Consider the following 144179-nt stretch of genomic DNA (forward strand, 5'->3'; position numbering starts at 1 on the left):
GGCGTTTGGCAAAGTTCACCATGTCTCTGCTGGCTAGATTTATGTCACCTTGACACAAGCTAGAGTCATTCGAGAAGAGGGAACTTCAGTTGAGAAAATGCCTCCACCAGATTGGCCTGTGGTACATTTCTTGATGAACGATTGATGTAGAAAGGGCCTGACTCACTATGGTGTGTGTGTGTGTGTGTGTTTGACACCTTGGGCTGGTGGTCTTGGGAACCATAAGAAAGTAAGCTGCGTAAGTCATAGGGAGCCAGCCAGGGAGCAGCACTCCTCCATAGCTTCTGCATCAGTTCTTAAACCCAGGTTCTTGCCCTGATTTCCCTGGATGATAGACTGCAATTTGTAAATTGAAATAAGCTCTTTACTTCCCAAGTTGATTTTGATCATGGATTTTATCATAGCAATAGAGACCCTAACTAACAAACTCCTTTCATGATAGTAGAGCTGGAAAAATTAGGAATAACTAGACTATACCTCAGAACAATAAAAACTATATACAACAAACTTACTGTTAACATACTAAATGAGGGAAAGTGAGAGTATTTCATTCTAAATCCAGAATGTGACAAGGGTAACCATTCTCTCTACTCATTAAATATAGTACTCAAAGTCTTTACCACAGTAGTAATACAAGAAAAGATTTAAAAATATAAACAAAGGAAATAAGTCCAATTATCTCCACTTATAGATGGCAAGATTTTATATTTAAAAGATTCTACAGACTCTCTACTAGAAAGCTCTTTGATTTAGTAAACATTTTTGGTAAAATTTTAAGATAAAAAATCAACATACAAAAAAAAATCAGTAGTCTCCATATAGACCAATAAGCTTTCTGAGAAAAAAGAGATAGAAAAATACTATTCATAATAACTTGAAGAAGAATAAAGAAGGGAAAACCCTAACCAAGGAAGTTAAACCTCCACAATGTAAACTTTTAACACACCAAACAAAGAGAAGTGTATTGGTTTGGGTTTTACTGCTATGAGCAGACACTATGACTAAGGCAATTTTTATAAAGGACAACATTTAATTGGGGCTGGCTTACAGGTTCAGAATTTCAGCCCATTATCATCATGGCAGGAAGCACAGCAGTGTCCAAGCAGACATGGTGCTAGAGGAGCTGAGAGTTCTACGTCTTCATCCAAAGGAAGGTAGGAGCAGACTTTCCTCAAGCAGCTAGGAGAAGGTTCTTATAGCCCAGCAGGACAATGACACACTTTCTCTAACAAGGCCACACCTCCTCCAACAAGGCTACAACTCCTAATGGTGCCACTCCCTGGGCCAAGCGTGTTCAAACCACCACATTCAACTCCTTGGCCTCCATAGACTTGTTCAAACACATGACTCTATGGGGAATATACCAAGGCATAGCATAATGCAAAAATACATTTAGTTCAACTCAAAAGTTCCATAGTCTATAACAGTCTCAAAATGTTAAAAGTCCAAAGTGAAAAGCCATTCTAAGATTCATGCAATCTCTAAATTGAAGAAATCAAAATAAAAAAGCTGATCACATACCTCCAACATCATATCATGCAGGATATATATTACCATTCCAAAATGTCTTGGTAAGGAAATACTGGGCCAAAGCAAGACCAGAAACCTCCTAATATGTTGTGGATGGCTCTGTGCTGCTTGCATTTTTATGTTAATTCTGCTGTCCCAGGAGAGGTTGTCTGGAATGGCGAATGAGTCACATACTCAGGTGGCTTCTTGTGAACCAATCTCCTAATGAATAAAGGAGCCAATCACTGGGCGAGTAGGCGGGACTTCTGGGTGGGAAGGAGGAAGAGAGGAAGTAGGAGAGAGTTAGGTTCTTTTTGGACTGGGATAGCGTGAGGACAAGATGTAGCGTGAGGACAAGAGTTTCCCAGTATCATGGTGGATCTGGATTAGGATTCGCCACCAGAGGAATCAGATTAAATAGGGCTTACAAGATAAGGTTTTAGCTGTTGGGCCCAGATATTGAGTTACTATTGTTTCTGAACTAAGTTTGTGTGGCATTTTCCTTCATGCAAAAGTTTGACTGGGTTCAAGAGAGATAGGTACGGGGGCAAAGCACGGGTTTGCAAGATGTGCACCACAAATGCTATGGGGGGATTTGAAGCATGGTGCTGGTGTGGTAGCAACCCACCAGTGGGAACTTAGAGACCTGGGTGGAGACAGTTTGGGAGCTCTGAGCTAGAGAGTGTCCATCAAATAAAACAGTTTGGCTAGTATTTAATGGTGAGAATCACAACTGATCAAAATTATAAGTAATTGTGAGTGCTCAGTTGTAGATGAATCTGTAATAGTCTCAACGCAGAAGAGGGACTGGAAAGGATGTAAGAGCTGGCAGACTGGGAGAAGAGCTGTGACATGTTGACTTCCTGATATAACATGGTTGATATAACACACACATCAACTCACAGCAGCTGTGATTACTTGCTGAGTACTTTGCATAAGGTTGAGCCCGTCAAAATCCCAGCATGGGCCCCCCTAAGGCTCCACAAGAATTGATAGCTACAGAAGAAAAAGGCCAAGCGTGGTGGCACATGCCTTTAATTCCAGCACTTGGGAGGCAGAGGCAGGTGGATTTCTGAGTTCAAGGCCAGCCTGGTTTACAGAGTGAGTTCCAGGACAGCCAAGGCTACACAGAGAAACCCTGTCTCGAAGGAAAAAAAAAAAAAGAAGAAAAAGAGAGCTATTACTCTCTTTTGGAAACATGGTTTGTGATAAGTGGGCCATAATCAGTGGATGGTTCCGTGCTGAATTTGGATTATAAACCAAAGGGAAAGACAGACATGAAATTGGTAGTAACATGGTCAGTCAGGGGAACTGGAAGGAGGTAGTGGTAGCTTGGTATGATCTAAATATGTTGTATATGTGACTGGAGAAATGGCTCTGCAGTTAAGAGCACTTGTTCTTACAAAGGACTTTTGTTTAATTGCCAGACCATAGTGGTACACATCTATGTGTAACTCCAGTTCCAGGGGCTCTGACACCCTCTTCTGGCTGCCTCAGAACACCAATCACACATGTGGTGAGCATATATACTTACAGGAAAACACTTACATACATAAAACTAAAACAAACAAAAACCTCACCCAACCAAAACCAACAAAAATATAATCTGGGGAAATCTGAAAAGCAATGTCCATGGCCTGGTAATCTGAAGAGTCAACCACCAGAGAAAGGAACAGAAAGCAACAGAGTGGCAGGGAAGGACCCTGATAAACTCCAGACAAGAACCAACAATTCAGACTTGTTACGTTTCATATCCTTTATCTCCATCTAGCTCACTCCACTATCCCATTTTTAACTTGGGTCTTTTTGGCAGGCTAGCTTGGCCTTGTTCTGTTCTTACCCTACATTGTCTTTTCCTGTCCCTTGCTCCTTATCCTTTCCTTTTTTCTTCCTATTTTTAATTTTTTTTTTATCTTTAAAGATTTATTGGTGTTTCCCCTGCATGTGTGTCTGTATGAGGGTGCCAGATCCTCTGGAACTGGAGTTACACACAGTTGTGAGCAGCCAGTGCTCTTCAATGGCAGGGCCATCTCTCTAGCCCCTGCTTTTTCTTCTTCTAAAAAACATAATCTGGTCTGGATTACAAACAAGGTATAAAAATGCAGTAAGATAAAGACTACCATATTCCCATAACTATAAAAAGGTTTAAAGGAAATATGACATTTAAAATTAATAAAGATATGCAGAAAGATAATGTAAAGGAGGTGGTAGGGGAAGAAGTAGCAAGAGTCCAGAGGTAACAGAAGAAAAAAAAAGTGTGAGCAAGAGGAAAAGAACAAGAGATAAAATCTGATTACAAAACAAAAAAGTACTTGATCAGCAATAAAAATGAATACATTAAGGGGAAAGGGAAAGAAAGGAAAATAATCATGGCTCACAAAATCTCTTCCTGGTTTAATTATCATGCCCCGAGTCTTGGGTTGGTCGTAGTGGTTTGTAAATGAATGTTTGTAGTTCCTCTGTTCCTCCTGTACATGTGGACCAGAGAGCTGGACTGGCCAAAGTATATAGCATCGGATTTCACTTAGTCTTTCAGATGGCCCAAAGTGCTTTGTAGCCTGTAGACTAGGCAGGCTGCCACTCAGGCTAGAGGCCCCACAGGGGTCTGTAGGGAAGAGAACATCCAACCTGAATTCTTTTTTTAAAATTTGTTTGTTTGCTTTTTTGAGACAGGGTTTCTCTGGCTGTCCTGGAACTCACTTTGTAGACCAGGCTGGTCTTGAACTCAGAAATCTGCCTGCCAGAGTACTGGGATTAAAGGCGTGCGCCACCATGCCCGGCTGCAACCTAAAGTCTTTTGAGTGCATTCTAAAGCATGGGAACCCAATGGCAGCAAATTCTAAAGAGGAATAATGGAGGGCACCCAAGCACTCTGTCTGTTGGTCTTGGTGCTTTCACCCACCCTTAACCTCCTTGCAGGAAACCTCACTGGGAAAGGACAGAGCAGAAACGCTCATTCAGATCCAAGGGATCTGGGTGCAGAGGTCTCAGTAGTAAACCAATTACTATGCTATGGACGTAGTTCTGGAAGCTATGTAATTCGAGGCCACAGACTTGTAGCTCCATTTGCTATAATATGCAGATGATGGAGCCACCTAACATGGAACACTCCAAAGGGCAGACTCCCTGCTAACCTAAACTCTGTATTCTGCATGCAGTGATCTGTCTCTTGTGACTGTCTCCCATCCAAGGGAGTACCAGGATCCCAGACTTACATTATTTTTTTCAGGTCCTTACCTCAGCTTAAAACATAGGCTCCTTCCCAAGATAGTGCTGACCTCAAGCACTAAGCCTTTAGACACAAAGCAGTTTCTTCACTAATGTCATCCCGCACTGTTAACACCAAGTCCATGCACTGGATTTAAGACTTGTGAGAATTACAGGTTTCTCCTTTGGCTAAAATTGCCCATAACTAGAAGTGCCAGGCTTGTCTCATAGTGGCTCTGGCTTCACCTGTTTGGAGTAGGGTTAGAGATATGGTCTTTATTTTCTATATTTCTTATTTCTCTATGCTTTTAAGATTTCCTGCCACTTCTCCATCCCCAGGCCCTCCTGACTGTTAAGACTCTAAACTCTGTCTGGGCAGTGGTGGCACTTGCTTTTAATCCTAGCACTTGGGTGGCAGAGGCAGGCAGATTTCTGAGTTCGAGGCCAGCCTGGTCTACAGAGTGAGTTCCAGGACAGCCAGAGCTACACAGAGAAACCCTGTCTGGGGAGGGGCAGGAGGGCCTAGATCTTTTAAAACCTACTTTTAGTAAAGGTTCTCAAATGCTTCAATCCCCTTCCTAGTCCACCATCCAAAGGATGTTTTTAACTGCCAGTGGTGGTGGCACATGCCTGAAATAACAGTACTCCGGAGGCAAAGGTAGGTGGCTCTCTGTGAGATTGAGACCAGCCTGGTTTAGAGTTCAAGAACAGCTAGGGCTGTTGTACAGAGAAAGCACCCAGCACCCTCCCAAAATGCTTTTACCTACAAAATATTGCAAGACACCCTTCTCTATGTGTGGCCTTATTTATGGGAGTATGTCACTGTGTAGGTGGGATTTGAGGGCTCCTAGTGATCAAGCTACAATGTGGAAGAGTCAGTCTTCTGGCTGCTTGCAGATCAAGATGTAGAACTGCCAGCTCCTTCAGCACCATGTCAGCTTGTATGCTGCCATGTCTCCTGCCATGATGGTAATAGACTGAACCTCTGAAACTGTAAGCCAGCCCCAATCACATGTTTTCCTTGATAAGAGTCTCTTCTCAGAAATAAAACTCAAACTAAGACACTATGTTAACACCTTCTGTTCGTATAACTCATAATGTTTCAAGACTCATATTAGTTGGCATCACTCTTAGAAATATTCCCATGTTGACCAGGATGAAGTTTCAGTTCTCCCCATATGGCCTGTAACACCAAGCATTAAGCATCTACACCATACTCTGCCTGCCCCACTTCACAGAGTGCAGGTATATTTAAACTCAGAAGTGTTTTATTGGTTGTGCCAAATGCCCATCGTATTGCTGAGTGGAAAAATAAAGTATTAAATAGACACTTCTTCACAACCTGAAAGCAGATTACATGAAATGTTAGGTTTTATTTTTCAATCAAGCAAATTACTGTTAATCCCCATGTCAGGTCTTTTCTGGAGTGTTTTAAAATTTTACTTTTCTAGTCGGTGTAGGCATGTATGTGTGCCAAGGCATGGGTGTAGGTGTCAGTCAACCTGACAGGGCAACTTGAAGGGTGAGGTTCTCTCTTGTCAAATGTGAACCCCAGGGATCAAACTGTCAGGCTTGGCAATAGATGCCTTTTCCCATGGGACTGTAGGTATGTGTCACCAAATTTGACTTTTTACATGGAAGCAAGGATCTAAACACTGGTCCTCATTCTTCTTGCAGTAAGTACTTTACCACTGAGTCATTTTCCCAGTCCTTACATTCAGTAATTCAGTAAATATAATCAAAATGATCTTAAGCAAAGACTAAATTTCTATGCATGTAGACAACTCTAATTTATGTAGACATGAAGAGATATCAAATCATTGCATTACCTTTTAAAACCTCTTATATACAATTTTATTTTTAACTTTTTCTGTTGGGGACAGAACCCAAGACCTTGAACATACTATGAAAGCATACTACTACTGAAGTGCAGTCCTAAGCTTGAATTTCAAACTTTTTTTTTTTTGACAGTGTTTCTCTGCCCTGGCTGTCCTGGAACTCACTCTGTAGACCAGGCTGGCCTCAAACTCAGAAATCCACCTGCTTCTGCCTCCCGAGTGCTGGGATTAAAGGCGTGCGCCACCACGCCCGGCTGAATTTCAAAGTTTTAAGCATAGGTGTTACATATTCATACACAAAATTATGTATATTCCTTAATAAAAAGAAACATGTCACTGGGAAGGGATTGAAATATGACTGTTGGAGGACAGTGACCTGCTCTGCAGGGAGCGCCATCTTGGCTCCGGGACTCCGCCGAGCTTAGTCTCTACAGGTCAGAGTGGGGACCACGGGGGCAGACGGCTTCTGGGACAGGCAGGAGCCACAGAGCCGCTGAGGCAGCACCCTTTTGGGGCCGCAGACTTCCGGCACCCTCCCAGCCGGAGGACAGAGACCTGCCCTGCAGAGAGCGCCATCTTGGCTCCGGGACTCCGCCGAACTTAGTCTACAGGTTAGAGTGAGGACCACAGAGGCAGACAGCTTCTGGGACAGGCGGGAGCCACAGAGCCGCTGAGGCAGCACCCTTTTGGGGCCACAGACATCCGGCACCCTCCCAGTCGGAGGACAGTGACCTGCCCTGCAGGGAACGCCATCTTGGCTCCGGGACTCCGCCGAGCTTAGTCTCTACAGGTCAGAGTGGGGACCACGGGGGCAGACGGCTTCTGGGACAGGCGGGAGCCACAGAGCTGCTGAGGCAGCACCCTTTAGGGGCCGCAGACATCCGGCACCCTCCCAGTCGGAGGACAGTGACCTGCCCTGCAGGGAGCGCCATCTTGGCTCCGGGACTCCGCCGAACTTAGTCTGTACAGGTCAGAGTGAGGACCACAGAGGCAGACAGCTTCTGGGACAGGCGGGAGCCACAGAACCGCTGAGGCAGCACCCTTTTGGGGCCGCAGACATCCGACACCCTCCCAGCCGGAGAACAGTGACCTGCCCTGCAGGGAGCGCCATCTTGGCTCCGGGACTCCACCGAACTTAGTCTGTACAGGTCTGCTGACAGAGGATACTCAGAATCCCCAGAAGAACAACCTCTGAACAGAGACAACTATAACAACTCCAGAGATTACCAGATGGCGAGAGGTAAAGGTAAGAATCCTACTAACAGAAACCAAGACCACTCACCATCATCAGGACCCAGCACTCCCACTTCGCCCAGTCCAGGGCACCCCAACACACCTGAAAAACTAGACCTGGATTTAAAAGCATATCTCATGATGATGGTAGAGGACATCAAGAAGGACTTTAAAGAACTACAGGAGAACATGGCTAAAGAGTTACAAGTCCTTAAAGAAAAACAGGAAAACACAACCAAACTGGTAGAAGTCCTTAAAGAGAAACAGGAAAACACATCCAATCAGATGATGGAAATGAACAAAACCATACTAGACCTAAAAAGGGAAGTAGACACAATAAAGAAAACCCAAAATGAGGCAACACTGGAGATAGAAACCCTAGGAAAGAAATCTGGAACCATAGATGCAAGCATCAGCAACAGAATACAAGAGATGGAAGAGAGAATCTCAGGTGCAGAAGATTCCATAGAGAACATGGGCACAACAATCAAGGAAAATGGAAAATGCAAAAAGATCCTAACTCAAAACATCCAGGAAATACAGGACACAATGAGAAGACCAAACCTACGGATAATAGGAGTGGATGAGAATGAAGATTTTCAACTCAAAGGACCAGCAAACATCTTCAACAAAATTATAGAAGAAAACTTCCCAAATCTAAAGAAAGAGATGCCCATGAACATACAAGAAGCCTACAGAACTCCAAATAGGCTGGACCAGAAAAGAAATACCTCCCGACACATAATAATCAGAACAACAAATGCACTAAATAAAGATAGAATACTAAAAGCAGTAAGAGAAAAAGGCCAAGTAACATATAAAGGCAAGCCTATCAGAATTACACCAGATTTTTCACCAGAGACTATGAAAGCTAGAAGATCCTGGACAGATGTTATACAGACACTAAAAGAACACAAATTCCAGCCCAAGCTACTATACCCAGCCAAACTCTCAATTAACATAGATGGAGAAACCAAAGTATTCCACGACAAAGCCAAATTCACACATTATCTCTCCACGAATCCAGCCCTTCAAAGGATAATAACAGAAAAAAACCAATACAAGGACAGGAACCACGCCCTAGAAACAACAAGAAGGTAATCCCTCAACAAACCTAAAAGAAGACAGCCACAAGAACAGAATGCCAACTTTAACAACAAAAATAACAGGAAACAACAATTACTTTTCCTTAATATCTCTTAATATCAATGGACTCAACTCCCTGATAAAAAGACATAGACTAACAAACTGGCTACACAAACAAGACCCAACATTTTGCTGCTTACAAGAAACCCATCTCAGAGAAAAAGATAGACACTACCTCAGAATGAAAGGCTGGAAAACAATTTTCCAAGCAAATGGTCTGAAGAAACAAGCTGGAGTAGCCATTCTAATATCTGATAAGATTGACTTCCAACCCAAAGTCATCAAAAAAGACAGGGAGGGGCACTTCATACTCATCAAAGGTAAAATCCTCCAAGAGGAACTATCAATCCTGAATATCTATGCTCCAAATACAAAGGCAGCCTCATTCATTAAAGAAACTTTAGTAAATCTCAAAGCACACATTGCACCTCATACAATAATAGTGGGAGACTTCAACACACCACTTTCACCAATGGACAGATCATGGAAACAGAAACTAAACAGGGACACAGTGAAACTAACAGAAGTTATGGATCAAATGGATCTGGCAGATATCTACAGAACATTTTACCCTAAAACAAAAGGATACACCTTCTTCTCAGCACCTCATGGTACCTTCTCCAAAATTGACCACGTAATTGGGCACAAAACAGGACTCAACAGATACAAAAACATTGAAATTGTCCCATGCATCCTATCAGATCACCATGGACTAAGGCTGATCTTCAATAACAAAATAAATAATAGAAAGCCAACCTTCACGTGGAAACTGAACAACACTCTTCTCAATGATACCTTGGTCAAGGAAGGAATAAAGAAAGAAATTAAGGACTTTTTAGAGTTCAATGAAAATGAAGCCACAACATACCCAAACTTATGGGACGCAATGAAAGCATTTCTAAGAGGAAAACTCATAGCTCTGAGTGCCTCCAAAAGGAAACTAGAAAGAGCACACATTAGCAGCTTGACAACACACCTAAAAGCACTAGAACAAAAGGAAGCAAATTCACCCAAGAGGAGTAGACGGCAGGAAATAATCAAACTCAGGGGTGAAATCAACCAAGTGGAAACAAGAAAAACTATTCAAAGAATCAACCAATCAAGGAGCTGGTTCTTTGAGAAAATCAACAAGATAGATAAACCCTTAGCCAGACTCACTAGAGGGCACAGGGAAAGCATCCTAATTAACAAAATCAGAAATGAAAAAGGAGACATAACAACAGATCCTGAAGACATCCAAAACACCATCAGATCCTTCTACCAAAGGCTATACTCAACAAAACTGGAGAACCTGGATGAAATGGAGAAGTTCCTAGACAGATACCAGGTACCAAAGTTGAATCAAGATCAGGTTAATGATCTAAACAGCCCTATATCCCCCAAAGAAATAGAAGCAGTCATTAATAGTCTCCCAACCAAAAAAAGCCCAGGACCAGATGGGTTTAGTGCAGAGTTCTATCAGACCTTCAAAGAAGATCTAATCCCAGTTCTTCACAAACTATTCCACAAAATAGAAACAGAAGGTACTCTACCCAACTCATTCTATGAAGCCACAATTACTCTGATACCTAAACCACAAAAAGACCCAACAAAGATAGAAAACTTCAGACCAATATCCCTTATGAATATTGATGCAAAAATCCTCAATAAAATTCTTGCTAACCGAATCCAAGAACACATCAAAACAATCATCCATCCTGACCAAGTAGGTTTCATCCCAGGGATGCAGGGATGGTTCAATATACGGAAATCCATCAACGTAATCCAGTATATAAACAAACTCAAAGACAAAAACCACATGGTCATCTCGTTAGATGCGGAAAAAGCATTTGACAAGATCCAACACCCATTCATGATAAAAGTCTTGGAAAGATCAGGAATTCAAGGCCCATACCTAAACATGATAAAAGCAATCTACAGCAAACCAGTAGCCAGCATCAAAGGAAATGGTGAGAAGCTTGAAGCAATCCCTCTAAAATCAGGGACTAGACAAGGCTGTCCACTTTCTCCATACCTATTCAACATTGTACTTGAAGTCCTAGCCAGAGCAATTCGACAACAAAAGGAGATCAAAGGGATACAAATTGGAAAAGATGAAGTCAAAATATCACTTTTTGCAGACGATATGATAGTATATATAAGTGACCCTAAAAATTCCACCAGAGAACTCCTAAGCCTGATAAACAGCTTCGGTGAAGTAGCTGGATATAAAATTAACTCAAACAAATCAATGGCCTTTCTCTACACAAAGAATAAACAGGCTGAGAAAGAAATTAGGGAAACAACACCCTTCTCAATAGTCACAAATAATATAAAATATCTTGGCGTGACTCTAACTAAGGAAGTGAAAGATCTGTATAATAAAAACTTCAAGTCTCTGAAGAAAGAAATTATAGAAGATCTCAGAAGATGGAAAGATCTCCCATGCTCATGGATTGGCAGGATCAACATTGTAAAAGTGGCTATCTTGCCAAAAGCAATCTACAGATTCAATGCAATCCCCATCAAAATTCCAAATGAATTCTTCAACGAATTAGAAAGTGCAATCTGCAAATTCATCTGGAATAACAAAAAACCTAGGATAGCAAAAACTCTTCTCAAGGATAAAAGAACCTCTGGTGGAATCACCATGCCGGACCTAAAGCTCTACTACAGAGCAATTGTGATAAAAACTGCATGGTACTGGTATAGTGACAGACAAATAGACCAATGGAATAGAATTGAAGACCCAGAAATGAACCCACACACCTACGGTCACTTGATCTTCGACAAGGGAGCTAAAAACATCCAGTGGAAGAAAGACAGCATTTTCAACAAATGGTGCTGGCACAACTGGTTGTTAACATGTAGAAGAATGCGAATCGATCCATTCCTATCTCCTTGTACTAAGGTCAAGTCTAAGTGGATCAAGGAACTTCACATAAAACCAGAGACACTGAAACTTATAGAGGAGAAAGTGGGGAAAAGCCTTGAAGATATGGGCACAGGGGAAAAATTCCTGAATAGAACAGTAATGGCTTGTGCTGTAAGATCGAGAATTGACAAGTGGGACCTCATGAAACTACAAAGCTTCTGCAAGGCTAAAGACACCATCAATAAGACAAAAAAACCACCAACAGATTGGGAAAGGATCTTCACCTATCCTAAATCAGATAAGGGACTAATATCCAATATATATAAAGAACTCAAGAAGGTGGACTCCAGAAAGTCAAATAACCCCATTAAAAAATGGGGCTCAGAACTGAACAAAGAATTCTCGCCTGAGGAATACCGAATGGCAGAGAAACACCTGAAAAAATGTTCAACATCCTTAATCATCAGGGAAATGCAAATCAAAACAACCCTGAGATTCCACCTCACACCAGTCAGAATGGCTAAGATCAAAAATTCAGGTGACAGCAGTTGCTGGCGAGGATGTGGAGAAAGAGGAACACTCCTCCATTGTTGGTGGGATTGCAAGCTTGTACAACCACTCTGGAAATCAGTCTGGCGGTTCCTCAGAAAATTGGACATAGTACTACCGGAGGATCCAGCAATACCTCTCCTGGGCATATATCCAGAAGATGTCCCAACCGGTAAAAAGGACACATGCTCCACTATGTTCATAGCAGCCCTATTTATAATAGCCAGAAGCTGGAAAGAACCTAGATGTCCCTCAACAGAGGAATGGATACAGAAATTATGGTACATTTACACAATGGAGTACTACTCAGCTATTAAAAGGAATGAATTTATGAAATTCCTAGCCAAATGGATGGACCTGGAGGGCATCATCTTGAGTGAAATAACACAATCACAAAAGAACTCACACAATATGTATTCACTGATAAGTGGATATTAGCCCAAAACTTAGGATACCCAAGATATAAGATACAATTTGCTAAACGCATGAAACTCAAGAAGAATGAAGACCAAACTGTGGACACTGTGCACCTTCTTAGAATTGGGAACAAAACACCCAGGGAAGGAGTTACAGAGACAAAGTTCGTAGCTGTGATGAAAGGATGGACCATTTAGAGACTGCTGTATCCAGGGATCCGTCCCATAATCAGCTTCTAAACGCTGACACCATTGCATACACTAGCAAGATTTTGCTGAAAGGACACTGATATAGCTGTCTCTTGTGAGACGATGCCGGGGCCTAGCAAACACAGGAGTGGATGTTCACAGTCAGCTATTGGATGTATCACAGGGCTCCCTATGGAGAAGCTAGAGAAAGTACCCAAGGAGCTAAAGGGATCTGCAACCCTATTGTTGGAACAACATGATGTACTAACCAGAACCCGGGAGCTCTTGTCTCTAGCTGCATATGTATCGAAAGATGGTCTAGTCGGCCATCAATGGAAAGAGAGGCCCATTGGACTTGCAAACTTTATATGCCCCAATATAGGGGAATGCCAGGGCCAAAAGAATGGGAATGGGTGGGTAGGGAAGTGGGGGGCGCTATGGGGGACTTTTGGGATAGCATTGGAAATGTAATTGAGGAAAATATGTAATAAAAATATTAAAAATCAAAAAAAAAAAAAAAAAAAAAAGAAAGATGGCCTAGTCAGCCATCACTGGAAAGAGAGGCCCATTGGACATGCAAACTTTATATGCCCCAATATAGGGGAATGCCAGGGCCAAAAAAAAAAAAAAAAAAAAAAAAAAAAAGAAATATGACTGTTATCTTTTCAAAGACAATGATACTCCAAATTTTCTGATATCCAATGATCTGAGGTTCAAGAATACTTTGAGTGAGCTTCTACAATGAAATTATGTAATTGTTTATGGAGTTGATATGAGGAATAGCTGATGTACATACAAACAAAAAAAGAATACTTCTAGGCCAAATAGAGTTTAAAGAATCATGTTCAGTTGACTACTAAAGAGCAAGACAAGTTATTTGTATTTTTTAAAAATGTCAATAAAATTATCCAACAAAGGAATAGACTAAAAAATGAGTTAAAAATCTGAAGGTTAAAGGCAGCATTGAGATGAATGGTTCCACAGGATAGTCCAGGGGAGTCCATAATTTTATAAAGTAACAGATTTTTTGGCTTAAAATAAAATATTAGGATGGTAATACAAGGAAGTCCTTGAAGGCATCATACGGGGAAGCGAACCATGAGAAGAGGAAAGAATGAAAACCTGGAGGGTGGGTGAGGTCTCCTCAGAGAGCAAAAAGGTCTCCAGGTAGTTAACATGTCCCACTCTCAGCTTTCTGGATGGAACACAGATTTATCTTTTCCCCTGAGCAGGCACGCCTGCCTGATTAACATTCCTCTTAGTGCTACGCGGTGAATACAAGGCCGTCTGCCCAAAACATTAATAAAGAACAGAATTTATATACCAAAATTTGAATAGTTATAACGTCAAAAACATTTCATATCTACATGTCAGCAACTGGCAGTTTTTATTAGTAAATAATTATTAACTAGAATTCTCTCTCTGGTCATTGCTCTTAAAATTCTATTAAGAATGTATCTCTAAATGCTGGTCTTACACCACCAGTGGATACATGGTCTCTGTAGTCCAGGTTGGCCTCTACCTTGTGAATCTCCTGCCTTGGCTTCCCCAACTGCTGGTATTAGCAATCATGTTGCATTGCCATTCCCAGTCACATATTCAAAGCCATAACACACCAGAAATTTACATTATTCAACAAATGGTATTATTGTTTGAACTGAAAACTCTTGATTATAAAAATATTTCAAACATCTTATATAGCTGAATTGTGGCCAAATTATCTCACTGGGAAGAATATCAAGTTTTAACTTTTACCATACTAAGTAATGTCATAGAAAAGACATGAGCTTGAAATGATCTCATTTAACAGCATTGGATGTGTACACAAATTTGAAAAAGCATGTTCTAGTAAAACTGAGAAGCAAGGATTACATATAAAATATAAATATGAAGGCTCAAAGGCTCTAATGATCCCAAGACATTGGTATCAAAGACACGGGATAGAACACTAAATATAAGTATTATATTGCATATATATCTGTCAGCTTACCAATACTACTCTAGAGGAGTCTTCTCCTTGGGAAAATGGCTACATTTATAGGTAGTTAATTACTTCCTCAAAGAGGCCTCCCTGAGCATCTCAGCTGATGGATAATCCAGGAATGTTCTATTCCATCACTTGGGTATTGGTTGGTGGTTTTTTTCCAACATATCACTTCTCCCTGATGTGAAAAATTTAAACTGCCTTTCTTGAGTGAAATGTGTGTTGTATGATAGCAGGGTCTTTAACTATGAAACTCCAGGCAATAATGAAGCACTTTTAGGCTGAGTGGTATTGGGAGAAAAGCATGAGTGGGCAGGCACAGGCAGTGAGATTTACTTACCCACAAGTTCCTTTTTGTTGTTTTTCTTCCATGTAGTGAGTTATGTGTAAAGCAGGAGCCATTTGTATTTTTAAAGAAATACTATATCAGAAGAAACCAGTTTATTCGGATAGCTCTTCATGTTCCAAAATGGTATTTATAAACAGGTCATTTTTTATTTTTGTTTATAACTTTTAAGGCAATTTTAGTTTGTTCTAATTTTTACTTTTAGAATAAAAACATCATGTTAATTTAAAAAACAAGGGCTGGAGAGATGGCTCAGCAGTTAAGAGCACTGACTGCTCTTCCTGAGGTCCTGAGTTCAAGTCCCAGCAACCACATGGTGGCTCACAACCATCTGTAATGAGGTCTGATGCCCTCTTCTGGTGTGTCTGAAGACAGCTACAGTGTACTTGCATATAATAAATAAATAAATAAATAAATAAATAAATAAATAAATAAATAAAATCTTTATAAGAGAATACAAAAAACAAAACAACCTCTAGATTTTCAAATGTAACTCCAGTATTCAGGTATTTTTTTCCCTCCCCAGATAGGGTTTTCTTACCTCAGGCTGGCCTCAAATTTGTTATGAAGCCAAGTATGGCCTTAAATGTCCTCCTGGTCCTACCTCCTGAGTGCTGCAGTCACAGTCATGTGTCACCCAGCTTATGTGCTGCTAAGGATCAAACCAAGAGCTCTGTGCATGCTAGAAAACCATGCTACCAATTGAGCTATATCCTCAGACATTTTTTTTTTTAGAAATTAAAACCAACAAAACTTTCACAAAGATAGTATTAATAGAATCTGTAAACTGTTTAAAGGACTATTTAACTGGAATACTTGCTTCTGGCTTATCTCACAAGTCTCTGAGACAGGATTGAATGTACCTTAGGCTTAGCCTTTGCATGTTAGCAGTTATGGATGGTCTGGAACTATGTGATCCAAATGCCTCCAACTCTCAAGGGCTGGGATTAAGTGTCACCACACTCAACTAAAAGGGGCATTTCTAATAATAAATGTCATGATCATTTTTTCAAAGCTAGATACACATGGATTGGGAAAAGTTATTTCTTGATTAACAGCTAATGTATGGCTTTCACATATGGTCATGAGTTCTGGTTCTGATACTGTTTTAAAACAGACCAGCTATGAAGAATTTATTGCAGTTACTGTCACCCTTTCAGATTCCCCACCTCTTGCAGTTATGGTTCTGTCCTGACAGTGTTCTTTGAAGTTTGCATGTTGACACAACTTCCATCCTATTGGCTTAATGCCCCTAGTCTTTGTGAATTGAAACTTGAAGTAGTCTTTATCAAACAAGGCAGACATACATGATCTTTGGAGGCTTGCATAATACAAAGTTTACCCAAAAGTCTGAAAAAACATGAACTGCTACATATATTGGTTTAGCATTTTGTATATAGCAGGGCAAACTACAAGCTGACAAGGGTTTACTCAGTGTTGAGGACTTTTCCTTACTGGGGACAACACAGAGATGGTTGCTGGAGTACAGTAAGGGTCAGTGTACAGACTGCTCCAGACTACTAGGTTCTATATCTTGTTTGGTCATAATGATTACTACTAAGCAAAAGGTCACAATGTGGAAGAGGAAAACACCTTGAACATTAAATTTACTGCAGAATTACTCCAATCACTTTAATATGGGCTAAATTACGAGCAAACAGATGAAGTGTTAAAAAATCAGATCCACTATTCAAATAGTCAAGAAATAATCTTGAGAGGGTGTCTTGTGGAAAATATCTCTGAGTTCTAACTACACTTTAAGGAAACAGTGAAAATATACAAACTATTTTTTTTTGATTATAAACTTTGAGTAAAATGATATACATAAAAGAGCTCGCCATGATGTAGAATGATTACAAACTATATAAATAGAGCATCAAGAATTATCAAATTACTGGTCTAACGATTGACCAAAAAGTTTTTACTCTTTTTAAGCCCAATAAAATGGTAAATCAAAGTGTATTGAAAACAGAAACAAATTCTGCTTTTAAAGATTTCTGTCATTGCTGCTCAATGCTGGTAATATTGAACATTGGAACAAGCCTCTTTATAACTGCATGGAAGTAATTTTGCTTATTTCTGATGTTAAAAATGAATTTTGGGACACTCGCCAGCTACCCACAACACCCGCCACAGGATCTTAAGACTTCTGGTGAGTGGAACACAGCTTCTGCTCCAATCCAATTGTGCGCGGGACCTGAGACTGCATTAGTTAGGGAAGCAGAAACCAGCCTGAGTAGGGCCACAGGCCTCATCCGGCCAGATCAGCGCCGGGGTAGCTAGAGCGCAGGGTTGCCTGACACCCGCCAGCTACCCACGACCCCTGCCACAGGATTTTGGGACTGCTGGTGAGTGGAACACAGCTTCTGCTCCAGTCCAATCACGCGGGACCTGAGACTGCTCTGGTTGGGGAGAGAGAAATCCAGCCTACATAGGGCCACAAGCCTCTTCCGGTCAGAAAAGCACCGGAGCAGCTAGGGCGCAGGGTCGGCTGACACTTGCCAGCTACCCACAACACCCGCCACAGGATCTTAAGAATTCTGGTGAGTGGAGCACAGCATCTGCTCCAATCCAATTGTGTGCGGGACCTGAGACTGCATTAGTTAGGGAAGCAGAAACCAGCCTGAGTAGGGCCACAGGCCTCATCCGGCCGGATCAGCACAGGGGTAGCTTGAGCGCAGGGTCACCTGACACCCACCAGCTACCAACAACCCCTGCCACAGGATTTTGAGACTGCTGGTGAGTGGAACACAGCTTCTGCTCCAGTCCAATCACGCGGTACCTGAGACTGCTTTGGTTGGGGAGGCAGAAATCCGGCCTACGTAGGGCCACAAGCCTCTTCCGGTCAGAAAAGCACCGGGGTAGCTAGGGCGCAGGGTCGGCTGACACTCGCCAGCTACCCACAACACCCGCCACAGGATCTTAAGACTTCTGGTGAGTGGAACACAGCTTCTGCTCCAATCCAATTGCGCACGGGACCAGAGACTGCATTAGTTAGGGAAGCAGAAAACCGGCCTGAGTAGGACCACAGGCCTCTTCCGGCTGGACCAGCACCGGGGTACCGCCAGCTACCCACGACCCCCGCCACAGGATTTTGAGACTGCTGGTGAGTGGAACACAGCTTCTGCTCCAATCTTTAAACAGTGACAACGATAACAACTAACCCCAGAGATTACCAGATGGCGAAAGGTAAACGTAATAATCTTACTAACAGAAACCAAGACCACTCACCATCATCAGAACCCAGCACCCCCACTTCGCCCAGTCCAGGGCACCCCAACACACCGGAAAAGCTAGACACGGATCTAAAAGCATATCTCATGATGATGGTAGAGGACATCAAGAAGGACTTTAATAACTCACTTAAAGAATTACAGGAGAACATGGCTAAAGAGTTACAAGTCCTTAAAGAAAAACAGGATAACACAATCAAACAGGTAGAAGTCCTTAAAGAAAAACAGGATAACAAAATCAAATAGGTAAAAGTCCTTAAAGAAAAACAGGGAAACACATCCAAACAGATGATGGAAATGAACAAAACCATACTAGACCTAAAAAGGGAAGTAGACACAATAAAGAAAACCCAAAATGAGGCAACACTGGAGATAGAAACCCTAGGAAAGAAATCTGGAACCATACATACGAGCATCAGCAACAGAATAGAAGAGATGGAAGAGAGAATCTCAGGTGCAGAAGATTCCATAGAGAACATCGGCACAACAATCAAGGAAAATGTAAAATGCAAAAAGATCCTAACTCAAAACATCCAAGAAATACAGGACACAATGAGAAGACCAAACCTACGGATAATAGGAGTGGATGAGAATGAAGATTTTCAACTCAAAGGACAAGAAAACATCTTCAACAAAATTATAGAAGAAAACTTCCCAAATCTAAAGAAAGAGATGCCCAGGAACATACAAGAAGCCTACAGAACTCCAAATAGACTGGACCAGAAAAGAAATACCTCCCGACACATAATAATCAGAACAACAAATGCTCTAAATAAAGATAGAATACTAAAAGCAGTAAGAGAAAAAGGCCAAGTAACATATAAAGGCAAGCCTATCAGAATTACACCAGATTTCTCACCAGAGACTATGAAAGCCAGAAGATCCTGGACGGATGTTATACAGACACTAAAAGAACACAAACTCCAGCCCAGGCTACTATACCCAGCCAAACTCTCAATTAACATAGATGGAGAAACCAAAGTATTCCACGACAAAACCAAATTCACACATTATCTCTCCACGAATCCAGCCCTTCAAAGGATAATAACAGAAAAAAACCAATACAAGGACAGGAACCACGCCCTAGAAACAACAAGAAAGTAATCCCTCAACAAACCTAAAAGAAGACAGCCACAAGAACAGAATGCCAACTTTAATAACAAAAATAACAGGAAACAACAATTACTTTTCCTTAATATCTCTTAATATCAATGGACTCAACTCCCCGATAAAAAGACATAGACTAACAAACTGGCTACACAAACAAGACCCAACATTTTGCTGCTTACAGGAAACTCATCTCAGAGAAAAAGATAGACACTACCTCAGAATGAAAGACTGGAAAACAATTTTCCAAGCAAATGGTATGAAGAAACAAGCTGGAGTAGCCATTCTAATATCTGATAAGATTGACTTCCAACCCAAAGTCATCAAAAAAGACAGGGAGGGACACTTCATACTCATCAAAGGTAAAATCCTCCAAGAGGAACTATCAATCCTGAATATCTATGCTCCAAATACAAAGGCAGCCACATTCATTAAAGAAACTTTAGTAAATCTCAAAGCACACATTGCACCTCATACAATAATAGTGGGAGACTTCAACACACCACTTTCACCAATGGACAGATCATGGAAACAGAAACTAAACAGGGACACAGAGAAACTAAGAGAAATTATGAATCAAATGGATCTGGCAGATATCTACAGAACATTCTATCCTAAAACAAAAGGATAAACTTTCTTCTCAGCACCTCATGGCACCTTCTCCAAAATTGACCACATAATTGGTCACAAAACAGGCCTCAACAGATACAAAAATATTGAAATTGTCCCATGCATCCTATCAGATCACCATGGACTAAAGCTGATCTTCAATAACAAAATAAATAATAGAAAGCCAACCTTCACGTGGAAACTGAACAACACTCTTCTCAATGATACCTTGGTCAAGGAAGGAATAAAGAAAGAAATTAAGGACTTTTTAGAGTTCAATGAAAACGAAGCCACAACATACCCAAACTTATGGGACGCAATGAAAGCATTTCTAAGAGGAAAACTCATAGCTCTGAGTGCCTCCAAAAGGAAACTAGAGAGAGCACACATTAGCAGCTTGACAACACACCTAAAAGCACTAGAACAAAAGGAAGCAAATTCACCCAAGAGGAGTAGATGGCAGGAAATAATCAAACTCAGGGGTGAAATCAACCAAGTGGAAACAAGAAAAACTATTCAAAGAATCAACCAATCAAGGAGCTGGTTCTTTGAGAAAATCAACAAGATAGATAAACCCTTAGCCAGACTCACTAGAGGGCACAGGGAAAGCATCCTAATTAACAAAATCAGAAATGAAAAAGGAGACATAACAACAGATCCTGAAGACATCCAAAACACCATCAGATCCTTCTACCAAAGGCTATACTCAACCAAACTGGAGAACCTGGATGAAATGGAGAAGTTCCTAGACAGATACCAGGTACCAAAGTTGAATCAAGATCAGGTTAATGATCTAAACAGCCCTATATCCCCCAAAGAAATAGAAGCAGTCATTAATAGTCTCCCAACTAAAAAAAGCCCAGGACCAGATGGGTTTAGTGCAGAGTTCTATCAGACCTTCAAAGAAGATCTAATCCCAGTTCTTCACAAACTATTCCACAAAATAGAAACAGAAGGTACTCTACCCAACTCATTCTAAAAAGCCACAATGACTCTGATACCTAAACCACAAAAAGACCCAACAATGATAGAAAACTTCAGACCAATATCCCTTATGAATATTGATGCAAAAATCCTCAATAAAGTTCTTGCTAACCGAATCCAAGAACACATCAAAACAATCATCCATCCTGACCAAGTAGGTTTCATCCCAGGGCTGCAGGGATGGTTCAATATACGGAAATCCATCAACGTAATCCAGTATATAAACAAACTCAAAGACAAAAACCGCATGGTCATCTCGTTAGATGCGGAAAAAGCATTTGACAAGATCCAACACCCATTCATGATAAAAGTCTTGGAAAGATCAGGAATTCAAGGCCCATACCTAAACATGATAAAAGCAATCTACAGCAAACCAGTAGCCAACATCAAAGTAAATGGTGAGAAGCTTGAAGCAATCCCTCTAAAATCAGGGACTAGACAAGGCTGTCCACTTTCTCCATACCTATTCAACATTGTACTTGAAGTCCTAGCCAGAGCAATTCGACAACAAAAGGAGATCAAAGGGATACAAATTGGAAAAGATGAAGTCAAAATATCACTTTTTGCAGATGATATGATAGTATATATAAGTGACCCTAAAAATTCCACCAGAGAACTCCTAAGCCTGATAAACAGCTTCGGTGAAGTAGCTGGATATAAAATTAACTCAAACAAATCAATGGCCTTTCTCTACACAAAGAATAAACAGGCTGAAAAAGAAATTAGGGAAACAACACCCTTCTCAATAGTCACAAATAATTTAAAATATCTTGGCGTGACTCTAACGAAGGAAGTGAAAGATCTGTATGATAAAAACTTCAAGTCTCTGAAGAAAGAAATTATAGAAGATCTCAGAAGATGGAAAGATCTCCCATGCTCATGGATTGGCAGGATCAACATTGTAAAAGTGGCTATCTTGCCAAAAGCAATCTACAGATTCAATGCAATCCCTATCAAAATTCCAAATCAATTCTTCAACGAATTAGAAAGTGCAATCTGCAAATTCATCTGGAATAACAAAAAACCTAGGATAGCAAAAACTCTTCTCAAGGATAAAAGAACCTCTGGTGGAATCACCATGCCGGACCTAAAGCTCTATTACAGAGCAATTGTGATAAAAACTGCATGGTACTGGTATAGTGACAGACAAATAGACCAATGGAATAGAATTGAAGACCCAGAAATGAACCCACACACCTACGGTCACTTGATCTTCGACAAGGGAGCTAAAAACATCCAGTGGAAGAAAGACAGCATTTTCAACAAATGGTGCTGGCACAACTGGTTGTTAACATGCAGAAGAATGCGAATCGATCCATTCCTATCTCCTTGTACTAAGGTCAAGTCTAAGTGGATCAAGGAACTTCACATAAAACCAGAGACACTGAAACTTATAGAGGAGAAAGTGGGGAAAAGCCTTGAAGATATGGGCACAGGGGAAAAATTCCTGAATAGAACAGTAATGGCTTGTGCTGTAAGATCGAGAATTGACAAGTGGGACCTCATGAAACTACAAAGCTTCTGCAAGGCTAAAGACACCATCATTAAGACAAAAAAACCACCAACAGATTGGGAAAGGATCTTCACCTATCCTAAATCAGATAAGGGACTAATATCCAATATATATAAAGATCTCAAGAAGGTGGACTCCAGAAAGTCAAATAACCCCATTAAAAAATGGGGCTCAGAACTGAACAAAGAATTCTCACCTGAGGAATACCGAATGGCAGAGAAGCACCTGAAAAAATGTTCAACATCCTTAATCATCAGGGAAATGCAAATCAAAACAACCCTGAGATTCCACCTCACACCAGTCAGAATGGCTAAGATCAAAAATTCAGGTGACAGCAGATGCTGGCGAGGATGTGGAGAAAGAGGAACACTCCTCCATTGTTGGTGGGATTGCAAGCTTGTACAACCACTCTGGAAATCAGTCTGGCGGTTCCTCAGAAAATTGGACATAGTACTACCGGAGGATCCAGCAATACCTCTCCTGGGCATATATCCAGAAGATGTCCCAACCGGTAAAAAGGACACATGCTCCACTATGTTCATAGCAGCCCTATTTATAATAGCCAGAAGCTGGAAGGAACCCAGATGTCCCTCAACAGAGGAATGGATACAGAAATTATGGTACATTTACACAATGGAGTACTACTCAGCTATTAAAAAGAATGAATTTATGAAATTCCTAGCCAAATGGATGGACCTGGAGGGCATCATCTTGAGTGAAGTAACACAATCACAAAAGAACTCACACAATATGTATTCACTGATAAGTGGATATTAGCCCAAAACTTAGGATACCCAAGATATAAGATACAATTTGCTAAACGCATGAAACTCAAGAAGAATGAAGACCAAACTGTGGACACTGTGCACCTTCTTAGAATTGGGAACAAAACACCCAGGGAAGGAGTTACAGAGACAAAGTTCGTAGCTGTGATGAAAGGATGGACCATTTAGAAACTGCCGTATCCAGGGATCCATCCCATAATCAGCTTCTAAACGCTGACACCATTGCATACACTAGCAAGATTTTGCTGAAAGGACCCAAATATAGCTGTCTCTTGTGAGACGATGCCGGGGCCTAGCAAACACAGGAGTGGATGTTCACAGTCAGCTATTGGATGTATCACAGGGCTCCCAATGGAGAAGCTAGAGAAAGTACCCAAGTTGCTAAAGGGATCTGCAACCCTATTGTTGGAACAACATGATGTACTAACCAGAACCCCGGAGCTCTTGTCTCTAGCTGCATATGTATCGAAAGATGGCCTAGTCGGCCATCAATGGAAAGAGAGGCCCATTGGACTTGCAAACTTTATATGCCCCAATATAGGGGAATGCCAGGGCCAAAAGAATGGGAATGGGTGGGTAGGGAAGTGGGGGGCGCTATGGGGGACTTTTCGGATAGCATTGGAAATGTAATTGAGGAAAATATGTAATAAAAATATTAAAAATCAAAAAAAATGAATTTTGTAGTGTCTTATGTGATACACTATTATAATTACATTTTATAAGAATTATCTCATATACTACATTTACATACATTTAAAATTATCAAATACTAAAGTAAGAAAATATGCAGGCATAAAAAAACATGTAGGCAAAAAATACTTGAGAAAACTTAAGTTGCATTTATTTCAGTATGAAGAGATTTATTTTTAAGGTCTTCGTAGAAACGGATTCTGTTGCCATGGAGCTGGAAAAAACAAAACAAAGATTTGAGGTTTATTAATACTAAGCAGTAGTATAGTAAGAAGATTCTTAGATCAAGTTAAAGCCAAAGCCCATTCAGGAAAGGATCCCGAGGAGGCTACTTAAGATTCTCTGGGTGGTATTTTCCTCATCTGTATCTTGGTATTCCTGAGAATTAAACATAAGGGACACACTATGTTTGGCACACAAGTTTCAAGTATTTTCCTGTAGTTTTCATTTTTCTTGCTGTAAAACACAAGCATTGTAAGCAATAAAGGTGCTAAGGAGATGTTTGAATCTTTTTAGTATGCACTCACTGTGATAGGTGACTTCTGTGCATTGTTATTCTGAAAACTGTAAGATGAGCTTGTATACTGCAATTGTCTCCTACTTTTTAAGCATGATTTCTGATTACTTTAATATTTAATTCTTTCTTTTCTTTTTCACTGGACCAATAAATGAGATTTCTTATTCACAGCTGGGCTTGATCCTGAAGGTAACCTTTTTTTACTAGCACAAATGGTTTGACATTTATTTAATATTGTGAATCTGCCATATCTACTATGTTTGGTGTTGACCTGAAGAGAAAAGCAGAGCAGCACTTCCAACCCTCTTCTCCCCTCTAGGCTTAGTCTTCTCAGGCAAACTATTGTATCCTGTCCGGGCAGGGAGAGAAGAAAAGGTACCTGGATTACACTACCACCTCATATAGCACTATCTGTTAGAGAAGAATATAAACAGAATCACTGCTGGACCAAGGGCACTGTCCAGCACAACAGCAACTGCCTCACTGAGCAGTGGTGGGAGCTCCAATAGGGAACTGCAATGTTATTCTGGTGTCTGAGGTCGCGAACACCCCCCTGTCCTCATCTTATTCTGCTCAGCCACTTTCCAACTTTCCCTGAAGAATTACATCTGCCTTGGCAACATATTTGGGGCTTTCCAGGACCTGGGCCATGGCCCAGATAAACAACTGATGTGTTTTGCTGAAACAAATGCTAGAAGGTTCTCCTGACCTATACCTGACAATGATGTCACTGTGGTTTTACTGTAGAAATGCTATACTCCTTCCTGAGATCTGGTGCCAAGAGGTCTTTGGTGAAAAGCCTGCTATTGATTGCCAGCTATAAGGATTCCAATATGGCCTTGTATGTGTGTGGTGGTCTGTAACCCACCTGGGTTCTAATATTCCTATAATTTAGAATGAATCAGTCAGAATTAAGTCTAATGTAGCAGTGCTGATTTTTTCTCCCTCACCACCTCTTTCTCAAGAGTTTCTCATGTGGCCAAGGTAGGCTTCAAATTCACTATATAGTCAAGACTGACCCAGAAATTCAGATTCTTCTGCCACCACCTCCCAAGTGCTCAGACTACAGGCCTGAATCATCATCACTCCTGGTTAAGGTTTCTAAATTATAAAGAGAATTAAATTGGGTTGGCACGTAGCTCAGGGAAACAACACTTGTCAAGGATATTAAAGGTGCTGGGTTCCCTACCAGTAAGTGGGGGGAGAATGAATTATTCAACATATTTCCATTCCAACTGAGACAAATAATACCTCATATAAGCTTTTATACTTATTCATTTTTAGAATTAGAAAGGGGTTGAAAACAAATGATTAAAAGAAATTTGCTTGCATTTCTCTAAGATAGGAATGATGACTTTTTAGTTTGGAGGATAGTCTGTCACTGCTAAGAGAATATTTGGGTGTCGTTGTGTAACTAGTTTCAGCAGAGTAATTAACTTTTTGCTGAGGCTCAAGTAACCCACTTGCATTCTGGGGCAGCAGCACCTCTCTTTGCCTCCTGCCTATGGACAGTGAGCAGCCTGCCCTGGCTCCTGCTTTAACATCTCCCTTTCACAGTTAATGGGCTGTGCTCTATAAACTGTGAGCCAAAGGAAACCCTCCTCCCAACTTGTCTTTAATGTGATTTTTGTTTTGTTTTCTTTGGTGACAGGGTTTGTCTGCACAGCTTTGAGTATCCCGGAACTTACTCCTTAGACCAGGCTGGCCTGCCTAGTGCTGGGATTAAAGGCTTGTGCCACCACTGCCTGACTTAATGTGGTATTGTACAACTAGGTGCTTGAAAAAGAATAAACCATTTAAGTTCAAGAGGCAAATTATCAAGTTTTTAATCTACAAACTTTCAGATAATGATATTCACTTATATGAAATATTAGAACTGAGAGAAGGAAAAGGTTGATTTAAATAATTGATGGTTTTCCTTTTCCCATCTTTGCACTTTATTTTTTCTCCATTTATCAAAATGAAGCTTCATAGTAAGAATTCCAGATTACACACAAAAAAAAACTTCTTTCTACATACCCTGCGATTGCTACTAGAAATGTTGGTGTGGTTTAATTTTTTTGCTCTTTTATTTTTTTCACATGTGTGAGGTTAGTTTGAAAAGACTGTCCTGTCATTAAACACTTGTATGAGAAGGTTTTAATGGTTTCATCACTGAATGAACTTCACTGTAATTGATTTCGCTCCTCCGTAAAGATAGCTATGGAAGGATATATTAGCAACATCATCAATTTTCTTTTGTTTTCTGACACTGGATTTACAACTTAAAACAAAATTCCACTTTGCTCAGCATAGGAGCAAATTCTACAAGTCTACAAAGAAAACAGCTCTATGTCTCACTATTTGCAAACCTTTACATAAATATAAAGCCCAAAATAAAAATGAATCAGTCATTGAGACCTGCAACTCACCATAAGTCCAAGGAACTTGAGGAGGCACACCTGGGTTAGGCGGATAAGGATATGTAGCCTGTGGGACTGGTTGATGAGAAGCAAACTGTGAATAAACTGGTTGTTGGTAATTGTAAGAAACAGGCGTGCGAGATGGAAAATACCCATTTCCTGGGTTAAAGGAATTTGCTTGTGGCTGTCCAGCAAAGTAACTAAAATGTTCAGAGTATGAACGATTGAAATGTGTGCTCTGAACAGTACTTGCAACTGTAGTCAACATTGGAGGAGGAGGAGGTTGCTGTATCTCATATGCTGTCATCCCTTGGTATGTGTGAGTAACAGCAGTGCCATTGCTGCTGCTGTACTGATAGAAACACCAAGAGTAGTATGGATATGAAGTTCCAAATGAACGCTCAGAAGAATTATATACTGGAGAACATGCAGACTGTGGAGGTATATTCCTGGATGTGCCAACTTTCTGAGTCAGGACTTTTGAATTCTGTTCAGAGTGAGTGTGCTGTACTGTTCCATTCATATTAAGGGCTGAGTTCCCATATGAGCCAAATGGTGCAGTATTGGGATTTGGTGCATCAGTCATACAGTTTTTTGGTGATTCACTTTTTATAGGCTGTGTTTTATCTACTTGCAGGACAGAAATTTTGTCCTGGATACACACAGGTTCTGGAGAGCTGGTGCCTGTATAATCTTCAGTAGACAAATTTAGTATTTTGTTATTTTCATGGTGAAAGTCTGTGCCACTCAAATAAATGTCCTTCTCAGACTGGGAAGCAGACACTGAGAGCAGAGATGTATCAGGTACAAGAGGGTCATAATTTCCTGCTGTTAGGTTTGAAGGAGACATCTGTGTGTGATCCACAGGGGTTTTATGGGACTCCTGTGCAGGTGTGTGGTCAGGTGAGTAAGAGGCATCTATATCCTTTTGGTCACAAGTTACTAAAGGACAGTCTTTCTTATCATTTGTTTCAGCTGCACTAGAATTCCCATTTCTTTTCTCTATGACATTTGAGTTTTCCTGCTGTTCAGTGAGAGATGCTAAAGCATCAGGTGAGCTGTCTGTTGGCTCTACTTTGCTTTCTGACTTTGGTGTGCAAGTGTCTTGTACACTTTCAGCAGGCGACACTGAACCAAGTATTGAGCTCTGTCTTTTGACCACTTCTGGAGATGTAGAGATGCTTTTCAGACTGTCAGAGGAATTTGATCCTATTTTGTTTTCATCATTGGGAGGAGATCCTGTAGTGCTATGGAGTGTAATGTAAATACAAACAACTTTAAAGATACAGTCACAACATTTTAATGGATAAACATTTGAAATTTTTATTTAGTGTAAGAATTAATAAGACTGACATTTTCTCATTTTACCAGAAGTATACAAGTAAAACATTTTTCAGTTTTACTCCCTTGGTTTGAATGTAGATATGGTTCTTGATGAAGATGATAGATTCCACATTTTTAAACATTTCTGATACTGTTAGAAGGCTGAGTTATTTGAAAAATCTTCTAATAAAAGCCTCTAATTTTAGAGGCTTTTATTCAAAAGTTCAGTATAATCTCTAGTTCATATACTTCGAACCCACTAACAAGCGCATTACTCATGAGTAGTTATCTTTCCCTGTCCCCATCCCTTTTAGTGTAACTATTAGTTATGGGTCCTTAACCACCGAATACATCTCCTTTTCTTTATAAAAGAAATGTTCTTTTGTTTGTACATCTTCTGAGAAAAAAAAAAACAGGCTAAGAAAATTCTTGCAATTTAATATCCATGACATTCTTACTAAGTTTAAAGTCTTAAAACTGGGCAATTATGGCAGTATCAAAACCCAGCATGTGTTGAGAAAGAATAGTACTGGTTCTCCTGAGTTGAGAGGAATTCATCTTTAGCCTAGAGTCTATACCCTTCTAAGAAAAATCAAAAGGCCCATGGTTTTTAATTTTATTTTGTTTTGGTTTTCTAAGGCAGGGTTTCTCTGTGTAAGAACCCTGGATGTCCTGGAACTCTCTTTGCAGACCAGGCTGAAAGAGTTCTGCCTGCCTCTTCCTCCCAAGTGCCAGGATTAAAGGTGCCCACCACCATGCCCAGCTTGAAAGGCCCATGTTTTAACCAATATAACCTAAAAAGGCTTTTTTTTTTCTTCCGAGACAGGGTTTCTCTGTGTAGCCCTGGCTGTCCTGGAACTCACTCTGTAGACTAGGCTGGCCTCGAACTCAGAAATCCACCTGCCTCTGCCTCCCGAGTGCTGGGGTTAAAGGCGTGCCCTACCACGCCCGGCCTAAAAAGGCATTTTAATTACAACCCATGTTGCCATCTAGTGCTATATAAACTGGGTTTCCAGAACAGTTAATTTGTCTTTCTTATTTCCAGTGATAATTTCCTGTGAAGACTCACAGCTGCCTAGATGACCTCTGTACCTTCAGAAGATATTCATTTCTTTCAAGTTAGCCCACTGTATCAATCTTGTAGCAGACAGTTTAATTCTTTAAGCAACAAATACTTAAGTTATCAAACCTAAGATAATTATGCTGGTGTATGTTACCCACAACTAATAGTTACATTAAAAGGGATGGGAACAGGGAAAGATAGCTACTCATGAGTAGCTACTTGTTAGTGGGTTAGTACTTTGTAATTTTATATGCCTCTTTATAATAATTCAGAGTTATATAAGCTATGAAAAGAATTCTAGAAATGTATTATTTTAAAAAAGGAAAATCAAGAAATAAATGCAGCTGTTCCTCCTTTTTATATTTTGTTATTTACTATCCTTCATAAAATGGAAAAAAATTGGATAGTCAGAAATCCAAAATTTTACAGAGGTGAATGATTTAGCACAAAATGATAAAAATGTAAGCAATGGCCGGGTGGTGGTGGTGCACACCTTTAATCCCAGCACTTGGGAGGCAGAGGCAGGTGGATTTCTGAGTTCGAGGCAGGCCTAGTCTACAGAGTGAGTTTCAGGACAGCCAGGGCTACACAGAGAAACCCTGTCTCGAAAAACCAAAAAGGAAGCAATGTAGTGAATTTTCTATAGTTAACTTACTCAGTTAAGTTACTTAACTAACTTTCTTTAAGAGAAACAGTCTTTGAAACCATATTCTTTGAGACCATAGTCTTCTACTTTACACTGTTAAAACATCCTTCTATGAAATAGAACATTAGTATGATGCCTGTGAAATACACACCATTTCTACTAATAATACCCCTTCGATATAAGAATACAATTTCTGGGGCTGGAGAGATGGCTCAGCAGTTAAGAGCACTGACTGCTCTTCTGAAGGTCCTCAGTTCAAATCCCAGCAACCACATGGTGGCTCACAACCATCCATAATGAGCGTGTCTGAAGGCAGCTACAGTGTACTTACATATACATAATAAATAAATCTTAAAAAAAAAGAATACAATTTCTCTTTAGGCAACTTTGAACTTTAGTTGATCTACAACTTAAAAATTAATCATGTGTCCTATTTTATGCATTTCTATGCAAGTTTGTTAAGCAATGTTTATTAATATAAATTTTTCTTTTTTGATTTAGCAATTATCCCTTTGTAAGCTCCAGATAACTTAATAATCTTATAGCATTTTCCCTCAATACTTAAGAGTGAAATTCAAGATCATTAGGCCTTATTTAACAAGCTTCCTCATCTGTTACACCTGTCCTCTAAGCTATGTGTATGATTCAATAGTTGACAAATTCCTTTATTAATTACCCATATTTATTTAGTTTTTATATTAAGAGGATTGGTGGCAACTCCTACCTTGGATGTTTGGATACTGTCTGTCTGTTTCCAACATCTTTCATGGTAACCTAAATAAGAGAAAAATATAATAAATTAAAATATAATAATAGAAAAGTAAAAACTGAAGTTTTCCATTAGTGATGACAAGCTACATTATAACATTCAAAACATTCACCCATTCCAAACACAGTGCTAGACTTACAGTATCTCACAGGTTTACAGCAACCACTTTATAAACATATGTAACATTCTTCTTGCCCATATACTTTAAATTCTCTAAGCATTATCTCCAAGCCCCAAATTCAAAGCCTTCAAATTACAGTGCTCTGAGCTATGACACAGAGCTGTGGAAATGTTTATATCAGGAACCTTTTGCTCCATGTAGAAATTAAAATTACTAGAAAATGACTTTTGGGCATTGTGAATGAAACATAAATGAATTTCATGTCTAGACTTTGGTCCCATTCCCAAAATATCTGAAAAAAAATACACACACACACACACACACACATATATACATACACATATGTGTATATATACTTATATATTTATATACATGTGTATATATATGTATATATATATATTTACTTATATATATATTTACTTATATATATATAACGAAATCTGGAAATTGCCAAAATCTGAAACATTTGTACTCATAAGTATTTTGGATTAGCACTATAAACCAGCCTGCATTTTCTACTCTTCTATGGAAAAACAGCACCATTTTCTAGTCTTGGCTGATTTACTACTTCTAACTATACTAAGAATTCCATTTCCATTTAAATCACCAAAATAAATAAAATCCCTATAACCAACATATTTCACATGACATTATGCTTTAGCATGTAAGGAAAAGATAAAGTTTAGATTCCTTATGTAGGCCTATATTTAAGACCTGAACATCTCCCAACCTCTGGACCTGGTCTGTGTTAAGCTCTCAGGCCTGAAACAACCTCCTTTAAGTTTTGTCTCATTTTCCTTGGCACCAACTAAAATTAGCTGAAGCACAGTTCTAGGGATAGACCACTTGCCTGGCATGCACAATACACACAGTGTGGGTTCAAATCTTAACACTATAAAAATAAATTAGGAGTTTATTTATTTGCCGTATAATTTATAAATCCTATAAAAAGGATTTAGCCAGTTTTTAATGTTCAGTATATTGGCCAAAGAAACCATCTGAGAAATAAAATTGGTCAATCACTGGTATAACTCACATCCACAATAATGAACCTGCCCCTCTTATTAACCATTAAAATTTATTCCTTCATGAAATACTTCCTAAATTAAAAAGCTGAAAATTATGTACTTGTAAGGTACCTTAATCACACAAGTCTATAAATAATGAGTCATTTAATCTAATACTAATAGTTAGCAGGCTGAATTGAAAACATCAACTTTTCTATTCTGTAAACTACTTTTCTGGTTGGAGAAAGCTTGTTTTCATGAATATTTGCAAGACTGATTTAAAAACATTTGTACCTTTTGTTTTTTAGAACTGGGAACAGTGTCTGTATTTCCTTTTCCCTGAGAGACTTCACATGTGTCTGCAGTCACAGGTCGCTTTTTAGAGGAGTCTGAAATGTTTTTTACTGTGCACTCTGCACCTGGAGGTGTCTGCTCAGAAACCCCAGGTTGACTGCTGTCCTCCCCAGGTTCTGTAACGGGTGTCTCCATCTTTTCTTGTCTGTTTTGTTGCAAAGCATTCCTTTTGTTGCGCAGCATTTGGAGAAAGAGAAGATTAGTGGACAATTTAGTATCTTTAGCACTTAGCACCTTCATATGTTCAATTGTCTTCATAACTTTTATAATATGAACCATTTTTCCAAAATCTTTCTGAGGGACAGACATTACATTTTTGAGTAAAAGAAAAAACTGCTTGTAGTTATGTTCTAATTCTGCCACAGTGTTTCCAAAATTTACAGATGCAGTATGTGGTACCAAGTCAATATACGTGGAAACTGAATACTTAGAGTTATTCAGAAGTCTTTTAACTCCTGTAAGTTCCTTAAGTTCTCTGTAGAATAAATGTAGAGCATAGGAACAGTTAGAAGCTTCACCATATTCATAGATAACAGCCAGCTCTTTCTTAAGGACAGAAATTGCAGTCTCTACCAGTTTCCAAAGGCAATGTGTTTGGGTGTCACCAACAGAAAGGGAAACCACTTCTTCTTGGCAGCCAATTAGCTCAGGAAGAAGAGACCAATCGAACCAGAGCATACCTCGAAATCTCTGGTTGTGCAGTTTCTTTGCTATTAAATTTTTAAGGTAGTGAATTGTTTCTGAGATCATGACAATTTCAATATAAATCTCAATAGCTTCAGGCTTTAAAATGACTGCTCCCAGGTTGTGGTTGCTTAGCATATCTAAAACATTTTCTTCCATGATAAAAATATTATCTATGTTATCTTCTTGCAGCATCTGAAAGTATTTTTTTAAAATTTCTAAGTGATCTGTACATCTGAGAGTGAGGCCCTGTAACTCCTCTAGGTCTGCAGATTTAGCTTGATCCAGTATCTCACCAACACAAGAAATATCTGGATATGAAAGCCAAGCTTTGTTCAGCCTACAGTTTAATATGCTACCCAGAGTGGATTGTTTGGAAGCAATAATAGCATCTTCTTGAAGCCCAATACTAGTGGGTTCATTGTTTAAACCTTTGGATAAGACATCATAGATCTTCTTCAACTTAGAAAAAGCACTCTCATTTATTTCCTCCATTTCTCTATTCTTTCCTGAATGTTTTTTGGGTAAAGAGCAGCTTTTTTCTTTCCATACAAGACTTTTTGCAGCATCGAAATATATATGCTCCAGACCATAAAGACAGACCTTGATACTTATTTCTTCATTGCTCTTGATAAAACTAACCTTTGAGGAGACTATTTCTATAATGATCCACAAATGATCTTTCTTTCCTGGATAGGAATGGACTTTAGGAGAGCCCCCAGGTACACTGATCAACTTCAGAGTGCTTTTTCTTAAGGCTTCCAGGTCTCCTAAACTATCTCCAAAGTTAACTCCACAGGCAAATGGAACAGAAAGACAAAAGTCAAAGCAATCAGAATAGTGCTTCATTATGGCTTCACATTCATTAATTTGCCGTTTGTATTTTAATAATGCGTAATATGAATTCTTTTCTTTTTTTGTTTCTGTTAAGAATTCAACTAACTGATTATGATAATTCTGTAACTCACAGAATGCATTGTATTTTAGTCGTCCTTGAAAACCAGGGTAGAAATTGGACTGCAGTTGATATCCACGTGGCCTGCGAAGCAGTTCACTGTACAAGCTCTCATCATACCAAAGCAAGCTTCGGAATGTTGGTTTACCTTCTAAGAATCTTTTTTTGTTTTCAATAAATTGAATAGTTTCCATTGCCATCTGAAGTTCTACCCAAGTATCAACAGCACATGGTTTCAATTTAAGTCTACAATTATTCCACAAGTTTTGTTCTACCAATAGCTTTCTTGAAATCAGGATTTGGTCAATTGAACATTCTTGCTGTCTTTCAAAAGCTTGAACAAATAAAGGGAGAATATTTTGACAAAGTTTAGTCTCCTCTTCTAAAATCTGAAGAGATGCTGCTTCATCTGCTCTCTGTAAAATTTGAGACAGTTCTGTTACATGAGATGTGTAATTAGGTGAGTGATGTTCTTTTAGTTCCTTCTGAAGAGTAGCAACTTTAGGGTTCCCATGTAAAACAGGCCTATGATTAGTTTCTACAATGGCTGGCCTGGAGAGACAGTCAGAGTGAGAGTTGTTATTAACTTTAATTTGCCCTGCTTCCTTTTTTTCTTTAAGCTGATTAGGAATGTCTTTCAAAGCAATTGTGTCTACAGTAGAATTTTTAGTGCTTAGGTGAGAATCAGTTAAGTTGTTTGTAATTATTTTCTTGTTAACATGAAATGATTCTTCTTTTAGGATCTTATTTTGACTTTTGTACTTAAAACTAATAGGTGATCCTTCAGTAATAATTTTTTTATAAACTGCTTGCTCAATTTTCCTAATTTTTTCTTCCTCAATGTATTTTGCCATATATCTTTTTGAAGGACCCGTTACATTCTCCTTTAAAAGCATAGAACTATCATTGCAAGATAGGTTCTTCATATTTTTCTTACAAATTTTACTTTCTTCAGTTACTGATGTTAGATCTAATTTAGAATGCATAGTAATATTCATCTCATTCTCATTTACATCGAAGAGTCCATTTTCCCCTACAGAAGATTCTTCCTCTCCAGCTGTCACTAGAATTGATGAGACTGGAGGAATAGTGTAACTTTTGCTTGCTATATCTTCCGTAGGAATGCTTGATGTGGTCTCCATAGGAACTGTACACTTTTCTATAGGAAAAATTGCTTCTCCATTTTTAACACCATCAGATACACAATTATCTTCTTCATAAATATCAACACTTAAAATGGGCTTATTTTTTGAGCCTAAAACTGAAACATGTATGTCAGTGTTAGCTTTACAAGTTGAATCATAACTTTTATCTGGATTGTGACTTGTATTTTCTTTTATGAAACTTAAATACACTGGATTGCTTTCACAGAGAACTGTTTTATCCTCAGAATTATATTCTTTTGCTATATCCCTAATACTATGTGTTGTATGGTTTTTAAGTTTTGCAGAGTCACTATTACATAACTGTGTATGTGTCTGATATTCTTTTTCAGTTAGTGTTTCTTTTGGGTCAAGCATATTCCCACTTGTTTCAGAAAAATGTTCAAGTTCAGAAGAGCTTTCATTTCCCACAATGCTATTAGTGTATTCTAACTGACTTATACTTTGAGATGTGTAAGCTAGAGGTAACTGTGGTTCTGGAAACTGCTCATCACAAAATTCTCTCACGTGGAAAGTGGTAAGACTACTGGAAACATGCCCAGACATGACTTCACTAGAAAGGCACTCTGCAATCCTCTCTCTGTTTGTTCTATATAATCTGTGCTTTGATACCGGGGTCAATGACTCCTCAATGTCAAATCTTAAAAATCTTTTATCTCCCTGTCTGTCATATTTTCTTTTGGACAAAAAATGCTTAGAATATCTTCTTTCAGACATCAAACTATCACCTTGATGATCACAACTTTCCCAGAAATTATTATGTATTACTGCATATGCTTTTGGTAATGGGCCCTTCCTCTTTTGTCCCACTTTAGATATAAGCTGCAAAGATGTATGAACTCTTCTATGGGCTTTTTTTAAGTGAAGAACAGCTTTGTTCAATTTCCTGGACAGATGTTTGCTTTTACATAAAGATGCTTCATTATTTAGAATATTCAGTACATTCCTAATGTGCTTCTCTGACTGCGAAAATGTTTTAATTCGTCCTTGGGATAAGGAAGAGAAACGGTCAGATGAACCATGGCTTGTTGGCCTTCTCTTCTTCTCGTGAGTTTCATGCTCCCTTAAGTCTTTATCGGCTATGTTCTGACCCCTGGAAGAAGATGCATGCAGGGTTCTTTTGCTACTTCTTGATTGCATGTCCTTTTTATTTCTAGTATCATTAAAGACAGGTTTTGATTTTGTGGGACATTTACTCTTATCATTCATTACTGTGACATTAGATGGTTCAGTAGACAAAGAGTCATTGTTTGGTTTTCCAGATCCTTGATCCACATGTGTATTATGACTTGAGTTGGAAGAATGGGAACTTTCAGACTTGCTCACATCTCCTGATTCTTGCACTGAATTACCAAACTTATTTGCACATGAAAAACTTGAATTTTCTCCAGAAGGTTGGGAGCACATGCCAAATCCAGAAGCATTCCCTTCCTTATTTGTTTCTGGTTCTGTAGATTCAGTTACCTGTTTGTAAAAATTATCTTTCAACTCTAAAGATTCATCAGTGGGACTGATTCGTAGACTAAGTAAGTTTGTAATTGTAACTTGTAGATCTGGAAGAAAAATTGGGTTGTAGAACTCTCTTTTGTCTTGTGAACAGAAAGAAACACAGTTACATTCTGTAGAACTATGCTGATCAGTACCCTCCCTTCTTGCAAAACTTGAGGTTTCTATTTCCTCATAACTGCTTCCAAATAGGCCTTCCCAATCAATCCGAGACTTTAGAGACTCATATAACTCAAATTCTTCACAAAGGTCGTTTCCCTGGCTATGCATATTTTGTTGAAATTCAGAAGCATTATGTTCTTCAAGATCTACCTCAATTTCACTTCCCAATCCAGTTTTAAGAGCTGAATTCTCATTTACCAACTGATGAAAGTCTTGTAATTTATCTTTATCAGTATCAATTTCACATTCAGAAATGCTGTGTTTTATTAAACCCAAATCTGAACTCTCAGAGGAACAAATTTCTTTTAACTCGTCTTTTTGATGATCCCCAAGACTTGTGCTTACTGTAAGGACAGTAGTGCCAACTATTTGTTTTGTAGCATTTGAGGCTACACACACTGAAGAGCCTTCAATTTCTGGAAATGTGGACACCAAGTGCTCTAGGCCTCTTTGATCATTTGGTGCATGCCTTTGTTCTACAGCTTCAGTCTCTGATGATGCTGTTTCTGCTGGTTTACCGTTTTTCCCCCGAAATGAGTTAAATGTGAAACATTCTTCAGAATTCAGAATTTCTACTTCGGTGTTACTCTTAATTTCCCTCATTTCAACTATATTGGTGAAATGGTCATTTGCAAGACAATCTTGTTTCTCACTTCCATTTATGTTATCTGTATTGTGTTCTTTAGCCTCATTTGGATTTTCATCATCTCTTTGTTCTTGCAAATTAATTTTCAAGTTCAGATCACAGCTCAATTCTGCATCATAAGACAGGCTATGATTCTGCACACCATCTTTAACATGAGCAGCTTCTACTTTGTGACAGTTATATGGTGATACTTCCCCATTTTCATTTTCCCTCTGGACACATGTATATTCTCCAATTATGTTGCAAACTGAACTGTCAAGAGAGATGTCAATGGCAGCAGATGAAATAACTCTATCAGTGAGCTTTTCACTGGCCAGGGGAACATCTTTTGCTTCCTGGAAGGCATCAGACAAAATGTTACCAAAGTTCTGATTATTTTGTACTGTTTTTAATTCTATTAGCCCTTGAGTCATGGCAAAATTTGTATTGTCTTCATGCTCCAAAGAGTGTTGAGGGTACTTTTGTGAAAGACACTCTATAGTTGGAGTAAGAGAACACTCTAATTCCAATGCTGCATGATATAGTTCATTTTTATCCCCTGTGGAAGATATGGGAAACTTGGGCATTTGTAACTTATGAGTAACTCCGATTTTTTCACAATTACCACTTAAAGAATTAAGATTTCCTCCTTCTTTGTGTTCCTGGTACAATGTATTGGAATTATCAATTGGGCTTTTAACAGTTTCATTAGTAAGAACAGTTTCTTTGCACCAAGTATGGTTTACTCCATCTTTAGTGCTGTCTTCTGTGCTGATGGAGGTTCTCATCATTCCCGTATCTTGGATGTATTCACATAGATTTCCTTTCTTCTGGGCTGGGAAGATTGTAGACATCTGGTGACCAACCTTATATATACTGTTTATATCAGAAGATGGTGACTCTTGAGAGAAATGACCCTGAGAGTCGTTGCTACAAGTATTTTCTGATTCATTGGAGTTCCGTGGCTCGCTGCTCAGAGCTGTTAAAACTGGGCCATTGCTTCTCATTTGAGCTCTCTGGACCTGTTCTTCACTGAGTTTTTGTTTCCTGACATCTGAAAGTGCATTTGATAAAGAACTGGGGAAGGAAGAACTGTGTTGTTCTTTAAATTGTTCTGTAACAGCAATGCTACTGGATGCTATACAGTCATGGCCCTTTGAGCTGCTATTATGAGCCTGATAGTGTGAACTTTCAGAAGAGAATTTGAAGCAAGAGGCATTCAAACAACTAGTAATGGTATGATCAGCAGGAACTTCCGATGAAGAGATGGAACTAGTTGGCATACATGTCAGCTTTATTTGTGAATCACCACAACTCAAATTCTTATCAAATGGCAAAACATCACTCAAACCTGCAGTGCTACTTTTGTTTCTCATGCTCTGTTCTCTCTTCATCAGTCTTGGGTCCTTAATGAGTTTTGAAGTAATAACTGTACTTGAGCCAGTATTGTTGTGAGAGGGAAAAGCAGCAGAAATACTACTTAAAATACTTCTAAGATATGTCACACTGAACAGGTCACCATTACCACTTGCTGTGTTATCAGTGGGTATGAAAGAAAAACCTGAATTGTGTGTGTATACTTGAGAAGCATCTCTAAGATTTGATGAATTTTCTGTCTGTCTGTTGTATGCTTCAAGCACAGAATTGTTTCCATTTTGCACATTTCCATAAGAACTAGAAGTATCTGAGCTGAAAGGACCCATCTCTGAATTTAGTGCTTTACATGGACAATTTTCCTGAACAAATGGATCGACAGGTTTCCTGAAGTGCTCAAAGATGACTGTAGCATCTTTTCCTTTTCCAATTCTTTTAGCAATTGTACAGTTATTCAGAGAACATGCTCTTTCTGTGGAAACATAAATAAAAAAGTATGTCATGGGTGAGTATAGCTGACAGTTCAGTTAAATAACCCAATGATGACCATCTCTTCTTGCAGAAAAGAAAAGAGATTAAGAGACTAAGTAACAAAATATTGAAATGGAAAATATGAACCTAGTCTAGCAACTTGACTGCATGACAACACATGTACATACATGTAAATAAAATACATTAAAAAAATTAAAGTAGGGAGAAAGAATCCTATAAACCCTTTCTCTATAGCCACAGCATAGTAAGCACCCTTGGAAGTAATAAAGACTGAACATTTTAGCCACACGCTTGGGATAAGTTTTGAAAGTAAAATTGGGTGTGGTGGCACATGTTTGCAATCTCATCACTTTAGAGGCTGAGGAAGTGGAATGGCTAGCCTGGGTTATATATACCAAGCACCAGACCAACTAAGGTTACAAAGCAACATGGTTTATCAAAACAAAATACTTTAGAAAAAGGCCCAAATCAGTTGACTTAGAAATTATTTACTGCTGATCTTACTGAAGTAAAAAAGATTCTATAGAGCTGGGCAATGGTGGTGCACACCTTTAATCCTAGAACTTGGGTGACAGAGGCAGGTGGATTCTGTGAGGTCAATTTGTTTGAGGCCAGCCTGGTCTATAGAGTGAGCTCCAAGACAGCCATGGCTACACAAAAACCAAGACTTGTCTCAAAAAACAAGACTCTAGAGGAATACCATATTAGAAACAACTGTATGTTAATATATTATGTAGGAAAAATGAAACGAACAAGTTCCTATATAAACAAAAAGTACAGAGAAAGCTTTATACATTTGTGATCATTTGTGTTTTTTTCCATTTTTTTTTCATTTGAAAGTTTCATACTTTAAATAATGAAGTTTAATTATTCTCACCCCCACATGTCCCTTCCTCATCCCTCTTCCTATCCAACTGCCAGCCATCCTCATATAGAAGAATGTCAGATAAACTGGTAAGAACAGACTGGCTAGCCAAAAGCTAATAGTGATCTTTTTGCCAGAAAAATTTTTGACTCCAGACAAAATTACTTTTAAACAGTTCTTTGAGCTGGGCGGTGATGGCACACGCCTTTAATCCCAGCACTTGGGAGGCAGAGGCAGGTAGATTTCTGAGTTCGAGGCCAGCCTGGTCTACAGAATGAGTTCCAGGACAGCCAGGGCTATACAGAGAAACCCTGTCTCGAAGAAAAAAACAAAACAAAACAATTCTTTGACAAATATAATTTTACCATATATTAAATTTATATAAAAGGAAATTTATATATAAGTAAGAATATGCTTATTTTTACAAGAAAATTAAATGTTGGCTGAATGTTTGGTACACTAAGAGCACTTTCAATATCTTTAAGAGTTAACTGATACTTTAATTTTCTAATCATCAATCATAAGAAAGTTTTTTCTTTCCTAAATATATAGTATAAAATGGGACAATATTAACAACTATTTCTGAAAATTTTGGAAATTGTCTTAATTAAAAGCTAAATTAAGCTGGGCAGTGGTGGCACACACCTTTAATCCCAGTACTTGGGAGGCAGAGGCAGGCAGATTTCTGAGTTCGAGGCCAGCCTGGTCTACAGAGTGAGTTCCAGGACAGCCAGGGCTACACAGAGAAGAGAAACCCTGTCTCGAAAAACAAAACAAAACAAAAAAGCTAAATTAATGTAAAAGTCATCAGTAACTTTAAAATCACACTTTCTAGCATAACAGAATCCAAAGATACACTAATTTGATACATGCTGAGGATGACAGGAGGAACATTGTAAAACTCTCTTTTTCTGGAATTGAGCTTCTGAATCTCAGGCAAAGGCTCAGGCAGTATGTGTTGGCACTGCACTGTGTGATGGGGTAAATAGTACACAAGGCACATACCATATATTCAAAGTGGCAGGGAAGTTACACCCGACAGAAGTGTGGGTAAGACAAGACACACCTTGGACTCATAACAGGTTTGATTTGGAATGAATTTTTTGGTCATTCATGTTCATACACTTTTTATTGTTGCCAAAATTTTCATAACCCTCACATTTGATTACATGACCCCATATAGGGTCATGACTCATAGTCTAAGAAGCTGTGATACTGACCTACAGGTAAGTGAAAGTATTAAAACACTACTTAAAAACTCAAGACTTGATGACTTCACAAGTGAAGTCAAATATTTGAAAAAATTAATACCAAATCAGCACCAACTTAAAAATATAGAATACTTCTCAACTCAGCCTATGAGATCATACCACCCTTATATTAAGATGACACATAAACATCTCAAGGAAACTACATATTGCTATCTCTTATGAATACAAGGATAGAATTCGTTAATAAAATTGTAGCAAGCAGAGTCAAGACCACCTAAGATATATATCAGGACCAAATGATATTATTCAGATGTCCAATTCAAGAGATAAAAAACATTTGACAAAATGTAACTTTTAACTTATTAAACTAGGAACAAAAGGGAGCTTTTAATATGACAAAAGGTATCTACAAAAAGGTCACAACTGGGCTGGTGAGATGGCTCAGTGGGTAAGAGCACCCGACTGCTGAGTTCAAATCCCAGCAACCACATGGTGGCTCACAACCTTCCGCAACGAGATCTGGCGCCCTCTTCTGGAGTGTCTGAAGACAGCTACAGTGTACTTACATATAATAAATAAATCTTTAAAAAAAAAAAGAAGGTCACAACTGACATCAGACTTATTGATAAAAGACTGGAATTTCTCGCTATTTTTTAAAGATGTATGTAATTTAAATATATGGGTGTTTTGTCTGTATGTGCATTTACACATCAGAAGGTGGCACTGGGTCCCACTGGATTATGGTTATTGATGGCTGTGAGCCACCATCTAGGTGCTGTGAACTGAACTCAGGACTTCTGGAAGAACAGTCACTGACCTTCATCACTGAGCCATCCCTCCAGCTGCAATACCCCCCCCCCCCCCCAAATTTAAGAACAAGATATTTGTTCTCACAACTTCTCAAACATTCAGTTTGAGATACTAGACAAGTAAAAACCAAAATCCAACAGCTAACCAAAAAACCCCAGAACAAACTAAACCCTAAGCCCAACCAACCAACCAAGCAAAAACCAAAAAGATAAACTCTCAAATAACAAAACATATAAGAAAAACTATCCTTATAGGCTGATGGATGACCTTGTATATAGAAAGTCCAAGGAATATACTAAAATGTTAAGTAACAAACTCAGCCAAGCTGCTGAAAATGAGATCATTATGCAAAACTGTCCACAGTTCTATTGTAGTGACCAAAACAGAACGAAAAATAAGAATTGAATTTATGTGGCACATGCCTTTAATCCTCGCACTCGGGAGGCAGAGGCAGGCCGATTTTTGAGTTCGAGGCCAGCCTGGTCTACAAAGTGAGTTCCAGGACATCCGGGGCTACACAGAGAAACCCTGTCTAAAAAAAAAAAAAAAAAAAAAAAAAAAAAAAAACCAAAAGAAAAAAAAAAGAGAGAGAGAGAGAAAAAAAAAGGGCTATTGAGTTTTCCAATCTGTTAACATTTTAATTTTGTAATTTTTCTTTCTTTTTTTTTTTTTTTTTTGGTTTTTTGAGACAGGGTTTTTCTGTGTAGCCCTGGCTGTCCTGGAACTCACTCTGTAGACCAGGCTGGCCTCGAACTCAGAAATCCGCCTGCCTCTGCCTCCCAAGTGCTGGGATTAAAGGCATGTGCCATCACGCCCGGCGGCTTAATTTTTCTATAAACTAAATGTCTTTCAGTAAATACTTCACCTTTTTCTCATTACAAATGAATGTGTAGAATCAATTAGAGACAAGCAAAATTATAAGAGATAGGTATGGTAGTAGACATTGATAGGATGACCTAAAACATGGGTATAAAGCACTAAGCAATTCTTGGAGTACCTGTGACTGACAGACATCTCTTAGGGGGTGTTACTGAAGACCCGTGTGGGCAGGATGGATTCTCTTATAAACCATTCTGTAAGACAACTGGATATGGCATTGGGAAATAGAGTGGGCTAATGCTTCCAGGAAGGTAAGGCCAAAATGGTAAAAGGAACCTGTGAGAGGTTTTGATTTTTCCCTTTCTGTCGAAGCAGGGTCTCACTATTAGTTGTAGCTACCTGGAACTCAAGAGATCTGCATGCCTCTGCTCCTGAATCCAAGTATTAAAATTTACAATGTATTAAAGGCCTAGTCCTATAAACTTTTTAAAAGCTTCATTTATTTAGGAAAGCATTCATAAATAAGACAGATTTAATCTCAATTATCTTAATATAATAATGTATCCCTTTAGAAATGTCATGTCAGGTGTGATGGCTCACACCTCTAATTTCAGCAATCTGGGAGGATAAACTAGAGATCATTGTGTGTTCCAGGCCACCTATATATGACAGAACTCCCGATTAGTCTGGAGTGAAGAGAGACTGTGGCTCAGTGATATACATATCACATATTCCTGTCCATTAAACACCGATAAAAAGTACAAGGCAAAACCCACCAAGTCAGAGACAATAGTTTTAATGCTTACATGGCATATAGTACAGCTCTCACAACTCAGTTAAAAAAAAAACCCAGCTTAATTAAAATATGTGGGTAAAAGATTGGAGCAGAAATGTCAGAGTGGCTATTTGATGCTGGGTCTCTTCAGGCATGTGTACCTGGTTAGTGTGGAGACAGGCAATCCCAAGAGGGATTATCAATCTTGCTGGTAAAATGAACTTTTGGTTCAGTGAGAGATTCTGTGTGGAGGCAATTAGGAAGAAAATGATAAAGGAAGACACTGGACATCCTGCTCTGACCTCCACAGCCATCATGCATGGGCACTGGCACACTCACAAACACACAGAAAAAACACATACAGATAAAACAACAAATTAAAACAAAATAAAACCTCACATACACACAAAACAAGAATTCAAGAGACCCTAATCTTGTTAGTATCTGAAAAGTCAAAATCAGAAGCAATTTACAATAGCAACAAAAAACAGGAAAAAAGTCTGACAGAACTATGTATTTGCAAAGACAGCAAGGTTCTAGTACCATCAAAAATTAGGAAAAAATTAAAAACACAATGAACCAACATATACTAACCACTAGACTCGTAAGAAAGACTTTGATATAACCTAATGCACTTGAGTCAACCACTTTAGAAAAGAATCACAGGACGTCATCTCTACTTAAAGCTATATTTTCTTAGTGTTAATACATATTCCACAGTAAAACTCTGACATATTAGCGCTGAGACCCTTCTATAAATACCAATGTGGAATAATACGTGTTAATGAGACCTGGATGTCACAGTATAATAGCATAGTTACACAATGCAGTACTCGCCATCCATCCATCCATCCATCCATCCATCCATCCATCCATAAAAATGAACACATTATTGTTATAGCTATCAACACAGAAAAAGAACATGTACATATATTAAGCCAAAGTGGAAAGATTATGTGCATATGATCCTAAACATGTAAAACAACTATTTTTGTTAGAGATTTACAATGTATTAAAATACTAGGAATTTAAGACCAGTGCAATTAAATAATTTATATTATATCTTACCAAGCCTCTTAGGAAATCCTGTTGAGGAGAATCTCAGCGATGTTATAAGCTGTCCATTACCTGCCTTTTGACCAATACATTTCACTGTTACTATTGCATATGGAAGACATTGCCTAGGTTTATCTACTGGTCTTGAAAAGTAATCATACTCATAGAAGTACACCTGAAAGACATAAGAAAAAAAAAATCAAACTATTGCAAAACCCTGGCCACTGGTTTCCAGGGGAATATCTTAACCCTTAAGATTAATCATGAACCTTGAGCAGTCTCAAAAAAGGAGTTAGAGAAAAGGTAGCTAAAAAACCCATTACTTGGGCTGGAGAGATGGCTCAGTTGTTAAGAGCACCAACTGCTCTTCCAGAGGTCCTGAGTTCAATTCCCAGCAACCACATGGTGGCTCACAAACATATGTAATGGGATCTGATGCCCTCTTCTGGTGTGTCTGAGGACAGCCACAGTTTACTCACATACATAAAATAAATCTTTAAAAAAAAAACCCATTACTTATATTTTGGTAGCTCTACCTCTTGATAGTTAAGAATGTTGCTTTGTGGTTAAATGTCTTTTTTTTTTTTTTCTGAGACAGGGTTTCTCTGTATAGCCCTGGCTGTCCTGGAACTCACTCTGTAGACCAGGCTGGCCTCAAACTCAAAAATCCACCTGCCTCTGCCTCCCAAGTGCTGGGATTAAAGGCGTGCGCCACCATGCCTGGCTAAATGTCCTTAAGGCTGTATACAGGTTGTTCTATATCAAAACCTAAGGCACCAGGGTATTTTCTCACACATGAGCACTAACAGAGGGTCTACATCTTGAGGACTGTGGTTTCATTACAAACCATTTATGCTGTGATTTTGATGAAGGGTCCCAATATGATTATGAGAAAAAATGCTTTTCCCATGAATATGGTACTTACCTCATAAGTGTTTCAAAACTAATACCTCCCCACTCCCAATGCAGCCCCCCATGTGCTGCTTTGTTACATGGGCTTTTCTTTAACTGACTCTTAATGATAAGACAAGAACTGTAGCACTCCCTCCATCTTCTCCAAGTCTCATCTGGTTAAGGATGTATACAAGTTCTTTTCTTCCTCCCACCACATAGTTTTTCCTTGGAAGCTACTGACACCAGTAGAAGCACAACAATGTTTTAAAGTAAGTACTACTTTCTACAGAGAATGTCCTACACACGTCCTGAAGCCTATTTCAAGTCAGACACAATAAGAAAAACATTAACACTCTTTACATGTGGAAACCTAGCTATGTACTTCCCATTGAAGGCTTAATTTCACTTATAAAATATATAATTGAATATTCTATTAAAATTAATTATCTACAGTGTTAAGCAAAAATATAAAAACTGCTTTTACTCAATTCATAAAGCTTTCCTTTGTTCCTCTTTCAAAGTATAAGAAATCAATATAATTGATCAAAATCATCTTATTATAACGCACTTTGATACATCTCAATTGGATGTATAGAGAGTAGTGTGATGTTGTTGTTGGTGTGTGTGTGTATGAACATGTATGATATCATGTACATGTTGAGGCCAGAGGTCAACCTTGGCTCTCATGCCTCAGTACAGCCATTGTTATTTTTCTATTTTTGGAGACAGGATATCTCAAAGGATTAGTTTATCAAGTCAGCTAGACTGTCGCCAATGTGCCCTAGAAACCCTCCTCCTCTGCTTCTCTAGCTCAAGGGTTACAGGTACATACCACTACATCTGCTTTTCCTTTCTTGGCATGGGTTCTGAGGATGGAACTCAGGTCTTTAATACTTGTATGGCAAGCACTCTATGCACAAAGCTCCTCACCAGCCCTCAATATGATGTTTTGATATATATGATATTTTTGATCATATCAGAACTGAGTTAATCAAGCATCTCACATTACCTTTTTTAATGATGAAACATCTGAAATTTACTTTCATAAGAGACTGGATGTGAAGCCATTGTGAAGCCTTGGTCTAATGAGAGGTTGGCAGCCAACTTAGAGGCTAAGTCTTTGTCATCTAAATAGTTCTGTGCTACACATGTGTCCTTCAAGTCATCAACTGAACCCAGAACTAACATACCATTGAATTGTAGGCTTGTAGCTCAATGGTATCTTTCAGAGAAGGCATATTTCTTGACATATGGCAATCAAAGTTAGGAGAAGGATCCAGAGAAACTTTGTTTTTATCCATAGAAGGTTGAATCTTCTTTATTCTCCCAAAGAGAACCTAAAAAGCAAAAGATAATACCCAAATACTTTAAAGTCTCATGCTTTTTTTTTTTTTTTTTTTTTTAAGATTTATTATTATATATAAGTACACTGTAGCTGTCTTCAGACGCACCAGAAGAGGGCATCAGATCTCATTACAGATGGTTGTGAGCCACCATGTGGTTGCTGGAATTTGAACTCAGGACCTTTGGAAGAGCAGTCAGTGCTCTTACCCGCTGAGCCATCTCGCCAGCGCCCAAGTCTCATGATCTTAATAGTGATGAATTAATAAACTGTTAATCCATTTTGGACGAATGGGATATTTTACCATGGTGATTACACTACTTATTTCCCAATTAAGTTCTAATTAGAATATTTGTAATAAAAGCTTCAGAAAAACTACTTTTAGAAATGAATTTACTGTTTAACTGTATATAAAAGACTATGAATATTTAAGTTAGAAACAGAATGGTGGGAAAAGAAAAAGTGACATAAATCAGACAGTCAAACAGTTTTTGTTTTTGTTTTTTTCTTCCAATTTTTATGATATAAAGCTCAAAACATGCTATGCTTGTGGTAGCTTTCCTATCTACCACACAAGTGCTGGGCTGATAGGTAGTTGTGTGTTATCAGGGCCAATATATGGCATGTAATTAAAAGTGCCACTTGAACAAAGTGAGGGAGATTAGTCAACACGGAGGACAACTGAAAAGTTAAATTCCTATTGAAGTGTATAAACAAAACTAAACACTACAAAGCCAAACATTCAAGTACTGAAAAGCAGTGTGAAAAGATAATGGATAAAATTCAAGAAAACAAGTCGCTAAGATCACAGTGAGAAGTCTTTTTGAAAAACAGTGGCCAGGAACTGATGACTGTAAATCATGCCGATTTCTCTATGTTACAGTTTAAAAGTTTGCCACACTAAAACCCAAATAACAACTCTAAATGGTCTAAATCGAGAATGAGTGAAGAAAGGTGGGTTTTCAATAATAAGTACAAAGAATATCGCAAAAAGATCTGTAATCATATTCTTTTTTTTTTTAAATAAAAGATCATTTTATTTTAAGGAGTATGGTAGCTACTCAAATACACACTAGCCCTGTTGCAAACTCTATGCATCTCAGGGAACTTAGAGCAGACAATCTTAGGGCATGGAATATAGTTCAGGTTTTACCCACCCACCCACAGCCACCAAAAGTCAAACTAACCAGTAACAGAACTGAAACTAGGAGAACAATTAGCTTTGTACTCTCTTTCCTGACTCCCATGTCCTTTCCTGCATCCTGTTCTTCCTCATCACTGAAGGCTACCTTCCTCAGTCTCCTTTCTAAATGTTATTCTATGCTCATATTTACAGCTGTTTACATACATGCGTGCATACATTAAAGGCTAAGACCCATGTATGAAGTAGAATGTTTTTTCCCCCAGTGTTTTCAATTAGCTAATCCATTTATCCAAATTTCAAAATAATACCTCTAAAACCAGTATTCTAGATAGCTCCCTGGAGTGGAAGGAACCTTAAGAAACCTGGCAAAAATGACTAAAATCTATGTTACTCAACAGCACTGTACCACTCTTAGTTCTCATGTCTGACCAAATTGCTATAGTTTTAGAAAATGTTTGATCAGAACAGGCAAGTCAGATAAAATAAAAATTAATAAAAGGGGGTTTGGGGGACTGGAGAGATGGCTCAAGGACCTAGTTCAATTCCCAGCACATGGTAGTTCACAATTGTCTGTAACTCTTGTTCCAGGGGATCTGAAACCATCATACAGACACATGCAGTCAAAACACCAATGTACATAAAATAAAAATAAATAATAGTAAAAAAAGAAGAGGCAAGTCTGGCTGGACTACACATAAAATTTTCTGTGTTTGTAACCCTTCTCTAAATTGAAAATTATTCTTAAATATAGCTCATTAAAAATAAAAACATAAATGTTATATTAGACTAATTTTTTTTTTTTTGATTTTTCGAGACAGGGTTTCTCTGCATAGCCCTGGCTATTCTGGAACTCACTCTGTAGACCAGGCTGGCCTCGAACTCAGAAATCTGCCTGCCTCTGCCTCCCGAGTGCTGGGATTAAAGGCATGTGCCACCACTCATGGCAGATTAGACTAATTCTTAAGCTATGCTTAAGAATTATTCTTAAGTTAGTCAAGATACTGTTCACTGATTAAACAAATACAAAGGAAAATCTTTCAAGGAAGTGGCTAGGGAGGCTAGCAGGTAATTCACTAAGTGTAAATCATCAACATCCGTTATGTAACAAAGTCTGAACTCAGGTCAACCACATGAAGATTATTTATTAGCCTGGAAGGGAACTTTGAGGGGTCTGACAAAGGTTTTCTAAGGATGTGAGAAAAGCAACAGGTACATGTGGAGAGAAATAACTAGTAGTGGTGCCCGTCTCAGGACAACCGGGTACTACACAGCAGAATATGTAACGAGGCACATGTCTCTGACATAAACTTTGAATCTAGGAATAAACCAATTCTTGCCAAACAGGGTTCAAGGTGTGGAACAGCCACTGTTTCAAGGTAAAGGCATTCTGCCTTCTATCTGGGGAGCCATTTTTCTTGTGAGGACCAGTGCCAGTTTTGTATCGGCCCGTAGAGACAGGCAGCTGGCAAGCTGCATCAACACTGGTAGAGCTGACTTGGAGGCCCACAACATCACTTCACAAACTTTCTCACCAACTTAAGAGGGCACATTCTCCAAGTCAGTCCTCAAAGCCTCACCAAAAAGATATGTTGGTGGGGATGTAAAGAACTGGAACCATTAAGGACTGTTGGTAGGAAATTGTGCACAAGGTCTGGGGTCTTAGTGTTTTATCTACCTAGTTTGTTCTATTGTACTATCTTCTCTCTAGTTAGCTCATTTTCAAGTCTTGTATACTTGTTCAGAACTAGTTTGAATTAGAAGTTGTTTATTCTCTCTGTAAGACCGTTCAAATTTTTATGCTTGGATCACTTCTTGGCCTTTTGGCTAAGATCAAGTGCAAATTTTTATGCTTGGTCTTATAATTGCCTGTTAGTTAAATATCATTGCAATGCCGTTAGAAAACATTATGAGGTAATTCATCAAAATTAAATTGGAATTACCATAGACTCCATAAATACTTTTACAGTATTTTCATCCACATGCTAGTTAATGTATGCATGGTGGGAAAATACTCTCATTACTGAATCACACCACCAATACATATTTTATTACTGACAATTGCGTGCATTTCTAAAATTCTCTGTTTTCTTTCTTTTTTCTTTTTTAGGGGACAGGGTTTGTTTGTGTAGCCCGGGCTGTCCTAGAACTCACACTGTAGAAAAGGCTGGCCTCGAACTCAGAGATCTGCCTGCCTCTACCTCCCAAACAGCCCTGGGGTTGGTTACAGGTGTGTATGGCCACATTCAGCTTTATACTTGGCTGCTGGGATTAAAAAACTCAGGTTCCCATGCTTTTCTAGCAAGAGAACTTCCCACTGGGAACTTCCTAATACATGCCTTAACTTGATCTACGTATTTGACAACATGTTGATAATTACCAATGGTGTGTGCCAAGTTTCTAAGATAAGGTTTTGGTATTTCTGAACCCCCTGCGCAGCCCAAGGGGATCTTGAATTCAAAATCCTCTTGTCCCAAACCTTCCATATGCCTGGATTATAGGCATGCTTGGTCCATTTAATATTTTAAGTCAAATGACTACATAAACATTTCCATAAGGCTTTAAAAATGCATTGTAGAAGCTGGAGAAATGGCTTGGTGGTTAAAAGAACACTTGCTGCTCTTAAAGAGAATCCAGGTTCAGTTCCCAGCAGACACATATGGGCTATCAACCAATGGTCACTCTAGTGCAAGAGGATCCAGTGCCCTTTCTTGGCCTCTGTAGGGAGGCACACATTTGGTACTTACATATACACAGGCAAAACAGCCATCCACATAAAAGAAATCTTAAAAAATAAATGTTTGTAGAAAAGATACATGAAAATTCTATCATACACTAAATGGGTACTTAAATGATGACTATTATGGTTTACACACACACACACACACACACACACACACACAAGTTTGTCTTCTGTGGTCTTGTTCTACCCTTTACACAAAATATATCATTTTATATAAGCGTGGCACATTTGTCAAAAACAATCGACATTGGTATAACAGTGTTACACTGAAATAGGTGAATAAACTAAGCTTATGCTACAATTCTATTTTATTTTATTTTGTTTGGAGGACACAAACTGCTATGGTACCATAGCATGACAAAATAAAGAAATAAAAAATAAGAAGAGAGATAATGAATCCAGACTAAATTATGCACTGAGCAGACAACGATGGGTGCTGCCTTTGTGTAGTTTTACTTTGTGCCACGTCCGATGAGAGTAAGGAAACAGGAACAGTTCTACAGGACAACAACAGAATAATTACGGGATATTCTATTCAAGCTAATTTAATCTAAAACCAAACTATGTCCATGTGGACTTAAAGTAAACTGCTCCTGTGTTTAGTACGTTTTATCCGACTACCTACCTTAAAAATCATAATACTTTCTACAGCCACGCTTCTACTGCAAGCATGACGCAGGGCAATGTCAACATGTCTAAACAGATACACTCCAAGAAGAGGATTCCCAAGTATTCTCAGTGGGGATGTTCCGACACTTAGCCCATTCTGGTAAACATCCACCACATCGCTCTGAGGAAGTGCCAGAAAGCAGAAATGTTCTTCCAGTTCTCTGCTGTGTCTTCCACCCTCACGCATCTCTGACCTACGTAAAAACAAATGACATACAGTTAAACTATTTCAGCTTATCAAAGAAATTACACACTACTGACAACAATCAGAGCTACTAGCTTCCACTAGGATGCCGGTGAGTTAGGACTAAAAACCTCCCGAAGACAAAGTTCAAGGTTAAGGTTACATGTCCAAGATTTATGGGTAGGCTGAAGAAGCTTGATGGTGAACAATTAACATTTACTAAGCACTTTTTTTTCTTTTTGGTTTTTCGAGACAGGGTTTCTCTGATAGCCCTGGCTGTCCTGGAACTCACTTTGTAGACCAGGCTGGCCTCGAACTCAGAAATCCACCTGCCTCTGCCTCCCGAGTGCTGGGATCAAAGGCGTGTGCCACCACGCCCGGCTTACTAAGCACTTTTAATGCATCCAGTACACAATCTTAAGAGTTATTACATGAGTTTTGGTCTCAAATATCTAACAATTTTTATTGCTATAAACATTTTTTTTTTAAAAGTTCAAAATACACTGAGTTACCTTATGTTTCACTTTGGCCAGAGTAGCAGTGATAGGGTGGAATCTCATCTTATTAGGCCCCATGGTATATGGAAACCCAGCTCTGTCCATCCAATCAAGCCCTCCAAGAGCACATACTACTCATTTTGTTGTATCTCTTATCATATCTCATTAATTCAGTTAATATTGTAAACTTATTCTTTAATTATATATTCTATGATGAAATGTGTCAAGTGATAGAATAGAAGTATTATTTTTTCAAATTTTGGAGGGAGGATGTCATGTACCATAACTACTATAATATAAAATGGTGTTCTTTATATAAATATACAATAGATACACACACACACACACACACACACACACCCTTCTGAATATTCTGTAGATTGGCCACTTCCCCCCCCCCCCACCTCCCCCCCATCCCCTGCAATGCCTCCTTATTCCTGAGACAAAATACAACTTAAATTAGACCAGCTCAGAATTTTACAAAGGCTGTTAAGTGTGTAAGTGACAAAACAACATAGCTCTTTCTTTAGATGAAAATCCCAGCATGTTAACCTTAGCAAGAAATGCATGCTGAAAGCTAGCACAGACTTGGCTTCTTGTACTAAACAGTTGTGAAACAAAACAACACAAAACAAAAAATTGGTCTCAGCCGGGCGTGGTGGCGCACGCCTTTAATCCCAGCACTCGGGAGGCAGAGGCAGGCGGATTTCTGAGTTCGAGGCCAGCCTGGTCTACAAAGTGAGTTCCAGGACAGCCAGGGCTACACAGAGAAACCCTGTCTCGAAAAAACCAAAAAAAAAAAAAAAAAAAAAAAAAAAAAATGGTCTCAAAGACCATTAAAAGCGATAATCCAGTGAATACACACATATGTAAGTAAAATAGTCATTGTTTATTTAGTCTTACTAGTCTTGACAGAAGATCAACAATTACAACACTCCCTTAGGCCACTGTCCAGCTAAGCACAAGCTGTGACAGACACTACAGTGCTGTGAAACTGAGGGAGCCCTGGGGCCTGGCAGGTGTCAGAGGCTGCATTATGAGGTGTTAAGAGGAAGAAGTCTTCCTAGAATTACATGCAAAGTGACACACCAAGTACTGATGTAGAAGCTGCAGCAAGTTTTCCAGAAGAGCAGCTAAGGTGACCGTTATAGGGAACACAGGCAGATACTCATCAGCTTTGTACTGAATATGTGGTCTGCAGGTCTCAGAACTGGTAGAGATTAACACCTCACTTCAAAGGACAGTCTACCTCATTTTAGTGGCTAATGCAATGAGTGACATTAAGGCTGATTCCCATTAATTGCCTGTCTGAGATCTTAGGGTCCTTAAGAATCTCGGTGAATTTACTCTGCCACTTACATTGACAGCATGGTTTGTAATAGAGAGAATGCAGACTGTACACGCAGGAGGGTTTGTTGATAATGTTACTTCTCATCACCTTGGCCATAGTTTATTTTAATCATTTTGTTTGTAGACATCACAATATTACTGCTGTTATTGTTTAGCTTTACTGAGTCAGGGTCTCTGTGGCTCAGACTGCCCTTGAACTCCTGATTCTCCTGCCTCCACTTTCTGAGTACAGGATTATAGGCATATGTCATCTTACTTGACAAGTTTTTGCAGTATTCTATTGACTGAAAATACATAATAATAAAAATCTCAAGCTTACAACCATAGCTAATCAAAGTCTTGTGTCAGCATTTGTGGTGAAATGGCTATGTTTCAATTTTATCAAATGATTCAGAATTAATTTGAAAACATTTTACAGTTAAATAGAATTTGAGATTGTAAAAATCATTAACAAAAAAAATCAGATTGTCGAACTATTTCTGGCTCTATGAACTATGTAAAAATTTGGCTTTTCTAACATTATTCAAACCTTAGAACAATGCCACACCGTCAAACAGAAGCTCTGAAACTTGTGAAGTGAGGAAAGTTCTGTGCAGACAGGAGAGAGGAGTTGGAGAACGGATTGAAATAAGACATAGGAGGGGCATGTGCCATTTGGTTCATTATTCTGCACAGCACAAAGACCGAGCATGGCATGTGCTGCACATTGACCTAGGTAGGAGAGCCAGAGACTGTACAACTACGCGCTGTGGTACCTGGGGGATACTAGTTGCTCCAGAATCTTTCTTTTTCTAATTTAATTTTTTTCTTGTGTATTTTATTATATTCTTTCTCCTCCCCAAAATTCTTCAAAGGTTTCCCTATCTCCCTGACTTCATCGACTTCATATTCTCTTTCTCTACCGCTTAAAAAAACAAACAAAAACCAAAAAACCAAAACCCCCCAAAAAAACCCGACAAAAAACAAAACCCAAAATAGAAACAAAAAGTCATTAAGACAAAAATTACTAAAACAAAACAAGTCACAAAAGAGTTCATTTTGGGTTTGTCGCCTCCCCAGCACGCATCAGTTCAAATAGCTGCTTTGTTAGGATTAATCTTTGTGTCCACTTCTTCTCTGAGCTGGGGCTGAATCAGTTTTGTCTGGTTTGAACCTGTCTATGTTTTGTGTATGCAGTTAGTCTCTGTGTATCAGTTCTGTTGTGTCTGCATGATTCTTTCCTTGGGGGCACACACCACTTCTGGCCTTTACTCTTAAGGTCAGTGAAGAATGCATCATTTGGTGTTTTAGCTCTCAATATAGCACTTCTGTGGCACGCTGTCCCCATCTGAAGTTCCTAAAACTCTAAAAGGAAGTTGTGCCAAGGGTTCAGCCTGTCTGTAGTTACATCTGTCTCAACACGTCTTCTTCAGCCATGAAAGATATCATGAGCTGGAACAGAGTTTTGTGTCTACAGTAATGTATAATAGTCAGGTAAGCACATGTAGAACTAACATATACCAGGTGATCTATTACTAGATTTTGTGCTAAAGGTTGTATCTATTTTGAGTATTTGACATACACACACACACACACACAGAGTGGAGAAGTTTCAGCAGGTAGAGTGCTTCCTGCGTGAGATCAGATTCTCAGCACCCACATACATGCCAGACATGGTGTCCCAAGCCTGTACATCATACTGGAGGGGTGGGGAAGTACTGCATCTTGTGGACTTTCTGGCCTGTTTTCCTAGCTGCAAGGTTCACTGAGAGACTGCCTCAAAAAATGAGGTGGAGAGAGATAAACTGAGATACATGCAGTATCATGCAGACATACATAACACAGCAGGATGTACAAATAGACACCATACACACACACACACACAAACACTTAAAAATATTTAGTGTTAAGAACTTTCTGAAAAATTTTCTGTTTTTATGCAGCAATCTTGATAAAGTTGTCAGAGCCTGATCCTCATATACTTTAAGCTCTGAGAGTAAAAAGCTTAAAAATCGACCCAGCACTCAAGTACTGACATTTTCAAATACTCTGGTTTGCTTGTCACTGTGGCCCTTTTCACTACTATATTATTAAGTACCAAGTGAAAAACAGTAAAGTTAGAAAACTCACTGACAAAAAAGCTAGTCTGCATAGAGTAACTAATGGCCAAGAGCAACAAAATCTCCAGAGATGGTGGAGTGTCAAGTAACATTGTACTGTCTTGTCAGTGCTCTGAAACCAACTACAAATATGGCTTAAATGCTTTACCCCAGTGCCTATGTCACAGTTACTTGCATCATCCCAATAGACTGCAGGACAACTTGCAAAGAGTAGCTAGACAGTCTATATGGCAAATATAGCAGAAATTTAACTGGCAATTAAAGAATCTATGACCTGTTTAGGTACTTGGTGTGCAGAAAGGAGAGAAGGCAAGCATTCCACCAGCTGTATGTCTGAGGTTCTTTGGAAAGCTTGACAGGGAAATCAGTAGTTCTCAAATCCTTCAGGTCCAGCTGGCTCAAATAATACAATCTCTGCTTTAAGCCTTGGGAAATGTGCCAAGAAATCTCAGGTGTCTAAAACTACAATTACTTTCAAACTCTCTAATCTCCCCCCACCCACTGTTGCTGTGTATACATGTTTGAATGTGTGTAGGTATGCATGCACATATATGCACAGGCATACAGAGGCCCAAAGCTGATAATCAGGAGTAATCCTCTATCACTTGCACATCTTGTTCATTTGACAGGGTCTCTCAATCAAACCCAGAACTCAGTGACATGACTAGCCAGCCAGCTTACTTTGGGGATACCCATCTCCACACTCCCAGGCTACAATTATAGGTAGGCCACCACATCCATCTGACATTTCTGGGGGACTGAACTCCACAATCTTCACATTCATACTGAAACTGCTTTAACCATGGAGGAACCTTCATGCCCTTGCAGCATAACTTACTACCCAAGCCTGGCAGTGGTGGCGCATGCCTTTAATCCCCCAGCACTTGGGAGGCAGAGGCAGGCGGATTTCTGAGTTTAAGGCCAGACTGGGCTACACAGAGAAACCCTGTCTCAAAAAAACAAAACAAAAAACAAAAAAGCCCCCCAAAACCAACAAAACAAAAAACAACCAACCAACCAACAACAACAAAACCCGTAACTTAATACCCTATCTTAAGAACTTAATCAGTCTGGCTACTATATTTTTTTGTCTGAGGTGTGACAGCAAAATCATACATAGATCCTGGAAACAAAACTTTTTTTTTTTCTAAGTTTACCACAGGGAAGCATATTATGGCTTTTCTCTGGAGTATCTGAATTAGCAGCACTCCAATGTTATCCCTTGGGGAAGAACACTATGATACTGCACTTGCTGTGACATCTGAGACAACTACAAACCAACTATGGGTGGTTAATGTATAGCATGTGGATACATGGGTAAAAGAATTAATCCAATCCCAGGCAGGATGGAACAGTACAGCATGAGATTTCACAGTGATGTAGCAATATGCAAGTTAGAATTATAAATAATTTAATTTTGGAATTTTGTGTTAGGTAGGTTTGGACCATGGTGAGTGTGGAAGCAAAACCATAAACTCAGCTGTACATGAAATATAGTCAGAGAACCAGGACTCAACAGTTTAATTAAGAAAACAAATTTGCTAAATCCTATGAGATAAAGCAGTATTTTTGTTTTCTGATATTTCTGTAACAAACTGCCACAAAGTAGGTTAAACAGCATATGTTTATCTCAGGGGAGTTATGTAGCTATTTAGTCTAATACAGGTTTCATCAGGTAAAACCAAGTTATCTGGCCTGTTTATTTCTAAGATTCTATAGGAAGATCCACCCCCTTGCTTATTGATAGAATTCAGTAATATTAGAGGAATGACATCCTGTCTCCTTGCTAGTTATTGATCCAAAGTCTTTTCCAGCCTCTACCTACACATTCCTTGGCTTATAATCCATTTTCTTCATCTTCAGTGTCAGCAAAGGCAGGCTAAGTCTCTTTCACAACCTGTCTTTCCCCAACTCCTTTATTGCTATCTCTTCTCTCTGATCTATGTTATCTTACTCCATTTGAAAAGAACTCATGTAATTAAGTCATATGCATTTAGATAATGGGCTACCCCACATTTTAAGGTCTATAAACTCAGTTACACCAGCAAACACTTTTTTTTTTGCCATGCAGGGTAACTCACAGGTATTAGGGAAGTCTTTGAGACAGTATATGAGTTTCTTTAAAATGTTTTTATGGGCATGAGTGTTTTGCCTGAATGTATGTATGTATACAACCTATAACTGGTGTTCATGGAAGCGAGAAGAGTGTTGGGTTCTTTGGAACCGGCGTTACGGATAGTTGTGATGCTAGGAATCAAATCTGGATCCTCTAAGAGCAGTAGGATTGAGCCGTCTGTCCAGCTCCATAGTGCCTTACTATGGACAAATTCTGAATTTAACTTTTCGAAAGTATTAGGAAGTCCCTTTTCCCCATGCTACCCACCTTTCCCAGGTCAGATGCTTCTTATGGTCATTAGATGGGACCAGCAACAATGAAGCTTATATGCCCTATGCATCAGCTACCAGGTGACAACATACCTCATCAAACCAGAATTCTCAAGCCAGCCTCATACCTCAAACCTTCGCTGACCTGTCTTAACTATACTTGCATATCTGTGAAACAGTAAATCAAGGAGAGGCAGTCTATGTACAAGAAGGAGGTGTGCGTAATGCAGGATGAGCTAGAATTATAAATTACTCGTCTGTTTAGCCAGCTGCCCTTCCTCATAAGCAACTCTGAACACAAACTCTTTCTACTGATTCTGCAACACACTCCCGTTCTCTAATCAGCCCACACAGAGAACCACCCAAACTTCCATCAATTTCCTAGAGCTCACCCCACACCCGTGAAGTGTGGGATGCCTTCCTTTCCAACAGGTATGGGTACATATCCATAGTCTACACATCCATTCAAGAAGCACATTACTAAGAGTTCAATTACCTACAACAAAAATACAACTGTAGTTAAAAAAAAATTCAGAGAGCCAATTAAAAGTTAAGAATGGTACAGCAAGGGCCAGTGTCAGATGGGCCTCATTATATCCTCCTAACTAGGTCAAATTTCCTGCCCTCAGAATTCCTAAGGCTCGTAACCATAGCAAGAGAACTTCAGACAATGGTTGAGACTAAGAATTTTGGTTTCCTGGTAACAAGTCTCTGAGACTTTTTTATCACATAAATTTGAATATATAATGACCTTTACCTGGATTTTAATTTGGCACTGCATTACTTTTCTCTCCATGCACTAAAAATATCTCTCCATCTGTGTGGCGCGTGCACGAACACACACATATACTACAGATGTATGTACTGCCATGCTCTGATTTTAATAATAGCTTGCTGGGAGGAGCTTGGGTCTTTATACTTTTGTAGAAAGTGCACTACAAAATGAGCCATTTCTCCAACTCCATGTAAAAATCCTTTCTTCCCCCACCTTTGAGACAGGTTTCTCTGTGCAACAGCCCTGGCTGCCTCTACTGGGATCAAACGTGTGTGCGACCATGCCTAGCAGAATTCTTTACTGTATAAATCTGAGTTTATCAGGATGAAAATATGAAAAAGAAGATATTTAGGAACTATCATGGGTGATAGATTTGTGCTTTGTCCATGCCTTGGTTAAATACTGTTCTTTTACTCATACAATCTTTGGAGAAGATGACTCTCTACATTAACCTTATAAGCCAAACACCATGGAGACGATGAAACAATCAGAAAACATCTCTTTTACTGAATCTCAATTTTTATTATTTTTAAAAGTGATCTTTCTTTGATTTAAGCAGGAAAAAGTCATGACATTAAATACACTGATATTTTGTGTATTAACTACTGTTAATGAACTCCATGGACTCTGTCCCAAGTCAGGTTATCACCAACCTCCCATCTGAGAGCACAGGGGAGTGTATTTGTAATTCTTGCCTCCTCAACTACAGTTTATTTTGCAATAACTTACTTGGGAATATCTCCTTTCCAGTACTAAATTCAGTTTCAATTGAATTCAAGTAAAGACAATCTACTGTCTTAAGAGTAATTTTGCCTGATCTCAGCTATCAGGCAGTCTTTCATATCAGGCGAAATTTATTAGATAACTACAGATCATCATGATGACCTGGGTTTATCCCATCTTGCCCTGATGTCCTTAGCACTGGGTCATCCAACAGGAGCCTCATTATACCAGGTGTGCTTTGTACCAGGAAAAAGGCATTTCCTTGTTCATATTGGCTTCTATTCCTCAGATACTACTATGCCAATTCTTCTCACTGGCATTTGCCCAAACTGTTATAATTCTACTCTTAGAATCAATCATGAAGTTGATGAGACTAGCGCTGGGATGACTCAGACTACACAGCTATGGTGGAAAATGTAAAACTGGACATTTACAAAAGCTTTAATCACAGTATCAAGGTGTGTACAATGTATAAAATGATACACTTTCCTAAAGATTTAACATATTTATAAATACTTAAAAATAGAAAAGAGGTCAGCTGCTGCATATTTGAGCAAATTTAAGAAGAATTAAATTTAGCTTTTCTCTTATCCACAATTCCACCTCAAGTTTCTAAACTTTTTCAAACAAAATACTTCTAAGGCTCCTAGGTCAACTCCTGATTTGAGCACTTCTACCTTTATTATAATATGCTATTTCATATCTCACTGCACATCTTGTTTATTATAACTTAAACTTTAAAGGTTAATTTTATTCACACTTCTATGTGTGAAATGCTGTGCTTGGTACAATACCTAACGAGTGTCCAAACTCATAGGTTCTTAAGAGCATTCATGTTTTTGCTAATTTAACACCTTCAAAGCATAGCCACGAAGCAGGTAAGAATGTGGACTGGCCACTTGATCTTCGACAAGGGAGCTAAAAACATCCAGTGGAAGAAAGACAGCATTTTCAACAAATGGTGCTGGCAAAACTGGTTGTTAACATGTAGAAGAATGCGAATCGATCCATTCCTATCTCCTTGTACTAAGGTCAAGTCTAAGTGGATCAAGGAACTACACATAAAACCAGAGACACTGAAACTTATAGAGGAGAAAGTGGGGGAAAGCCTTGAAGATATGGGCACAGGGGAAAAATTCCTGAATAGAACAGTAATGGCTTGTGCTGTAAGATCGAGAATTGACAAGTGGGACTGTCTTAGTCAGGGTTTCTATTCCTGCACAAACATCATGACCAAGAAGCAAGTTGGGGAGGAAAGGGTTTATTCGGCTTACACTTCCATGCTGCTGTTCATCACCAAAGGAAGTCAGGACTGGAACTCAGACTGGTCAGGGAGCAGGAGCTGATGCAGAGGTCATGGAGAGATGTTCTTTATTGGCTTGCCTCCCCTGGCTTGCTCGGCCTACTCTCTTATAGAACCCAAGACTACCAGCCCAGGGATGGTCCCACCCACAAGGGGCTTTTCCCCCTTGATCACTAATTGAGAAAATGCCTTACAGTTGGATCTCATGGAGGCATTTCCTCAACTGAAGCTCCTTTCTCTGTGATAACTCCAGCTGTGTCAAGTTGACACAAAAATAGCCAGTACAATTGACCCCTTGTCAACTTGACACACAAACACATCACTAGTAAGCCTCAACCCTTACATTCTTATTCATCCCCAAGATCTAAATAACTTTAAAAGTCCCACAGTCTTTACATATTCTTAAAATTTCAATCTCTTTAAAATATCCATCTCTTTTAAAATCCAAAGTCTTTTTACAATTAAAAGTCTCTTAACTGTGGGCTCCACTAAAATAGTTTCTTCCTTCAAGAGGGAAAATATCAGGGCACAGTCACAATCAAAGCAAAAATCAATCTCCAACCGTCCAACGTCTGGGATCCAACTCACGATCTTCTGGGCTCCTCCAAGGGCTTGGGTCACTTCTCCAGCCATGCCCTTTGTAGCACACACGTCGTCCTCTGGGCTCCAGATGCCTGTACTCCACTGCTGCTGCTGCTCTTGGTGGTCATCTCGTGGTACTGGCATCTCCAAAACACTGCGTGACCCCTTCAGTCCTGGGCCTTCAATTACAACTGGGGCTGCACCTTCACCAATGGCCTTCCATGGCCTCTCACAGTGCCGAGCCTGAGCTGCTGTGTGACCCCTTCATGCCTTCAAAACCAGTACCACCTGGGTGACGCTTACACATTACCAAGTCCCACTGCAGAAGGAGTACAACCTTGCCTATCTCTGGAACACAGCCTCTTTGTGCTTTCAGAAAACACTTCCCAGAAGATGTCACCTCAACGATGCTGGTCTCTTCTTAATCACCGCTAATTTCTTAGCTCCAGCTAACCAGCATCAATAGTCCCAGTAATGCAAAGTTTTTGCTTTAGTAGTTCTGGTATCTTGTTAATCACAGCTGATTCTTCAGCCCCAGCTAACCAGAACTACAAAATCTTCACAATAAAAACAGCAATGCCCCTGAAGAGAGTCTTTAATTTTCCCTCTGAAATTTCACAAACCAGGCCTCCATCTTCTGCACTGTTCTCAGCATTATCTTCCAAGCTCCTACACAACATCTGACAGAGCTCTTAACAACGAATGGATCTTCAAGCCCAAAGTTCCAAAGTCCTTCCACAGTCCTCCCCAAAACATGGTCAGGTTGTCACAGGAATACCCCACTCCTGGTACCAATTTGTCTTAGTCAGGGTTTCTATTCCTGCACAAACATCATGACCAAGAAGCAAGTTGGGGAGGAAAGGGTTTATTCGGCTTACACTTCCATGCTGCTGTTCATCACCAAAGGAAGTCAGGACTGGAACTCAGACTGGTCAGGGAGCAGGAGCTGATGCAGAGGTCATGGAGAGATGTTCTTTATTGGCTTGCCTCCCCTGGCTTGCTCGGCCTACTCTCTTATAGAACCCAAGACTACCAGCCCAGGGATGGTCCCACCCACAAGGGGCTTTTCCCCCTTGATCACTAATTGAGAAAATGCCTTACAGTTGGATCTCATGGAGGCATTTCCTCAACTGAAGCTCCTTTCTCTGTGATAACTCCAGCTGTGTCAAGTTGACACAAAAATAGCCAGTACAGGGACCTAATGAAACTACAAAGCTTCTGCAAGGCTAAAGACACCATCATTAAGACAAAAAAACCACCAACAGATTGGGAAAGGATCTTCACCTATCCTAAATCAGATAAGGGACTAATATCCAATATATATAAAGAACTCAGGAAGGTGGACTCCAGAAAGTCAAATAACCCCATTAAAAAATGGGGCTCAGAACTGAACAAAGAATTCTCACCTGAGGAATACCGAATGGCAGAGAAGCACCTGAAAAATGTTCAACATCCTTAATCATCAGGGAAATGCAAATCAAAATAACCCTGAGATTCCACCTCACACCAGTCAGAATGGCTAAGATCAAAAATTCAGGTGACAGCAGATGCTGGCGAGGATGTGGAGAAAGAGGAACACTCCTCCATTGTTGGTGGGATTGCAAGCTTGTACAACCACTCTGGAAATCAGTCTGGCGGTTCCTCAGAAAATTGGACATAGTACTACCGGAGGATCCAGCAATACCTTTCCTGGGCATATATCCAGAAGATGTCCCAACCGGTAAAAAGGACACATGCTCCACTATGTTCATAGCAGCCCTATTTATAATAGCCAGAAGCTGGAAAGAACCCAGATGTCCCTCAACAGAGGAATGGATACAGAAATTATGGTACATTTACACAATGGAGTACTACTCAGCTATTAAAAAGAATGAATTTATGAAATTCCTAGCCAAATGGATGGACCTGGAGGGCATCATCTTGAGTGAAGTAACACAATCACAAAAGAACTCACACAATATGTATTCACTGATAAGTGGATATTAGCCCAAAACTTAGGATACCCAAGATATAAGATACAATTTGCTAAACACATGAAACTCAAGAAGAATGAAGACCAAAGTGTGGACACTGTGCCCCTTCTTAGAATTGGGAACAAAACACCCAGGGAAGAAGTTACAGAGACAAAGTTCGTAGCTGTGATGAAAGGATGGACCATTTAGAGACTGCCGTATCCAGGGATCCATCCCATAATCAGCTTCTAAACGCTGACACCATTGCATACACTAGCAAGATTTTGCTGAAAGGACCCAAATATAGCTGTCTCTTGTGAGACGATGCCGGGGCCTAGCAAACACAGGAGTGGATGTTCACAGTCAGCTATTGGATGTATCACAGGGCTCCCAATGGAGAAGCTAGAGAAAGTACCCAAGGAGCTAAAGGGATCTGCAACCCTATTGTTGGAACAACATGATGTACTAACCAGAACCCCGGAGCTCTTGTCTCTAGCTGCATATGTATCGAAAGATGGCCTAGTCGGCCATCAATGGAAAGAGAGGCCCATTGGACTTGCAAACTTTATATGCCCCAATATAGGGGAATGCCAGGGCCAAAAGAATGGGAATGGGTGGGTAGGGAAGTGGGGGGCGCTATGGGGGACTTTTGGGATAGCATTGGAAATGTAATTGAGGAAAATATGTAATAAAAATATTAAAAATTAAAAAAAAAGAATGTGATATAAATGCATCCATCATTAGTCTTATTAAAGCTGAAAATGTGTTAAAAAAAAAAAAAAGAATGTGGACTGGCACCTTGTTGGAGCCACTTGTTTTACTTAAGACTAAAGATAATAAACTATTCTCTAAGAGGAGAGGTTGAAAGGAAAGGCAGGAATGAGTCACTTATTTCCTTTCATCTCCCACTCAGTCACTCTCTTCTGCTAAGCACTCTTTTCATTTTTCCTTTCCACCCATGGCTTCAAGCTTTAGATTGTTGCCCAGCACCACGGAATTTTAAAAATGAGTTTAGGCACTGACTATGTGGCCACACTCAATCTTACACTATGGACATACAGAAAAGATAAAAAATCCCCACCATAGTACAGGACACACACTCCCTCTCCCCCTCCCCCCAACACACAGTGCTAAGTTCTGTGAAGTTCTTTAGGAAAAGGTTTTTGTTTAACTGGACAAGTACCTAAGAAAATTACACAATTGTCTGCCATTAGAAATGCTTTAAAATGTCGTGCACCACTAAGTAGCTGCTCAATTTTTTTGGGTAGGGGGGAGAGGGCTAAACAAGAAACAAAACTGGCTGTAAGAAAAAAAAATTGTCTCAAACCACCGCTTGAAAGAAGAGTCGGTGATAAAGTTAGTCTTTGTTCAAACTACTCTTCAAGGAGTTCCAGACCTCCCTGCTGGGTTTGCCACTTTCCTGAGTTCCAACTCACAGAAGCTTAGCTTCGCCTTCGCCTCACAGCCATTCTGGGCAAACTGGCCAAAGTCAACACTCTCAAAGTCTCACTTTTTCTCAAGAGCACCCAGCTCCGCCCCACGCAGCTGCTTCCTGACCTGTTGCTGAAGGTGCCTACTTTAATAAGACTCCTAACTCAAATGCAATGTTTTTCTCTCTCCCCCCAGCAATGGCTGAGGTTTACAGCTTGCCTTCAAACTTTCAGTATTTCCTCTCTAGCTACTGCAATGGTCCACGAGCTTAAAAAACAAAAACAAAAACAAAAACAAAAAAAAAAAAACACTTGGGAGGCAGAGGCTGGAGTTCAAGGTCCCCTCCTATTAACAGCAAGATGGAGGCCAGGCTGAGCTTGTGAAATCCTTCCTCAAAACACCAAGAGTTGGGTCAAGACAAAAGTGTTGCTTTTTTATTTCTTTGCAACTTCACTTTTGTAAGCATAAGGAACCACAAAACTGATGCTTTATAAATGGCTCACAGCGGGAGAGCTGAACCTGCCACCTGACAGCACTGGGTGCCCTAGCTGGAGCAGTGCTGGAGAGCTCACCCTAGTGGGGAGGATCTAGGACAGCCAGCAGCCTGACCAGCTCAGCTACCAACCAAGCCCAGACCCAGGGCTTGGAGTAGCCCCTCCCCCAAATCTACATAATTAGTGAATGGTTGGGATGCATGAAAAGGGCTGGTGGTCCTCCTGACCTGAAGCTGCAGGATATTCATGATGCAGGGTAACATGAGAACCAAGTAATTGCTCTCAGTGAGGAGCCAATATTGATGGTGTCACATATGCCACAAGCCTCAAACCAGACCAATGACTCATTATATCATTGCAATGAGCTTTCATCAGTGAAGATTTGTGGATGGGGGTGGGAAGGTGTTGGGGACGGGAAGGTGTTGGGGTCATTATTGTGGGACACACCAAATCATTACAGTTTCCACAACAAGATGTTTTCTCTATGTACACAGATGTGAAACGAAGAATCAACACTGGACCATCCGACGATGACTTAAAAGTATTATAAGAGATTATGGGAGGGAAATAAATCTGTATTTTTAAGTCAATATTTGTGTGTCTCTATGAACGTATACACATATATTCATGTACACATGCTGTGCACATCTGTAGATGTCTGTGGTTGATATCAGACCATCAGACAGCTTTCTCGACTGCTCTCCACCTCACTTTTTATTTTTTAGAGCAGTGGTTCTCAACCTTTCTAGGCTGAGACCCTTTAGTACAACTCCTCATGTTGTAGTGACCCCAACCATAAGAATATTTTTGCTGTTACTTCATAGCTGTAATTTTGCTGCTGTTATAAATCATAAATATCTGTATTTTCTGATGATCTTGGGTGACCCCTGTGAAAGGATTGTCTGTCCCTAAAAGGGTTGTGACCCACAGTTGAGAACTGCTGTTTTAGAGTTAGTTCCACTCAATGAACCTGAAGTTCATCCATTTGGCTAGGCTGGTTGTCAATGGGCCCCAGGGATCCACCTTATCCCTTACTGCCACCTCCTCTGCTGTGCCTGACTCTTACCCGGGTGCTGGAAATCTAGTTCAGATCTCATGCTTGCACTACAGGCACTTCACCTGCACTTTACCCATCTCCCTAGCCCTGCCTTAAATAATCCACACTTACCTTCTTAGCAGTTTCAAGTGACAGAAGGAAGTTAATTCACATGACTCCACACAACCTCAAGCATCTTCAGTCACACCAACTTACCTCTTAGCAGCAAACTGTTTTTCCAGATATTCATTTCGAACCAGTTTTGTCTCCCCAAACTGCCATGTGAACTGCAGGTCACAGCTTATATCCAGCCTGCACTGCTTCAGAGTGCCATGTATGAAACCATACTCTCTAGTGTTGGTGTAGCAAGACGACAAGTAAACTGAGGGGAAGGAAAGAAGAGGGCAACAGTTATGTGTGTTTAAAATGGCATTGCACAACTGTACAGTGACAACAGACAGCATAGCTGATGGCTTGGAAATCTCATTAACAAACAAAGGCAAGAGTTGGCAGTTACATTGTATCGCAGTAAAGTGGACCTCTCAACTTGATGTAAGGGAAAACACGATTCCCACCTCTCTCCACATACCTGTTAGTTATTGATGGTTAACACATACAGGCATAAGATAGCCCTAGAACTTAAGTGATTACTTTTTAACTTAAATACTTAAATCAGTGACTCCACAGTGTGACTAATGAGTAATTACACTAACCTGGTGGCTTGTGTTAACCCTTCTTGGTATTTCCCATCCAAAGGTAAAGTGCATGTTGAGAATATGGTTCAACCACTAAACTGTTTCAAATCGGCAATAGCACTGGGTGTCCCCATCACGGTAATGTGGTTCTGCTGCTCAGCACCTTCCTTCCTCAGCATCTGACATGAACCGTAGTCTAAATTTTGGCTATTTTAATAGCTGTGTAGTGGTATGTAAGCGTTTTTAAACTTTCAGATCTCCAATGACGAAAAGATGTAATCCACCATTTTATACAGTTTTCTAGCTCTTTGGTGTCTGACTCAGTCTTTAGTCTATTTTCTCACTGCTGCATTCAAGGGTTCTTTGCATACTTGAGTTAACAGTCCTTTATGTTTTACAAATAGGTTCTCAAAGTCTGCAGCTTTGCTTCTATTTTTTTTTTTTGTATAAAATTCTAACTTCATGATCATGGTTATATTCTTCCTTACTAGCTAACAGGATGGACATGTTCACCTGCCATCCTCCTTCTGAGTCACTACTGTAGTATAGAACAGTTGAAGTACTTAAGTTTCTGCAGACTGTCAATAAGGGTCTGACTTCCAAAAGCTGAAATCCACAGCACATTCTGTAGTACCATATATCAAGCTTTTCTAAAAGGTCATTATTACTCAGATAACAATATTTTCATTTTTTAAAATGCCTCTACTCCAGTGAACTTCCTGAGCTTTGTAAGGTTTTGCTATCAGTAGTGGAGGTTTTGTGATCCTAAAGGAAATGGTGGCCAATTTTATGTGCCCATCAGTTGTCTGATGACTTGATTAGAATCCTTGGCAAATGTCTGGTGGCAACTGCAAGTAATTATGAATGATAAGGGAGCAATATAGCAGATTGCTCTTTTCAGATCAACTCTGTACAAAAAGAAAAGAATGGTACTAGAAAAGCAATTATTCACAACCGAACGCCATGGAGTGTGTGTCCTTCCGGTTCTGGGATGAGCTCCTCAGGGTGCTTCTGAATGTGTTCCAAAGCGTGTTCCATCTCATTATTTCAAAAACAGTAAAACACTGTCATACTTGTCAACAGATACAATCCCACTCTCATCTGTTCTGCATGCCGACAGAAGTTCATCATTATGCTCTATGCAAAAGCCCCCCCCCCCAAATTTCACATCTATTAGCAAAGTGACATGAAATAATCAGGTACCTTTCCATTTGGGAACCAGACCAGGGGTTGCATCCATTGTACCATGAGGCCAGCACCAGGACTACCTTCAAAGCTGAGCTCCGTTCCACTGGCAATGCATTTCAGAGCACACATTTTCAATTTTAGTAAGTCCAGCTAAGTCAAGACTTTCTTAGTTTGTGCCTTTGGCACTATAACTGAGTTACTATTAAATCTAAGGCCATCTAGACTTTCTCTTATGTTAGCTATCTGAGGTTGTTTTTGTTTTGAGACAGGGTCACACTGTCAGCTTGGCTGTCCTGAAACTATGTAAAGCAGGTTGGCTTCAACTTCAGAGATCTACCTGCCTGTGTCTCTTGAGTGCTGGGATTAAAGCGCCCGGCAGCTTTATGTTGTGTTACTCATGTTCAGTTGTCCCTAAAACTGCTTCTGTGCATCAAGTGTTGGTTCTTTTGGATTTCTTACATCAGCAATCATGTCATCTATGAACAAGGATAGTTTTACTTCTTTCTGTCCAATTCTTTGACTTTCTGTATTAAGATGAAAAAGGATAAAATAGACGTTTGTGACCTGACCACAGGGTTTTAAACTCATTAGTTGTAGGCTTTTTACAAACATATGTTGACTATTCGTTATTTAAGTGGTTGAGAACAGGTATTTCACGTCTCCGACTTTCCTAAACCATTAAGACATCATGATGGCAATGTAAAGTTGTGGAAGTTACAACAGGCTAGTTCTCAAGTCACTTCAGAACTCAGAACTTCAGGTGAAAAATACCAAACCTGTATCATGAAACTGGGCATCCTCAAGTACCAAACTGGCTTTACAAATGCTAGTTTGTGCCTATTGCTATAATTGTGTTTTTCTTTTATATACTCAGAGTATAAACCATCTTCTAATGTTTAACTACTCATACATCTCTAGGGGACTCATTCCAACTGATAATAAGGCAAAAGTCAATGAATTTTAAAAAATGACGTTTGTTTGTTCATCTGTGGGAGGTCTCACTTTCTACCATGTGGGTTGGGTTCTGGGAATGAATTCAAGTTATCAGACTTGGTGGCAAGTGCTTTTGTTCACAGTGCTATCTCACTTGCCCTGACATTTATCACATACTGTTGAATTTATCTTACCAACATTCTCTGAGGGTTTTGCATGTACCTGAATGATGGCTTACACAAAAACAAAGCCCAGATCATTGATGTTTTGGTATTAGGGTGATGATGGACTCAAAGACGTAGGATGCATGACCTTAATTCTATCTTCCTTTTTTACTGTTATTAACTGAAGTAGAATTACATCACCTTCCCCCTTCCCACTCCTCTTCCCAGCCCCTCCTATGCTCTGTGTTCTCAATGATAGCATCTTTTCATTATTTTTATATAGTGTGTACAAATATATAGAAATACAGCTTGCTGAGTCCCTTTTTGTTTTGTGTACATGGTTTCAGGTTTCAACTGACAAGCAGGAAGGAGGTTCATCCCTAATTCCCCCTCCCAGCTAACATTAGTTGCTTATAGTTCTTTGCCTAAGAGTGGGACCCGTCAAAAATTTCCTCTTTGTATGTTAACATGGCTGATGTTAAAGGCATGCACCTGGCTTGAGTCTGTCTTCTTAAAAGAGATTACTGAGAATTAGTATAATTTATTCCCTAAATATATATGAATATTCACCAGTGAACCTATTTTAGGCCATGTGCTGTCAGTGTAGATGAGTAACTGTTACTTTGATTTCCTTAATAGAGACGTATTCAGATGGTCTATTTTCTCCTCTGACTTCCTGTGTATATGACGTTCCTACCTGACTATAGGCCTGTATGTGGAGGTCAGAAGACAACTGAGTAGTTGCTTCTCTTTCACTGTGGAGTCTGAGGCCTGAACTAAAGCTGTCAAGTTTGTGCAGCAAGTACTTTTGACCTGCAGGTAAAAGGCCATCACACTGGCCTTGTCCATTTCTTTGTGTGAGTCTTGCTTACTGTATATGTAAGACCTTGCACATTTCATTTAGTATATACATCTGTGGGTAGAGTTAGTAATTTATGATAATCTATAGTGACGATCTTTTTTTTTTTTTTTTGAGATAGGGTTTCTCTGTGTAGCCCTGGCTGTCTTGGAACTCACTCTGTAGAACAGGCTGGCCTCGAACTCAGAAATCTGCCTGCCTCTGCCTCCCAAGTGCTGGGATTAAAGGCGTGCACCACCACTGCCTGGCCTCTTCTAATTTATAATACTGACAATCTGCATTCTCTCCTCCCCTCTGTCCATCTTAGTTATCCTGGGTAGAGGCCTATTAGCATTATCTTTTCAAAGAACCTGATTTTGTTTTGTTTTTGAATGCCTACTAATTCTCCTTTTCAAGTTAATTCTTCTGGCTGATGATCTATACCCACCCTGTTTCCTAAGGTGCAATCTAAGCTGATGATCTTGCATGTTTCTCTTCTACTATATGCACTGAACGATGTGCATTTTCATAAGCACTGTTTTTCTTGTGTCCCCCAAATCTTGTGTTTTCACTTTGACTTTGTTCAAGTTTCCTTAAAGATTCCCTTGTTATGTAGTCTTCGACCTATGTTGCTTAATAAGTGTAGCTAATTTTTAAATATCTTGGGATTTCCCAGGCAACTTTTTGCTATTTCTTTTTGTTTGCTTTGTTTTTTTCCTTTTTAAAAAAGATTTATTTATTTTATGTCAGTACACCGTCACTATCTTCAGACACCAAAAATGGGCATCGGATCCTATTACAGGTGGTTGTGAGCCACCATGTGGGAATTGAACTCAGGACCTCTGGAAGAGCAGTCAGTGCTCTTAACCCCTGAGCCCTCAACTTTTTTGCTATTTCAACTTTTAAATTTATTCTGATCTAAGAGGAGGCTTTGTATGAGGTATTTCTGATGAAGGAGTGTTGAATTTTGAAATACAATAGTGGATTTATATATTTTTCTTACACTTTTATAAAAATTTGCTTGAGTTTTTGTTTTAATTACTATGTAAAGAGGAAGGTTTTGAACCTGTGGAGAACTTCATGACTTAGGATCCCAAGTGTATCAACAAGTCTGCTTCTCATTTGGCTCTTCATTCTACTTCATTACTTTGAAGTAATTTTCTAATTTTTAGTTTGTTTCAAGATTATAATTGCTTACTGAAGCATGTTTATGATGGTTTCTTTAAAAAAGTTGTCTTCTAGGAGAGAGAAAATAAATTGTCTTCAACAGAGTGGACCTGGGTGTCTCAACCATGCCACAGGGCAGGCCTCATGTCCAACACGAAATGGACTCCGTGTTTTTTTTGAGCTTTTTTGTTATGGTTACTGCTTTCTGTCTTTTTGGTTTCTTTGGTCTATATTCTCTTTTCTTTTGAGAACAAAAAATAACAAACATGAAGTTTAGTGGATAGGGAGGTGAAGGGGATCTGAGAGGACTTGAGGAAGGGAAGAATATGCTCAAAATAGATCATGTGAAAAAAATTAAAAAATAATTGGAGTGTTTTCACATAATCCCAACATGTGTGTCACTATGGTACTGCAGTACTGATTGTTTACAGAGCAGTTTTACTTAGTCACGTTGAGGTTTTCCTGAACAGTGGTAAAATAAAAAGACTGTCTTATGTCTTGGGCATTCTGAGACTCCAGATGATATCTAGCCTTGATTTTTAGCACATCTACTGAAACCATGCAGCTTGGGGAAACTGTTGATAATCAAAGTGAACAGTTAGCCCCACAAGGCAGACCTGCAGCACTCATGGTTCTCTTTAGGGCTTACACCAGGACTCTGGGGTGTGGGGTGTGTCCCATTGCTACTGCAAGCAGGAAAAGCACATGCAACATACCTACTCAGCCTCCAGTGCTTTGTGTAGGCACTGCTGCCTGAATGTGGTTGAAGGCTAAGCTTTCAGCTTTCAGCACTGCTCCCCTCCTGAGAAGGGGCAACTCAGTGCCACAAGAGCAAGGGTTTGGGGCTGGTGAGATGGCTCAGTGGGTAAGAGCACCCGACTGCTCTTCCGAAGGTCCAGAGTTCAAATCCCAGCAACCACATGGTGGCTCACAACCATCCGTAACGAGATCTGGCGCCCTCTTCTGGAGTGTCTGAAGTCAGCTACAGTGTACTTACATATAATAAATAAATAAATCTTAAAAAAAAAAAAAAAAAGAGCAAGGGTTTGGGTGGGGTGGGGTATGGAATTTCCTGATGCTGTAGAGCAAAGGATGGCAAAGATGAATGGTCCAGGCTCTGTGCTTGGTCACTACTGGTACAAAGTAAGAAAATGATAACCTGGTTGTAATTTAGGCTTCCTACTTGGCTTCTTCTGACACCACATTTGGTGGCAAGGGCACCTTCTCTACTGACAAAGGTGTAGTGGTCACGCCATCATCCAAATTCCTGGTGTTTTATCTAATACCTAATAGCTCCCACTTCTTAAGCTACTCCACTTTAGTGCCATGGCAATGAAAATAAGATTTTTCTTTTTTAAATTTCTTGCAGGAGAAGCCTATGCCAATTGGTATTTCTGGGTGGTAGGCACCGTCTAGTTGGAGCAAACACCGAGTCCAGAAGACACACTGTCAACTATTCTCTAGCCTCATGTTCCTCTTTTTTCTTCCTACTTTTGGAACTTCTCTTCCATCTGTTTTACATGTAAAATCCAAGGGTTTTAGTGTAATGACTGGGAAGACTAGAAACTGTGTCTACTCCATTTTGTGAGGCACACACGTATTTGAGAAGCCAAAGATTTAACTTAACCTAGTTTAATACTTGGTCAGAATAAACGAACCAGAGAAACAGAATTTTTATAGAAAGTCTCTTCTATAGAAATGTCACCTGGTTCAGTCGTCCTCCTGATCTTTGGAATGGTGAATTTCTTCCCAGCACTGGCTTCTGCGTCCATAGTCCACAGAGATTCACTGTCTGGGCTCTTGTACTTATCATTATCGTTTATTTCCATGTTGTTGGAGGTCTAAAATCAACCCAAATTAAGTTATGATCATTAAATACGCGTTTTACTTATGTACTGCCATATAATATGGTAGCAACCTGAAAGTCTTCAAAGAAAACAGAGCAAAAAATACAATCTGAGCCATACATACTGCCAACAGGTTTCAGGTACAATTTGCCAGCTTACCGCAAGTAGAAAAATGAATAAATTCAAAACATGTTCTGTATATAACTTTTTGAAGTTTCCAACAGATTACTCCCTTGTAATTTACTACATTACAAATGAGCAACCAAGCCTCTCTCTTCCTGAAAAGTTTAAACATTTCTACCAATACTTTTTATAAACATAACAAAATTCTTGCTAAATATTCTATTCTGTAAAAGTTCATCTTTCTTACCACACTTATATTTTCTTTAAATCACAATTCTTGGCTTTAGGAGAAACTTGGGAGTCATACATTACTTATTGATGACTATCCCTATACTTAGGTGATAGGCATTGTTCAATTGCTTGTTGTTCCACAAGACAGATGACAATGTTTAACTCAGGCTAGTATCAGTGAAGACACTCCTCCTTTCATCTGTCCTTCTCCTCCAACCAGACTCCTCAAACAGATTTTTTAAAAAAGCTTTCTTTTTAAAATTTTTTTATTTTATTATTTTCTGTGTACTGTATTGTATGTATGTATGTATGCATGCATGCATGCATGTATGTGTATTACATGTATGCAGGGCCCACTGAGGTCAGAAGAAGGCATAGGATGCCCTAGAACTGGACATCTAGCTTGGGACCTTGGAGGAGCAGCAAGTGTTCGTAACTGCTGAGCCCTCTCCCCAGCCCCTCAAACACTGATTCTTTCTCTCTCAAACTGGTTATTAAAGGAAGTTATGGGGCTTCCATACAAAGACATTCCATAAACCACCATTTCCTATGGTTATGAGCTGCTCGATGCCAACTGCTTAGCTCAGACACTAAGTCACAATGCCAATTATGATTTATTAAATTCTGCAGCCAAGTCACAAAAGGTAAGAATGTGTATAGAGGTTTACAGAGTACCCCCTCCCCCCAGTCCCTACCCTTTCTGTGCCCTCTGTAAGAGACCTTGTGATGTTCCAACCATAGGTAAGAGTAGGAATGAGCAAGACAATGAACCCTTCATCTGTTCACAGTGGCAAACACTAGTGAGCCTTGTACTCTCCATACAAGGTACAAGAAAGGCAAGCAGATGTCTGTGAGTTCAAGGCCAGCCTCGGCTTCACAGTGATTTCAAGATCAGTCAGGACTACATACTTAGTGAGACTCTGTCTCACAGAAAGAAGAGAGTATCATCTTTACAATATCCAGCAGCAGTAGTAAAAGCCATGTCCACTTGTTAGCTTAGTAATGAGAAAGAAAATAATTCAGAGAAATGTATAAAAACCTCTCATTTATTCATGGTTTATTATCAACAGCAAACAAGGTATGGAGCAGCTAATATACCTGAAGAAAGACCCAAGTGTGCCATCCTGTTATTCCAGTTAAATTATGCACTCAGAGAAACTGAGTGATTCCAGTTGTATGCTTTCTCTAGTAGAATTTACTACTAAATTTAAGAATGTTTCTTAAATTAACTCACTTTGTTTCTTGGTGTGTAGGACAATATAGTATCACAAAAAGCTACTTTTAAAGTTGATGAAGTTATTTGAGAAACAGGTGTTCAATATTCTCCACTAGCTAAGTTACTATTGTTTCTTTTCAATTAACAACTTTCTTTTAGACCAGTCCAAATAGACCAGTCACATTCATAAGAAGTCTTTTATACTTATTTTTAAAATTTTTTTTTGAGTTTTTCAAGACAGGGTTTCTCTGTTTAGCCCTGGCTGTCCTGGAACTCACTTTGTAGACCAGGTTGGCCTCGAACTCAGAAATCCACCAGCCTCTGCCTCCCGAGTGCTGGGATTAAAGGTGTGCACTACTACGCCCGTCCGGCAAGTCTTTTATACTTATGTATCATGGACTCAGAACCTTTACATTACATTTATCCTTTTAATTTTTGTACTCATGTAAAAATGTATAGCATATATTATAGAATATATTCAGTAGTCCTATAACTATATATATATATATATATATGTATATGTATATTTATACACACATTGTTTACTTTTATATGCTTAAAGTGAAATCAGAACGTTTTCCTTATATGCTTAATCTAAAAAAAATCAAAGGTAAAAAAAGGTTTATTTTTATATGGTTAAAATAAAAGAGTTGAATCTCAAGGGTTGTGGTGATGTGTCCTCTGGAGCACTAGGACCCTCCTAGGTGAAGAGTAGAGTAGGAAAAGGAATAAATCCTAAAGTCATCAGTAACAAGCAATGAACAATAGATGTAAGACAACTAAAGAACATATGAACCAAAACCTAAGTTGCTCATAATTAAAATGTCTATTCTATAGGTTTTAAAGATGCATATTAACAAGCTTGAGCCATTATACTTAAGGATTAGATAAAACAAATTCTTGGGAAAATATAACTTATAAAAATAAGTAAAAATAGATTTTGAAAGGTATTATTAGGAAATCATAATATAAATTTATCTCTAAAAAAGCAAGGGTCATTTAACAATAGGAAAAATACTAATTTTTACTAGAGTGGCAATTTCAACAGATACAGAAAGAACAAGTGAAACTTAAAATTCATTTATATTTTATAAAACTTAACAGATAAGAATAGAAACATCTATAACCTGACTATATATATATATATATATATATATATATATATTCTACTAAAGGAAGTTGGAAATGTAAAAACCATTCTCCTTAACATCAAGAATAAAATAAGGATACCTGCTTTTACCACTTCTCAACAGTGTACTGGAGTTGCTTATAGTGCAGAAGAAATAAAATATAAGAAGAACTTTTAAAAAGTAATTGGGAAAAGTGATACTGGGTGCCAGGGTTTAGCAATTTTCAGGGACTGACAGAGACTGACTCAGTTCCTGAAAGAAAGCTGGGACCCAAATGCCAAGCAAGTTATATAGAATGTTGGTTGGAAAGGCAAATGTAATAATGGATTAGAATTCTGGTTCTACTGCACAAAAAATTTTGCACTGAGCAAAGTGCCAGGCTTCTCTCTGTAGCGGATCTATGTTATAGGGATACAGGACGTGGCACAATACTAACTGTAAATGTAGATCCGATTCCTTTTTATGGACCACCTCAAGTCTATTGAGAAGTACAATATTGTAAGAACAAACAGAAGTCAAATATTGGCACACCTCTAGTTCTTCAATTAGCCAGCGAGCACGACATTGGCAAGTCTTTCTTTATAGCACATTATCTTGTATGTATAATGAATGTTTACATATTTTTCATAGACAAGTTGATGGCAAAAGAAATGAACTCTTAAAAGTTGAATAGTTGGTCTAGAGATGTAAACATCTCAAGGTCTACTTTTTCCACTAATTTACTTTTTAACCTGAGCATGCACGCTTGGGTGTGGTGGGATGTGTATGTTCCAAAGTGTAGAGGTCAGAGGACAACCTGGGGGAACTAGTGCTAAGCCACTGTTAGGCTCCCTCACAGTTAATTTTATTTTTATAGGATTATCCTTACAAATCAGGAATATAAGTTCTTAAGACTATTAGTTATAGTTGAGAAATTGCTCAAAACAAACATAGACTACCATTCCTAATCAACTGCCACAAAATATTTCAGCTGATCACCAATGAGTATCACTGGGAGAACAGTTTCAATTGAACAACTCCAAGAGTCCTGGGTTTCCTTTAGTAAGACTTGCCAGCTATCGGAACAATAGAGTTGGAGCTGGAAAGAAGGCTCTGTGGTTAAGAGTGTTTATTGCTGTTGCAAGATTCAGTTCCCAGCACTCACACAGCAGCTCACGACTGTTTGTAACTCTGGTTCCGTGGGACCTGATGACCTTCTTTGGCACTATATGTACATGGTGCACTTAACAAGCATTCAAAACATAACCTGTCAATAATTTTTAAAAAATAGTTTGGTGTAACAGAACCTCATGGTCCACTACAACCAAAGTATTTAGCATTCAGCTCTATGTAGAAGGACATGGCTTCCCCAGTACAGATTAAAACAATTTCAATTCCAAAGGGCTAGAGCTAAATTAAAACTACATTTCCTGTTTTCCGTTATGAAAACGGAATATTTTTCTCCACCCTACTGTCTCCATCATTCCAGACTCCTCTACTCATCTTGATTCTCCATATTCCTATCAACAGTTTTTAGGTAAACTTGACTGTGTAAGAAACAAAGTTGACCTGGGTTGTGTTTGCCTTAGCCTAGCTCACTTTTCTCTACCCCCAGTTTACTCTGATACTGTTACTCCACTTGAAGGGCATTTGCAAGAACCTCAATGACTTCCACATCAGTGTCTTACACTCATAAGTAACTTCTGACTCAACGGATCTGGCTCCCTAGATTTGAGAATTCGACCAATATGTTTTTGAAATAATATAGTCATTCCCCAGAAGTATATGACTTACTAATTCTGATTTTGTAGCTTTATATACTTTTTAGACATTAATTTCTTAGCTTCATAGTAATAACTCATCTTTCTCAAATTGGTCTTCACAATTGCTTTAATTTTTACTGAATTCAGAAGATACTTTTAATTACTTAAAAATATTTCATCAAAGTATAACCTCTGAAAACTTGATTAGGAAAAAAAAAAACTCCCCAAACATCTTGAGGCTGAGGTATGAAGCTAATGGTAAAGAAACAGCTAAGTGTGTATAATAATGCCTCAGGCTTGGTCCCCAGCATACAAGTCTTAGTATAACACACAAAACCCTGAGGTTTAAATTTGGCTTTCATTATCTGTGAGATTGGTTTACTCTTATTTTCCTGTGAATCAGCCTAGTTTTCTTCCACTACTAACTTTTTTTTTTTGTTTTGTTTTTTTTTGTTTTTCGAGACAGGGTTTCTCTGTATAGCCCTGGCTGTCCTGGAGCTCACTTTGTAGACCAGGCTGGCCTCGAACTCAGAAATCCGCCTGCCTCTGCCTCCCGAGTGCTGGGATTAAAGGCATGCGCCACCATGCCCGGCTCACTACTAACTTTTTAAACACAGAAATTTGTCTTTTAATGACTTGTAAAGCCTCTATACAGAAATTGTCATGATACAACATATCTCTTCTTTTATGTGGAATTTCACTGACTCTATGATCAGTTTAGGGAGAAAAGATACTGTTATGTCGTCTCCCTGTCTGTGAAGGTCGTATATTCTCCCCTTTATTCATGTCAGTATCTTTCAGTAAAGCTTTATTTTTTAATGTATTCATTCTATCTTATGAGCTTTATATTACTATAAGTAGCATATTTAAAAGCTACATCTTGGAGATGGCAAGATGATTCAGTAGGTAAACTATCCCCAGGATGGTGGATCCACATAATGGAAGAAGAGAATCAATGTCTGAAACTTGTCCTTTTGACTTCTATACACACACACATACCCCCCCCCAAAATAATAGCAATCAACAAACACAGCTCTTTGGTATCTCTCTACATCAATGGTCTCGATTCCCCAATAAAAAGACAGAGACTAACAGAATGGATGTGAAAACAGGATACATTTGGCTGCTGCATCTAAGAAACACACCTTGACCTCAAAGATAGAGATCTTCTCAGGGTAAAAGGACTGAAAGAGATACTCCAAGCAAATGGATCTAAGCAAGATGGTGCACCCATTATAATATTTGAAAAAATAGACTTAAGACCAAAAGTAATCAGGAGAGATAGGGAAGGACACTACATATTCAAAGAAAAATCCACTAAGAGGACACCTCAATTCTTGACATGTAGGCACCAAACATAAGGGCACCCATATTTAAAAAAAGAAACACTATGACAGCTTAAATCACATATTAACCCTCACACACTGATAGCGAAAGATTTCAATAACCACCTCTTGCCAACCAACAAGTAATAAAGACAAAAACTACACAGAGAAATGCTAGTGTTAAATGACACATCATAAATGGACCTAACAGACTTTTATATAACACTTCACTCACATAAGAATATATCTACTTCTCAGCACCATATAGAACTTTTTCCAAAACTGACCACATCCTCAGACACAAAGCAAGTCTCAATAGATACAAGAAAACTGAATTAACTTCCTGCATTCTATCAAACACCACAGATTAAAGATGGATTTTAACAATAGAAAGCTTGCAAACTAATGGAAAGTGACTGAATGAAAAATGTGTCAACAGAAATTAAAAAGAAGGGCTGGTGAGATGGCTCAGTGGGTAAGAGCACCCGACTGCTCTTCCGAAGGTCCAGAGTTCAAATCCCAGCAACCACATGGTGGCTCACAACCATCCGTAACGAGATCTGGTGCCCTCTTCTGGAGTGTCTGAAGACAGCTACAGTGTACTTACATATAATAAATAAATCTTTAAAAAAAAAAAAGAAATTAAAAAGAAAATTAAAGACTTCCTAGAATTGAATGTAAATGAATACAACAAACTCAAACTTATGGGACGTAATGCAGGAGGTTCTTAGAGGTTCATAGTACTGAGTGTCTACATTAAAAAAAAAAGGAGATGTCACATACTAGAAACTTAACAGCACACCTAAAAGATCTAGAATGAAAAGAAGAAATCACATCTACAAGATGTAGAGGGTAAGAAATAATCAAACCCAGGGCTAAAACCAATACAATAAAAACAAACAAAAACAATACAAAGAAGCAGTGAAACAGAATATGTTCTTTGAGAAAGAAAATCATTAAGATTGACAAACCCTTATCCAAAGTAAAAACACAGGAAGACTACTCAAATTAACAAATTTGAAATGAAAGGGGTACATAACAGACACTGAAGAAATCCTACAAACATACTTTAGAAATCTGTATTCTACCAAACTGGAAAATCCAAAAGAGGGGAAAGATGTGTGTGTGTATGTGCACAGGATGTGAATTTTAATACTGCCTCGGCTATGTAAAACCATGTTTCAATCAATCTGATCATTGCTAATATAGCTGCATTAATTTTTGAATTTTTCTCCCATAGTTAAAAAAATATTATCTCTGGAATTTCTCACATATTTATGATGATGTGATGATGTTCTAGGCAAAGTATTTGATGGGACTTCCTGAACGTCTTAGCATCTTTCAAACCTTCTGACAGGCTGGAGAGATGGCTCAGCGGGTGGCTATTTGCTCGAGAACCTGACAACCTGAATTCAATTCCCAGGTCCCACATGGTGGACGGAGAGCATTGTTTCCTACACTTTGTACTCTGGAGTCCCCACATATATTACACTCTAGAATTACATGTGCACTGTGGTATGTACAATTGTACACAAACACACATGCATGCATGTATACATACACACAAAATAAACAAATGTAACTAAAAGAAAAATGTTACATGACATTCTCAGCAATATTTATCCTGATTGTTGTGGTATTTTATATTTCCTCAATAAAATTTTTTAAGTATGTATGTTCAAATATCTACCTTTACTCTTCCATGTTTCTAAGCTCCTCATTTATATCTAGGTAAAATGGTTCTTCCATCTAAGAGGGTTCTTCTAATCTACTAGACTACTAAGTTTTAAAAATTTTAAATTACAGGGGCTTGAAAAATGGTCAAGTAGTTAAAAGCACATACTTTTAACTACAGGGATTGGTTCCTAGCATCCATATCAAGAAGCTCAAAACTGCCTGTCACTCCCAGTTCTAGGAAACCTTACACATCTGGCCTGAGGGTACATGCATGTTGTGGATCAAACCTTACTCAGCCTTACTTTCATACACAAAATAAAAAGAATATTACATTTATTTGCATCACCCTCCCTCCCCGGCACCGTGTGTGTGTGTGTAAATTCTATGGTCCATGAATAGTGGTCACAGAACAAGTTTCAGGAAGCTATTCTCTCTCTTCACCATATGGGTCCTGAGGTTCAAACATGGATCACTAGGATTGGCAGCAACTGCCTTATCTTTGAGTAAATCAGCTTTCCCACAAACTGCCAAATTTAAATTTTGTTGATTATTATTTTCATGTATATGAGACACGTTTGATTCTTTAAAAAATTTTTTTGAGTCAGGGTCTTATATAGCCAGTCTGGTCTCCAAATCTATGTGTAGCCAAGAATGTCTCTGTGTTCCTGATTTCTCTGCATTCTAACACGATTTCTTTAAATGTAAAATAAATGTATTTTAAAAACTATGTGCGTTGTCTCTCTTTGTGTGTGTGTGGTGTGTGCGAGTAGGAGCACATGCGTGCATCGGAGGACAACTTTCTGGTGTTAGCTTTCTTCTTCCACCCTGAGTTCCAGGGACTCAAACTGAGGTCATTAGGCTGCAGAAAAAAACCATTTTTACTGGCCAAACCATCTCACTGGCCCTAAACATACTTTTATTTGATAATTCCACCATCTTTTGTTTGCTTTTGTTATTCAAGACAGGATTTCTCTGTGTAGCTCTGGCTGTCCTGGAACCTGCTCTGTAGACCAAGGTGGCCTCAAATTCATAGAAATCCACTTTACCTCCCAAGATTAAAAGTGTGTGTCACCACCAACCAGCAATTCCACCATCTTAATTCTAATAATCTGGTTTTTGTCTGTTTGTTTATAATACTTTGTTTCCTGAATTATAGATATATGCAAATATTCATATATACATATATTATTTATTAACATTTCTTTAAGTTCATATTCTTTGGAGCCTACCAGACATCTAGACCACTGAGCTACAATCAAGAGGTTCAAAATAAATCTTCATTGCATATGAAATAAACTGATGTTCTATAATGATGCCAATCCCATTTCAGAGGGCAGTATTTGTAATAAACAGAACCAGGAATACTGGTTTTCTACACATAAAAGAACAAAGTTGGATTAATCCCAAATGGGATCAAGATCTAACCATTAGAACCAATTATAAAAGCAAGAACGAGACCTTTTAGAAGGAATTAGGTCTTGACAGGTGGACCTTCCTGATGGGATTAGTGGCCCTAGAAAAATGATCCCGTAGACACCTTTTACCACAAGGACACTATGTGAACGAGGAAGTACCCCTCATCACACGCAGGTTCTACCAGCAGCTTGAGCAGACTTATTTAACTTCCCACATGTAAAGAGCAAACCTTTGTTCTTTTAGAGTTGTCGCATAGGTGGTATTTCATTAAAGCAGCCAAGATACACTAAAACAGAGGCAGGGGCTTTTTAAAAGATTTCCTGTGGACAAGTAACCCTTAGTCAGCAAGTCTGCAATCAAAAGGATTACAAAACAGCTCATACCAAAATATGTGTCTAAAACACAGTGCTTCCAGGCTAACATATAACTGTCACTACCAAATGTTTGTTCCATCAGTGATGGGAGGGCTCAAGGAGGTAACTAGTACACTGCTTCAATGACGGAAGCCTGAAACCAAGCTGTCCTACAGGGTCCAGAGTAGGCCTCTGCACTGCTATCAGCAAGGGCCTCTGTTAATAATACTCTTAGCTAACTCTGATCTTACTTGGTCAATTCAAGCAGGAGTAGCTGGATGAACATCAGATCCAACATGTATAGCCAAGATTACATGCCATCTTACAATATAAACATAAATATAAATGTTACTGTAAATGTGAAAGTTATTCTAGGACTTACATGTCAACACTTGTATACACTTTTAAGTGAAGTTCAACCATTTTGCAGCAACTTAACAGAGTCTATCCTTCATTCTCTTTCAAATCTTATAATGAGATTTGACCATGTATGACATGGAACTTGGGAAAGGAGGGTATCTTCAATGTTTAAATGTAGAACAATTAATGACCTAAAGCTCAGAGTTACTATGTTTTCAATTTTTACTTGACTGGCCATCAGAATCTATCTGACTAGTTTTCGTTTCCCCACTGTCTTGTTTACTTTGCCATATATCAGGATCTTTTAGAAAAGTACCACATGAAGATCATGCCCTTGGAGAAATAAACCTGATAAGTTCTACTTCTCCTGGAGGCATTACTGTCACCCAGAGGCAAAGGCTTACACAGGAAGAACACAATAATTCCAGTAGTTGACTCACTATTCTAAAAACAAAGGATTAAAAAGAAAAGTCAACATGAGGCTGGGGAGGTAGCTCACTGAACAATGGGCTTGCTGTGCAAGCCTAGTAATTTGAGTTCTGCACCCAGAACCCACAGAAAGGGAAAGAACAGACTCCACGAAGTTGTCCTCTGACCTCCACACATGTGCTCTGGCATGCATGCCCAAACATGCACACCATGTGCACCCAAAACACAGTGATACAGAAAATTAAAAGACAAGCATAACTCATGAGAGAATGCTATTTTGCTAATACTTGATTTAGTTATGTTTAAAAGATTTAAAGAACACACACTGTATGCTTAAAATCAGTATCCTTATCACGACTTTCCCAGGAAGCTTGATGTATAAAGCCGTGGCTCCATTCAACAGGTTATAGTAGGCTGGAAATATCACAATAATCAGGGCTTAGGAAGGGGTCCATGGAGCCCTTCCTTCCAATCTGTACTATGAGCTACTGATGGACTCTGCGGGAGGGGCAGTCGCTGTCTTCAGTTGTGTACCCACTGAAGACTCCAATGGATAGTTTCAAATACAAGGTCACACAGATGATTATGGTATGGTTAAACTCAATGGGTCTCAAAGCAAATCAAACCAAATCCACAAAAACAAAACCCAACCAACCAAACAAAAAACAAACCCAAACCCAAACCAACAATTATCCATTTTTCTATCTTCCGTACAAAATACAGTTCCTTGTGAAATTAAGTATGTTCTGTGATCTAAAGTATCCTCCCAAATTTGTATGTTGAAGCCTAACCACTGATGTAACTGCAGTAAGAGATAGTTTCTATGAGATCTGTTATCTTTTTCAAAAGACTTTAATTATGTGTATACATTTGTGTGGGTGCCTGATGGCATCACATCCCCCTGGAACTGTAGTTTCACACAGTTGTGAGCTGCCTGATGTGAGTGCTGGGAATCAAACTCACGTCCTCTCTCTCTCTCTCTCTGGAAGAGCAGTAACCAATGAGCTATTTTACAAGTCCCAGATTAATGCTATTTAAAAAGACATCTAAGGGAGCTAGGGAAGTCTATTCCCCTATGTGGGGATAGAGTGAAATGTCATTTATGAGAAAGGAGATGCTCATCAGACAAGAAATCAGTTGTTGCTTTAACTTTGGATTTTCCAGCTATCTGACCTGTTAGATATATATTTAAAGACAGTCTCTTTATGTAACTAAGACTGGCCTTGAACTTAAGACCTCCTGCTTCAGCCTCTTGAATAATATAGTTACAAATATATACTGCCACAAATGGCTGAGAAATACATTTCTGTTGGCTATGGGTTACACAGTTTATGGGATATTATAGCAGCTTAAACAGAAAAAGTTTAGTTCTCAATAAATATTTACCATCAGGACAAATATTTGCATACTCTGAAAGTTGACTCTATGTTATAAGATGCATCCCACATGTATCCTATTGAAAAACTGTAGTGATTTGTAAAAGTGAAGTCTTTGTGTCTGGCTTTGAGTGAAATGTTTCAGCAAAGCTTCTGCTATTTGGTTTAATAAGCAGAGGCTGAGAATTGTTTTGAGACTATTTGAACCTTGAAGAAATGTTTGTCTCCCTGGACAGTCTGCTCTTGGTTCTATGTGAGAGCTTGCAGACATATAAACCTTGGTCATAAGACACTCCTCTTTTGATTCTGGCTAGCCTTGGTTAAAGGGAACTGATTTGTGTGGGTCATCTGATCTCTTGGGCAGCAAGGACAGGATAACTGTGGTGGTTGGAACCTTTCCCAGCTCCTTAATTTTTGTATAATGACTGAATGAAAGTAACTGGAGTGAGCTAGTCGGGGTCAGTCTTTTTTTCCAAGAAAGAAGGCTGAACCCCTCTGCTCCTTCAGAAAATGAAGGTTTAGCATCTTAGTGAGCTTCTCTCTATTGTGGCACCTACGACCAACACCAACCATTGAAAAACTATTCATAAATTAGAACCAATCACCTAAAGAAGTTTTTAAAAAGTCATCACAGAACTGTAAATCATAGTAGCAAAGTCATCACTTGAAATACTTACCATTCTTCAATGGTATCTAGTGCCATAGAGATATGCTCAAGACTCAGCCCATACACGAAAAACAGTAACGGAGCATCTATTTAAAAGAGAAAGAGACAGAATGTAGAAAATTATTGTAAAAGCTCCCTGCTAAGAACCTTCCTAAAGTCCTTGTGATTTGATTTTACCCCCTCTGATTTCTGCCTCCAGCTCACCATTTATGTATGAACCTCTAATGAAATAAAATGACATTATGACAGTGGACAGGCTTGCTTTAGAGTTTTTACATACAACAAATCCACTAAACACTAAGTACTGTTACTTTTGTACCAAATTAATGGGAAACAGTTATTACACATGCTATACACAGTGTATGTACTTTGTATATATTAATGCCTCATTTTACCTTCTCATTATCAAGAAGACAAAACACAGACCAAGAAAGCTAAAAGAACCTGCTTTACTTAACTGGCAAGTTCATTTTCAGGTTCAAGCTTGCTGCCTTAATCTGTACACCAGTACACCATCCCAATGCTGGCCCTACATATTATCCTATAGCATTTAAATATTTGGATTGACTATATCATGGAAACATTAACAGCTATGATTAGTTTCTATCCTTAAATATGTATTACAACTAGCTCTGTGCTATTATACAATAACACATTTTTGACGTAAGGAGCAACTACTAACAGACTTTAAGACTTACTAAAAATTCTACAGTTTCTCTTCTCTCCAACTTAAACCATTCAAGAAAATTTAAAGGTATTTAATGCACATGTTGTAAATCAATTTTCAAAGGAAAATACTGCTATGCATTTAAGAATGCTTTACTATGTTGTCTATGTCTTATTCAAGTATTTTAATAAAGTGTCCAAGAGATCTAGAAATGTAAATAGAGACAGCTGGACAAACCTAGCCATGTAATACTACAGTAATTAAAAAGAGACTGGTACATGAAAGCAAAAAGTCAGGGCAGGCACCATTAATATGGCAGTTTGCAGTTCTGGGGAGGTGGAGCAGGAGTTCAAAGCCATCCTTGGCTATATGCCAAGCTCAAGCGAGGACAGCCTAGGCTACATAAGACTCTGTCTCAAAAACAGAAAGAAATTAATAACAAAATGCCAAAGAATTTGGGAAGTAGAAGTACTGAACAATTTAGTAATGGTCAGGCTCACTATCACTCACAAAGGATAGCAATAATGGTCTGAGATACTTAGTATTAACTGTATGTGTGATACAGAACTATAGTTTGATGGCTTTCACTATTCCACAATCTTTTACATTCTTCATTTCAACTTGGGCCTCGAAGAGTTACTACCACAATGAAAAGTGTGTCCCTGTCCACAGTGAGATGGTGACACAAGAATACTCTATCAGAACGTTCACGAATGCATCAAAGGGGTGGGCTTCATGAAGCATGCCCGCTTACCCTCCAATGAGATCTGAAAATTTGCCAAAGATAATACAAAGTAGGACCTAGCCCACACTAGATTGTGCACTATTGTACAGAAAATATAACAAGGATACACTTTGGGTAATTTGTACACTAGGAACCACTTTCAAAACTGTACAGGCAAGAACTAGCCACAAAAGGTCATATAAAGTTGTCAAACTGGAATGGCAGAAGAATGGCAACCCCTTGGACAAGAAAGAAAAGAACCAGGACAATGACAAAATGGAATGACATCAATTACAGGTTGGAACAAAGGTTAGTTCTGGTTTGGTTTAATCTATCCATAGATTTTTGACATTTATTCTGTTTTTTTTTTTTTTTTTTTTTTTTTTTTTTTTTTTTTAAAGAGCAGACAATGAACATATGCTGAGTGTGGTGGTGCACAGCTATAATCTCAACACTCTTCAGAGGCTGAGGCAGTTGGATTGTGAGCACCAAGCAAACTTGAACTATTTAAAAAAAAAAAACAAAACAAAACCCACCACCAGATAAAAAGCTCTAAATCCAGCAATGCCTTTTCCCTTTACTATGTCTATTTCCAATTCCTTTTGCAAATTGTGGACAAGAAGAGAAACACAGTAATATAGCATAGACATATATTTAAGCATGAAATTATATGGGGAAAATTAAGTATCAGGTGAGAAGAGGAAAAACAGAGAAGGTAGTCAACATGGTAAATGTTAAGTGCAGAGCAGATTTCATTTAGATGCAACTATTTAGGTCAATGAGATGCAAATCAGTTTTTAAAGAAGTCTCTTGTCGAATAAAAAAACTGCATTAACAGATACCTATTGCTTTAGGATATTTGAACACGCTGTGAACCCCAGAGATTGTTACTTACTAAAAAAACCTTATTTCTAGTTGTGGTGTGGTTTAACCCTTAGCACATATCTTTAATCCCAAACAATAAAGGTATAGTTAATTTGTAGAAGGAAGCAGCCATGTGACAGAGAAAGTGACAAACCAGAGAAATATTTGACAGAATAAGATATCCCCACCTCTTAGGAGAAGAGGGAGGAAAGGGAAGCTACTTGAGGGAGCAGCAGAGAACAAGAAGAGGAGGCAGTATTCGTGGGACAGTTGTACAGAACAAGCTAGACACAGGTGAAGACTAGAGAATGAGGAGCTAGAAGATCACAACTGCTTGACAGAGACAGCTTGAGGCCAAGCAGAGCAGTTCCAGAGAAGCCAAGAGGGAAGCCAGATTGAATTCAGTCATCATGAAGAGGATTTTGAGCCAGAATAGGTGAGTTGACAAGCCAGTCAAGAGATCAGAAAGAACTAGGAACTTACTCAGCAGTAAGTCTCAGAGGCCTAGATAAGATTGTAGGGGTGCTAGAAGTTTCCAGGATAAGGCCTAGGTTAGCAGTAAGCTTCCCAGAGGACAACTGAATCAGTTACTTTTACAACTTTTGAAATCTACAAAGGCACAAAATTAGAGGAAAATGCTATCTGAGGGTTAGGACTGTAACTCAGTGGCAGCATGTTTGCCTAGCATGTGTGAAGACCCAAGTTCAATTCCCAGCACTGTTTAAAAAGAGGTGGTCTTGCAAGATATGTAACTGCACTCAGTAGTCACTGGTTATGTAAGTAAGCACTGGGACCTAAGAAGCACCTTAATTAACGAAATCTCCTGTGTCAGTGGAATCATCTGAGGTAGGTATAGACTAGTAAAGAGAGGCAGCTGTTTTCAGTGATCCCTGAGTGGCAACATCACACCTGGGAACTTGTCTGTACTGAATCTAAAACAAACCTCCTGAACTTAAAGGATGGATGCAGCAATCTGTGTTCTGAAAACTTCTCCAGGTGACGATAACCCAGTGCTCAGACCTGCTAGTCTGAGAAAGTTCTGAAGAAAGCATCAAGACACCCAATGAGAGCCCCACACCACGTCAGTGCTATCTTTTAGCCACTATTAGTAGCAGGAAACAAACTTCACTTTTGGGTGCAATGCTACTTGAGGAAGAAACAAAACAAAGCAAGATGAGGACAGGCAAAAGACAGTTCTGTTCACTTCACTTCACTACTACCAAGCAACTACTTGTTCCCAATTTGGAAAAGAAGTGCAGCTACACATCTTAACAACTGCTCACTCATGCCACATGTGTAGTTATGTATTCAGAACACTCGGGTAATGAACTCTTTATACTGATGTGACACACTACTAACACAATAAATCTGTGTTTTGCCCTCAGTCATTTTCATAATTTGTAGTGATTAAAAGGTTTCAACTTTGTTTTAATGTTTCATACTATATGAATGAATGTCCCTTAAAATTTTCCGGGCAAGCTCTCCTTCAGGGATACGCACCTAATTATACAGGTCAAGTGAGAATAAAGTTAAAAGTAATTTGCATGCTTAAAATCTGTCCCAAGAGCCTGGGCCATGGGAAATCATACTTTCAGTCCGGCTGCTTTTCATCAGGGGAGTAACTACCGTTAAGGGGCCCCCAAGGATTACGACTCCCTGACTTTCTTTCCCTTTGGAGTTTACAACCTTTGGTAAAAACAGATCAAGTTCCACAGACCTAGAAGTCATCGAGGCTTCAGAGTAAGGTGAGAAAAGAGCTAAGTTCATCAATCAATCCTCTACTTCTCGTTCTCCAACCATACTGAATGGGCAAATCCACCTAGCTCAACTGAAATACAACCAATTCCAAAACAAGAATGATTACCTATGCTACCTACCTTTTATATATCGACACTATTTTATTTTGAGCCCAAGTATTAATGACAGCAGATGTGTTCCTCTAAGGTACTGGGTTAAGAACACAAAGAGAATAAATGAGGGCCTCAGAATGTCACGTCTTGTCTTTTCTTTTCCACAGATAAAAGCAGAGCTGGCTACTTGGTCAAGGTCCTAGCTATGACATGGTCTAGATGAGTGTGTACAAAGTGAAGGTTTGCTGTGCTGCCAGGCTGTGAAGGGTGGAAAGGTGGTCAGATAATCAGAGCCCAAACGAAGTGCATTCTTTGCTCAGCAGATGCAAATTATACCGGAAAGGAACTGGGAATTATTGTAAAGGCACAGGGATAAGATTAGTGGCTAATTCCTCACGGTTATGACACTTTTTAGAAGACATCTGGGAAATACAAAGAAATAATCAGATGATTAAAGATAATGACTGAACTTTCAAGGGACTAATATAAAACTCCTGGAAGAAAAGAACAGTAACAAGAGTAGTTTATTTAATCTTTGTAGAAAATCTATCAGGTACTTCCCTGCACAACAAAATTGTCTCTGAAATATGTCAAATCTAAGAATCCCATCGTCATGTTAATCAATATAGAAAAGTAACTACGCAGGTGACAAGCTTCTAATGAGAGCTGACCAGTCTGGAGGTGACCTTTCCACTATCGCCTGCTTTCTGGTTAAATGTACTCCTTAGTTGGCCTTTAATGCTGATCTTTAATCATCTCCTTAGTTCTTTGTATTTCCCTAATGTCTTCTAAAAAGTGTCATAACCATGAGGAATTACCTACTAATCTCATCTCCGTGCTTTTAGAATTAATTCCCAGTTCCTTTAAAATATAATTTTAATCTGCTGAGCAGAGAGCAGACTGTTTTGGGCTGTGCTGATTAGCTGATAACTTTTTCACCCTTCACAGTCTGGCAGGCAGCACAACAAAACTTTACATCTTACACTATTCTGGGCCACCTAATTTCTAGGGCTTTGACCAAGTAGCTAGCTAGCCCAGTATACAGAGTAGCTCTTGCCAGTCAGGACATCTCTCTCTTTTTTAAACAGGAGGTTATCTTTCTCACTCACCTTTCAGTCTGCTAAAAAAAACGAGATGGGTTAATTCAGAACATGGTGATGAGATGCAACCTTCCACACCTCGTTTCTCTCAAAAGGGACCTCCCTAGGAAGTCCAAGATGTCTTTGAACTGGCAATCTTTCTGCCTTGGTCTTTTGAGTTTTGAAATTACAAATGTATACCCCCCCCTACTCACCACACCTATGCAAAAAAAAATATTTAATTTTGTAATGAGTCAATGCTTAGAAAAAAAAATCACTAACACAATCATATTTCCCTAATTATCAAATTCTATGTCTTTCTCAAGAATGAGGCAGAATGGTCACTTAAATGATTTTAAGTGAATTTAAATTTACCAACCTTCCTTCACATCAGCAATAATAATGTAACTCATTTACCTACATCTAACATTACATTTGCCTCAAGATTCTATGTGACTCCATTTCAGTTAACAAAACTGAGGCACAGAAAGATTATAGGTCTAACTGGGGTAGGCATGATGAATCTGTAAAGCTTTATCTAAGTATGTCCTTCTGCTGTCGAGTTGCTCCCTATTCCCGTGACTGTGCCTAACCCTACTCAGGATGGACAACTTAAATAAATAAAAACACCATTGGTGGGTTACTGGGCTTAGACTTCCCTCACCATTACTCTCCTTTTACTTTCCGTACACAAGCAAAGAGTTTGTTTTTAATTTTACGAGAGTGGTTCACCCTTGTTTTGATCAACTAATGACATCAAATTATAGTAGCCCTCCATATTCTACTGAGAAATAGTTGCTTCTATATTTTCTTTATGTAGTTTTCACTCATTGTTCTTGCTAAGATCTTACATTAAAAGGTTAGTGAACATGAAATGTCTTTTTCATTAAGTTTTTCCCTGCCAGCCTCAGAGGAGAGAACACTGCCCCAGCCAACATAGTCAATCTCAGCAGCAAAGAGTGGACTAATGGGAGCAGCAACAAATTGGCCGTCACAGTCTAGTTATGTATTTAGTTCTGACACTATCTAGCTAAACTGAAATGTCTTCTAAAAACAACCTCTTTCGCTTCTATTGCTCTTCAAATTTGTTTTTGGTGGTGGAGGGGGTGGTTCTCAAGCTTCCTAATGCTGAGACTCTTTAATAAAGTTCCTCATGTTGTGGTGACCTTCCCCCAACCATAAAATTATTTCAATGCTGCTATTATGGATCATAATGTAAATATTTTTGGGGACAGAGGTTTACCAAAGGGGTTGTGACCTACAGGTTGAGAACCAGTGCTTATTGAATGTGGATAAAGCCATACATTTTACTTTAACAAAACCCAACATGTTATCTTAGAGGCCTTTCAAGTGTTGGGGCTCAGGAAATGATACCCCACTGTACGGCACCCTGACTTTGAGTATTCTGAACCTGAGACTGAAAGGCTTCACAAGGGACGTTTCCCCCTGAACTTCTCTCATGACCTGTCTCCCATCCTTTCTTCTAAGGAAACAGCTCAATGAAACCAGTCCATCCTTCCTATGACTTAAATCCAGTCTCCCAAAGCAAGCCGGAAAGTACGACAGTCACTCTCTCCCTTCTTTAAAGACCCTTATCCCCAGAGAAACAGGCTGTGTTGGGTTTTCCTGGCAACCATCACCACCACATATCTTACCCTTAGTCTTTATGACTGATTAAGAGTTTCCCTGGCTCTTTGTAATGTAAAGCTTTGATTCAGTCTGGTTAATCTCCATAAGACTTCACAAACCAGTCATTATAGCACCACAATGCTTACAATAGGTGAGGAAAAGCATACCCACAGTAAAACAAGAACCACAGAAGCCCACTTGCCTCAACCTAAAGATCTTCTAGATAGAGGAAGACAATGGATCCAGATGACTTAACCTAAAACTGTCATTCAGTCATTCTCATTTAGTCTTGATTCTCAGTCTAGAAAACCACTAGTGCTAACAAGCTTATAAAAGAAAGTTTTAGGTTAACTGGCAAAAGGTAATTCCACCCTTCCCACCCCCTCTCCCGCCCTGCCCTCCTGAGGCAAGTAAGAGAGAGTGAAATGAGTGTGTGCAGTTTCAGATTTGTATCCCGACAAGCTATTCAGCATTCGATCACAGTTTAAGTTTTAAAGTTTTCATTTGAAGGTATGATACACTACATCTCTCAGAAAGACTGAGAATAAAAATATTTTTGTCGATTTTGTGGCTAACAGGCACTGAACAAAACTCTCCAAAACGAAAACTAAGTTCATATGGATAAGGATTTGTCTACATCAATTAACTTATTTATACTAGTGAAAACAGCCACTCCAGCTTAGTCAACGCCCCCCCCCCCCCAGGAGCAGCTAGCATTAATTTCAAAGGGCAGTGATTACAAAGACTTTACTGATGGAGACTACACAGTACAAGGATATAGAATTGCTACCAGATTATAGAGGACTTTATAGGCAAAGTTGTTTTTAATTGTTTGACTTTTCCTTAGCCGTTCTCGTAACTCCACCCTACCTACTAAAATATAACTGTCTCTATTACATTAATTTCTGACAAGCTAACACAGTATATACTAAACAAACTTTACAAAGGTAAGTATTACAAAGCAAAGCTAAGTCATCTCATGAAAGCATTTTTAAACACATCAACTCAACAAATAAAATACCGGTGTTCTAGAAATACCTGCTGAACAAGAAGTCTATTTTTAATAAAAATAAGGAGGTCATTTTCATCTTTAATATATAGTCTTTATAGATTTCAAACAAAACTAATCACAAACACAGAACATTCAGGGACTGGAGAAATGATCAGATTTCTTTACACCTAACAGTGCATTCAAGAACTTCAATAGACTAAATCATCCTTCAAAAAGGCAAGCATTCTGAAGTGAAGGTGAAAAGAAGTTGGAACATAGCAAAAGCACACTGAGTACACTTATCAAAAACAAACCCTACTAACTTTCTAACGTCAGTCTTCCAGTATTGTGAAACTGTGACCACTCACCCCAATGTAAAGAAATCATAGTCCGGGTACCATTACTTATCCTTTTAGTATAATAAAACACAACTTTATACCTGAAAAATGCCCAAGTAGCCTAGTTAGTATAAGGACAAAAAACTTTCAAAAGACCCAAGGATCACTGAAGTAAAGGTATAAAAATGTTTTCGCACACTGTAAAGTAAACTATGGCAAGATATATGGTGCACATTAAAGTGTGAGCTGCTCAAATTAAACATTTCAGGAGAGGATGAGCTACTTGTTTATGAATTCTTCTTTAGAAATCTCTTAACAAAGAATTCACACAGACATTCAAGGTGTTAAAACACTTTCCCAGCAAATGTGATTATCTTTATCATCATAGAAGGTTCAGACTTTTAAAATGTCTGGGTAACAGTTAAAAACAGGCTTTTGCTTTGTTTTGCTCTGAATCAAAGCTTTTGAGGTGATCAAGGACAGGAATTGCAAAAATAAATAAATAAATAAATAAATAAATATTCACTCACCAGTTCCCTTAAACTCAACTGTTAAAATGCTTTCTCCTCCAAACAGCAACGGTATATATATATGTGTACACACACACACACACACACGCACACATTTTTGAAGAGAGACATGTCTCATTGTGTAGCTCTAGCTGACCTGAAACTCCCTCTGAACACCAGGCTGGTCTCCAACTCAGAGGTCTGCTTGTCTCTGCCTTCCGAGTACTGTGCCACTATGCCCAGCTGGATGGCTTTAAAGACATATTTTTAAGTGAAAAAAAAAAAAAAAGAGGGGGAGAAGAGCTTTTGGGGTCGCTGTTTCATAATTTACTTCTTTTGTTTATACAACATGTTTTGATCATTTTCTCCCCTCCCCCCTAACTTCGTGTGAAATCTGGAAGCTTTTAAACATAGCCAAAATCTGAAATTATTTTTGAAACATGAACTGAATAACAGTTCTTCAAACGTGTACTACTTCTACTCTGTCTTCACAGTCTTAAAAAAGAACATTCCAAGTTTTAAGCAGGCAATGGATACGTTTCTGGCATTCTACGTTATACCCTGAGGTGGTACCCTATTCACCAGTCTCCCCTCAACAGCACACACACACACACACACACACACACACAAAGTTTCACACTGCATGCAGCTCACACCTCACAACCGGAGGGCACTGTGGCATCTTTAAAGCCTTAGAGTTGCCAATACCATCAGCCTTTTCCGCTTTTTGGACCACCACTGCTCCACACCCCAATATGGCCAAAACTCAACCAAGGAGGAAAACTGTCTTAGCCGATCTGGTCCAGCCGGGCCAAGTGACATCAATCTTATTCACCTGGGAAATCGACTCTTTCACATCCACACCACTACCGGACCCTCAGGTGACAGACAATATGTTAGCATCCAAAGAATGGACTCAAAGCATCGAGGACCACGAAAGCGAAGTCACTCACAAAACCTCTGCTCTGGCCATGGCACCTCAGGAGCAGAGTCGGCAGCAGGAGACTGGCCGCGACCGCCCCGCACCTCTCCCCTACCTGGGACGGTCCGCGCGCGGGTGGGCGGGCGGGCGACCTCCGGCTCTTTGCAGCGAGGCCGCGGGCAGCCGGAGCCCAAGGACATCGTCCGGGCAGAACGCGGACGCGCGGCGCCCCGCCTCGTGAGCCGCTTTGCCCCGCGAGCCCCAGGTGGCAGCCGGCGGGGGCGGAGCCTCTGTGAGCCCCGCCCACCTCGGGGACCCCCCGGGGCGCAGCGCGGGAAAGCCAGCAGGGGGCGGGGGAAGCCCGGCCGCCCCCCCCTGCTCCGCGCATGCGCAGGTGTGGCGCGCCCCCTCCCCACGTCCCCTCAGTGAGGCCCTTGGAGCCCGCATCCCCCCAACCCCGGCGCTGAGGTGAGCACCGAGCAGAACGCGGCCTCACACCTTCTTCCACAGAGTGCCAGGGCGGCGGCCTCAGCACTCGACGCTGGGGAGGAAATCAGGAGTTCAAGTCCAGCCTGGTCCACAACTAAGCGAGAACTCCCGCTCCTCAAATTCTTATTAATAATAAATATTAATATTAATAATAATAATAATAATAATAATAATAATATACCACTTCCACAATTATCTGAAACCTGCTAACTTTACCTCCCTCCCATCCTCATCCACCACATCCTTCCACAAACCTGGAGTTACTTCATCCCTCTGGCGCCTTGGAAGTCAGTGCCCAGCTGGAACACAACGCCGGCAAGCTCCTCTCGCTTCTCTGGAAAGTTCAGGAAGGCGGAGGACACTTATATACCGCCACGCGCGCACGTGCAAGGGGTGGAGCCGGGGCTTCTGACTGCGCTTGCGCAGTAGGAGGACTAGACCCCCCCCCCCCCCCAATCAAGGTTTGCACATGCGCCGTTGGAATGATACTTGTTCCCTAGAGCAGGCTGAGGTAAACTGCTTAGTGTGTATGCCCTCTGCACATAGTAGGCTTGCAGGGAATTATTAACACTGGCTTCTGATATTATTTTAATAAAATAGATGGGTTGAAAGGGAAATTGGGCCACAGGGCCCAATTTTGTGACAAAACTTAACAGGCTTTGAATCCCCTGAGGATGGATGGAGCGACTGGTGGTCTGAGCTGCCTGACATGCGTGCTGGGAACTGAACATGGGCCCTTTAGCAGAGCAGACCTGCTTAGCTAAAGCCTAAGCCGGTGGTCAGCAAATGCATTTGTGTTTCGGGGATCTGAAACAACGGTATTTTTTAAATACTCCTTGCGTTCAGAAAGTGAAGTCTCCTTTACCTTCTGGCCTCGTTGGAGGCTCTTGTGGATCACAGAATCCAGGTCCTCTGGATTCGTCTGGGCAAGTCGTTTAGATTTAACTTCACATCTGTAAGCCTGAGGATTACTGCACTGTACCCAGGCAGAAACCCCAAGACACAGGGCTCAAAAGATGTACTGTGGCACAAAATTAAAGTATGTGGCATGAGGTGGTATCTTTAACATTTTGGACTATACAAGGGTTTCACTTTTACCTTTTCTGAAAGTTTCAGCTACGTAAGGACACCCAACTTTATGAAAATGGAAATACTTGCTTTTTTTTTTTTTTTACTCTAATTCCAGTTGAGTGAAGAGGTGTAACGTTCATCAGATCTTAACACCTTTCCAAGTAAATAATACTAAAATCTATTATATTTGCAATCCTATAAATTTTGTATCCCTAAACTTTATTTTAAGCTCTAGTCTTACTCTGTATAATTCTGTTGTTCATGTTAATGATCTATTTTGATACTAAATAAAAGTTCAAATTTATTTCACATTTACTTCTCCATTGGGTATTATTTCTCATTTTTAATCTCAAGAATTAGAGTACAGAGCAATAGTAGTCTTGGAAATTTTTAGTATGTTTAATCTGGTGTCTTAATCAAAGTTCTTTTGCTGTGAAGAGACACCATGACCATGGCAACTTTTATAAAGGAAAACATTTAATTGGGGCTGACTTACAATTCAGAGGTTTAGTCCGTTATTGTTATGCAGGAAGCACCGTGGTATGCAAGCAGACATGGTGCTGAAGAGGTAGCTGAGAGTTTTACGTCTGGATAAGCAGGCAGCAGGAAGAGAGAATGAAGCTGGGCCTGACTTGAACCTTTGAAACCTCAAAGCCCACACCCCCAGTGACCCACTTCCTCCAATGAGACTGCACCCCGTAATAGCGCCCCTCCCCATAAGCCTATGGGGCCATTTCCATTTCCATTTTGTTGGTTATCTACCAACAAAAACTATGGCTTGTTCATCTACTGAAATACTTGAGAGTATGTAACAAAAGGTAGTTGGATGCAAAAACATGTATGAATTTCACTAAATAATATTGCGAGGAAGTAAGAAAGAACATGTATTGAGGGCTGGAGAGATGGCTCAGGGTTAAGAGGGCTGACTGCTCTTCCAGAGGTCCTGAATTCAATTCCCAGCAACCACATGGTGGCTCACAACCATCTGTAATGGGATCTAATGCTCTCTTCTGGTGTGTCTGAAGACAGATACAGTGTACAACATAAAATAAATAAATAAATAAATAAATATTTAAAAAAAAATCTTAAAAAAAAACCAAAACATGTATTGTGAGGTTCCAGTTATATGCAGCTTCAAAAGAGGCAACATAAAATTATGTCTTAAAATTCGTATATATGTGAGTACACTGTTGCTGTCTTCAGACACACCAGAAGAGGCCATGAGATCCCATTACAGATGGTTGTGAGCCACCATGTGGTTGCTGGGAATTGAACTTAGGACCTCTGCAAGAGCAGCCAGTGCTCTTAACTGCTGAGCCATCTCTCCAGCCCCTACCTTTCTTTTCTTAAAGATGCTAAAGACGTTGTCTTTCCTCTGAGGTCCTGCTTTATTTTCAGCCTGTAAACGTCATTTTCATTGCTGTGATTTTAAGTATGATCAGTGTTTACACTTACGATTCATCTCAAAAATTATCTTGGAAAATACTTGTATGTGTGTGCGTGTGTTGATGTGTGTATATGTGTGAGTGTAGTGTATGCATGTGTGTATGTGTGTGCATAGGGGTACATGTATGTGTGTATGTGTTGCACCTGTGCGTGCATATGGAAGCCAAGGAAGGACATGGGTGTCCTCCATCGTTTTCTGCCTTCTTTCCTTGAGATAATAAGCTCTGCTGCTGAACTAGGGATTGGCTGGCAGCCGACAAGCTGCAGGACTCCTCCTATCTGACCCCTTCATGCTGGGATCACAGATGCAAGGACCACATCTGGCTTTTTATGCAAGGGCTGGGGATTCAAACTTCTGAAGCAAGCTTTCCTCCCACCCACTGAGCCATCTCTCCAGTCTACAAAAGACTTTTTAATTTTCAAAGGATTTAGAAGGGTATTTTTATTCTGTTCTTTATCTTTCAGATTAATGTTGGCATGGTTAGAAAGTGTGACTTCTGCAATTCTGTTTTGGAAATTTTATCAGGGTTAATTTAATTGTGTTAATATTTTTTCCTCACATAATGTATTCTGATTGTGTTTTTCCCTCCCTCTCCTCCTCCCAGTTCTTCCACACCTCTGTCCATCTGGACCTACTCCCTTTCTATCTCTCATTAGAGAACAAACAGTCTTCTAAGGATAATTATAATATAATATAATATAATATAATATAATATAATAACATAACCTAATACAATGAAACAAAAACTAACAATTCAGAGTTATACAAAAAAACAAAAAAACAAAAAAAACAAAAAAACAGAAGGAAAGAGCCCAGGAAAAGGCCTAAGAATCAAAGCCTTTATCTCTGTGTTCTAGCATCTTTGGAACAGGAAGGTACCATGCACACTGTCAAAGGAGAAACAACCACCAGCCCAGCCAGATGGTCCACAGCAGTGTCCTGTCTTCGAGATCTGCTAGAGCTGAGGAGAACACAAAGTTGGTGGGGGTAACCAACCAATATCTGATTTGACTTAAGGCCCACTCCACAAAACGGAACCCATACCTGATGCTGCTTGGGTGACCAAGAATTTGAGACTTGATAAACCAAGGACCTAGGTTAAAATCAAACACCACTGTTCAAAAAAAGTAGCAATAAAAGTAGTAATAATAAATAAAATAAAGTAGCATCTGCTATGCTCAGATCAGGGCCTTGCTCAGCCATGATGTTAGAGAAGCTTTCTCCTGCAGCCGATGAGAACAAATACAGAGATCCACAGCTAGATATACGAAATGAGAGAGAACTTGAAATATTCAGTCCTAAATGGGATGTCTCCATCAAATCCCTCCTCTTCAAAGCTCAGGGATTCCTGTGAAAGAGGAAACAGAAAAAGTGTAAGGGCCAGAGGGAATGGAGGATATCAAGAAAACAAGGCCTTCTAAGTCAATAGGATCAAAGCTCATAGGAACTCACAGAGACTGAAGCAACATGAACAGACGTCCCTGCATATGTTTTCATACATGCACATATATAAACATATACAATGGCTTCCAGTTTAGTGTTTTTGTGGGATTCCTGACTGTGCCAGCAAGTGGGACTCTGATTCTTTTTTTTTTTTAATGTTTATTTATTTTATGTAAGTACACTGTAGTGTGTCTTCAGACACTCCAGAAGAGAGCATCAGATTTCGTTATGGATGGTCGTGAGCCACCATGTGGTTGCTGGGATTTGAACTCAGGACCTTTGGAAGAGCAGTCGGCGCTCTTAACCACTTAGCCAGCTCACCAGCCCCGGGACTCTGATTCTTGTGCCTTCTCTTGGGCTCTTTTCCTTCTGTTTGTTTTGTTCAATTCCATTGTCTTAGCTTTTGTTTCACATTATAATTATCCCTTAGATGCCTTAGATGTTTGTTTTCTAATGAGAGACGGAAAGGGGTGGATCCAGATGGATGGAGGTGCGGGGGCGGGGGGGGGGGACCTGGGAGGAGTCGAGAGAGGGGAACCATAATTGGGTTATATTATGTGAGGGAAAAGATATTTTTAAGAAAAGGAAAAATAAATAAATACATACTAACAAATTAAATTAACCCCAATAAATTTCTCAAAACAAAATTACAGAATTCATACTTTCTAACCACTCCAAAATTAATCTGAAAAGTAAATAGCAGAAGAATAGCCCATCCTTGCGGCACACACCATTAATCCCAGCACTCAGGAGGCAGAGGCAGGTGGATCTCTGAGTTCGAGGCCAGCCTGGTCTACAGAGTGAGTTCCAGGACAGCCAGGACTACACAGAGACACCCTGTCTTGAAAAACCAACTAATCAAATAAACAAAAAGAGAACAGAAGAAAATTACTCTTCTAAATCTGTTGTGGGTTGTCCTGATCTGTTTGTATATTCTGATCAATTTGTTAATTTGTTAATTCTGTGTTGTCAAGAGGGGCTACCCTCCAACCCCAACCCCGTGAGCTAAATAACCACCCCGTGGTTAAATAAAGGCTAGAGCCTGTGATTGGGCAGAAGAGGTGAAAGGTGGGATGGGAGGTCTTAGAGAGTGAGGGCAGAGAGAGGCGAAGGAAGGAGAGATGCAGAAGAGGAAGACAAGATGGAGCAGAACCACATGTCCTGGAGAAACTGCAGGTAGCAAAGAGTCTCATAGCTGGGGAATAAGTTAGCATAGTGCTAGATCTACCCAATCTAGGCACACAGCTTATAAGTATAATAACTGGATTTTGTGTTTTTTTTTTTTTTAACGGACTTATTGGGGTCGGAAATTACTGCAGCATAAATTTTTTGGAGATTCAACTCTTTTGTAGACATGAAAGATGGCTCAGTGGGTGGGAGGAAAGCTTGCTTCAGAAGTTTGAATCCCCAGCCCTTGCATAAAAAGCCAGATGTGGTCCTTGCATCTGTGATCCCAGCATGAAGGGGGCAGACAGGAGGAGTACTGCAGCTTGCTGGCTGCCAGCCAGCTCCTAGTTCAGCAGCAGAGCTTATTATCTCAAGGAAAGAAGGCAGAAAATGATATAGGAGGACACCCATGTCCTTCCTTGGCCTCCATATGCATACATAGGTGCAACACTTATACACACATACATGCACACACACACAAACGTGCATACACTACACACCCATGCTCACATCACGCGCGCGCACACACACACACACAACACACACAGAAGTAATATTTTTTTTTGATTTTTAATATTTTTATTACATATTTTCCTCAATTACATTTCCAATGCTATCCCAAAAGTCCCCCATAGCGCCCCCCACTTCCCTACCCACCCATTCCCATTCTTTTGGCCCTGGCATTCCCCTATATTGGGGCATATAAAGTTTGCAAGTCCAATGGGCCTCTCTTTCCATTGATGGCCGACTAGGCCATCTTTCGATACATATGCAGCTAGAGACAAGAGCTCCGGGGTTCTGGTTAGTACATCATGTTGTTCCAACAATAGGGTTGCAGATCCCTTTAGCTCCTTGGGTACTTTCTCTAGCTTCTCCATTGGGAGCCCTGTGATACATCCAATAGCTGACTGTGAACATCCACTCCTGTGTTTGCTAGGCCCCGGCATCGTCTCACAAGAGACAGCTATATTTGGGTCCTTTCAGCAAGATCTTGCTAGTGTATGCAATGGTGTCAGCGTTTAGAAGCTGATTATGGGACGGATCCCTGGATACAGCAGTCTCTAAATGGTCCATCCTTTCATCACAGCTACGAACTTTGTCTCTGTAACTCCTTCCCTGGGTGTTTTGTTCCCAATTCTAAAAAGGTGCACAGTGTCCACACTTTGGTCTTCATTCTTCTTGAGTTCCATGCGTTTATCAAATTGTATCTTATATCTTGGGTATCCTAAGTTTTGGGCTAATATCCACTTATCAATGAATACATATTGTGTGAGTTCTTTTGTGATTGTGTTACTTCACTCAAGATGATGCCCTCCAGGTCCATCCATTTGGCTAGGAATTTCATAAATTCATTCTTTTTAATAGCTGAGTAGTACTCCATTGTGTAAATGTACCATAATTTCTGTATCCATTCCTCTGTTGAGGGACATCTGGGTTCTTTCCAGCTTCTGGCTATTATAAATAGGGCTGCTATGAACATAGTGGAGCATGTGTCCTTTTTACCGGTTGGGACATCTTCTGGATATATGCCCAGGAGAGGTATTGCTGGATCCTCCGGTAGTACTATGTCCAATTTTCTGAGGAACCGCCAGACTGATTTCCAGAGTGGTTGTACAAGCTTGCAATCCCACCAACAATGGAGGAGTGTTCCTCTTTCTCCACATCCTCGCCAGCATCTGCTGTCACCTGAATTTTTGATCTTAGCCATTCTGACTGGTGTGAGGTGGAATCTCAGGGTTGTTTTGATTTGCATTTCCCTGATGATTAAGGATGTTGAACATTTTTTCAGGTGTTTCTCTGCCATTCGGTATTCCTCAGGTGAGAATTCTTTGTTCAGTTCTGAGCCCCATTTTTTAATGGGGTTATTTGACTTTCTGGAGTCCACCTTCTTGAGTTCTTTATATATATTGGATATTAGTCCCTTATCTGATTTAGGATAGGTGAAGATCCTTTCCCAATCTGTTGGTGTTTTTTTTGTCTTATTGATGGTGTCTTTAGCCTTGCAGAAGCTTTGTAGTTTCATGAGGTCCCACTTGTCAATTCTCGATCTTACAGCACAAGCCATTACTGTTCTATTCAGGAATTTTTCCCCTGTGCCCATATCTTCAAGGCTTTTCCCCACTTTCTCCTCTACAAGTTTCAGTGTCTCTGGTTTTATGTGAAGTTCCTTGATCCACTTAGACTTGACCTTAGTACAAGGAGATAGGAATGGATCGATTCGCATTCTTCTACATGTTAACAACCAGTTGTGCCAGCACCATTTGTTGAAAATGCTGTCTTTCTTCCACTGGATGTTTTTAGCTCCCTTGTCGAAGATCAAGTGACCATAGGTGTGTGGGTTCATTTCTGGGTCTTCAATTCTATTCCATTGGTCTATTTGTCTGTCACTATACCAGTACTATGCAGTTTTTATCACAATTGCTCTGTAGTAGAGCTTTAGGTCCGGCATGGTGATTCCACCAAAGGTTCTTTTATCCTTGAGAAGAGTTTTTGCTATCCTAGGTTTTTTGTTATTCCAGATGAATTTGCAGATTGCACTTTCTAATTCGTTGAAGAATTGATTTGGAATTTTGATGGGGATTGCATTGAATCTGTAGATTGCTTTTGGCAAGATAGCCATTTTTACAATGTTGATCCTGCCCATCCATGAGCATGGGAGATCTTTCCATCTTCTGAGATCTTCTATAATTTCTTTCTTCAGAGACTTGAAATTTTTATTATACAGATCTTTCACTTCCTTAGTTAGAGTCACGCCAAGATATTTTATATTATTTGTGACTATTGAGAAGGGTGTTGTTTCCCTAATTTCTTTCTCAGCCTGTTTATTCTTTGTGTAGAGAAAGGCCATTGATTTGTTTGAGTTAATTTTATATCCAGCTACTTCACCGAAGCTGTTTATCAGGCTTAGGAGTTCTCTGGTGGAATTTTTAGGGTCACTTATATATACTATCATATCATCTGCAAAAAGTGATATTTTGACTTCATCTTTTCCAATTTGTATCCCTTTGATCTCCTTTTGTTGTCGAATTGCTCTGGCTAGGACTTCAAGTACAATGTTGAATAGGTATGGAGAAAGTGGACAGCCTTGTCTAGTCCCTGATTTTAGAGGGATTGCTTCAAGCTTCTCACCATTTACTTTGATGTTGGCTACTGGTTTGCTGTAGATTGCTTTTATCATGTTTAGGTATGGGCCTTGAATTCCTGATCTTTCCAAGACTTTTATCATGAATGGGTGTTGGATCTTGTCAAATGCTTTTTCTGCATCTAACGAGATGACCATGTGGTTTTTGTCTTTGAGTTTGTTTATATACTGGATTACGTTGATGGATTTCCGTATATTGAACCATCCCTGCATCCCTGGGATGAAACCTACTTGGTCAGGATGGATGATTGTTTTGATGTGTTCTTGGATTCGGTTAGCAAGAACTTTATTGAGGATTTTTGCATCAATATTCATAAGGGATATTGGTCTGAAGTTTTCTATCTTTGTTGGGTCTTTTTGTGGTTTAGGTATCAGAGTAATTGTGGCTTCATAGAATGAGTTGGGTAGAGTACCTTCTGTTTCTATTTTGTGGAATAGTTTGTGAAGAACTGGGATTAGATCTTCTTTGAAGGTCTGATAGAACTCTGCACTAAACCCATCTGGTCCTGGGCTTTTTTTAGTTGGGAGACTATTAATGACTGCTTCTATTTCTTTGGGGGATATAGGGCTGTTTAGATCATTAACCTGATCTTGATTCAACTTTGGTACCTGGTATCTGTCTAGGAACTTCTCCATTTCATCCAGGTTCTCCAGTTTTGTTGAGTATAGCCTTTGGTAGAAGGATCTGATGGTGTTTTGGATGTCTTCAGGATCTGTTGTTATGTCTCCTTTTTCATTTCTGATTTTGTTAATTAGGATGCTTTCCCTGTGCCCTCTAGTGAGTCTGGCTAAGGGTTTATCTATCTTGTTGATTTTCTCAAAGAACCAGCTCCTTGATTGGTTGATTCTTTGAATAGTTTTTCTTGTTTCGACTTGGTTGATTTCGCCCCTGAGTTTGATTATTTCCTGCCGTCTACTCCTCTTGGGTGAATTTGCTTCCTTTTGTTCTAGTGCTTTTAGGTGTGTTGTCAAGCTGCTAATGTGTGCTCTCTCTAGTTTCCTTTTGGAGGCACTCAGAGCTATGAGTTTTCCTCTTAGAAATGCTTTCATTGCGTCCCATAAGTTTGGGTATGTTGTGGCTTCATTTTCATTGAACTCTAAAAAGTCCTTAATTTCTTTCTTTATTCCTTCCTTGACCAAGGTATCATTGAGAAGAGTGTTGTTCAGTTTCCACGTGAAGGTTGGCTTTCTATTATTTATTTTGTTATTGAAGATCAGCCTTAGTCCATGGTGATCTGATAGGATGCATGGGACAATTTCAATATTTTTGTATCTGTTGAGGCCTGTTTTGTGACCAATTATGTGGTCAATTTTGGAGAAGGTACCATGAGGTGCTGAGAAGAAGGTATATCCTTTTGTTTTAGGATAGAATGTTCTGTAGATATCTGCCAGATCCATTTGATTCATAATTTCTCTTAGTTTCTCTGTGTCCCTGTTTAGTTTCTGTTTCCATGATCTGTCTATTGGTGAAAGTGGTGTGTTGAAGTCTCCCACTATTATTGTATGAGGTGCAATGTGTGCTTTGAGATTTACTAAAGTTTCTTTAATGAATGTGGCTGCCTTTGTATTTGGAGCATAGATATTCAGGATTGATAGTTCCTCTTGGAGGATTTTACCTTTGATGAGTATGAAGTGTCCCTCCCTGTCTTTTTTAATGACTTTGGGTTGGAAGTCAATCTTATCAGATATTAGAATGGCTACTCCAGCTTGTTTCTTCATACCATTTGCTTGGAAAATTGTTTTCCAGCCTTTCATTCTGAGGTAGTGTCTATCCTTTTCTCTGAGATGAGTTTCCTGTAAGCAGCAAAATGTTGGGTCTTGTTTGTGTAGCCAGTTTGTTAGTCTATGTCTTTTTATCGGGGAGTTGAGTCCATTGATATTAAGAGATATTAAGGAAAAGTAATTGTTGTTTCCTGTTATTTTTGTTGTTAAAGTTGGCATTTTGTTCTTGTGGCTGTCTTCTTTTAGGTTTGTTGAGGGATTACCTTCTTGTTGTTTCTAGGGCGTGGTTCCTGTCCTTGTATTGGTTTTTTTCTGTTATTATCCTTTGAAGGGCTGGATTCGTGGAGAGATAATGTGTGAATTTGGTTTTGTCGTGGAATACTTTGGTTTCTCCATCTATGTTAATTGAGAGTTTGGCTGGGTATAGTAGCCTGGGCTGGAATTTGTGTTCTTTTAGTGTCTGTATAACATCCGTCCAGGATCTTCTGGCTTTCATAGTCTCTGGTGAGAAATCTGGTGTAATTCTGATAGGCTTGCCTTTATATGTTACTTGGCCTTTTTCTCTTACTGCTTTTAGTATTCTATCTTTATTTAGAGCATTTGTTGTTCTGATTATTATGTGTCGGGAGGTATTTCTTTTCTGGTCCAGTCTATTTGGAGTTCTGTAGGCTTCTTGTATGTTCATGGGCATCTCTTTCTTTAGATTTGGGAAGTTTTCTTCTATAATTTTGTTGAAGATGTTTGCTGGTCCTTTGAGTTGAAAATCTTCATTCTCATCCACTCCTATTATCCGTAGGTTTGGTCTTCTCATTGTGTCCTGTATTTCTTGGATGTTTTGAGTTAGGATCTTTTTGCATTTTACATTTTCCTTGATTGTTGTGCCGATGTTCTCTATGGAATCTTCTGCACCTGAGATTCTCTCTTCCATCTCTTGTATTCTGTTGCTGATGCTGGTATCTATGGTTCCAGATTTCTTTCCTAGGGTTTCTATCTCCAGTGTTGCCTCATTTTGGGTTTTCTTTATTGTGTCTCCTTCCCTTTTTAGGTCTAGTATGGTTTTGTTCATTTCCATCATCTGTTTGGATGTGTTTTCCTGTTTTTCTGTAAGGACTTCTACCTGTTTGATTATGTTATCCTGTTTTTCTTTAAGGATTTGTAACTCTTTAGCAGTGTTCTCCTGCAATTCTTTAAGGGATTTTTGTGCTTCCTCTTTAGTGTCTTCTGCCTGTTTAGCAGTGTTCTCCTGTATTTCTTTAAGTGTGTTATTAAAGTCCTTCTTGAAGTCCTCTACCATCATCAGGAGATATGCTTTTATATCCGTGTCTAGCTTTTCCGGTGTGTTGGGGTGCCCTGGACTGGGCGAAGTGGGGGTGCTGGGTTCTGATGATGGTGAGTGGTCTTGGTTTCTGTTAGTAAGATTATTACGTTTATCTTTCGCCATCTGGTAATCTCTGGGGTTAGTTGTTATCGTTGTCACTGTTTAAAGATTGGAGCAGAAGCTGTGTTCCACTCACCAGCAGTCTCTAAATCCTGCGGCGGGGGTCGTGGGTAGCTGGCGGGTGTCAGGCAACCCTGCGCTCCAGCTACCCCGGCGCTGATCCGGCCGGATGAGGCCTGTGGCCCTACTCAGGCCGGTTTCTGCTTCCCTAACTAATGCAGCCTCAGGTCCCGCGCGCAATTGGATTGGAGCAGAAGCTGTGGTCCACTCACCAGAAGTCTTAAGATCCTGTGGCGGGTGTTGTGGGTAGCTGGCGAGTGTCAGCCGACCCTGCGCCCCAGCTGCCCCGGTGCTTTTCTGACCGGAAGAGGCTTGTGGCCCTATGTAGGCCGGATTTCTCTCTCCCCAACCAGAGCAGTCTCAGGTCCCGCGTGATTGGACTGGAGCAGAAGCTGTGTTCCACTCACCAGCAGTCCCAAAATCCTGCAGCGGGGGTCGTGGGTAGCTGGCGGGTGTCAGGCAACCCTGCGCTCCAGCTACCCCGGAGCTGATCCGGCCGGATGAGGCCTGTGGCCCTACTCAGGCCGGTTTCTGCTTCCCTAACTGATGCAGTCTCATGTCCCGCGCGCAATTGGATTGGAGCAGAAGCTGTGCTCCACTCACCAGGAGTCTTAAGATCCTGTGGCGGGTGTTGTGGGTAGCTGGCGAGTGTCAGCCGACCCTGAGCCCCAGCTGCCCCGGTACTTTTCTGACCGGAAGAGGCTTGTCCAGAAGTAATATTTTAAGATGAATGAAGAAATGCAATTGCTAAGTATACTTTGGTAGGGTGCCTAGTGCCTTCCTGTACCAAGGACACTAGGATGTAAGGGAGAAGGTTCCGTGGAGGCATCAGCTGGGCTTTCCTCCATGTTCAGTGAGCTGTGTGGGTGTTGGTATCAGTTTGTGGAGAGCCACCTATCTAGTCTTGGTGTATTAGCTACGTTTATGTTAGCTGAAATCTACTTCCTTGATATGTATGCTGTATTTTTGTTTGTTTTCCTTTAGAGGACTAATATGCATAAATATTTTTGTTAACTAAATAACGCTAAAACATACTCTACATAGACACAAATGGAAATAGTGTCTGCTAATTTCCCAGTCCTTTACTTAAAATAATCAATCTAATTTTTGTTACATTTGTTAATATCATCTGGAATTTTAGTTCTGTGTTTTATATAAGTTACTTTTATTGAAACTATTTCTCCTTTTAAAATAGTTATTATTGTATTCTGTTTTTAATTATGTTTAATTCAGCACTGCTATTCAAAATTAACTCCATGTTTACATGTTTTTAAATGTTCAGTTCCAGCCTCAGTGTCTTTGTTCTAAGTGCCTGGGTAAATGTGATCTTTAGCCTGTGCACCCAGAACTCTATTTCACTCAGCAACCTTTCATTCCAGAGCAGACATATATTTGCAGACATGTTCATATTTGTGGCAATGATGCCTCTTCATTCAGGAAAACAGCTGTAGAAGTCTGAGGGTTTTATCTTTCTCCTTTGTCAACCCCCCTGCGTTTGTTCTTTTTCTCTGCAGTCTGTGGGATCTTTTCAGATTGTTTCTGGACATCCTGATTCGCCATTTTACTCTGTTTTGAAATCTCTGTCTTGAAAGGTGTTTTCAAAAACTGAAAAAGTCTCCACAGTACTACTAGTTTAAGTGACTTTTACCCGGACTCACTAATTGTTAATATTTTGACACATCTGCTTTACAAGAACATCAATGAACATCTTTGTATTTATTATTTGTGTTAGTATTTTTTTCCATTGCTATTATTGAGAGAACTGAGTTAGCCAGAGCCAGTTGTCCCAAGGGACAGATTCACACCCCCTTGTCATGTTTGCCATCTTTTCTCCCTTAACTTTGGACAGTGAGCTACAAGGGGGTTTGATACCTTTGAGAACCCTTGTTTAGACTTATTTTATTTTATGTATATGAGTACACTGTATCTGTCTTCAGACAGACCAGGAGAGGGCATCAGATCCCATTACAGATGGTTGTGAGCCACCATGTGGTTGCTGGGAATTGAACTCAGGACCTCTGGAAGAGCAGTCGGTACCCTTAACTTCTGAGTCATCTCTCCAGCTCAGAGAGCCCTTGTTAAAAGCAGGTTTTAATAAAAAAAAAAAATCAAAGCCTGCAGTAATGTATGGGTGTGTGCACATGTGTGTGCAGTGCTCATGTGTGTGTGTGCATCCCGAGGTCAGAGGTTGTTTTTATCACTCACCACCTTGAATCCTGAGCCTGGAGGTTGCTGATTTATTAAAATTAGGTCAGAGAAATCCAGAGAGCTGTTTGTTTCCCCACCAACCCCCACGGTCAAAGATATGTGCCACCATGCCTGGGGAGGCACATTCAGTTCCTCACGTTTACACAGCAAGCTCTTACTGACTGAATCACCTTCAAGCCTTATATCTTTAATCATAATGGGGGACATCGTGCTCTATTATGAAATTCTATTTTTACTTTAATTATGGTACCTTAAAAATAATTTCTAAAGTTAACTCTGATTCCTTTCTCTAAGTGTGAGTAGCTTCTCTTCTCTTCTCTTCTCTTCTCTTCTCTTCTCTTCTCTTCTCTTCTCTCTCTCTCTCTCTCTCTGGAAAAGTCTGAGGCACAGATAAAGTAGTTTCTTTTTTCTGTTTTGTTTTGTTGAGACAGGGTTTCTCTGTGTAGCCCTGGCTGTCCTGGAACTCACTTTGTAGACCAGGCTGGCCTCGAACTCAGAAATCCGCCTGCCTCTGCCTCCCGAGTGCTGGGATTAAAGGCGTGTGCCACCATGCCCGGTGATAAAGTAGTTTCTTAAACATGTACACTAAAACCCATTTCTCCACTCTTGTACCTAAGTAAAATATTTGAAAAAAAGGTAGTTTTATTTTATTTATTTATTTTTTTTTAGAAAAAGCTCAACAACTGTAGTTCGTTGGAAGTTTAAAGATATTTGCTATGTTATAACCTCCATAAATCATAGCCTTCAGAATTTTGATCCAATTAACTGTAAGGTCAAGACAGTTTACAGGTGCGTAGAAAGTGCTGTTCCCTAAACACTGTTGGATTAAATCCAAATGAATAATATCCTCAACAGAGTGGCTGTTTGTTTATCGGCAAGAAAGCTGCCAGTTTGAATCTTCTGGTGTCTTTTCCCTGTGGCAAGTGATGGAGAAGAGTCCTTGAGAGAGACATGTAATTGGAAGTCAAACAGTTCTCTCATCCACTAGGGAAAGCGTGTAGTGTTGACTTTGCTGTGGCTTGAAAATGCCTGCAATCTCCTCAAACCCTCTTGAAGTGAAAACCCGGATTGGGGGGGGGGGGTGCGTGGGGGCGGGGGCGCGGACGTACAAATCTGTTCCAGAAACGACAAGCTTCTGCGAGCCGTAAGAGGAAAATCTCTATCCATTTAAAGTCATCACAGTTAACATTTCTCTGTGAGCTGTGTTACCCGTTGGGATGTGTTGGCAGGACCTCGCTTTGAACCATCCATCCCTGGAGAGTGAGCACACCAGGCAAATGGCAGACTGGTGAGGCTGCTCAGAGCCGGTTCTAGAAGCAGCCACGGGCACTCTGAGTTACCGCAGTCCCAGGAGCTCAAGTTTAGAAAACTGCCAGGGGCCAGCCCCGGCACGGGGGTTTCTTCTTTCTTGTCCGTTCTTCTTGAGGCAGCCTAGGGGGAAGAGAGTAGACGGAGGGTGAGGCTTTCTTTGTCTTACGAGACTCGGGAGTCAGACTTTGTCTTACCAGAAATTTAGGGTTGCTGTATAATAAAAAGTTTTCTTATCTAAGTTATTATATTATTGTAGCTGACCTGCCTTCTGTGATTCTCTGAGGCTCGAAGCTGCAGTTTCTGGCACTTAGCACAAGTTATTATATTATTGTAGCTGACCTGCCTTCTGTGATTCTCTGAGGCTCCAAGCTGCAGTTTCTGGCACTTAGCACCTCATCCTAAAACAGCAGGAGATTAAGTAAAGGATTAACTGCTCGAGACTTTTCCCTATTGTCTAGATGCCTCTTGCTTGTTGGGCTAGGGGGAAGTTTGGAGCAATAAACTTCTATTGAACCAGGAGAAGAAGGAAAAACTTTTACATAAGTGAATATGCATAATCTCTCATAAGTTCATATACAGATTCATGCATGCTCATTTATTCATTCATACATTTTCATTTATACATTTCCATTCAAAACCCAGTTGGGCCCAGCTTGCATGCATTCTCACAATTACCTACTTACCCACACATACTTGCATACATTCTCACAATTACATACTTACCCACACATCCATACTTACATATGCATATGGAGCAAAAGACCAAGCACAGCTGCAGAAAGACCTCACTCATTCTGGATGAAAAATGCACTCCAATCTTTATTACATAGAGAAAGAAAAGGCTCCTACCCTTTTACTGCTAAATGAATTAAACCCAAGTTTGTAAGAAAAAAGCTTGGCTTCTTTTAATAAGACTAAGCCTGCCTTGTTCTTACCATGGGACCTGTTCTGTTCCATGGTAAGGAGAAGCCTGCCTGCTCCTTCTGCTCTCTGCAGCGTCTTCTTATTTCCTCTTTCCCTCTGCATTCTCCACATTATTCTCTTAGTATTTTATGTTACCTATAGTTTCTAAGTTATTCCACTCTGCATTCTCCTAATCTAAAAAGTGTTCTGGCTAAAAACTTCTCCTCAACTCAGTTCCTCCCTCAGCTCAGTTCTTCTCACCTCCATTCCTCTTACCTCAGTTCCCCAGTTCTCTCTTCTCTTTGTCCTCAGATCTTAAACATCTTTTAGAATACATGATCACATGTTTAAAAGTCCATCAAAAGTTCACACACAAAATCAAATCATAAATTGAAATAGAAGTTTACAACAGAGAATGTTTCCATGCATATCCACTAGGAGTAATTATCTAGCTAAGCATCCATCACCTGTCTCAGCTCCTCAGGTTCACCAAAGGTTTAAAACCATAGCCAAGTTATTAGTGAAGTTTTGTATAGATAAACCCAGTCAATATGTTATCTTCTGTTCTAGCATCTATAATAAATCATTAGTCTCCTTTTTATGACCTTTGGTTAATTGTTTTACAACCTCTTGGGATGTGCTCTGAGTAGGAGCAAGTCTGGTTACCATCTAAGAGCAATTAACTGGTGACACTTGGGAGACTGGCAGAGTTCTCATTGCACTATTGACTATCAGAAAAGGACCGAATAGCAGTCCCATTAATAAAAGAGCTTAATAATCACAGATATAATTTTAAGAATTCTTATAGGATCATCATTAAAACTTAAATCATCTATTTGTCTATATAGCATCACTACAAGACAGTACATCTTCGTGGATCTGCAGAGATCTGATCCAAAGGGGTGTGTTCTTGCTTAGTGATCATTATATATGTTTAATAATAACAGGAAAAGCATATTAATAGCAGGGATCTTTCCTAAAATGAATCCCTTACAGCCTTGCTTAATAAGGGCACATCTGTTGCAGATTATATAACAATCTGAAGCAGGCCATTTCAGGATGATCACCTGCTAGTTATTAGCTTGTCCCATTATGGCTCCTGACAGAAAAGACTCTTCTACTTTGAAAAATTTCCATGGCCCTGTCACAGGTGTAGTGGGGGTGAAGAGCTAGCCTGGGAACTGTGGTTGCAAGGGAAGGAAGGACAAGGATGGTGTGACAAGATAGGCGGTAGCAGTAAGCAGACATCTGGGCTGTAGAAAAGAGCATGTCACTGGGAGAGTGACAACCCCCCTCATTTCTTCCCAAAGCCTTTGGAGCAGATCTGACCTCTGGCTACTCACCAACACTGCCTGCAATTCTTAAGCCCTTTGGTGTTTGAGGATGTATATGACAAGTTGGGCCATCAGATTTGGCAATCAACCCATCGGTCATTCAGCCAGCCAACAACAGATAGGGTTGTGTTGTACTTTATGTTGTGTGTACTGCTTGCTACAGATTTAGGTTCCACTCTTTGCCTTGTGTTTTCTCTGTCATTCTTACCTCCAAGGTGAAATGACTGAATTCCTCTATCACTTTGACGGGAAGTCTCCGGCAGGCCTCATAGCAGCCCAAATGAACATAAGAAGTACTTTCCTCCTATGATCTTATAGTATCTGTGCTTTACCTTATTTCTTTATATTCTTCTGCGTTAATGTCTTTGTGTGTCTGCCTATACATGTATGTGTTGAGACATGTGCATGTCTGTACATGTATGTGTGGAGGCATGTGTCTGCCTATATATACATGTACATGTGGAAGCATGTATATACCTAAACATGTATGTGTGAAGGCATTTATATGTCTATACATGTATGTGCAGAAGCACGCATATGCCTATATATATATAATGTGGAGGCTAGGGCCAACTCAGTTATTGTTTCTCAGGCACTGTCCACCTTGAGTTTTGTTGTGGAAGCAGTATTTGTCACTCATCTGGAACTTGTCAGCTAAGCTGGACTGGCTGAGCAGTGAGTCCAAGGCCTGGCTGTGTCTACCCTAGAGCTGGGATCACAAGCATGATCTACCACATCTGGTAGATTTCTTTTCCTTTTCCTTGTACTTGTGTTCTAGGAATGGAACTCAAGTCCTCACACTTGAATAACAAACAGTGGCCCACCATATACTTTTCTCTTTACAGTCTGTTCTTTTCCCTGAGGTTGTATAGCCATAGGAACAGAAACTGTGTTCCCTGAACCAGAACAAACTAGACCTTGCAAAGGCAAGCGAAGCGGCTGCCCCTCTAGATGCGCCACTCACATGACCTTTGTTGGGGTACATTCCAGCACAGGACTATCAGCCCACAGGACTAGATATTCTTTTTTTTTTTTAAATTTTTAATATTTTTATTACATATTTTCCTCAATTACATTTCCAATGCTATCCCAAAAGTCCCCCATAGCGCCCCCCACTTCCCTACCCACCCATTCCCATTCTTTTGGCCCTGGCATTCCCCTATATTGGGGCATATAAAGTTTGCAAGTCCAATGGGCCTCTCTTTCCAGTGATGGCCGACTAGGCCATCTTTCGATACATATGCCGCTAGAGACAAGAGCTCCGGGGTACTGGTTAGTTCATCATGTTGTTCCAACTATAGGGTTGCAGATCCCTTTAGCTCCTTGGGTACTTTCTCTAGCTTCTCCATTGGGAGCCCTGTGATACATCCAATAGCTGACTGTGAGCATCCACTCCTGTGTTTGCTAGGACTAGATATTCTTAACTCAATATGTTTTTGTATTATTTTGTTTTTTAAGATAGAATGTGTTGTGTAGTTGGCCTGGCCTTGAACTCATTATCCTCCTGTCTCAGACTCCTGAGTCTTAGTATGATAGGTGTACACCCCCAAGTCTAGTTTAATACTTAAAAAAAAAATGTTTTCTCTGTGTCACCCTGGCCACCCTGGAACTCATTTTGTAGACCAGGCTGGCCTCCAACTTGGATCTGCCTGCCTCTGTCTCCCAAGTGCTGGGATTAAAGGTTTGCCTATCACTGCCTGGCTCCTTTAATCTGATATTAGTATATAATGTGAAGATTTTCTAATGTCAAATCATTTTTATAATATTCAGTTAAGCTTTATGTGGAAAATATATTTTGTTTCCAAGAGCTATTTCCTTTCTCAACTGATTTGTCTCTGTAGGCCTGTATCTTTTGCAGGCTCTTTGTAAATATGGTTTTATTCTTTGCATATTTTCCTTGTATAAAAAGTGATAGGCTTTAGCTGGCTGCTGGTGGCACATGCCTTTGATCCCAACTCGTGGGAGGCAGAGGCAGGTGGATCTTTGAGTTCTAAGTCTACAGGGGCAGTTCTAGGATGGCCAAGATTACACAGAGAAACCTCGTCTCAAAAGAGAGAGAAAAAAAGAGACATTGTGATATTTCATCCATGTATGTCATGTGTGTCCTCCTTCATGTATGTCATGTGTGTCCCCTTCATGTAGGTCATGTATGTCCCCTTCATGTAGGTCATGTATGTCCCCATTCATGTATGTCATGTGTGTCTTCCTTCATGTATGTCATGTGTGTCCTCCTTCATGTAGGTCATGTGTGTCCTCCTTCATGTAGGTCATGTATGTCCCCTTCATGTAGGTCATGTATGTCCTCGTTCATGTATGTCATGTGTGTCTTCCTTCATGTATGTCATGTGTGTCCCCTTTCCCCTTCCTCTGGTCTTCTTTCTCTCTGTAGGTTATGTTTTGTTTTTGTTTTTTTGAGCCAGGGTCTCTATGACTTCCTGACTGCCCTGCCTATGTAGACCAGGCTGGCCTTGACATCTGCCTGCCCCTGTATCCCAAACGCTGGATTAAAGGTGTTAAAGACACCATGTCCAGCTGTCTTTGTGTTTTTATTAGATGTTTGAAGGGAGTCTCTGCTCCTCATGAACTACAGAAGTGTTTATTTCTTTTGCTGTTTCTCTTAAAGTCATGGGACTATGAGTCACATCCCCACTCCCTGTGTGTGTGTGTGTGCGCGTGCGCGCGCGCGCGCGCATGGCTATGGGTGTGTGTCCTTGTGTGTAGGTCAGAGGTCAACATCAGGTGTTTTCTTTAATTTCTGAGATAAGATCTCTTAGTAAACCTGGATTTCACCAGTCTAAGCTGTTTGGCCAGTGATTCCCAAGGAGCTGCTTGTCTCTGCTTCCCCAGCACTGGGTTTCAAGTGTATGCTGCTATGACCAGCTTTTATATGGGTGCTAGGGACCCTAACTCAGGTCCTCGCGCTGGCACAGTTAAAAACTGTGCTAACTGAATCATTGTCCCAGCTCTCCCCATAAAACCTGAAGATTTTAATGAAAAGAACTAAAAGTTAACAAATATTGACTAAAATGATTGTGACTACTAACCTTGGTGTACAAAGGAGATATTTAATCTGGCATTTATATAGTGACTTTCATGCTATTTAAAAATTTTTCTTTTATGTCAGTTCATTGATCTATTTTTAGTATGAATGCTGTAGAGAACTTGAATTATTGTTCAAAGGGTCTGAACAGAATTGTAATTAAGGTTGGGAGTTGTTAATGACTGACTTATTTAATTCAGAATTGTCAGTGGGAGAAAAGCAGCCAAATCCTGTTTGTTGCATTTCATATGGAAGAAGAGATAAATTAAGACACTGGATGCTAGCTGGAAAGAGTGCTGTAAGGGTCCAAAAATCACTGAAAGAAGACCCCAGACTCAGATAGTATGCAAAGACAAAGAACATTTATTCTGCAGAAACAACCAGCATGCAGGGGTCAACCATTCTTTGAAATGTTGACCCCAGACAAAGGCACGCAGGACTTCTTATAGGGAACAGGGAGTGGGGGAAAGGGGTGGGGGAGGGGGAGAGGGGCGGAACCCTCTAGAGGGGTTAGGTAATCTAAAATTCCATTGGTGGGTGCTAGAGGGTCACAGGTGGTCGGTCAGTGGTCTGCATTCTTATGTCATGAATGCTTAACCATAGGCTGAAATAGGGCTGCCCAGCACAGATGGCCCATTCTGAGATAAGATATTTCTCCATTTTTTGTGGTTATCCCCAGGCTGTTCTTTGGGAGGGGGTTTTATGATCTTGTTCTGGATTTTATGGTCTGTGCCCAGGAGCCTGAGGTCTTAGTCTTTTTTTTTTCTTTTTCTTTTTTTTTTTTTTTAAATCAGGCCTGGTCTTAAATGGAGACAAGTGGGGTCCTTAATGTTGTCCTTTCAGTGCTAACCTTACTACTCCATGCAGTTTGCATTGTATCAATGGTGTAGCTGTTACCATCACAACCACTGATTCTTTTACTCTTTCTTTGTGAGCACATGAAACGATTTACAAAAGGAGAAATAGAGTAGTGTATAACACAGAAAAATAAGTAAACAACTCAATTTAAGGCAGTGCCAGCTATGGATGAATTATGTGCTGTCCCATGGCTATGGTGGATCTCTAGACTCTCAGTGTGACTATATTGGAGAATAGAACCTTGTAGAAAGTAATAAAGATTAAACAGTAAACAACTTCATAAGGGTGAAACTCTGTCTTGGGGTTTTACTGCTGTGAACAGACACCATGACCAAGGCAACTCCTATAAAGACAACATTTATTTGGGGCTGGCTTACAGGTTCAGAGGTTCAGTCCAGTATCATCAAGGCAGGAGCATGGCAGCATCCAGGCAGGCATGGTGTAGGAGGGGCTGAAGGTTCTACATCTTCATCTGAAGGCTGCTAGTGAAAGACCCACAATGTGAGGACTCCCCCATGTTCTGACTCAGGAGAGGCGACACTCCAAAATCACCAACAAGAAACGGTCTTGCTGCAAACTGCAAGAGGATTTTTATTCAAGAGCGGTCTCGGGCCCACGGTCATACACCACGCAGGGGTAGAGGACCGTGGCTGGATAAGGGGGTATTTAAAGGAAGAAACCACAACTCAAAGAGGTGGGGAGGGCGTTGTTGGAATATACCAAAAATACCACTTAAGAGTCACAAGGAAGTGCAAAGTCATAAGTGTCAGGTTATCTCTCAAGACAGTTTCTAAGAGCCCCTAACAATCTAAGAGCCCCTAACAATAGCACATTTGCATTGCAGGTTCCGGTAATGGTCAGGGTGACTTTCTTTGAATGAACACTCTTTGAACCCAGGAAGCGGGTGGGTGGAGGAAGGAATGTCGCTATCTGTTTTATGACCAGCACACTTCAGAGCACTGAGTCACAAAGGCCACATTCCCAAGCTTGGGCCTAAAGGCCTAGAATTTTGTTTTTACGTTTTACTTCTTTCACTAGGAGAAGACTGGTTCCCATATGGTTAGGAGAAGGGTCTCGTTGTCCACTTCCACAGTGACATACTTCCTCCAACAAAACCACACCTACTCCAACTAGGCCACATTTCCTAATAAAGCCACTCCCGGGCCCAGACATTCAAACTACCACACTCTACTTTGATAAGGATTGCTTTCCTAAAAAGAAGAAGAAGAGACATCTGAGGACTCTGCATGCATGCAGTACCAAAAGGTCTTGGAAGGACTCAGAACAAGGTGATTGGTTGAAGTCAGGAAGAGAGACTTCACCAGGAACCAATCTTAGAGCTATGTACAGTCTCCAGTCTGTGAGGAAACAGAGTTTGGTCACTTAATCTCCCTTCAGGGGTGTCTTGTCATAGCAATCCACATTAGTTACTTGTGTTCTTGTTGTGGTTAAAAAAATAAATAAATTTTAAAAAAAGGTGTGGGGGGGGTGCTGGTGAGATGGCTCAGTGGGTAAGAGCACCCGACTGGTCTTTCGAAGGTCCAAAGTTAAAATCCCAGCAACCACATGGTGGCTCACAACCATCCATAGTAAGATCTGACTCCCTCTTCTGGAGTGTCTGAAGACAGCTACAGTGTACTTACATATAATAAAAATAAATAAAATCTTTAAAAAAAAAACCCAACAAAGCAATGACGAAGCAGTAATTTATTTTGGCTCACAGTCTGAAGATAAGCTCCATAGTGGATAGTTGCTTTGATAGGTGCTTAAGGCAACTGATCACTTTGCAACCACAGTCAGGAAGCAGAGAGCTGTGTACGCTGGCACCCAGGCAATCTTCCCCTTGGTTCTAGCAGTTAGGGTGTGTCTTACCTCTTTAATTAGCCCAATCTACAAAATATCCCCCACACTCACCCAGAGGTTTGCCTTCAAGGCCATTGTAGATGCGGTTGAGATGACAATGGATGTAAACTGTCACATAGCCTGAGCTGACGGTACAGAAGCTCTTTTTGGTCCCCTGAGATCTTTTATAATCTTTTCCAAAGATTCTGCTCAACTTCTCAATCTCATGCCCCCTTTTTTGGACTCGTTTGTTGTTTTAATCATTTCTGATCATTGTTTAGTTGGCAGCTTAAATTAACAAAATCTTGCGAGATTAGGGATCTAACTCCGTGTAGAATGCTTTGCTTAGTATGTGAAAAATCTTGGTGTGATTTCTAGCACCAACAAAGAAGTATTTGTAACAGTTTTTAGACAAAGGAGAAAAAGTGTAGTGCCATGTGGTTTTTCTTCTTTGGACAGACTAAGTGTCATAATTACAATATAAAAGGTTCCCTGCAGGTTTACAAGTTAAAGGCTTGGTATCTAGCTGGTTTGAACTATTTGAGGGATGTGGTTGAAACTTTTATAGGTGAGTCTTGACTTGAAGAGGTAGGTCACCGGGGACATGACTTTGAAAGATATCCTATTCCAGAAGCCTTTTCTTTTCTTCTCTTTTTTTTTTAAATTAATTTATTATTATACATAAGTACATTGTATAGCTGTCTTCAGACCCACCAGAAGAGGGCATCAGATCATGTTACAGGTGGTTGTGAGTCACCATGTGGTTGCTGGGATTTGAATTCAACCTTTGTAAGGGCAGTCAGTGCTCTTACCTGCTGAGCCATCTCTCCAGCCCCCAGCAGCCTTTTCTTGTTCTCTTGGCTTCCTTCCCTCTTTGGGATGAACCACTCTGCTTTGCCAGACCCTTCTGCTGTTTGCCTTACTAAGACTCAGAAGCAGTGGAGCCATCTAGCTGCAGACAGAAACATCTGAGGTCATGAATCAGAAACAAATCCTTCTCCTGTCTGTAGTGTTTCACTTGGGTCACATTTGTCACATTAATGAGAAACTGACAGACCCTCCCCCCAAACCCACAAACACACTTTACAACCCTGATTTAGAGCTAGCTTGCCAACCTTTATTTCTGCACACATTTGAATTGTTTCCTTTATATTTATACATATGAACTCATTTGAGAAACCTTCCTTACCAGCCTACTGGGATTACTGTATCTACTGGAACAAAGCTGTTAAATGAAGCTATTCTTATTTGTAAACGTCTTAAGAATTCTGTCTGAAGTATCGTTGGTCTCAGTACCTCATGTGGTGATATATATGAACGTTGTTTATTTTAATTGCATACAAATTAATTCCCATCATTCTCGTAGGTAGTCAACAAGTCCAGTGTAAGAGACCTAAATGAGTACTGATTATTAATGGAACATGAAATGCTATATTACATGGGAAGTAATTAGTTTTTAGTGGTAACTTATACCATCAGAAAGCTCCTAGCTTCTGAGTTTGTTTCTTGCCTATAAAAAGAGAGTATTTGCATACTCTGTTTTCCCTGTTCATGGGAAAAGCTTAGAACCATAGGACATGACTTTTAAAATTCTTTCAAGTTCTAACATTCTCTCATTCATAAGTCATAACTCAGCCTGAGCTGCAAGGCATGCTGGAACATTCCAAACTGTAGAACCTATGAACAAAAGCCAGAGAATAGAGAGGATGGAGAAAGGACACAGCCTCTCCCAGTCCCTATGGGAAAGGTGTGTAGACACACCTTGATACACCCCGGTTTTAGTACACTCTAAGTGACTGGGTTAACACAATAGTGTTGTCTAAGAGAAAGAATTTGATACTGAGAGAGGTCATTGGAGCATTCTATGCAGGATTTCTGGATAACCACAACTCATTACTGGCTGGGTTTCCTGCCAGATAGAGTGACTCTGTCTGGAATCCAGGACTTATCTAAGATCTTTGAGGAATGCAGTTGGAGGAGTTCTTATGGTAAGTAGGAGGTTACATTAGGAAGACACACTGAGTTCTCACTTTTTATCCCTCTTCTCTTTACCCCCAGGTGGGATCTGTCTTATCCCAGGCTGGCCTTAACCTCGTTTTGAAGCCAAGGCTGTGGAACTGGAGATCAGACCAAACTCAGGGCTTTATGCAGCTCGGCTGAGCTGCCCTTCCCCTTCCTTTGCAATAACTGAAAATAACATTCCAAGGATGAACTAGGAGGTGGGGTGGGGTAGCTTCTCACATAACCACTGCTACAAATATAATACAGTCAGGCGAATGCCTTTTCCTGCTGGGCCGACTTTGTCTTAGTGCTGCCCCCAACCTTGCTATCAGTGGCTTCTATCTTCCTTCTGCTGGCTTCCTGGGGTTCTGATTGCTGGCTTGTGTGTCACTGACTTGGTTTCCTGTTTTATTTATTTTTTTCCAGTTTTGAGGATGGAACCTAGGAACGTGTGCATCTAGGCAGGAGCCCCACCACAGAGCCGAAATGTTAGTCCACTTGATGTCTCACTCCTATATGAAACATTGTCCAAGCTTGGACGCGGTTCTGATGTTCATCTTCTGTACCTCTCATTATCATCTAAGGAGACTTTCCTTGTGTCTCATGGGATACACTAGCTGGGCTGTTTTAATCCGGTCTTACTGCTGGGAGAGGAAAGCTGGACAGAATTCCCCACTATGTCGCCTGCCTTTAGTGTAGAATCTAAATGGGGCAGGAAGTGACCTGAGCTAACCATGCTTCTTTCAAAGCTACTTTTCAAGAAGAGAGCATTTAAGGACAAAAATTGAATTATGGGAACGGAGAGAGGAAAATGAGATGAAGCTATTTTTGAACAGTGGCTTGGAAAGAGAGATGACTGTCACAGGTTTGAGTTCCAGAAGCGGACTTTGCTTCATGGATTCAAGTGTAATTCCTTTACTAAAGAAGCACTTCCAAGAGAAACTGGCCAGAGAATAGGGACTGTGGGACAAAGAAAGGAAAGAGGCTATGCATCACGAAGGATTTAGTGCCACAGTGATTTCTTACTGCTGAACCACAGACTGGTGACAATGACTTTATCATCTCACAGTTTTTGAAAAAAATCACAAATTCAGTCACAGAAAACCGGCCCCTCCATTAAGGGTCTTATTTGGAGCTGTGGCCTACCTGAGACTTAGGGTCCTGGTCTACACGTACAGTTTTTGGTAGTATACATTTTCCTGTGGCTGTAGAATACACAGTGGCTTGTTTCTTCAAAGTAGTTAGTGTGGCATCTTTTAAAAAAATGCCATTTATTTATTTATTCACTTTACATCCAATTGCTGCACCCCTCCCTGTCCCTCCTCAAACAGTCTCTCTCTCAGGCCCCTTGTCTTTTCTCCTCTGAGTGTCAGCCCACCCTGGCACATCAAGTCACTGCAGGGCTAGATACATCCTTTCCCACTGAGGCCGGACAAGGCAGCCTAGTTACTGGAACAGGATCCACAGGCAGGCAACAAAGTCAGGGCCAGTCCCCACTCCAGTTGTTGGGGGACCCACATGAAGACCAAGCTGCACCTCTGCTACATATGTACCGAGGGGCCTAAGTCCAGTCCATTTGATATTAGAAAAGACATGAGTCCTCTTTTAAAGTTGTACCTTTTAGGCCAGACTTAGCCCCCTCCCAGTCCATCCCCAGCTAATCTCCTTTTTGAAGAGTCAAAGTCAGCTGATGAGAGACCATAGCTGTATGTGCAGAATCTTCTCACTGTTCCCAGATGATGCAATACAATCCTCATTTAAAATCATATCCACAGCTCCTGTCTGTACCCAAAGGCGGCGGATGGCTGCCCTCGTAGAATCCTGCCGAGAAATCATAGATCATATTTCACACCTCAGTGTGATCTCATTGGAAGCTCCGGAGTAGAAATCATGCCAATGAAATTGTAAGCGTTTGAGGTGAGGCAGCTTGATTTTCATGTCTTCTCCCCTGTTGGTGAGTGAGACTCAGTGGCTGCAAGATCTGAAGCACCCTGGACTCTGCAGGACCGGGCAGAGGTTCTTATGAAGAAAGGTTCTCATGAAGAAAGTGGCAGGCTCAAGGCATTACAAACAGAAGATACAGGAGGTTCACATGAATACGAGAGGCGTTGTACAACCACTGCACAAGAAGGAACTCAAACTTGACAGTGCTTGGGTAAGTAAGAACCAGAGACTTAGACAGCCAAGACACCTAGGGCAAAATCCAAACACTACTCATGTAAAAAAAAAATCAATAAAGTGATTTCTAGTGATATTCTGCTATACTCCTAGATCAGTGCCTTATCCAACCATCACCAGAGAGGCTTCCTTCAGCAGCAGATGGGAAAAGATGCAGAGACCCACAGCCAGACATTATGTGGAGAACGAGTCTAAATGGGAGGTCTCCATCAGATCCCTCTGTCACTCAGAAGTCAGGGGATTTGGCAGAAGAGGAGGCAGAAAGGTTGTAAGAGCCAGAGGGGGATGAAGGGTACCAGGAGAACAAGGCCCCCTGAATCAGCTAAGCAAGGTGCCAATGAGCTCACAGAACCTGAAGCTGCAAGCACAGGGCTTCCATGGGTCTGTACCAGGTCCTGTGTGTATGTTATACCTATTAGCTTAGTATTTTTATAAGACTCTTGACTGTGAGAACAAGTAGGGTTCTGACTCTTGGGACTCTTCTCCTGTTGGGTTGCCATGTTCAACTTCAATATGATAGTTTTTGCTTCATCTTCTTTTGTCATATGGTTGTTATCTCTTAGAAGATTGTTCTTTTCTAACAACAGACAAAAAGGGAGTGGGTATGGAGGGACTGGGAGAAAAGAGGAGGAATCGAGAAGTTCCTCTTCTTCAAAGTCTGAGGCTGAATAGAATCAAGGGAGTGGCATCCTCAAAGTGAGACCCATTCAGCTCCTCTGGCAGCCTGGGAGATGAAAACTTTCTCTACCTAAAAAGCATCAGCAAGTCAAAGATAATGTAAATATGATTCAAGGAGAGGCCAGGTTCCAAGCTCTAGCCGGTAATAGGACTTGGCATAGGACTTGTCCCCAACATTGGTATCTTTTTCTCTTCAGACTGTACATTTTTTTCGTTTTTAATTGAATATTTATTTACATTTCAAATGTTATACCCTTTCCCATTTCCTTCCCTCCTGGAAACACCCTCCCTCCCCCTGCTTCTATGAGGGTGTTCCTCCACCCACCCACCCACTCCCGCCTCCCCTCCCTTGATTCCCTTACACTGGGGCATCTGTCGAGTCATCATAGGACCAAGGACCTCTCCTCCTATTGATGCATGACAAGGCCATTCTCTGCTATATATGCAGCTGGAGTCATGTGTACTACTTTGTTGATGGCTTAGTCCCTGGGAGCTCTGGGGGGGTCTGGTTGGTTGATCTTGTTGTTCTTCCTATCGGGTTGTAAACCCTTTCAACTCCTTTAGTCCTTTCTCTAACTCCTCTATTGGGGACCCCCACGCTCAGTCCAATGGTTGGCTTTGAACATCAGATCTTTACCAATCCTACATCTGATAGAGGACTAATATCCAATATATGCAAAGAACTCAAGAAGTTAGACTCTGGAGAGCCAAATAACCCCCCAAAATGGGGTACAGGGCTAAACAAAGAATTTTCAACTGAGGAATAGTGAATGGCCAAGAAGCGCCTAAAGAAATGTTCAACATCCTTAGTCAGCAGGGAACTGTAAATCAAAACAACCCTGAGATTCCACCTCACACCAGTCAGAAAGGCTAAGATAAAAAACTCAGGTGACAGCAGATGCTGGTGAAGATGTAGAGAAATAGGAACACTTCTCCATTGCTGGTGGGGTTGCAAGCTGGTACAACCCTTTTGGAAGTCAGTTTGGCAGTTCCTCAAAAAACTGGATATAGTACTTCCTGAAGACCCAGCTATACCACTCCTGGGCATATACCCAGAAGATGCTCCAACTTGTAATAAGGGCACATGCTCCACTAGGTTCGTAACAGCCTTATTTATAATAGCTAGGAGCTGGAAAGAACCCAGATGTCCCTCAACAGAGGAATGGATACAGAAAATGTGGTACATTTACACAATGGAGTACTACTCAGCTATTTAAAACGATGAACTCATGAAATTCTTAGGCAAATGGACAGAACTAGAAAATATCATCCGGAGTGAGGTAACCCAATCGAAAAAGAACACACATGTTATGCACTCACTGATAAGTGGATATTAATTCAAAAGCTCCAAATAACCAGGATACATTTCACAGACTACATGAAGCTCAATAATAAGGAAGATCAAAGTGTGGATATTTTGGTCCTTCTTAGAAGAAGAACAAAATACTCACAGGAGCAAATATGGAGATAAAGTATAGAGCAGAGACTGAAGGAAAGGCCACTTGGATATTGTCCCACCTGGGGATTCATCCCATATACAGTTACCAAACCCAGACACTATTGTGGATGCCAAGAAGTGCTTGCTGATAGGTGCCTGATATAGCTGTCTCCTGAGAGGCCCTGCCAGAACATTTTGTATTTCTTATTGCCCTGCTTGCTCTTTTTCATTGCAGATCTTTATCAGAGTGATCACTGGTAGCCATGTGACACAGTCAACACTAGCTTATCTTGAAATGCTTTTTTTTGCTAATGAAATTAGTCCCAAGACTCTTTAATTTAGCCTTCAGCAGATTCTTAGGGCAAGGGCAAAAAGTAGCCACTTTTTCTTTTTTTTCCAAAACTTCTCATAAGTGGTCTTTGGGTCAGTCACTAATATAGGTTTCTTCTGAAACCCCTTGAGCTGGGCCTCCATACTCCACATTGCTTTCAGCACTACTGTCTTCTGTGTTCCTACTTAGATGGCCCATTAAACCCTGTTTATAGTGTTCAACTGCCTTCCTAATCCAAAGTCCCAAAGTTTATATTCTACCATCAAGCAACAGGATCAGGACTGTCATAGCAATACTCCATTCCTGGCACCAACTTCTGTCTTTTTTTTTTTTTTTCTACTGCTATGAAGAGTCACCATGACAAAGGCAACTTATAAAAGAAAGTACTTGTATGTCCAGTGGGCCTCTCTTTCCAGTGATGGCCGACTAGTATAAAAAAAAAGTACTTAATTGGGAGCTTGCTTACAGTCTCAGAGGGTGAGGCCTTGACCATCAAAGCAGGAAGTGTGGCGACAGGCATGCTGGGGTGGTATCTGAGAAGTAGCTGAGAGCTTATATCTCACAAGCAAGCAGGAGGCAGAGAGAGACTTACAGAGACAACAGACAGGTAGACAGACACAGAAGGGGAGAGGGAGGAAGGAAAGGAGAGAGAGAGAGAGAGAGAGAGAGAGAGAGAGAGAGAGAGAGAGAGAGAGAGAGAAGAGAAGAGAAGAGAAGAGAAGAGAAGAGAAGAGAAGAGAAGAGAAGAGAAGAAGAGAAGAGAAGAGAAGAGAAGAGAAGAGAAGAGAAGAGAAGAGAAGAGAAGAGAAGAGGAGGCTGGCATGAATTTTTAAAACCTCGAAACTTACCCCTGGTGACACACCTTCAACAAGCCCACAACCTTCTAATTCTTCCTAAATGGTTCCAACAATTTTGCACCAAACATTCAAATATACGAGCCTTTGGGGACCACTCCCATTCAAACCACCACAAACACAAAGGATAAATTCCCCCTACTAGAAGAGCCAGCAGTACTAATCTGATTTATCCTTTTGTTTCCAGGTCTCCGAGTTCTGTCCATGGTGGATACTATTATAGTTTGCATCGGAAATGTCCCCTATGAAGACTGTTTTGAATGCATTGTACCTTAGCTTATGGTACTATTTTGAAGGCTGTGTAGCTTTTAGGAGGTGAGGCTAGCCAGGGTTAAGTAGGTCACTAGGGGTCTTTGAAAGTTCTGCCTGCCCTTGGTTCTAACCTGCAGTCTCAGCTTTCTGAGCCATGACCATGTGAACACTTCTGCCATAGGCTTCCATCACTATGAACAGCCATTGTCCTGGCTGCTGCTACGGACAGAACTAACTCATGATCCTTTCCCTTCCACAACAGGCTGAGATCCCCCTGACATGGTGGGTCAGAGCAAAGCTTCCCTTCTTAGAGTTCTTCCTACCTCAGCACAACAATGCAAAAATAAGGAACACGGGTACATAGCAGCTTCCCTTAACCATGTATCCATAAGCTTATAATATGGAAATTGCAACCAGCAAAGACTCAGCTGTGCACTCAGAGGGACAGGAGAACCCAGAGGCAGGATCCAGGCTACTAGAAGATCTGGCCACCCCAAAGAATTTCTTAGAGCTTTATAGATCAGGCAACAGTGTGGCCACCTGAAGGTAATCTCTGAGTCCTGTGCCCACCAAAAGGAATTTTGGTCACAGACATGTTTATAGGAACACACATTTGTAGGTAGATGTTTTGCAGATAGCAAAAAAAGTTTCTTCCTTAGCAAACAGGATCTACAACGTGACTTTTAACCAGGGGCATGTGGTAAACGTTCCTTAAGGCAGTTGCTTGCTGGGGTTTGTCTTCCTAAGGTTTGAGGAAGGAGTTTCAGCAAGTGTGTAAAAATCAGCACACTGAATTAAAACTAATTCCTTTTGCTTTTGCAGAGTCGAATAGATTTTAAGCCATGATTTCTAGTAGGTCATCGGAACATAAAGTAGTGATTTGACTTTGTCCGGTGCACATATAATCACCCCCTCTTCAACAGCTGTACTGTACCAGGGCCCCAGACTTGGTAGGCTCCCAGACTTTAGCACAACTGTGGAAAATCCCATTCAGAGTGTAAAACTCAGCACTGTAGACAGCACCACCTGCCAAAACTAAAACACAGGCTAATCCATCACAGCTCCTATAGTTCTGGGAACCTCTCAAGATGTACGAACAAACCTTGCTTTTTAGCTTCTGCAGTTGTACTTCTGGCTAACTGTTCTTGTAAACTGAAATGTGTCAATCCAGAACATGGTGTCTGTGTGCTTAGAGGCTCAGCCTGAGAAAGGCTCAGTACTGCACTGGGATCCTGACCACCCAGTGTGGTTGCCAGCCTGCTAATAAAGACTTTCTATTGGCTGAAACCCTGAGCAATCTTCTCTGGTGATTTCCCCACAACAGTACCTGAGAGGGCATTCCAGCATCCCTTCAGAATAACTGCCTAAATGATACAGCCTGTGGAGCAGTCCATAGATCCTGTGGTCACGGGCTAATAATGTGACTCTTTTGTTGTTTGGTGACTTCTTTTTCCAGTGCAGAATCCCAAGGTATTGTGAGCAAGGAATTTACTCCTGTAGAACATTTCTATCTTAGTAAAAATCTATTCTCATCCTTTTTAGTTGGGGAGGGGGCGTCTACCTGATGTGATCAACTATTATGCTGGTGGGTCTCTTTGAGGGACTGTACAAAACCGAGAGCTCAGTCTGCCCTACCTGATAAGACATCTTGTAACAATAGCTACGAGTTTATGTAGTGAGTCCTACATAACAATAGGAGTTTATGTAGTGAGTCCTACATAACCTATTATTAATTCATTTTTCCATTGCTATAACAAAATACTGGAGGCTGAATCATTATGAGGAAAACAAGTGTGTTTGAAAGTGTGAAAGTCTAAATAACATTGTGCTAGCTCTGGAGGGTGTCCCATTGATCACATCACACAGCAAATGGAATCCTGGCGGTAGCATGGGAAGACAGAACACTAATGGGAGACCAAGATAGAGCCTGCCTTACTCTTTTATAACCATCCTCTCATAAGAACTAACCAGAAACCCCATGAGAAGTTTTTTTTTTTTTTTTTTTTTTTTGTGAACCAGCCACCTTTTATTGGACACTAGTTCTCAGTCAGGGTATGAAGGTTCAGCCAGTTGAATTCTTCCTAGGTCGGAGTGGGGCGGGCAGTTATGCTCGGCCATGCAATGCCCTCCAGCGACCCCTCTTCAATGGTACTTGCGACGTCGCTCATGTTTGAGTTCCTTGTAAGAAATGCAGTAGCTGAAAACCACGTAGGCTGCCAGGACCATGCTAATCCCCGAGATGCTGCCTTTCCGAACGTTGATGTACTTGTTGTAATACCGGTCATACCCTCTCCGAAAGGCTCCTGCAATGCCACTGGGGGTGAAATCCCGCATCATTATCCAGCTCGGCAGCTCTCCAAGTTTGACTTCCATGAGCTTCTTCTCCTTCAATGGCACGATCGACGCCATCTTGAAGTCCTGGTCGAGAAGTGTTTTAATTCCTTCCAAGGTCAATGTTCTTCCACTGTTGTAATGGATTCTGTTAGGCCACGCTTTTAAAGTTCTAGTACCTTTTAATATCACCACACCATGGACAAAGTTTCCCACATACAGATCCGAAAAGTTTGTCCAAAATATAGCAGCCTCTGTCTTAGCCATCTTTATCCAGACTCTGGATTGTCATCCACAAAAGCTGTCTGGGCATGTCCTTCATTGTTTGCCCAATCAATTCTGAAATTGATCCACACTGGTGAGCATTTGCTGTGGACACAGAGACTCTCACACTTTGATCTCATTGCTACAGGCCTGGAGTCTGTCAAGTCCTTATTCTAGATTTCTGACCCATGGACTCGACTGTTCACCACAGTCTATGAACGGTGGGGAATGAACCAAGCAGATGTTGGTGGTTGTGGTTTGCATGAGATGTACCCCCCCGGCCAGTTTTGGGTGTTTAAATACTTGGTTCCCAATGGGTGGTGCTTTTGGGGTATATTTAGGACTTGTGGCCTTGGTGGAGGAAGTTGATGGGAGTGGACTTTCAGGTTTCCAAAGCTACACATCATCGTCTGCGATTCACGCACCCTGCTTTGTGTTTGTGGTGTAAGATGTGAGCTCTCAGTTGGCTGTTCTAACTCCCACACTCACCTGCAGTGACGGTGATGGATTCTTATGCCCCTCTAGGACTGTAAGCCAAAATAAACTTTTCCTTCTGTAAATTGCAATGGTCATGGTGTTTTATTACAGCAATAGAAGAGTAACAAATAAGTGGGGGGACTGATGCATCTCCACACAGGCAGGAACGACACATAACATCTGTACAGAATTTATGGGTAATAGTAAAAATTACCCACATTGTTATCACTGTGTAGTGGCAATTTTAAATGGTCTCAAGTGTTAGCCTATTTTTTTTTTTCAAGCTAGTATAGACATCCACTCTAACTTTCTGTGTCTCAACCAACAGGTCTTGATGGCCTTACCCAAGACTTCCCCTCTCAACACCACGTAGATGCTCTGATCTATTATTGAATTTCAGCTGCCTGGGAGAGCTTCTCCTCACCACTGTTTTCCAGGACTACTCCTCATGGGACTCTAGTCCAGCCAATTCTCTCTGTGGCTCCTTTTGTTGAGCTCCTCCATGAGGCATTTATAGTAACTAAGTTCTCCATGTCTCTGGCCCCTGAGAGACACCATCTTGACTTGGCCATTTCATAAAACCATTATCTCCATTGTCATGAAGAGAACAGTTCCGTCATGGCGTCTGGACAGTACACCTCACCCCCATTTCAAAGGATTCTTGCACTTCTCAGTATAGAACTGTACAGAATAGAATAGTACTATATATGTATATAGAACAATAGAGTATAGAATAGTACTATATTCTATAGTATTGTATAGTACTGTATATGTATATAGAACAACATAGTATAGTACTGTATATGTATATAGAACAGTATAGTATAGTACTGTATATGTATATAGAAAAGTATAGTATAATACTGTATATAGAAAAGTATAGTATAATACTGTATATGTATATAGAACAGTATAGTATAGTACTGTAAATGTATATAGAACAGTATAGTATAATACTGTTTATGTATATAGAACAGTATAGTATAGTACTGAATATGTATATAGAACAGTATAGTATATACTTATTTATAAGCAAAAGGAGTACATTCTGATCTCTGCAGGGAACACAGATAACTTGCAGATAAATTCCTCCCAACCCAGATTTGCCTCTGAGACTTTAATATCACCTTCAACACGTGCCAAAGCACCTCTGGCATCACCATCTATTTTAATGTGGGCCACACCTCCCCCTACAAAGGTTCCAAAAGCCATTTCAATAGCACATTACAATGGATTCCATTGCCAGGGCATGGATCATTTTATTTATTTATTTAATAAAAAAAATTGTGCCGGGGTGGTGGCGCATGTGTTTAATTCCAGCACTTGGGAGACAGAGGCAGGCAGATTTCTGAGTTCGAGGCCAGCCTGGTCTACAAAGTGAGTTCCAGGACAGACAGGGCTATACAGAGAAACCCTGTCTCAAACAAAAAACAAAAAAATTGTATTTACTTAGAAACATTCAGAATGTCAACATAACAGCCACATCTTTTTTTTCCCCAATTACAGAGTGGTATTCAGTTAACAGAACAATTATCTTTGTATAAGCTTCATCAGAGACTACTGAAGATGAAAAAAACACCCCCCCCAAACCAAAAGAAAACCAAAACAAAACAAAAAGCAAACTACTGTCCCCATATATAACTAACTAATTTGTGCTGTGTACCAACAAGAACCTGCTTTAAATTTCCATGCCAGGGCTGGTGAGATGGTTCAGCTGGTAAGAGCACCAATTATTCTTCCAAAGGTCCTGAGTTCAAATCTCAGCAACCACATGGTGGTTCATAACCATCCGTAAAGATGGAGTGTCTGAAAACAGCTACAGTGTACTTATATTTAATAAATAAATAAATCTTTAAAAAATTTCCATGCCAATTTACAACCCCCAGACTGTACAAGGCAAGGTTAGTGGCCATTGAAAATACCACCAGGTCAGGGCTATCTCAAAACACATTTGGTAGTGTGTTAACTATACAAAAAAAACCCACACTGTACAGTTTTAAAAACAAATCTTACACAGCCTTACATTTCAATTTTTTTTCCTTAAAAGGAGTGAGTTGTGTACAGGGGGGTTTAAATGCTTTATAGACAAGGAAAAAGCTGCGCTGGGACCAACTTATTCATCATCATCATCATCTTCGTCTTCCTCCTCTTCCTCATCCTCTTCATCCTCCTCTTCCTTCTTTTTCTTGCTCTTTTCAGCCCTGAACATCCCCTTTTTCGCTGCATCAGGTTTTCCTTTAGCTCGGTAGGCAGCAATATCCTTTTCGTACTTCTCCTTCAGCTTGGCAGCCTTCTTCTCATAGGGCTGCTTGTCATTCGCTGCAGTGTTGTTCCACATCTCTCCTAGTTTCTTTGCAACATCACCAATGGATAAACCAGGATGCTTGCCTTTGATTTTGGGGCGGTACTCAGAACAGAACAAGAAGAATGCCGAAGGAGGCCTCTTGGGTGCACTGGGGTCCTTGAACTTCTTTTTGGTCTCCCCTTTGGGGGGGATGTAGGTTTTCATTTCTCTTTCATAACGAGCCTTGTCAGCCTTTGCCATACCTTCAAATTTCCCCTTTTCTTTAGCAGACATGGTCTTCCACCTCCCTGAGCACTTCTTGGAGAACTCTGAGAAGTTGACAGAAGCATCCAGGTGCTTCTTCTTGTGTTCCTCCCAGCAGGTTTTCACAAAGAATGCATATGAGGACATTTTGCCTCTCGGCTTCTTAGGATCTCCTTTGCCCATGTTTAGTTGATTTTCCTCCGCGAGGTACAGAGTCGCCCAGTGCCCGTCTGGCTCTTGCTTGCCCCGGCGCTGTCTCTATGGAGCTCAATGTACTACAATGACTGTGAGAGCCGGAGCCAGATGCAGCCTCCTCACTCTCTCCTCTCTGTTCAGGGCATGGATCTTAAGTCACAGGATAGTTCTTTCTTATTACTATCAGCATCACCATCCCATCCAGCATAGCATACTGACCCCCCACTGCACTCCCTGAGCTGACCTTTCAGACAGTGAAACTCCCTCTGTGAGCACTCTCTTTCCTTGGCAGGGTCAATACCTCATAGTCAGGTCACAGTGAGGTTTGTCTCTTATGATCAGTCCAGTGACAAGAAGGGAACAGGTCACTGGAGCAGGAACGAGCAAGTACTGTCTTGGCAAGCATATGACATCTGCTTTACTTAAAGCCTCTGTGCGATCTATAAGCAAGGGATACACTGCTGTTCTGTAGCAAAAGACTGGTTCCTTCGGCAGACCCAAAGGGCTTGCACTTCTCAAGGGCACCTATGAGATCTTGTCCTGTTTGCTTCTAGGCCCTGCCTCTGGCCTAGAAGATGCAATGAGGCTAAATCCTGAGCTTCCCTGAAGCTCTTACCGCTAGAGGCTGCCTGGTCTTAAGCACTGTATCCTCTGCCTTCTGGAAACAGATGTTTTGAAGTGGTACCCAGGAGGCTTTCTTATACCTGACTCGTTATTTTTCTTTACAGTGCATCAGTGATGTGCAGAAACAGCCATTCAGTGTCACAGTCCACATGATTATCATCTCTCTCATTTTCAAACAACAACGAAAGCATACAAGTCATTCCCTCTTCTCCTTCTGTGTCCCATCCCAACTTGCCCCCTCAAACACCTCAAGTCTACAGTATGACGAGTTATCTGACCTCTACTTATGCAGCCAATGAGGGAATTCCAGTGCCACACAGCCAGCAAGGTCCCATGCTAGAACCCTATCTATTTTAGTTACTTTTCTGTTTGTTGCTGCAATTAAAACAGCAGAACCAAAGCAATTTATAAAAGAAGAGTTTATTTGGGGATTATGCTTCTAAATATCGAGTCCAGAGGTGCAGGTGGCTGGAACAGAATCTGAGAGCTCATGTCTCAAACTACAAACGTAAATCCGAGCAAGCTAACTTAAAATGGTGGCAGTCTTTTGAGATATCAAAGCCCAATTTTCTGAGAAACCTCTAGATTGATTTCCAGAGTGGTTGTACCAGTTTGCAATCCCACCAGCAATGGAGGAGTGTTCCTCTTTCTCCACATCCTCTCCAATATGTGTTGTCACCTGAGGTTTTGATCTTATCATTCTGACTGGTGTAAGGTGGAATCTCAGGGTCGTTTTGATTTGCATTTCTCTGATCACTGAGGACTTTGAACATTTCTTTAGGTGTTTCTCAGCCATCCGAGATTCCTCAGTTGTGAATTCTCTGTTTAGTTCTATACTCCATTTTTTTTTTGATTGGGCTGTTTGGTTTTTTTGGTGACTAACTTCTTGAGTTCTTTATATATTTTGAATATTAGCCCTCTATCAGATGTGGGATTAGTGAAGATTTTTTTCCCAATCAAAATTGGAATAGATCTACCTGAAGGCCCAGCAATATCACTCTTGGGAATATTACCAAAAGATGCCCCACCATGCCAGAGGGGGTTCCACTATGTTCATAGCAACCTTATTTGTGATAGCCAGAAGCTGGAAACAACCTAGATGTCCCATGACAGAGAATGGATACAGAAAATGAGGTTCATTTACACAATGGAATATACTACTCAGCTATTAAGAGTGAGGACAGCCTGAGTTTTGCAGGCAAATGGATGGAACTTGAAAATACCCTGAGTGAGATAACTCAGACCCAAACAGACATGCATGGGAGAGAGAAGAAAGCAATCACAAGTGGGGAGGGAGGAAGAGACTTGGGTGGGAAAGTGGACGGGGGGGGGGGGCAGTGGGGGGGATAGAGGAGAACCTGATCTGGTATTGGGTGAGGGAAATGGACTGAAGCCCTGAGGGCCAGCAGAAAGAACTTAAACAGGAAACCTCAGGAAAAAGGAGGTTGGGGGGTGGGGGTGGGGCAGAATGCACCAGAGACCTGGAAGGTGAGAGACTCCCAGGACTCATAGGGAGGGACCTTTGATGAAATGCCTGGCAGTAGGGAGAGGGAATATATGGAGCCCATCTCCAGCAGGAAGACAGGACACCAAGTGAGGGATGGGGTTGCCATCCCACAGTCACACCTCTGACCCATAATTGTTTCTGTCTGAAAGAATTACAGTGATGGAAATGGAGAGGAGCCTGAGGAAAAGAAGGTCCAGCGACAGGCCCAAAGTGGGATCCAGTTCAAGGGGAGGTCCCAAGGCCTGACACTATTACTGAGGCTATGGAATGCTCACAAAAAGGGATCTATCATGACTGCCTCTAACAAGCAGCTGAAATAATCAGATGCAGATATTTGCACCCAATCAATGGACATAAGCAGCTGACCCCTGTTGTTGAATTAGGGAAGGCTGAAAGAAGCTGATGAGAAGGGCGATTCTGTAAGATGACCAACAGTCTTAAATAATCTGGACCCCCGAGATCTTTCAAACACTGGACCCCCAGACAGACAGCATACACCAGCTCATATGAGGCCCCCGACAAACATACAGCAGAGGACTTCCAGATCTGTGTTCATTCATAGATGAAGCACCTAACCCTCAAGAGACTGGAGGCCCCAGTGAGTTTAGAGGTCAGGTAGGGTGGGGGGTGGGGACATCCACGTGGAGACAGGGGTGGGGTGGGGAGGAGGTGTGGGATGTGGAACAGTTGGAGGGTGGATGGGGAGTGGCAGGGAATGGAATATGGAGTGTAAAAACTGAATTACAAATTAAATTAAAAAATAAAAAAGAAATCTCAAAGCCCACTCCAGTGACACACTTCTTCCAACAAGGCCATACCTCCTGATCCTCCCTACATGGTTACCCACTGGGACCATATATCCAAATGTCTGAGACTTATAAGGGAGACATTTTTTTTCAAATAACCACATCGTGTTTAGAGTCAGTCTCCTTGAGTCCCTTTCAAAGCCTACTGCTCCCTTCAGTTCAGTTTCCTCAAAAGCAGACTGAAGTAAGGGAAGAGAAAACCATTGCATGACTTCAGGGCAAAGGTTCAGCTTCAACCATGTACTTATTAGGACCTTGAGAGTATAAGTTACCTTGAAGGTAGACACACACACCACAAGGGAAATGGGATTTGCCATGTACACACACACACACACACACACACACACCAGTCATTGACTAAGAGAACCTTCCAGGCAGAGGTAGACTCTCAAGTACGGTCTTTGCAAGTACAATCAGTTGATTCTAGTAGTCGTTGGAAGTGTTTTGAAGGGGATTGCTGGTACAAGCCAAAACTAAGGAGACGAGTTTTGTACAATGGCTATTCCTGGTTGTCAACTTGACCATATCTGGAATGAACTACAATCCAGAGTTGGAAGGCTCACCTGTGATCAGATCTTGAAGCTGGTGATAATGTACTAGAAAAAGGGGGTCATATTCCAGTCCCAGCAAGCAAGCAAGCAAGCATCAGAACTCAGCAGCTTTGGCCATGTGGCTCTGACTTTAGAGTCCAGAATAGAAGGGATTACTGGGACAATTGATGCTGGTTAGCTGGAGCTAAAAAAAATTAGTGGTGATTAGAAAGAGACCAGCATCACTGAGGTGAAATCTTCTGGAAAGTGTTTTCTGAGAGCACAAAGAAGTTGTGTTCCAGAGATAGCCAAGACTGTACCTCATACTACAGCTGGACTTGGTAATGTGTAATAATCACCCAGGTGGTTTTGGTTTTGAAGGCATGAAGAGGCCATGAAGAGCATTGATGCTTGGCACTGTGGTGAAGGTGCAGCCTCAGTTGCAGTTGATGGCCCAGTACTGATGGGGTTCTGCAAAGAGTTGAGGTTTGGCACTACGAAGAGCATCTATGGGAGATGAAGCCAAGTTGCAGTGGAAGACCCCAGCATATTGGAGATGCCAGTATCATGGTATGATCACCAAGAACAGCAGCAGCAGTGGAGTGGATCAACCTGAGCTTAGAGTGCTACAGAGGGCAGAGCTAGAGAAGTGATGCTAGCCCTTGGGAGGAGCCTAGAAAATCATGAGTAGATCCCAGACATTGGAACAAGAAGCTGTGAAGGAAGGTGCCTTGGAAACCCAAAATTGTTAAAGATGTCAGAATTGTGGGATACTTGCTGAGGAAAGCTGCTAACAGGGAGTGGAACCAGCCCAAGAGAAAGAAGTTTGTTGCAATCAACAAAGATGAAAAAGGAGTAGAGATCTGAAGAACAATTTGACATCAGACATGGAGATGTTTGGAGTTTGCCCAGATGGTTTTCTGTCTTGCTTTGGGGATTACAGTTAAGTGACTGGATGAACCTCAGAAGAGACTTTGAACTTTGGACTTTTAACATTGTTGAGACTGCTATAGACTTGGGGACTTTGGTTGGAATTTGGACTAGACACACTTTTTTATTATGCTATGGCTAGGTATGGCCCCTATAGACTCATGTGTTTGAAAAAGCCTATGGGGAGCAGGAAGTGGAATGTGATGGTTTGTATATGCTTGGTCCAGGGAGTGGCACTATTTGGAGGTATGACCTTGTTGGAGTATGTGTGTTACTGTGGACTGGGATTTGATATCCTTGTCCTAGCTGCCTGAAGGTTAGTATTCTGTTAGCAGCTTTCAGATGAAGATGTTGAACTCTCAGCTCCTTCTGCACCAGGCCTGCCTGGATGCTGCCATGCTCCCACCTTGATGACAATGGACTGAACCTCTCAACCTGTAAGCCAGCCCAATTAAATGTTGTCTTTATAGTAGTTGCCTTGGTCATGGTGCCTGTTCACAGCAGTAAAAGCCTAACTAAGACAAATGGTAAATGGAATCTGAAGGGATATGCCCTCTTCCCCAGTGCCAACTATTCTCATCAAGCAGGAAAATTATTAGAGGGGTGCAAGTTGGTATCTAGTCCAAGACATGTGCGTGCAGGATGGGCTGGAGGGAGTGAGTGGGTTGCAGCAATATGAGGACAGCAGGGTTCAAACAGCAGTCCTTTGTACTGTACCTATTGAGTCAAGATGATAAGGAGTCTGTGTGTGCGTGTGCATGTGCATGAAGATAGTGTGATATTTGGTGTTCCTCGATGTCAGAGAGCTTCTTCTGGCCCATGCTTGCAATCCCCCTTATTTATTTGCCATCAGAATAGATGTGCCCATGTTCCAATTCTAACAGTACAAGGGAGCATGGTGACTAGCTCTGCCCTTTGCTTCACTGCTGATGAATTGCTATTCCATACTTATTTACAGAAACACAGAGCAGCTAGAACCATGGACATCAGTCTTTGATGCATACCCATCTAGCCTAAGGCCTTGCTTACAAGTACTTCAGGTGGGATCACATACAATCATAGTTAAAAACCAAACTCTTAGAAATTATCTAAATGAGAACGAACTTCTGAGCTAGGTATGGTGGCGTATACCTTTAGTCCCAGTACTCCAGAGGTAGAGGCAGGTGGATATGTGTGAGTCTGAGGCTAGCCTGGTCTACAGAGTGAGTTCCAGGACAGCCAGGGCTGTTACACAGAGACCCTGTCTCAAGATGGCATGAAGTTAACCACAAGACATTTATTGGGCAGGTATATCCTGAAAAATTGTTATATACAGAGGATTTCTTTTTAGGGGAGAGACAGTGATGAATAGAAACAGGTCTTTTTTTTTTTTAAAGATTATTTATTATATATACAGTGTTCTGCCTGCATGTATCCTGCAGGGCAGAAGAGGGTAACAGATCTCATTACAGATGGTTGCGAGCCACTATGTGGTTGCTGGGAATTGAACTCAGGACCTCTGGAACATCAGACAGTTCTCTTAACCCCTGAGCCATCTCTTCAGCCCAGAAACAGGTCTTCTTAAGGTTAAAAGCTAGTGGGGGAGACAAATAAGCATATAGTAATACAGGATAGTTTTAATGTGTGAAAAAGAGAGGTATAAACGGGCTCAAAAGCTATATCCAGTACAACTTCTCAAAAGAATACACAGGAAAACTAAGGTAACAAATGAGAGAGACAGCAGACCCCAGAGTCTCTGATCCTTTTCCACAAAGATGAGTTAGGAATCTTTTGTTGTCTCTCTTCTAACTGCCAATGCACCATAATGACAGAGAGGGAGACAGCTTAAACTATCATTGGTTCTCAAAAGGCTTTTTGTGGTCACTGAGGACAAATAGTATTTGCTGCCATCATAGAAGCTGAGGCAGGGGGTTGGAGCTCAATGGGTACCTGCTTTAGAAAGATCTTAGATTCTTCAGTTAAAATTCTCCTGTGTATTCTACCTCCTATGGCACTTATAGCATTATATAATATATTGCAATTTGTGCCAGCTTCCTAACTTGAACGTTTACAGGTCTGGATTTAGAGGCTCTATCTCATTTTCCTGCGGCTCTGTAATGTAGCTGTTGGTATAATTTACACCCAGGTTGACAATTGACAAATATTTATAGGTAAACAAGGAAGTAAATAAAATGGCAAGGCCTTATTATGGAGCTGAGGGGGGAATTACGTTTTATGAAGAAGTAATTACAGTACTATAGACTCAGGTCTTCTGTCATATTCAGAATAATAAGGAAGCGCTTTGCAGCTATTCCGTCAAAGATAAAGAACTGAAAATGAGGGATGATATTTCAAAAATAATGGAGTGAGTTGAGCATCGACTATGTGCAAGATACAAAACTGAACAGGAATGACTCAGTCCTGCCTCCTGTGTGTTCAAAACAATACAAAAGCAACTAGACGATGAAAATTGTGTTCTTACAAAGAGAAGGTATATTGTCTAATGAAGTTATGCACTGGGGGACCTAATTTGAGGGACTCCATATGAGTGTGACACGCAGAATAGGTTGAAGTTATCCAAGCATATTCAATGTTTAGAGGTACTATGACACATGAGTAAACAAACACAGTGGCTTAAAGTAACAGAAAAACTTCTCAGTTCTATGGGTCAGAAGTCTAAAATGAAGGTGTTGGTGAGGCCATGCTTTCTCTAAAGATGGAAATCCTTCCTTGCCTCTTCCGGGTGTTGGTGGCTCCTGAGGCTCTCGTTTCTAGCAGCATCTTTCACCTTTACATAGTTTTCTTCTCCTTTTGGTCTTCTCCTTGTGTGCCTGTATTTCAGGTATCCCTACTTGTTATCTTATAAGAATACCGGCAACCCATTCTCTTAGACTTAACACTAGTGATCAGTCCTGAGATGGCTTCATCATATGATCCTTATTTTAATTATGCCGACCAGTCCTTGCTTTCAAACAAGACCACCTTTCACAAGAACTAGGTATTCAGACTTGGATAGACTCTGTTGCTCATGGTTCAACCTTCTTTTTAAAAGTGAATGAATAATATGTAGGAAAGAAAAGAAAGGCAAAGAGGCCTTCTAGAGAGCAACAGCTCATCTGAAAACCTGCTAGGGAAGTAACTTGCTATCCCCATTCAGGATATTGAAAGATGTCCCATTAACAAGGAACAATGTGTGGGTAACTTGTTCCTTGCAAGGGCAAATTCAAAGAACAAAACTAATCTCAGATGTGTATAGTCAAGGACAAAAATAATACAGAGTTAAGAAGAAACTATCGATGTTAACATATTTCGTAAAATAGTGTTCAGAGTGAGGAGTGACCGTTATGATAAAACAGAGGAAGCTGAAACCTGCATCCTTCTTTTTGAAGTATTATAAAAAAGAACACACTCATTTTACATAAAACCACAGGAGTCAGGTTCTGGAGGCCCCAGGAGCAGTGTAAGAGTAAAAGTAGGTAATGAGGCTGAAAGTGATAAAGCACATGCCAAAGAATACATACAAGCAAGTCTCCCCTACACAGGACACGGGAAGGGACTCTTAGTATTGAAGACAAATATAAAACTATCCATGAGGCTGCAGGAAAGTTCAAAACCACAATAGAACATCAATTAGGCAACTGAAGAACGGGAAAATGCCGGAGACTACACCATTAGCAAGGTGACAGAAGTGAATGCATCCCTATCAAGAATAACTGATGCTGGTGGTATTAGTCCCTGACTAAAGGACACAGACTAGTAGATTGGATTGCTGCCTCCAAGGAGCACATATCACCACCAAAGATAGGAGCTGTTTTAGGGTGAGAGAGTGGAAAAAAAGGTATCCCAAGCAAACAAAGAGCGGCAAGGAATAAATAGATGACTCTCTTCTGATAACTGATAAAATAGACTTCAAATCAATACTAATCATATTGATTAAGGGGAAACCCCATCAAGAGCATATTACAATTCTAAACATGGGTACATTAAACATGGGTGAACCAATTTCATAAAACAAATACTACTATATGTAAAGTCAGGGTTAGCTATGACACGATATCAGTGGGTGACTTCAATAACCCACTCCTACCAGCAGGTCATTGCTGTGTGCTTACATGGCTGGTGTCCCAGAACCCCCGACTAGGGACAGCAAGGCGATGAAAAAAGGCCAGACACTGAAGAAATGACAGACACATGCATACAGAGATGCTGGGATCAGCTGGTCTGTGCTTTCAGAGGGAGAAGCCTCTTATTCCTGTATGAAAGCCCGATAATTGCTGGCATTAGCTATTTGTTCTTCTACATACTAGTAACGTGCTCTTCAGAGACACTCTAGGGGTTGCTTTTTACAACTTTGTACAATGACTGTACAGCCTCTTCAGATCCCTAAAATCAAAAGAAGTGGACAGCAGTGCCCTTTCCAGGGCTGCAGCTGTGGTTGTGGCATGCGTGCTGGGACACCTCTTACCCTGGATTGTTAGTAAAGAGCTCAGGTTAACTAGGCAGCTAACTGGACAGTTGAGTTAGAGGTTAAGCATTAGAATGGATGGTTTCTTCATTGTTGAGAGGATGTCTACTGCCAGATATGCCTGCTTTCCTCGTCTTGTTGTTTTCTCACAAGCTCTTAGAATTCTCAAAGGACTCCATTCTTGGACTGTGTTCTGACAATCCCCCATTAAGCACTTGTTCCTAGTAACCTATTTGGTCTTATAAGGCTCCATATGTTTGGTTTCCCCACCTCCCAGCAGTATAACTTGTCAACCAAGCCTTTAACATGTGATCTTTGGGGGGGCAGGGCATTTAAGATCTAAACTACAAACAGAGCATCAAGACTAACAAATATTCTATCCATGGCTTTTGAGTCACTCTGGCAGTTTAAAGGTTGTCATCTGGTAGATTCTGCAGGAAATACCCATATACCTACTACAAGTACTATTTTAACAAACAAACAAACAAACAAACAAACAAACAAACAAACACAACCCCCTGTGGTGGTTTCCATGAGAATGGCCCCCATTGGTTCATATATTTGAATGCCTGCTTCAGAGTTGGTGAACTTGTTTAGGAAGGATTAGGAGGTGTGGCCTTGTTGGGGGGAGGTATGTCACTGGGAGATAGGCTTTGAGGTTTCAAAAGCCCATACCATTCCCAGCATTATCTCTGCCTTCTTGCTTGCAAAGCAAGATGTGCGCTCTCAACTCACATGCTTTTGCTGTCTGGACTCTAATGCTCTGAAACTGTAAGCCCAATGAAACACTTTATTGTTGTAAGTTAGCGTAATCATGATGTTTTGTTCCAGCAATTGAAAAATAGTTAATACAATCTCAGACAAAATTTTGTGTGTTAATTTGCCATTGCTCCTTTGTACTAAGAGAAGATTTTTTTTTTTTTTTGAGGCAGGGTCTCAAGATTTCAGACTAACTTCAACTTTCTTTTTTTTTAATTTTTAATATTTTTATTACATATTTTCCTCAGTTACATTTCCAATGCTATCCCAAAAGTCCCCCATAGCGCCCCCCACTTCCCTACCCACCCATTCCCATTCTTTTGGCCCTGGCATTCCCCTATATTGGGGCATATAAAGTTTGCAAGTCCAATGGGCCTCTCTTTCCAATGATGGCCGACTAGGCCATCTTTCGATACATATGCAGCTAGAGACAAGAGCTCCGGGGTTCTGGTTAGTACATCATGTTGTTCCAACAATAGGGTTGCAGATCCCTTTAGCTCCTTGGGTACTTTCTCTAGCTTCTCCATTGGGAGCCCTGTGATACATCCAATAGCTGACTGTGAACATCCACTTCTGTGTTTGCTAGGCCCCGGCATCGTCTCACAAGAGACAGCTATATTTGGGTCCTTTCAGCAAAATCTTGCTAGTGTATGCAATGGTGTCAGCGTTTAGAAGCTGTTTATGGGAAGGATCCCTGGATACGGCAGTCTCTAAATGGTCCATCCTTTCATCACAGCTACGAACTTTGTCTCTGTAACTCCTTCCCTGGGTGTTTTGTTCCCAATTCTAAGAAGGGGCACAGTGTCCACACTTTGGTCTTCATTCTTCTTGAGTTTCATGCGTTTAGTAAATTGTATCTTATATCTTGGGTATCCTAAGTTTTGGGCTAATATCCACTTATCAGTGAATACATATTGTGTGAGTTCTTTTGTGATTGTGTTACTTCACTCAAGATGATGCCCTCCAGGTCCATCCATTTGGCTAGGAATTTCATAAATTCATTCTTTTTAATAGCTGAGTAGTACTCCATTGTGTAAATGTACCATAATTTCTGTATCCATTCCTCTGTTGAGGGACATCTGGGTTCTTTCCAGCTTCTGGCTATTATAAATAGGGCTGCTATGAACATAGTGGAGCATGTGTCCTTTTTACCGGTTGGGACATCTTCTGGATATATGCCCAGGAGAGGTATTGCTGGATCCTCCGGTAGTACTATGTCCAATTTTCTGAGGAACCGCCAGACTGATTTCCAGAGTGGTTGTACAAGCTTGCAATCCCACCAACAATGGAGGAGTGTTCCTCTTTCTCCACATCCTCGCCAGCAACTGCTGTCACCTGAATTTTTGATCTTAGCCATTCTGACTGGTGTGAGGTGGAATCTCAGGGTTGTTTTGATTTGCATTTCCCTGATGATTAAGGATGTTGAACATTTTTTCAGGTGCTTCTCTGCCATTCGGTATTCCTCAGGTGAGAATTCTTTGTTCAGTTTTGAGCCCCATTTTTAATGGGGTTATTTGACTTTCTGGAGTCCACCTTCTTGAGTTCTTTATATATATTGGATATTAATTAGTCCCTTATCTGATTTAGGATAGGTGAAGATCCTTTCCCAATCTGTTGGTGGTTTTTTTGTCTTATTGATGGTATCTTTAGCCTTGCAGAAGCTTTGTAGTTTCATGAGGTCCCACTTGTCAATTCTCGATCTTACAGCACAAGCCATTACTGTTCTATTCAGGAATTTTTCCCCTGTGCCCATATCTTCAAGGCTTTTCCCCACTTTCTCCTCTATAAGTTTCAGTGTCTCTGGTTTTATGTGAAGTTCCTTGATCCACTTAGACTTGACCTTAGTACAAGGAGATAGGAATGGGTCGATTCTCATTCTTCTACATGTTAACAACCAGTTGTGCCAGCACCATTTGTTGAAATGCTGTTTTTCTTCCACTGGATGTTTTTAGCTCCCTTGTCGAAGATCAAGTGACCGTAGGTGTGTGGGTTCATTTCTGGGTCTTCAATTCTATTCCATTGGTCTATTTGTCTGTCACTATACCAGTACCATGCAGTTTTTATCACAATTGCTCTGTAGTAGAGCTTTAGGTCAGGCATGGTGTTTCCACCAGAGGTTCTTTTATCCTTGAGAAGAGTTTTTGCTATCCTAGGTTTTTTGTTATTCCAGATGAATTTGCAGATTGCACTTTCTAATTTGTTGAAGAATTGATTTGGAATTTTGATGGGGATTGCATTGAATCTGTAGATTGCTTTTGGCAAGATAGCCATTTTTACAATGTTGATCCTGCCAATCCATGAGCATGGGAGATCTTTCCATCTTCTGAGATCTTCTATAATTTCTTTCTTCAGAGACTTGAAGTTTTTATTATACAGATCTTTCACTTCCTTAGTTAGAGTCACGCCAAGATATTTTATATTATTTGTGACTATTGAGAAGGGTGTTGTTTCCCTAATTTCTTTCTCAGCCTGTTTATTCTTTGTGTAGAGAAAGGCCATTGATTTGTTTGAGTTAATTTTATATCCAGCTACTTCACCGAAGCTGTTTATCAGGCTTAGGAGTTCTCTGGTGGAATTTTTAGGGTCACTTATATATACTATCATATCATCTGCAAA

The 144179-nt window shown here is 40.3% G+C and overlaps 2 protein-coding genes and 1 pseudogene across 5 annotated transcripts; all 3 read right to left on the minus strand.

Annotated features, from left to right (window-relative positions):
* Window positions 1–24219: 24219 nt before the first annotated feature.
* Tex15 (testis expressed 15, meiosis and synapsis associated) lies at window positions 24220–85455 on the minus strand. Of its 4 annotated transcripts, none has more exons than XM_021170328.2 (10): window positions 85379–85455; window positions 73182–73317; window positions 66708–66873; window positions 51637–51874; window positions 46976–47122; window positions 44904–45066; window positions 32335–39335; window positions 30868–30917; window positions 27121–28358; window positions 24220–24406 (listed from the first exon to the last, which is right to left on the minus strand). In XM_021170328.2, exons 1-10 carry the CDS (start codon window positions 85379–85381, stop codon window positions 24369–24371), a joined length of 9180 nt encoding a protein of 3059 aa, XP_021025987.1. In that variant the 5' UTR covers window positions 85382–85455; the 3' UTR covers window positions 24220–24368. The 4 variants fall into 4 exon arrangements, with proteins under 4 accessions (XP_021025987.1, XP_021025988.1, XP_085700153.1 ...); XM_021170329.2 differs by lacking the exon at window positions 85379–85455 and adding an exon at window positions 76124–76181; XM_085844028.1 differs by lacking the exons at window positions 24220–24406; window positions 27121–28358; window positions 30868–30917 and having other exon boundaries at window positions 32435–32560; window positions 39213–39335.
* A 42687-nt stretch (window positions 85456–128142) lies between these two features.
* On the minus strand, window positions 128143–128566 carry LOC110300684 (ATP synthase F(0) complex subunit f, mitochondrial). Its single transcript, XM_021170940.2, has one exon. It carries the CDS (start codon window positions 128555–128557, stop codon window positions 128291–128293), a length of 267 nt encoding a protein of 88 aa, XP_021026599.1. The 5' UTR covers window positions 128558–128566; the 3' UTR covers window positions 128143–128290.
* A 2679-nt stretch (window positions 128567–131245) lies between these two features.
* LOC110300623 (high mobility group protein B1 pseudogene) lies at window positions 131246–132203 on the minus strand (annotated as a pseudogene).
* Between the last annotated feature and the right edge of the window lie 11976 nt (window positions 132204–144179).

This window comes from Mus caroli, unplaced genomic scaffold (assembly GCF_978045245.1).
Source record: "Mus caroli unplaced genomic scaffold, Mus_caroli_1 scaffold_10, whole genome shotgun sequence".
Taxonomy (NCBI): Eukaryota; Metazoa; Chordata; class Mammalia; order Rodentia; family Muridae; genus Mus; species Mus caroli.

Excerpts from the sequence above, each read along its gene's own strand:
- Tex15 (XM_021170328.2), bottom strand. Across the intron at positions 30,918-32,334 it reads CCAGTTCTAAAAAACAAAAG|GTTACCATGAAAGATGTTGG; the intron begins GTACAAATGTTT and ends TCTCTTATTTAG. Across the intron at positions 24,407-27,120 it reads TCAAGTTCCTTGGACTTATG|CTCCATGGCAACAGAATCCG; the intron begins GTGAGTTGCAGG and ends TGTTTTTTCCAG.
- LOC110300684 (XM_021170940.2), bottom strand. The coding sequence starts at position 128,557 with ATGGCGTCGATCGTGCCATTGAAGGAGAAGAAGCTCATGGAAGTCAAA.